Source organism: Aphis gossypii, chromosome 3 (genome assembly GCF_020184175.1).
Source record: "Aphis gossypii isolate Hap1 chromosome 3, ASM2018417v2, whole genome shotgun sequence".
NCBI classification, from domain to species: Eukaryota; Metazoa; Arthropoda; class Insecta; order Hemiptera; family Aphididae; genus Aphis; species Aphis gossypii.
Genome location: NC_065532.1, coordinates 49,956,314 through 50,093,226, shown reverse-complemented (window position 1 = coordinate 50,093,226; position 136,913 = coordinate 49,956,314). Strand labels below are relative to the sequence as shown.

Genomic DNA, 136,913 nt, shown 5'->3' with positions numbered 1-136,913 from the left:
AGATCTCAAATTTACTAACGAGATTAGATTCAACTGAGTCTTCTATTATTATTAATTTTGAAATTATATTGTAATACCAAATGAACTTACAACTATATTTTTGAGTCTTGCGATATTTATGGATAATAAATAATAATTATTGATTATTTGTGTACAAGTGTACAGGTGAATATATGCTATCGAGTAGGAAATAGTTAAAATCTAGAGTATGACAATACCACATATGGAGACATTTTATAAATATTATCTTAGCATGAATAAAAAACAAAAAATATTAATATAGGTTTATTTGAAAAATGATGTATTTATTTATTTATGCTTAATATAGTTAACATTTTGATTAACCTCAATTGTTGATTTATCATACTAAAATTGGAGGTACCTAATTAGTAATTAATAAATAATAATAATAATTTTAAACAATATACATGTGTAACTTACAAAATAATTAAAATTAATTATGTTTTTCAAAAATTCAATTAACAAAAATATAAACATCTATTTAAAGTTTTAACATTTATTCATCTCTGGTCAGATGATCAGGACATAATGACTCATTATTGGGACTTTGTACTTCTTCGCTGGAAGAGCTCTGATTAATTTCCCAGTTATCTAAAATAATTAAAAAATACAATGTGATACAACAAATAAAGATAAAATCAGAATTGATTTATATAATTTTAATATTTTATTGGGATAGCTTTTTAATACTGTATTGCATATACTCGTAGCTGGTATAAATAAGCAATTATTGAATAAATAAAAATCAATTACCTATGTAGGCGTTGTCTACGAAAACTGAATTGATTAAATCTTCAAGATCATCAGATATATCTGACATATCTAAAAACCTTAAGATCAAATAAAAATATTAATGTTTAACATAGTAATGGTCTGATTGTAAATATAATTTACCTATTTGAGAAATTTGGATTTGTTGTTTCTTGAGTAATGGGTTGTTCATTTTTCTATAAACATTATAACAGTGTTATAATAAAAATCAATAACTATTTTTACATTACTTACATTTTGTATGGGGTTATCAGGGTTATAAAATTCACGAACTATTGTAGTTTGATGAGGCAAATCATCGAGTCTATTTTCAGATATTCTTAAGTTTATTGGATCTGATGAACTTGCCAACTCACTAGAAGATTCTTAAAATTAAAACATTAAATTATTATTGTAAAGAATGTATTTTAAAATTATTTAGTATTTAAAGGTGAGATTTATTGATTTAGTAGCTATTATAATGCTAGATTTTATTAAGTCTGATATTTATATTAAGGTTTATTAAATATATTTGATCATATATTTTTTATAGTTTTTAATAGTATAAAAGATAATATATTAAATAAACAATAGTATACTGTATCTTAACATTTTTTTCTTTGCTATATCTGGTACCTTTTTTTTTTATGTAAAGATCTAAACAATTACACAACTATAAAAAGGAATATGAACATTGACATATTAAAGGACATCACAACCCTAAAAACAAGTCTTTTTAACCAAATAATAACACTAAATGAAAGAAGAGAATCTTATCTAGACAATTTGATCACATATTCATGAAATCATAATCATTAACTAATGTCAAACTTCATTAAAATTAGTAAAATTGCACTTTGAAATATCTAAATGGCACATAAAAAATATAAAAAAGGCAAAATAAAACTAAGAAAAATAATCGGTATTTTTAAAAATTTATCTAATTTACTAGAAATTAAGAAAATTAAAATAGTATACCAAGCACTAGTAGAATCAATAATTAATTATGGCATTACCATTTGGACTGGTGGCTATGATACAACTCTAAATCCATAACAATTATTTTTAAAAAGAATCATTTATATCACACAAAATATCTATACAAAGAATTAAATGTATTTTTAATAAATAAATTGTTCTACAAAGCATCTATTCTGTAATTTATATAATTAAAAAAACCTAACAGCTTGTATCGATCATAATAATAACCAAGAAAGTTATTAAATACAACTGTACCATTAATGCACAAAAAACTAATTCAATCTACTTACTTACAAATAGGACCAAAAAGATATGATATGTTACCATAAGACATAAAAACAACCTAATCCTTTAATAGTTTTAAAAAATATCGCTAATTGGCTTTAAAGTTTATAAAACTTTAAATATTGTAATATTACAAAATACTCTTAATCTAGTTGCTTACATAATGTATCTTATTAGTTACCTACCTATTATAAACAGTGTACTATTAAAATTATATATAAATTAAAATGCAGATTGTATTAACATAAATGTCTCTATTAAGTAAATAATGTAAATTGTGAACTCATGTCCCCCCCCCTGGAACCTATACAGTTTCATTACTCTATAGTGAGGCTCATTACCTTTTTGAGGAAGTAAACAATAATAATAATAATAATAATATACATGCAGATATGCCATTAAACAACGTGTTATACATACAAATTTGATTAACATGTTATAAATATCAAACTAATATTAATTAAATTAATTAGTGTCAATTAAATTTTAAAATATTTAATATTTATAATATTATTTTAAGGTAAATAATTATTCAAATTAGCAATTACTAGTTTTTATAACTCGTCCAGTTCATCTTGGCCATCAGCTAATAACACGAGTAATAGGTCACACCCAAATATTAATAGCCTTATATCAATATAATATAGTTTCTGAATTCCTGATTTTTAATAAACTTAATAGTAGCCGATGGCCAAGATAAACTAGACGAGTTATAAATGAAATTATGAAACAATATGTTTTTGAGTAATAGAGAACTTGAGTATTAAATTATTAATAAAAACTTGAAATTAGCCTACCTGGTTGAGAATTACGCATAGCATTTTCCAATTTTTTCAAGCGAAATCTAATAGTTAAAATAATAAATAATTTAAGCATTAATTAAAAAAAATGAATGATTACTATTTTAATACTGGGTTAGTAAAGAATCATTTATAAAATTTTTAAATTACTTTGCTTCAGTTATTTCATATTGAATTTTATTAACCATTTGTGAATTTTCAGAAGTTCCTAATAAAAAATGAAAATTATAGCATCAATATGTATATTGATAAAAAAAAATAGTTAATTGTTGAAGGTGTAAAATATAAATTAACTAGCACTCACTTAATTTGTTAGGTGAATTCAATTGATTTTCTCCCACTTTTCTTAAACAATTTTCCAAACGAAAATCTAAAAAATAATAGTTTTTGTAAAATTGTAATTTATAAACAAAAGTTAAATTGAGAAATGATAATTAACAAACCTGATGGACTTGCATGTTCAATATTGTCTAGAGCGATGTTATTGACATTATTCATATGAATAGGACTTGGTCTATCTGGATTCTAAAATCAAAACCAAAACAATTGAAATAATAGGTTTTACATACAGGATATGTATAAGCTGTATGAGCAACAAATAATTTACATCTGATTCTTCAAAAAGGCGACTAAGTCTCTCAAACATAGATTGCGCAGTTTCACCTTGAAAACGATTTTGGAATTCATTATCGTATAGAGTTTGTATTGATAATGGAGGATGAATCATATTAGAAGCAGTGTCACACGATGCTCCTTGAACTTCTTGTTCTTTAATTGGACTCTTAAGATGTCTACATCAAATATTTAATTGTTAATCAATGGTTATAACATTAAAAATGTGTTTAAATTATTTGATTTATAAATTAAATAACAAGTCTAACAAATAAGATAACAAAATTTAATTTAATACAGATTATTTTTGAGTGGTGTATATACCCTAGAAGGGAACATACAATCTTCCCTCTCCATTGGATTTTTTATAAATATATATACCTTTTTTTTTAATAAAACCCATCAAAGGATATGTCACTACTATTATTCTTACCCAGTTGCTTCTGCACATTCAAATTCATCCAACAATGATTGTATTTTAATTTTAAGCTTTTTCTTCGGACTTGGAATTTCTTTACTAATAGGTTTAACTTTAGCAGGGATTTTCTACAAAAATATCAAATGTTTATAAATAGCAAAATATTTCAATTACTCAATAATTTATTTAAATACTTAAGAATTAGTATATAAAAGCAGTAAAAAATACCTGTTTCAATTCTTCAAATTGCTGCAAGAGTACAGATCTCTCAAGTTCTAATTTAGACAAATACCATTGTTGCTCTCTACATTTTTGATAGTAAGTAGGTGGACGGACACTGAATCTATTTAAAAATTAAAAATAATAAGTTTTAGCAAAAAAAAAAAAAAAAAATTAAAATTACTGACTTTAAAATTAATGTATCTTCTTGTAAAAATCCTTCATTAATTAATAAATCGAGTCTAAAAAATCTATTATATCCCCAACATTCTCCAATTTCAAAATCTGATGTGAATTCTCTGAGTACATTTTTAGATTTATCATTGATTTGTTCATTAAGTTGATTAACCATTTCAATACGATAATCATATCTAAAAAAAAAAAAAAAGAATACTTATTGTAGAAATAATTACTTTTGATTCAAAATAGGTTAACAGAATATATTCAAATTTATGTTCTTGGAGACTTAACAGTAAAGATGAAAATAAATAACTAACCTAGATACTCCAGCTGGCCCTGATGTTAGCTCTAAAAACACTGATAAATATCTATCTCTCACGATACCATTACCATTAGGGTATACTTTAAGTCTCCAGCTGACACCATTGCAACCAATTGGAAGAGAATAGATGGGTTCAGACTGAATCATTTTGTCAGAAAATGATTTTATTATTAAATTACCGCCTTCAAACTTTGGTATAACTTCGCTAATAATTAAAAATAAGTAAATAAATATTTATTTTATTTAAAATATAAAATAATTTACCTATGAAAATCTGGATACACTGACATAAGGACAGGGGATTGTTTATTTTGCATAGCTGAAATAGTTCTTTTAAATCTTGGAGCGTTACTAATTAACTGTGACATTGGCATCCGAGATACTTCTAGATCACAATCATGTAAAAATTCCTCGATTTGTTCGGATTCATTAACTAGATGATTTTTTTGAGATAATAAAGTAGTAAGTTTGTTATTGAGATCTTTTTCTAAATCAATCATCATACACTCCACAGCTGTGCGTATTTCCCGAACTTTTTGCTCTTTGGCTTGTTGTACTAGTTTAATATTTTTATCCTAAAAAATAAATATTATTATTAAAGGAATGAAATTTTGTTTTAAGCATTATTACTTAATTATATTATGGTTATGATAGCCAATGTACTAGATTTCTACTTATATTGTTAATATCAGGTAAGGCATAAAATATTACTGAGCTACAGATTTTCTGGACAAAATAGAAAGATTTCATGAAGTCTTTATCTTAAGTTTAAATCAGTAAGAAAATTGATTTGATTTAGTCTATTCACTATCAACAACTTTGCACAAATAAATCCTACAGTTCAATATAGTATCTTAAAATATACATATTCAAAAATAATGCTTGAAAAGTGCTAAACTGCTAAGATAAATTAATTTAATGATTAAATAATTGGCATACAAATCTAAATGAAGACCTCGATATATTTTTAAAAAAATTAGACATACCATACAAGCCTATTAAACATTAAAAACAATTGTGATTTTTTAACTGTAATTGCTAGTTAAATTGAAATACATACAAGTTCCTTAATGTCTTTTTTGATCATTTCTTCTTTTGTTTTAAGGTTGTCACAACTTTCACCCAGTTGTGCTATTGTTTCATTATAGATGTCTTCAACAGGTCGAAATGAATGACCATTATGGGCTGAATTGTCAAATAGAGCACATCGATGACAGATAGTTGAATTGCATGAAATGCAAAATACAGACAATTGTTCGTTATGAGTTTCACATCTAACATAAAATTAAATTAAAAATTTTAAATAATTTTTTATTGGTAGAAGTAACTTTTTTGTTAATTACCTTTGTTCTTGGCTCTGCCTAATACTTCCTACATTGACAGTACTGTTTAAACAATCAAGTTGTTCGGATAAATCTTCAACCCATCTACAGTTGACAATTTCGTGTAAATGTAATGTAGCTCTACAATGTGGACATTGAGATCGTTGTTCGGTAAGCCATCGACGCATACAAGAGTAACAACATAATTTTGAACAATGTGGACACAAATGTGCATCTTGTATTTTCTCCATACAAATAAAACATTTGAATGTTTCTAGCAGAGTCTTGAAATTAAAAATTGTTTTTATGGTTAAATAATTAATAATATAATGTAGGTAATTTAAATCAATTAAACATTTATTTTATTACACATCAATTATGAATTGATATAAAGGAATACATTATAATTCTAAAGAGAATCCACAATCAGTATTCTTTCCTTCAAATAGATTTAATTATTGAATAAATATCCAAATTCTATATAAACTAAACAATATTAAATCCAATGAACAGTTTTATAGCCCTGTTATTTAAATAGCTTGACAGTAAATCAATTAGATTTTTTATTTTCACTTTTGGTGCTTTTCCCACTTCCAGATAAATATTAATATAGGTAGTTTTAAAATTCCTAATAAATAATTGTACACGAATAGACATGGAAAGAAATTAACAGTCAAATTATTTATTTTTTTAAACTCAACTTAGAAATTGAATAATATCAAGATGTTTATTAATTACTAAAGCTTAAATTAAAAATACCTACTATAATATAGTAGGTCATAACCAGTTTCGTGGTACATTGGACTATTGACCCACAAACGAAATAAATAATAACATTAACATTAAGCTCTATGCAAAAATGAAACTCTTTTTAGGTAAGTATTATAGTAAGATGAAATAATATGGCAAATTAATATACCTGTAAGTATTCCGGATTGGGTGCCACGGCCATTTCGGTGTTAGAGATTTTATTCGACGGGTAGGACGTAGATTATTCTATCGACAATTTAGTCGTACCTTTAACGTTTCTCGACTACCACTGAGTACCAGAGACGGAGCGATCGTAACAATAGACAATATCATAATATATTTTGTTATTAAATTAGTTGATTATTAATAAAACGATTTATCATTGTGGTGTCGTGTATTATGGCGTTTCGCCCGGACGCCGTCCACTTACGAACCGTATTTTTATTTTTAAATTAGAGAATACCGGTTAACCGCGTAGGAATGACCGACACGTAACTATCGGATCGGAACATTCTGGACGGGGGAATGCCATCTGAACCCGAAACCAGAATTATTGTACGTTTATTATATACATCGATACATTATTATTATATATACCTATCTCTGTGTATCCACTACAGATACGAGTAAATACGACCAGTCGTACGACGGCCGACGAGAAAATAATCAATCGTCGTCATATGACTGATAAAAAATATATCCCTGGTATCACAAATATTTACAGACCCGTTTGCGGCTTCGAGGGTTCTCAAAATGCGGGTCCGGAACGTAAGTCGAGTAAACCCGCATGAATATTGCGCCAAACTACAAACTAAGACACTACTTAATACAATTAATATAATATTACCATACTACCAAAGATGAGCCACGACAGAGGACGTATAGTTATTAGTTTATGACTAGAATAGGATGTTGATGACCTAAAAAAAGTATCAAAATAAAAAAAATATTAAAAAGTACAGAAAATGACCTGAACATTTTACAATTAATGTGCCGATCAATATGACTATAATTTAATCTTGTTAATCGGATAATAGGATTTATTCCATACAATTTAATTAATATAATATACTCGGTATGTATATGGTCGGCGTATATGTGTGTTATAATAATAATAAGTAGATAGGTACTAATAAGTAACAAATAATAACTAATTTATTAGTAATATACTAATAATTAATAACTTATATTATGTAGGTAATAAATAGGGCTCGGATTTTAAAGCATAATAATTTATAAGCAACAAAAAAGCACACGATTGATTTAAAAATGCAAAAAAGAGGCATATTTAGGTATTTTAAAAAAAAAGCAAAAAAAAAGCATGACCATGACCAAAATTTAACATGAACTGATCGTTATAAAAATGAGTACCTAACAAAATTTGAAAAATTAATTAAAATTTAAAAAAAGAATTAACTACAATGTATTCCCCTAGATTTTCAGTAGTAAAACTGACTCTATTGTCCGACAGAATATTTTTATTTTTTACACATAAAAAACGAACTCCTTACATCCATTGAACAACTGTAGTGAATAAGTGATTGGTGCATACTTCATACCAGAGGTTTCAAATTATAGCACTAAATCTTAAATTTTGAAACGATTGATATCGATGTTAAAGCCATACTGACCATATAAGTATACTGCAGGCTATATTATATGTAAATCGATAATCTATATTTAATAAATAAGCCGATAACGAAAACAATAATAATCCAAAACACGGTCTTAGAAGATCTTCTAAAACCGTAATCTAATATTCCAATTGGAATAATCATTTAGTCCGCACATTCTGGGTTATTACATTTCTTATTAATTTATTTATTTTTATTACAATAGCATACGAAACATATAAAAAATCCACTGCTGGAATAATTTAAAAAAGAAAAAAAAGCAAAAAAAAAAAAATTAGTTTATTATTTGGGATCAGAATGACGTTCGAAACGTCTAATGTATAAAAATTAGATCTCTATTATCTCATATATAAAAAGCGGGCAAGTGGGTACCGTTCTGCTTTACATTAGGGGGTGGGGTGGACCTCGGATTAGGGTAGGTTAAATTTGAATGCAATGATAGGTAACATTGATTACGAAAAACGATTCTGAACGAAGATGATTTGTCAGCCTAGGATATAATTTCCAGTGGTTGGCATAGGCGCCGACTCCACGGGGGCAAAGGGGGCGATCGCCCCCGTGCATTGATTAAACGGGGGCAAATGTATTATTTCGTCCCCGTAGTGTACAATAATAATTATTTGGTTAAAATACCAGATATGACATGAAAATATTCATTAGAACATCGATGATTGTATAATTATATAAAACTTAAATATGATCATCGATAATAATTATAAATACTTAAATACTTTAGAACGCTCACTACTATTTGGTTTTAAATTTGATCTAAAAATACATTTGTAATATCAATTATTCCCGAAATGTAGAGACAGAACTGATTTTATTACTTTTATAGTAAGTTGAAGTAATTTTATAACTCAAGATGTAGAATCTTTGGACTTATGCAAAATAGGAAATACTTTTATAAATAAGTGTTCAACAAGAAAAAATACTTTCGCATTAAAATAATTGTATATATATTATAATATATAATAATATAACGTATTGTATAATAAAAAAATTATATTTTCTATATTTTCATGTAAATAATTTAAAAGAAATAAAAACAATAAAGAAAATTAAAATAATATATATGCATAATATTTTATTTTGTACTCTATAGGAGTATTAAAAAAGAGTTACGGGACATTCAGTTTCCCGATCAGTAAACTATAGAATTTTTTTCCGATTAACAGAAGAGTTTGCCCCTGCGCTAATATCTAAAAGTCGGCGCCTATGGACTGGTTGGTGAAAAAGGTGGTTTATGTTTTAATAGCCTGAATACACCAAAATTTAAGTTCTTTTATAATTAGGTAATGTAAGCTAAACTTATGAAAAATCTTGTATTAAATTTTCAACTCTTAGCTACCTATACAAACATTTTTGTGAATTATACCTACAAAATAATTTGCAAATATTCATAATTTTGACGAATTTCTGTCAAAATTTGAACTTCAAATGCTAATAAAAAAAAATTGTGCCTATGTATTCTTATAATTTTTTAATCACTATAAGAATAATATATGACGAACTTTGTATAAAATTTTCAAGTATTTTGATGGGGCCAAAAAAATTTTATCGACATTTCAAAAAAAATTGTTCAGAAAAATTGAAAATTTCAGTTGTCTATAAATAGCTCAAAAAAACTCAAAATATTTTGAAAATTAAATCATGCAAAGAAAATGCCAATCTAAATAACTGGTAAAAATTTCAAGTATCTATAACTTATACTTTTTGAATAATAACAAATATTTAAAATCGTTTAAGGGTAAATCGTTATATCGTTATGCAATTTCGTAAAAATTTAAAATTCAAACGCACTTAAAATTTTTCCTGTAATGATGCTTCGAGTTTCCTCTATAGCTACTTGTAGAAAAACTTATGGAAAACTTAGTGTTGTATTTTTAATCCTTAGTTATAAACACAACAAACTTTATGATTTTTCAACTTCAAAATTACTTGCAAATTTTCGCGTTTTCGACAGATTTCGTAAAAATTTGAACTATAAACACTTATAAAAAAAAATTGTGACTAACGATTTTTAATTTTTTTTAGTTACAATAAGAATAACTTATACGGAATCTTGTATTAAATTTTCTAGTTTTTTTGGTCATCCAAATTTTTTTTACCGACACTTCAAAAAAAAAATTCGCATAAAAATCGAAAATTTCAATGGTCTATAAATAACTCAAAAAAAGTCAAACATTTTTGAAAATTTAACTGTAGGTATATAGATAACACTAATATAAACATTTGGTGAAAATTTCAAGTATTTACAGTGATTAGTTTTTGAATTACAACCATATAAAAAAATCGATTCGGTCGAAAACTGGTTTTGCGTAAAAATTCCCGTTTTTCCGTCATTTTTTTTTTGTTTTTCTCGATTTTTTTGAAAACTGTTGGAAAATGTTTACTTTTTACCTTTATAATGCACCAAGGGTATTCACTTTTCCATCGGAAACCACCCCCGAAGTTTGAAATTGAAGCATTATTTCGACTAGTTATGCTGTACACAGACACACACAAAAAAAAAAACATACATCATTGTAAAATCAATACATTCATCACTCCGTTCAGAATCTAAAAAAGAATCACATGCTTTAAAATCCGCGCCCTAGTAATAAGTAATAATCCATAAGTTGTTACAACAAAAACCAAACAATATAATAATAAATAAAATTATTTTTCTGAATACATTTTCTTAAAATATAAAATTTGAAAAAAATGTGTGGGGCCAATGAGAAATACAAATTTAACATTTTTTACGTTTTTTTTTGCATATAAATTCTGAAGTCAATACATTAGATCATACATCGTATATTTATATAATCGTATATTTATTTAAAGTATATTTGTCGGAATAGAATTAGCTCAATAACATATATTTGTTCGAAACAATAGCCAACAAATATTTAAACATAAATCAAGAGAAGCAATAAGTACTTATATTTGTTATTTTTAGACAAAGCTATTTCTTAAAGACTAAAGTGAAGTATTTTGTTATGGATGCATAGTGGAAGGATGATATAAGTATTTAGGTACATAATATTATACTTATATATTCCATCTATTGTGTCTATTGTGATTGTTGTAAGTCTTGACTCTTGAGATAAATACAACGTCTACAGAATACAACTGTGATCTGAACATATTATGATGTAATGTAGGTATTAAATCAATAGGTAGCCAATAGTTTTATAAAATAATAATAATAATCATATAATATATTATACAGGTACACTTTGACTTTTTATATCAAAATTTTTCTTTTTATTGAATAAATAATCATAAACGCTTTATATTATGTAACCACCCATAAAATAACGTTGATCATGTTTATTATTTTGCACTTGATTTTCTAAGTGTTTATAAATAATAATAATAAACTAAAGATTGTATTTAATGATACCAATTAAATGGGTTGTGATTTATTTAGAGACAGTTCGATATCTAATTATTTTGCGCTTCTTTGTGTTTAATCATATTCATTGATCGATAGGTATATCTATAATTGTAGCCCACATTCTGTAATTGCCAATATTTTTTATTTATTGCCCAATATTGAATTTTTCCCGTATAAGTATATCTATAATTACAAAAATTGATTTTGGCGTAATGGCGTTACGCTTTTCACTTTTCAGACATACCAGGTTAATAAATATAAATATAATTAAATAATTAATCACTGCAGTCGTTCATAATAATTTATATTTTTTATCATATAGTATTATTTAGGTACGATAAACTCATTGATAAATAATAGATTATATTATGTACATATTCTGTTTTTTTATTGGTATTTAGGTACATATTGATTGACTTTTATAAGTTAAAGATAATCAAGTTACGTACCAACTACCAAATATTTTTTTTTAATACTAGAAAATATTGTTCAAATTGGTAACATCTGGGCACATGAAAAAAGTAAAACTCTATGACTATTACTCAACATTCTACTAAAATGGTAACGATTGGTAACATTCTTAGTGAGGAGGGGTTAGTAATATTTATTTTTTTAGTAGATACCTATGTTTTTATATTGGCCAAGATAAAATAATTACTATAGAAATAAATAATTTAAAATATTGGTATTAGTTTGTTATAGCTAATAAATACATCATATAAATATAAAATAATAATTAATTCATATGATAAGATATTATGTTGAAAAATGTATAAAAATGTTTAGGCTTTCTTTGATTACTAACATTTTGCTACACCTTTTAAAATTGTTTTAAATGAATCCCAATTATTTAGTTTTGATCATCACATAAATTCTATCATGTACAAGTTAATGTTTATTTGTACCTCTATGGCTTTGTTGTCCCAACTGGCCAAACCCCTCATTTTCTCAACATTTTTTGTGTGGGCTACTAAGTTAGGGTCCACATAACTGTATCTATGATTAACTTATACTTTATATACTTTATATTAAAATCTGTGTTGTTTCAAATTAACATACACTTTCCAGCGGCCAGAAAAAAATATATAACCATGTCTCGGTGGCGTAAATAGCGTGACTGGAGCTGTGCCTGTTGAAATTTAATGGAATTACGCCAATGCCATCTCTAATATTGGTTAATAATATGCATTTATGTTATTTCTGATCGATTTTGCACACTAACTATAAAACATTGTTTAGTTTCACACCATACTTGCATATATCATCAAACATTCATTGTTGAAATAATTTATGCCTTGCATTATATTTCCAGTGTTCAAAAAGACTTTTAATTATTAAATTTGTATATGGCAGGGTGATAATAAATTTGAGTGGTAGGTCTATAAAGTGTTCACTCACCCGAGGGAGTTATAACAAATCAGTATCAAACAAACTAATTATAATAAAAAATTGTTATTTGTAATTTTTATTGAAAATAATTTTATTTAGAAATAATCAATTCTTACATACTATTAAGTACCATAAAACATTGGGATAATTTTTTTAAAAATGAGCAGTACTAAACGGTATTTTGTTTTTTTCATGTTGAACTTATTTTCTTAGGATGCCTTTGATAGTCAGAAACTTGGAACAAAGATTTTAATGAAAACATTTGAATAAAAACACTTAATTAAAACAAATTTTAGGTGACAGTCAACAATCTAATTTAATGGAAAATTTCTTTAAAAAAAAATACCTCCATATTTTTTTATGAATGACATGATTACCATCTCTTGCAGCTATTTAAATCCTCATTTTTAGTATTGTATTGCTGTTTCATAAACATTTATGTTCATATAGTGAGTTGATTATCTATATCAGTGCTTCTCAACCTATGAAAGCTCATAGATAGTACGCGAAGAAAATCTCCCTTTATAAAATTCTATAGGTATATAAAAAGGTTGAGAACCGCTGATCTATGTAATAAATGCCTCGCTATGAATGGTTATGTATTGGTATTCTTCTTCTTGAGTAACAGGTAGAAATCTTTGTTTCATTTTCTTTCAGTTTTCTGAAATTAAAAAAGAATCAAAACATGAAGAACTGTATGATAAAAAAAATAAAACTAATGTCACATTAAGAAAAGATTTTCAAATTAAGTTAATTAAATGCTATAAATTAGCAGTTAATGCCACAAAGGTATTTATAAATAAATTCAATAATAATAATATATTAGTATATAATCATTTAATGCTTTATACCACTTTAAGATGTGTTCAAAGACCTTGGAAGCTGGAATTTATAACCCTATTCAAAATAAAATGAAAAATTTATTACAAATTATATCAGCTCTATCATTAATTACTGGAAAATATATTTATGGAGAAATATTTAAGAAAAAAAAGAAAGAAAGTTTTGTACGTATCATTTTAGTTAAATTGCTTTTATGATTACTACTATTACAGATAAAAATATATTTAAAATGATTTTATTTTAATGATTCTAGGATTTAGTTCAACATTGCAAAGATTTAGAGAATATGTTGGAGGAATGTGGTTATAAAGACACAGACATTGACAATCATAGTGATAATAATAGTAATATACTAGATGTCAATTAAGTACTACAATAGTAAATACCTATATCAAAGTTACAGGTAATTCAATTTGATTTGAAAAGTTATAAACATTTTAAACACAGTCAGTCAAGAGAAGGATGTTAGTATAAGTTCTAAAACTAAATCATCTAAAGACTACAGTAGTAGAGATAAATCAAGAGAAAGAGATAGAATGAAGATAAAAGACAACAGAAGAGAATATAATAACAAGGATTATGATGACAACTATAAAAGAAATAGTAATCAAAAAGATGACAGGAATTTAAGACAGAAATTAAAGAGGAAATGTTATCACCACAATTTCAAAGAACAATTCGCACTCCAGAAATCAAACAAGAAGTTTGTACTCCAGAAATAAAACGAGAAGTTTGTACTCCAGAAATAATTAGAAGTCCTGATTATAAAAGTAATAAAGCAATTCTAAAATCTAAAGATAAAAAACGACACCACAAGGATAAATCTAAAGAAAAAAATAATATGCGCTATAAATCTCAAAGAGAAGGGCCAAGAGAAAAATATAGAAAGAGACATGACAAAAGTGAACAAGATTCTAGGAAAGAGAAAAGTTATAAACATTCTATGAACAAACCTATTTTAAAAAGGAAGAAAATTGTATGTCAACTCCACAGATGAATAGAAAATCATTAATAATTCAAACCACAATGGAAGAAACTAATAATTTTGGAAAAAGTGAAGAAAATTAAATAATAATAGATGAATAGTTGTTAAATATAAAAAGTATTGATTTTGATAAAAAATCACATTATATTTACATAAAATTTTAATACTTTTTTTGTTTTTTGTATTTTTTAGTTTTAATTTTGTTTGTGGGTTCTGAGTTTCTTGGTGGTTTGTAATCTTTAACATGATCAATACGTAATATTCGACCTAGTACCCGTGTACCATTAAAGTTATCTACTGCTAATATTGTACTTCTTTGGTCTTCATAGCATACAAAACAAAATCCTTTCTGTTTGCCAGTGTCTTTATCCCGTACCAAATTTAGGTTAGTAATTTCTCCATACCTAAAATTAAAAACAATTTATTAATTTTTCAATAATTTTATTTGATTAATAAATTATACAAAATGCAATTACTGAGAAAATATAGACATGACATCGCCTTCAGAAAGGTCATAAGGTAATCCACCAACAAATATCCATGCACTTGATTTATATTCATCGTGCCATGAACTTTTCGGCAGTCGTTGCAATTCTTGTTCACTGAGTTTTTTCACATTTCTCATATTACTAAAAAAATAAATACAATTTATGAAATGGATACACATTATACATTATAAACAAATATATACAATAAATATTATATAATAATTTTGATACTTGACTTAGTTTCAAGTAGTAAATATTTTTACTTTTAAACAACATTTTTGTTGTTGTTGTTATTTTATAACCAAAAAATCAAAAATATACACGGTCACGGTGTATTAAGTATGACATTTTTAAACTAAAATTACATTTGAATGAGTCAGATTATTGTGACAAAGACAGTACAGAAGAATAACTTTCTTTTATTAATATTTGAAATTTAAAATTAATTAAATTGCATACCCACAATGATATTCTCAATTGCAATGTTTTAGACAAAAGTTAATTCAACTTACTGTATAGCTTAAAGTAAAATAAATCAATTTGATAATACTATCAAAAATATAACATGAAATATGCTTAGTAAATAGTAATAGACTATCTTAGCTTGGAATTATTTTTTGTGTATAATAATATAACATTGAATTCAAATTTAATACATCCATCACAGTAACCCATTCAACACCTACTTTACAGCAAGTAATACCCATATGCCAACATTTATTATTTAAGACTACTTTAACAGCTGCACATATGGTTTTTCTTTTATGCATTACTTATGATCTACACGTGGATTACCAATATTAAGTTGTATACGTCTAAGTGGTCCTGATCAAGCCTAATAATAGTTATAAGTATGAAAATATTAAAAAAATTATTAGTATTAAATCATAATTTTTTATTTTTTTATTAAAATCTATAAAAAGTAGTAATATAATAAATAAATTTGATCAGGGAAGAATTAAATTTATTAAAAAAAAATAATTATAAATAATATACAGTATACATTTATATATAGATAAAATTAGGTTAGCATTTATGGATTTAAAAGTAAGTCATATATTTATATAATATATATTATGAAAAATAATAAGCTATTTTAAATCTTTAAGAAATATGCAAAGTTTAATTTTAAATCATTCTTATTAAAATAACAACAATTTTATTTTAAGTTAACATTTTTGTAATTTCGTCAATTCATAGTTTTGTATAAAATGTATTTCAAAATTATATTTCATGCAGAGTTTTGCACCTAAATCATCAGAAAACAACCTTTAAAAATGCAACACCCGATATTCATATAATCCAAATGATATTGGTCAATAACATCCATATTAACTGAAACCCAAATAAAAGATTTTATAATAGTTAACCTAAAATATGAATATTTTTTTTTACAAATTCTGTGTGATAAGTCACTGTATTTTTTTCAGATAGTTAGATTTGTAACTTGTTGAATTTGATATTATTAATAATCATAACACATATAAATTATGTGTTTGAGCAAACAAAATAGCAGCAGTACTAAATAATTGCAAACAGTAATAATCCAAATTGACAATTTTTAAGAATTATTGTAGTTATTGTAATAACTATTCACTGCTATTAGAAAAAAATTATGATTTAAAATTATATTTTAAGGAAAATTGTATAGTACATAAATAGTTATTAAATTAACTTCTTGATGTCTGCGAAACTACTTAAAATCGTTTTCATCCTAAATAATAATGCCTATGACTTATGAGTTATGAGCAACCAAACATATATTTTTAATTTCTGTGTTTCAACTCCCAGCACTAATAAGTTTGAATATCAAATAAATAATTTAAGTGCATAACCGTGATTTTAAGAACATATTTCTAACATATAAAATACTTTTTTCATATTTCATAACATAATTTAACATAATTTTTTCAAATACATATTTTGAAGGTTTTATGAACACATAAATCCTTCCACAAGATGATTAAATATACTTTTAGGACTTAGGTACAACTTTAATAAACCTCTTATGGCATTAACACTTTTTTTGAGATTTCTAAAATTGATATGATCACTATAATAATAAATATCCGTTATTTTATTTAAAATTAATAAACCAATACAATTTTTTTTTACATTAACTACTTTTATTTCATTTACATTTATTAGTTATAAGCTAATTTTGATATTTTTATTTGTGTTCACTCGGTTTCCATTAACTGGGACAAATGGCAAGCCTATAATACATGCAGTTTATTTATATCATTATTAATAATACAGGTACTTTTCAGTTATTACAACTGCATATATTTATACATTATTAGGTAAGTTTTACCGTAGAAATGGAATGTAACATTCTCATAATTTTTTTTTTAAATTTACCAAGTCTTTTTGCCAAGCATAAAAACAATACTGAACTAATTTTACCTTAACAAATAGATTTTTAAAGGCACATATAGAGAGACAAAAGAAAGCTTTTTAATTAAAGTCAAATAAAAGACTATATCTTCACTATTACATGTAATCAAAAATAATATTAAGTTAGGCAAAATTGTCTAGGCATAATTCTAATTTAGCTCCCAAACAATTTTTTGGAATTTTTTTTTTCAAATTGTGTGTTTTTGTATGCTTTATTTAATGGTACTTATAAAAAAAGTTGCTCAAACTTCTTTTGGAAGTTATGTTTAAAAAACTTGATTTTTTAAAAAATCGTTGGTGTAATAATGGAATAACCTATAACATAATTAATATAATAATATATTATAGACTTACCTAAGGTGGATTTACATAACAAGTCAAGGAATATTTTCAATTTTAATTGTCTGAGTGAGCGTAGTGAATTAGAAAAATCGCTTGGTGTATTATGTGCTTTTTTATAATTTTACATAGATGGTGATATATTGAAAAAACTAATTTTCAGTATTTTAAATACAAAAATACGATTTATTAAAAAATCGAACATTTTGAAGTTTTTTGAATTTTTGAACATAACTTCTAAGGGAAGTTTGAGCGACTTTTTAAAAGTGCCATTAAATAATTAATAAAGCATACAAAAACATACAATTTGAAAAAAAAATTCCAAAATATTGTTTGGGAGCTAAACTAGGATTGTTCTACCGTCTAATCTGATTGTTGGCATGGATATACAACAGAAGAATTATAAAAGGCTGGTTTCAATCATCTAACAGTGAATTACATGTCATATGATTGTGTATATCCAACAACAAGTGCTCACATACAAAATGTTGAACGGTTATGGGTATCAGCTAAATGGCAAAACAAAAAACTTAGGAGAATATCTAGTTAGAAATTTGATAGCTATTTAGTTGAGTTAACATAATGTCAAGCTCTTTAAACGGATAATTTTTTTGTCAAAACTCCAAATACATACCACGACATTTTATACCCCGTATGAATTATTAAAATTATTATTTGTCATGATAACTAAATAGTACAGTAAGTAGCTCTTTGGTTGTTAAGATTTTGTCAATAACAGTTAGTTTTAATCGTAATATTCAGCACAGCAAGAGCAAAAATAATTCATAATTATAAGTATAGGTATTAATAATTGAAATTTATAAAATTAAATAATTGAAGTATTATAAATTTGACTAAGGGCCGTTCTTACAATGTTCGGTTAGTGCCTGATAACAATAACTGGAAGATTTTCTCATGTGTTAACCGATAGAACTCTACAGGTTAGTCTTAACCGAATGTTAACCGGACATAGCAAGGACGGCCTTTAGAGTGTTTTAATTTTGGTTTAGGTAATAATTGTCCAATCTTGATAAATGATAATATATTATTTTTTATACTTCTATGGATAGTACATTCATAATACATTCAAGTTATTGTGTAGGATAAATTACATAACATTGAGAAATAAAATGTAAAACTAGTATATTAAGTAAGAAAAAAAATGTCAAACAATCATTTAAAAACGTTGTACTTACGTTAATGGATTCATTTTAATTTTTAATACTTGTCCGTTTTATGATTTGAATTAAAAAATATTTTAATAGTTTTAACTATTAACCTCGCTATTAACTATAAATAATAAATTTATTTTAAATCACATTACTACATTAGTCGTAAATTGTAATAAGATCTTCTAAGACCGTGCGTGCGACTGTCGTTATTACTCCGTAAATTTGATAATTTTTATATACGGTATAGTTTATTCATTATGGTTTTTGTCCGCTTTTTTTCTATTTTTATTTTTTATTATTTGTTGTTTATATTGTTTCTGCTGCGCGACAGTGTCATCAATTATTTTGCTAAAACTTATTATTTTATTGTATCTCGATGACACTGTCCGCAGCAAAAGTTATAAAAGGCTGGAGGCACCATCTCCGAGCGCCTTTTTTCCATCATTCTTTGGTCCACAGACATCGTCCCGTTTTTGGTTTTTCATTTCAAAGCACATGTTGCAGAGGTTTTTTTTGTCATTCTTTTGCATCATCGATTATTCTTACAAGCAATTTTCTGGTAAAGTATCGTTTCTAGTATCACTCGTTGTACAAATTTATTAATTATATGTTTCCCTATAGGATGGTCATTTCTTGTGTCTAAACTCAGTTTTTTTTGCTGTCATTCTGTGTTATTCGTCAGCAGTTCTCTTAAAGCGATCGCACGTGTTCGGTTTGTTCTTAATATTAAGTTATCCTTTTTTGTATTATCATTATAAGTAGGTCCCCGGCACGGTCGCGTGGGATAAAATCCACCGTTTTAAGATAACTGCCTGTGTTGTGACTGTGAGTATTTTTTTTGGTTTTACATTTATACTTATTATATTTTATGCCATTGTAAACATTAATAGCCGTTTTTTTCCTTATATTATATTCATGTGCTAATCAAGCACCGTAAAAATTATATTTTGTAACTATATTCATTGCTAATCAAGCAAAATTAATTATATTGTATTTATTGCTAATCAAGCAAAAACCTTTATATTATATTCATCAATTTATATTTATTAAATTTATTTTCATTATAGTCAAATCACGCACATAAATTTATTAGTAGTTGGTTTTTTTTTTACCTTTATTATTTTACTGTCATAGTGTGAAAGCAATATTCAGTAGTATATTTCTTATTATTAACGCTGAACGCTAGTAGCGCCGACAAATATCAATGGTCCATACAAATTCATTAAATGTACACTTTGATTGCAAGAGATTTTTAAAATTAAAGTTTTCACATAATATAATATAAATTAAATATTCTGTTATTACTCAACAAATGAATCTAGTAATTCTATTATAAAAATATGTTATCTTTTTAATTTCTAAATACCTACCTAAATTATTTACAATAGGTATCTATTTACCACTTACCAAATTGTGCAACCTATGTTTGTTTAAAATAATAATTAAATTATTCCTGAAAATAAAATATGGAGGAAGAATGTTTTAAATTCAAAGTGGGTATTTTATTATTAAGTTTAACTTAGTATGGATTTATCCTATCTAAAATTCTATTAATTTTCTAGTTAAATTATTAGTTATAGCACTTATAGGCTAAACCATGTATATTTAAATACATATAGTACATAATTTTCTGGATTTTTCTGAATCATTGGCGTAATAATAAATAATATAGAAAAATATAATAAAACTTCCATAAAATAAATGTCGGTCGGCGCAGCTGTTCTGGCTGAAAGTCATAAAAAAAGTCGAAGGGATCGCTTTTTACAGTTTTGAAAATAATAAGGGGAACCCTTACTTTTATTTTCACTATATAAATCTGTCGCCCTTATACTATTGCGTAGGTATCGATAGATTAAAAATAAAAGTATTATTTTTTATATGTCACGACATTATAATATGTACTTATTATAATATGACAACTAAATCGTTTCGTTGTTTTTATAGACTAAATTGTTGGATGACACGAGTGATACTATAACAATTGGGTCACGTTTATATATAATATATATATAGGTACTATGTCATAGGTGTAGGTTAGGAATGGTAGGATAACGGATCAATGGAGTTGTTCGTTTGGTTGAGACTTTTATATATAGACAATTGACATGCGACCATAACGACCGATATACGCGCTGTTTGACTATTTTAAATCCAAATTCCGTAACTATATATTATTAGTTATAAGGGTTATGACTCGTGAAATGTCTAGCTGTCACGACTCACGACAATACGACCAACGTATTATTATTTTATAGCAAACGCCGAGTAAAGTTAAAATATTATATATTTTAAACAATTGATTATACGCAGCTTTATAATACATTAATACGTGTATAATAATAATAGGTAAGTACAAGACAATTTTTTAAGTCGGATGGATACAACATTTTAGGACACACTTATTTAATGTCTCGATATTAAAAGTTCATGACAGCAAATTTAAAATAGATTAAACTCGCTATCGTTTTGTTTATTTTAGTATCAAAAGTAATTTAGTTACGCATGTCAAATTTATAGGTGCTAGTGTAAAATGTTCTGTCGGAAGTTTTTTTATTCAATATTATAACTTATAATATTATATAGTGGCCAGTGGGAAATGAGTACTTTAAAATATTAATATTTTACCTGCTTATAACTCGACAGGACGTTACACCCCATTATAATTATGATTTTTTTTATATACCTAAGTTATCGTTTGGCGTGAAAAGGGGAATATAAATAATATAATAAAGTAGATCAATAAATGATTATTGATGACATATCGATAGCCGATAGGTATGACATCGAACATGTGATAAATATAGCGACTTTTACGATTTGCACGCGTGTAATAGTAGTTTCTATGTTAAGTTTCAAAAGGTATTCAATTATTTTTCATTATTCGTTACGTATTATTATACATTTTTTTTACGACGACGGAGGCAGTATAATTTATTGAAGTTAGTATACAGCAACGGCATCTATCGGACGGGCGACGTTTGTATTATCACATTACGCATAGTCATATTCCGCTAGAGTCCTCTGAAAGTATTCAAAATATCTATTATTTTTGGTTTTTTTTCAATATTAATTCGAAAAGACAAAATGAAGGTGCAGACTTCAGAGACTAGACGTAAATATTAGAGCATCCCTTAATAAATTACAATAAATTACAGTATCATAAAGCCAATAAATGTTGAGTTTACACGGAAGGAATTAAAAAAAAAACTTATAGATATACCTGTATAGGTACTTACGATTTAATAGGTAATATTTAGTCAGCACATAAAATATTTTTATTGGCATATTAATGCGATGAATACGATTATGCAATAAAACGGTAAACAAATCACTGATAAACCGGAAATTATGTCAAGAAACGAGTTCATCTTTCCTATACTATACTATTAAATTATTTTAGTTATATAACTACAGCGTAGACTTTAAATGCCTATTTTTGTTTCGATCTCAAAGTGTAGTACAGCATCATTATTTATCACTCATGATGGTACATAGTATATTATAATTATTATTGTTTAGTAACTATAAAATAGAAATAGAGCTGTATGTATTCACTTACATATCATGAGTGTGGTTTGTGAAAATTAATAAGAGTGCACCCGCAGAGCATGAATAATTTACTGCTCGCATTAGGTATAGGTACATCGCAGATAGGTATAATCGCGTACAAACCGTTGCAAAAAAAATTTATTCCGATCGTGCGGTGGCACGTAGCACGCTGTAGAAGCAAATGGGTAGTTTTGCGATATACTTATAATGATATATCACAGGCACATGAATAAATAACGATTTGACGTTATGTATATACCTACGGAGGTATGACGACGTGTACTTGTTTAGTATACGCGTCCCGGAGGCAACAAAACCAAACGGTTATTTAAAATAATAACAAGGTAATAACATATTTCGAAAAAGCGCAGAAGACTATACGAAATGTGAAATCTGTAGTGTATACTTACTACTTAGGTATAAATATTTATACATAATGTACTGCAGTGTATACAGGTAATGCATTTATGAGTTTATCGTGCAAGAATAAAACTAAATTTTGTCGAAGAAATGTGAGATTATACTGGTATATTATTGTTTTACGCGCCTTAAACGACCCGCAGATGAATAAATAATCATTATATTATAATATTTTGGCGGAATGTAATATTAATAATTAATAATAATAATCACGTAGTAGAGTAAATCAACGATAGCTGCAGTATCAATGTAATGTTTTACGAAAAAATGTGTTTTATCAAATCGATTATATAACGGGTTGTTGTATATTAATAATACATTCGTGCTTTAATTATAGTTAATTAGATTAACAAAAAATAATTAATAACTAGATTATTTCGAATGACTATATGCTGTAAGTAGGTATTTAAAATATATTACAAATTATCTGCGTTTATTAATAACCTATAATCGTCGAGGTTGAAAAAAACATCTCGTAATAGCTCAATAGCTGTATGATTTTTTACCAGTAGAATTTATCTATTATTTATAATCAATGCCAGTACCCATCTATATAGAATATATTATAAAATATTATTTGTTTATCGTCAAGATTCACATAAATAATGACTAAAAAGACTAATTTAATTAAATAATCAATGAAAAATTATGAAAATTTTAATTCAATAATGTATCTATACATTAGAAGGACAAAATATTTGAAATCTTGTGAATTGTGATTGAACTGCAATGCACACTTTTTAATCTTAGATTCATATTCTGTGTGATGCTGAACTATTATCAGGTACCTATAAATATAGTTATTATGATTTTTCTATGACTTTTCAATGTTTAAAAATTTGATAGTGTAAAATTAATACTTACCTAATGATCGTCCTCTATATTTTGAATTCAAATTCATCTGACATATTATGTTGGTTGAATTTAACTCTATATCTACCTTGTTTTATGCTCCTAATTTTACGCATAATAGAGAAATTATATAGTAAATAATATTTTATAAACGAAATACATATTATGTAAACATTAAACAATACATATCACATATAGTTTTTATTCAATTATTAATTACCTTGAAACCCCATTCGTAACTGTTGGAAGAGCAATTTACCTATCCGTCGTAATTTTGGCATAATTATTTCAGCACGATATTGTTAAAACTTAAAATTACTTTTTATTTGTCTTATTTAATAAAAAATGATACCTAATTGTTAACTATTATACTGACTGCGTCAGTTTATTTTCGTGAAATTCCATTTTAAATTTTTAAAGTGAATAGGGTACGTGCTACGTGCGATTATCTAAATTATAAATATTAGTTTCAACTGTTTCAAGACTGCTTAGTCTTAATTAGAGGACAGATAAAACTTATTGAAGTCTTTGACTATCGTTCATGTTGTGCATATAAGTATATTATCATAACATTAATATTAATGTATGATCGTATTATTATTTTTTATATATTGTGCAGTACAGTCACGTGGATGTAATATTTGACTTCGATTGAACGGATTAACTATAATAATTATTATCGATTCAAACTTACGGATAGGACAATATTGATCGATACAATGATAACATGAAGAATTATAGAATATATTAATGATACTAATATACTTATGTACATTGCACACATTATTAATATATTATGTTACATATTATTGAACTTGTAACCGAACGAATGAATAGAATTCAGAATCATAGATATCTATAGGTACGCTTGTTATGCTTATAACTTATTTAAGTATATATATTTTACATATACATAAATTACAAATAATATATTAGTTATACGATGAGCACTCGTGTGTGATAAACGATAATTAACAATAGATATATAATATATATACATATTTTTTATTACTACTCTCGATCTTTAATGTTATTAAACAGAATAAAGTAACTATGTAGCAAAATATTTAATTTGCATCATTATATCACTGTTCAAACAAAAATAATATATAATGGTTATTATCGTATATCAATTACGGACTACGGGCATCTAATGAGTAGGTAATAATATGATTAGACGTACCTAATTTAATTTTTCAGTGAGCCTTTAGATCTGATTTATTATCGCGAAACACAAAAACAATATTTGGATATAGCCAACAATGATATTTAATAATTAACCGTTGAATAATATTATGTAAACGTATATAATATTATGATATATTATTAATAGTAGTGCTAGATTAGTTAAAACTGTATGATGCACAAATCACGTGGATACCTACGTGATGTAAATTTTGTTTTTCAAATACATATTTAGTATATAGTAAATATATATAGTACTATAATAGATGTATAGGTACTTAAATTAAAATTGTGAAGTTCATATTGCAAATGTTTAATTAGGTATATCATTTTGTAATTTTATCATGTTTTTTGTTCAATTAAAATTTACTACTTTACTAATTATAACAACATATATATTATGTTTGTAATATATATATAATATGTATATATATATATTATCATTTATCACTAATCACTGTTATTGTTGAAATTATAATATCCGAATAAAATCAAAAAATAACTTGAATTTTATACTTGAACGTAACTAGTGAGTAATGACTAACTCATTTAGTATAATATATTATTATGTTTCTAAACTGATCACAAAACCGAAAATGTTGAGTTATTTAGATTTTAGAACATGACTTATTGGAGTACACTTTTTTTGAGAAAACAGATTCTAGTTTTGTAAGATTGCTATACAGTATTTTATAACTTTATACGCTACCTATATTTCTGTATATTTATGGATTCGCTGTATTATAAATCAGCTGCAGAAGTGTATTCTTAAACGTTTCTATTAACTTTCCTTCTAATATTAATATTTGATTATATGCTATAAAGATTACACAAGTACCTACCTATTGATATCGTGTATTATATTTTGCGTATAAATATATAATACTTATAGATAATGAATAATAAATATTAATAATATCAGTTATTTGATACAAATAAGAAATGTTTTATTGAAATTGCTTAATAAGATTATAAACAAGCGAGAAACTAAATTTGTTTATGAGAAACGATATATCTAATTGATATTAGTTCACCGATAAACTTTAGGTTCGCAGTCGACAAATATAGGTATTATTAGAATTTTTTATACTTGACGAAATATTGTTTTATATTTTAATTAGGATTTGAAAATAATATATAATTTAATTTCACTTTAATGCCTATGCAAAAAACATTAATTTTTTTCCAAACAAGCAAATAAATATGGAACAAAAACAAAAATTATTGCCAATAGTTTGAAACTATTACAAGTTCGTAAAGATAACTAACAGTAAATAATCAAAAATAAGGAAAAAAATATTCAGTAATAATAAGTCGTTTATAAATATAGATAATATGATATCACGTGAAAATTCTCGTAATTATCATGCATAAATATATTATGCTCAAATGTTATATACATATACGCCATTTTAAAAACATTTTTTTTCTAGTTTAAGATAGTTGATATTATACTGTATTACACAATGTGGAAAGTGTATAATTAGCGTAACAGGAATGTGTCTTATATTATTATCGAGCAGGGTGCAATATAAACTTCACATTTATTATACATTATATATAATATAATAAATAATAATATATACATTTGCAAAAAAAAATTACCGTGTTATGTAATACTCCTAAATAACAAATAATACACATATAGTTTATATATAGGTTTCATTTTACAGTTATTTTTTCTATTGTCAATATTGCGTGTATCCGGAGGGAAAATACTCGAAATCGACCCGACCTTTATAATAACATTTATACTATATAATATACATCTCAGTAGGTATACAGTGCAGTGTACTATACACAGTACACACGTTGCACACACGTCTCGTAAATATATCATCACGCACACACACACGTATAGATACCACATTCAAGAAAAACACTAAATGTGTTGCGAAAATAAAAGCACGCTTCGACATACTATAACATAATATAATATCGTATTGTTATATCATAGATATCAATTGTTTGGCTATTGATATTATTATGTAATACTAATAATGGCGAGAGGACCACCTTGGAGACGGACAAATTTGTACGTTACGCGCGCGTATATTTATTTCAACATCTGCGACCCCTGTGACGCGATTTCCAATATTATAAGGCGAGTACATATATATATATATAATACAACAATATAAGTATTGGCACGAACTCGGAGACGATCCCCCGTTCGCAAGACTACAAAATACATTATGTAAGTAAAGTAATACGTATACTAGTCATATTGTAACAATATTCTCTAAACATTCATCTTAACATATAAGCGACGAATGTTAACTATATAATATTATATACGACTAAAGGGTGATCAGAATTGTTAGGTTACATAAATATTTTCTCCGTGTAAACTCAAACTGAACGGAGAAAAAATTATTTTCTTCGGCATCTTTTGAATAAAGGAGTTTTTTTATTATAGTTGGGGGCGTACACTTTTGAAAAGCAAATCAAATAACTATTTTCTTAGTAATAATTTTAAGTTTTTTAATATTTTTGCACACCATATACACGCGCTCTAATTTATATTATGTGAAACATCCACATTGCATATAGTACTATCGTTTCTGTACTAGTTTATCTATATAATCCTGAAATAGGAATAATCTTCCTAACTAAAAATTCCTACGAAAAGCTTAAAATTATGAAACTATTTTAAAAATTATTTAAAATTACAGTAGAATGTTTCATGCATGTTTTAAGAATTCGAAATTAATATTTTTTGAATATGTTTTAACAAAATTTATTTGAAGATAAATCTATAGGTATAATATACGAATCCAATGTGTTTAAAATTCAAATAGGTCCTCATAAAATATGCACGTGGCTTTATATGTTTAACTTTTTTTTTGTATGGATTTATGGTTGAAATTGACCATCAGAAGGAGCTTCCTTATTTTTATAGATTAAATATTAAGTAATGTGTTGTTTTATTTTTGTACATATTCGCATACATTAATATATCGGCTTTATTATAGAAAAAAATGTTTTATAACTACTAAAATTCATATATTTAGTAGGTGCACATGATGGAAAACGAAGATTTTAATAAATATTGTGTTGTATAGTAAAAATAATTTGTTAAATATTTTATCTATCATTATTATTAATATTTTATTGACTTATTTTTGTAGTAATAAATTTTTACTTTAGAAAATAAACGAGGTTCTTGGCCTTTCCGTCATTGATTTTGAGGTCCATTTATTATTAATTATAAAAGCAATCACTTTTTGTAATGTACATTAGATATAATAACACGGTTGCGGATTTGTATTATTATCTCATTATTAACACCGAATAATACAATTTGTCATACAGAGTGTTCGAAAGTTAAGACAAATTGAAAAACTTAAATTTATTATTTGTAAACGTTTATTGTTTGGATTATACTTGGAAACTTAACTTAAAACCGTGGTTTATACGTAGGAGTATATGCACATATAAAGTTCTTATTCAAAATAATAAATTCAATGTATATAATTTAAAATAATTTTAAGTTTATAGTAGAGTATATTATACACACAATCTATAATAATATGATATTATAAAAGCTAACTAAATTAATATTTTTATAAACAATTTGTAGAATCGTAGCGCGTTGAATAAATATGAAACTTTTAATTTAATTTAAATTTTTTTACAATAAATCTATCGACTGAATTTTGAAAACGATATGCATAGTTACTGTCTTCGCTTTTAAATTTTTAGAACACCGCGATGTATATAGGACTATAGGTACCTACTAAAAATACAATATTATCGGTGGGCTTGCTAAATTGTGAAATTCGAGAGGTAGCGCATAATTCAGTTATACCATTGATTATATAGAATAGACTATTCTATTCTATAATCAATGGTTTTACCTATATACTTTGTTGATATATTATATACCTATCAATAAACAATATTATTATTAGATATACATAAACTATGTTAAACAAAATTTAACAGCATCCACTAAAACTGTTTAGTCGCGGAGACCCTTTAATTATAATTTGTGTTATGTTTAACAATATTATTGTGCAGTGATCATAATTAAAGCTAAAGCTGTGAAAGAGATATGATCTGTTAAACACAGTCCGTACAACAATTTCAATACAACAATAATAACATTAAACCAAAAATGGTAAAGGTTAATAAGTCAAAGACTGTGTGTGTAGATATATAACACTTCAAACAATCTGCAGAACGGATAAAATATCCTAATGACATTGGCCTCAATGCCTTATATTAATCTATGCAGAGTAGGTATATAGTGTGGTGTATACGTACGGCGTACGCTCTAATTATGTACAATGTATGCATACCTATGATTTATCTATAATATATTATATACATAATTTTATGAACAGTAAAATAATCGCAGTAATCGTTATTTGCGATATTTCAGTAAATATATTGAATAATTATAAAATTTAAATATTTCAACATTATATACATAAATCATATTAATTATTTATTAGATAGACATTATTAAAATAGTAAAAAAACAAAATTAATTATATGTACGCATAATAGGTTATTATATAATCCACAAAATAAATTCAAATTAATAATTTTTGCTTGATGTTTGTGATACCTGACATTTATTTTTTTTTCAAAAGTCTTGTTGGACAAAGGCATTTTCTGAATCGAACAGGGGACTTTTTGTTATACACACACGGATATAGTTATAACTTATAACATTATTGATAAGTACAAATAGTAGGTATACTAAACATAAAAATAATTTTACATGAAGTAAAGCTTACAAATTCCAACATATCGTGCTGGAATATATTTTAAATGCCAGGTATTCTAACCTCGTTGAATTTGTTTTTTAAAATTGAATTTTCTCTTTTTTCATTTAATTTGTCAATAACCCTAGTGGCTGAGAACCAAGAAAAAAAAGATTCAATGAACCTAGGACGCATGCTTGACATGCTTGTACATTCGCGTACACAAAATTAGCATCTTCAATTAGCTATATTCTAAAAATATGTTAAGAAATAAGAACAGTTTTATTTTACCTATTATACGTACATAATTTTCGAATATTATCGTATAATATTTATCAAAATATATACTTTAAAGATTATAAAATGTATTGATTGCTGAGTACTGACGTAGTATCGCTTAAAACTTAAAAGTTACTTTGAATAATTATTAATTTTATATAAGTACAATGTAATGTAATGTATTTAACATATTTCTTAATATTGTATTAAGTTTGCCTATGCAAGACCCCTTGCAAATGACTCAAAAACAATGTAATTTGTATATTAAAATTAAGTTATTATTTTCAAAATATTGGCATTTAAGTTTTAAACGATTCATTGTTATAAATATATGTATAAAATAGAGATAACACCTATTTTGATTTATTATATTTTACTAGTATTTTGTGGAAACTCTGTAATAGTTAGTCAATAATAAGTTTGATTCGTAATACAATTATAGCAAAAACGACCTGATCAATGAAAGTTACAGAAAAACATGCGAAAATAAAAAAATAGTGAAATATTAATTATAATGAATATATAATATAGGAATTATGTATGATTCACTAAAAATAAAAATTTAATTTGAGACTAAGAAGATATATAGAAAACGGTGAGTGCTACTAATTTTAAGAATTAAAAAATATAATATGTAGATATTTATGATTTATCAATGTTTTATTATTTAGTGAAAATTGCAGGTTTTAAAAACAAAAACGATTATTCCCGTAATATTTTAATTTCTCTTCCATTGAGAAGGACTACCTCCTCAATTTATCTCTTTACCTATTTATATATAATATAATAATGTTTTATAATATATTATGTACAAATGTAAAAAATAAATATGTTTTATAAATTAAAATATTTTAACATTTTATTAACAATTTATAGTATTATAATGCTTTATTTGCAACACATCAATTATTAGTTAATAAATACGATTTTATTACGACAGTCGAACGAATAGTTATAAAATAGAAAAATGTGAAATTGTACGTACGAGGAGGAAAAACAATGTTAAATTATTAAATGTAATTTTATGTATGATTGGAATTTATAATATAATAGAAAATGCTATTTTAATCTCATAGTTTATACTATGATAATGTAAAATGTAAATATATAATTACTCATTATGCTTATAATAGTTATAATATATACTATATGTAACTCGTGTATATAATAATTTACTGTTTGTTTGTTTATCGGGAAAATTATACGTATCTCTTTTTTTTGACAAGTATTTATACGTTAGTAAAAGCCACCCACACGGGAGACCACGCGGGTGTATCACGACATATACATTTGTAAAACGACACGTGTTTTTCCTACCAAATCACTTATAGTACCTACCGACGACAGCTCCACTTAGTCCAAATTGCTATTACTTTAAGCGGTTTCGGAAAAATAATAAGTCGTGCCTAGGTGGCCTAACATGTCGTATATTTTAAAATTAAACATAGACTCGTGTATAAGGAAAAGATAGACTAACGGGAGCTAATAATATAATACACATAGAAGATATAAGTATAAGGGAACGCGGTGGAATGTTTAAAAGAATATAATCACTGCAGAATGTACTATTATTGTACAATATCAATATTACAAATTTTATAGATTCTGTAATAGATGTATTATGCTGTATTAAAAAATGTAACCGGGAGAGTTTTTTTGGTTTAACGACGAGGAGGTAAATCTATGGTCATAAAAAAAAATAAAAAAAACATATACAAGTCGAAGAAAAATAAACACCGCGTGAACATAATATCACAACGCATTTAAACGCATATAATGGGAATTGCAGAGTAACAATTATTGTCGTTGTTTCGACGTACACCTATTAAAAACGGAAATGTTTGGGTTTCGCCGTACCATACGGTCGCGCAATTAAACGAACAGGGTCGCGGAAACGTGCTTTTTCACTTTGCCAAAACCCCGTCGCCATCGACCGCGGTGTCTAATAATTATTACTGCCATTATTATCGTCGTTATTATTATTTAAAATACCGTTTGTGTCTGTGTGTGTGTGTATATATATATGTACGTGAAAGTAGGCTACCGATGAGAAATTTAATGATCACTTGCGTTCGGTTTCTATTATAAAATTATACGGCTGCATTTCATGCAATCATGCGCCAAAAACAATGGTAACCATATATAATATAACTACGGCACCATCGTCTTTAAATATACGTTTAATAGTTATTTCGTTTAATAAAATAAAAAAAAAACTACAACAACAGTATCGGTCGAAAATGATCGCGGAGTAACGTCGAAAAAAATAAACGATTCCAGAAAAGTAATGTTAGTTATTATAGTTGTTCTAGCTGAAAGCAAACACCGTATAATATCATGTTATATGCGTTGTACAGTTGTATTCCGTGAAATAAACATTGATTGGCGTTTTCCTTAAATAAATTGCGAGTCGTATATATTATGTGTAAAATACAATCGAGCTCGATGGATATCCTAATAATAGAAATATATAAAATATTATACATTCTAATTCATACGAATGGATATTAGAGATGAAATATTATGCTTTGTAGATGATATCATTGTGAAACTTAAACTCAGATCTTAAACAACTTAATAAACTACTGTGTTAATTCTTCAGAATTGAATTGACAAAAGTTGAAATCGTCATAGCTATAATATATTTATTATAATTTTAGTCTTGGTTAAAAGTTCTAGATTAAATGACTTTAGATTATCCGAGAGACTTGAGGATAATTATAGTATTGTTAGTATTATTATTTAATATGTCTAACTTTAGATCTTAGGAATTTTGGAGTGATCAACAAATCAACAGTAAAGTTTCGAAATTACAGGTGGTGCGCTAATATTATTTTTCATTACTGATTTAGATAATGAAAACTAATATGATAGATCATTACAATTTTCCACTTGACCGTCTTATAATATCTTATTATAGTTATATTATAATATGAGGAAATTGACATATTAACCGCGTGGGCATAAATGATATACCTAATAATAATGATATGTGCCACCAATATACATGGGACGGTATATATTGCGAGTATTATTTTGGAATTTTGTTTACCGATAGGTTGAGTGTAGTAAAAAATAAATTGTATTAAAAATAAGTGTAGGCCACATTCAATCATTCACACACGGCACATATAATATATACACACACTTTTAATAGGTTTTCCGTCTTCGATGACTGCGGCAGTATTAATATTGTATTATTTAATAATATGACGATGATGCGATATAAACGATTATAGTTTAACTCTCAAAAATTACATTATAAAACGCGCACAATAAATATATATATATAAATTGAACATATTATATATATACGCGATTTAGTATTATAATATTGTATAAATACGATCTCGTTAACGCGTCGTTTGAATGGCGTGTGAATGTGCTTCGGGAATCTCCTCCGCGTCGCCTCCTGTACACCTATCCTATATTATTATAATACATATTATTATTATATTATTTATAAACGAAAAGGGAGAGTGTCGTTTTAAACGCGGGGCAGAGCGCATCGTCTGAAATACGCTTGTGATAGGCCAATTCGCGCACCCTTTTCGTTATACACACTCGGGCGTGCAGACGACAAAGTGTGTGTGGTAGGTATATATACGGTCGACTATACACGCGTTTATATATATAATATAATAATATGTACTGTGATTCTGCGGCGTTTAGTTTGTTTTCCCCTGGGCGATGCAGCGTGTAACCCATTGTTCACGGTGTGTGTGTGTGTGTGTACCAGTTATATACTTACATATGTATGTATAATAATCATGTATGTATATGTGTATAATATAATATATATATATTCCCCGACGGTTAAGTTCTTAATCGTTTTATTGTCAAACGTTACCCCCGCACAATATGATTCGTAGTCGAAGCTATACATATAGTAGGTACGCGCAAGCCACATCATATCACATAATATTATATATGTATATTACAACAATATTATGGGACAGTTGTTGTATAATGCAACGTAATGTTATCATTTTTATAATAATATTATGTAGATAATATATACGTACCGAGCATGCTCACCCCCACTTTCATCTTCAACAATGCAGTTCTTCAAAAGCTGAATGTCCGCGAAATCTTTAAACATATATACGTAAATGCCATATTATTTTACAATTATATTGATCTTTTTATTTTTTACTCACTATTAAGAAGTATTCTACGGAGATATAAGCTTCTGTTTCTAAATGACATCCTCCTCTTTTTAGTAAGTAAATATTAAGCGAAAGATTTTCCTTATAATCTTGACATATCAAAATCAAAATTCGAACGAGTAGTTTTTGAACTATTTAATTTTATATATAGTTATAGGTATACCTATACTAGAGACAATAGATTCATGATAATGGATTTTTGAAGAAATGGGAGTTCATTTTAAAATATTAGTAATTTGTATACATAAACACTTAAACTACCGAAAAACTTTATTCACTCGAATTTTGAATTAAATTCATAAAAATTAAATATAATATATTTAATAAATAATTTATAGAAGAAAAAGGAGGGGAAAGGATTCTTATTTTAAAAACAAAGTTTGTATCACCACACGAATTGAGAATATGAGTCTTGGACCTTATAAATTATAGTACATGTAGGTATTTCCACATTTCAAAAATCAGAATTATTTGAATTAATCATGATGGAGGTGAGCATATATGGCGAATTACTCTGTATACATTTTATATATATATAAAATATCGTCATCGGATTTGGTTTGCACGTTAAATTAGGAAGGCGGTCAGGATAAAATCGATTGTAAAATCAAATTCGCAGGATTTTCCCTTTACATCGTTCTTGGATACTTTCCTTTTTCCATATATGTGGCCACCTTTTCCAATAGTGAGCTATATTTGTATAGGTACCTATAAGATGTAGAAAATACGAGCATAAACATATATACTCACTTGCTTTTTGCTGCAGGCGTCTATGACCCATGTATATAATATACTATAATTTATAATGATTTAAGTATATTTATGTATTTTACGGGTGTAATATACACTGATGCTGCACGTGCACGCGGTGTATAATGGCATCATGCGACGGTTTTCAAATTTCAACGGTAGTTTTTTTCATTATTATTTATCTGTGGCGCGCACCACTTAATAGACATACACTGCTTGTATAATTAATATTTGGTAGCTCGTGTCGAATCGATTATTGCGATGATAGATTTTACTCATTAAATGTATTACGTTTTTAAAGTATATAATACGCACCACTCAACGTCCGACATTTAAGCGTGTATCTAAATTTAACTAAAATACATTTCGTGTGCTGTAATTAAACCAACCGATTTAACGTATACAAATTATATTATAGGGTTTTTGGTATAAATATAATATGCACACTGTCGATGAAATATGTATGTATACATTAATATATTTTCGTTAATGTGAATGCAGAAGATTAGATTTTACAGACAAGTTACATGTGTGTATAATAAAAAATATTTCTTTCGTAAAATTGATCTATACGCGTTATTTTTACACTAGCCACATCAATTATTTTATATTGTACCGTAAATAATATAATATGCATTCATGTTTAAGTTAGTTCAAATCTATTTTAAAAATAATAACTTTTATGGAAATGGAAATGTAAAATAAAAAGCTAAGAGCAGCGAGAGAATACTTAAAATTTATTTTGTCTTACAAATTAATTAGCGTTAAAAGTACATATAATATAATTATGTACATAATTATGACGTGTATACATACTATATTATAAATAATATAAATTAATAGTTAATTCAGCATAAAATATTTACACGTAGGCAAAAAGTAAAAACCAGGTTGAAAGTTCATAAAATAATCTGATTAATTTGTTAGCTATACCTAATGTGTTGTGAAAGCAGTGACTCGATAAAAACAATCAATTTTTTATAAAAATATCTATTCATTAAAATATATTATTAGTTATTAGTTATTACTTACTTATTAGTATTATTATACTCGTATTTATTATCTTAATATATTTGTGTGAGGACACATATAACACTACATTGTATGTTTGTATTATATTTTTTTTATATTCGTTCTTTCTTCAACTTAATTTACTCATTATTGTTATCAATTAAAACTATCATTAATTATACTTTTTTTGTTATCCCAGATCGAAAGTTTGTATTTATAGTTCGCAATGTAAATATACATCAAAATAAGATAGATAATATATAAATTATAATTTACTTTACTTACTGACCCGATCTCTGACAAAGTGGCGCAAGACAGAATTTATGTTGTGTATAGATATTGGATACCTATATATCCCGTGTCGTAAACGCTCGATGACTCTTAAAAAAATAATATATGTATATTATATTAAAGTATAGGTAACTTTAAAAATGTTTTGTAATTAGTAACTTTAATAATATTTAATATTAATAACTGTAATATTATTAGCTGTTAATAGTTATTACTTTAATATTATAATGTAATATTAAAATTGTAATATTTATTTAAAATTACATCAATAATTATAATTAACTGCGTGTTAATATGAAAAATGTCGACATTCATCTATTCAAGACGGTATATACGTCATAGGGTTATATTTCTTATCTTTTACCTATAAATGATTGAATGTATACCTCGAAATGATCTTTTTTACAATTTTCGAATACCTTTCTTTAAAGCAGCTAAGTGCAGCAGAAATTCGGTTGAACGTTTAAACGAAACGAATTGTTTGTATACCTATATTGGTTCTTAACTGTGTAAAAACTGCTCGTGTAGGTATAATAAGCAATGACTCGATGAAAAAAAGGTATACGCGTTTTTAGAAAATCGATTACAGTTTTTTTTTCGCTCGCGATCATCGCAGTATTATTTATATTCATCATATATTGTTCGAAAATTGTTGCGTTATATCACATCATATAATATATTATATTTTCATGAAGCCCGCGCGAGCTGCAGTCGCTCGTATAATTTACCTACCTACATGTATATTGCGTGTATATAAATGTAATAGGTACGCGTTACAGCAGTTACAGGGACAATAATAATAATTCGCTTATTATTTTGTTATTATAAATTATCATGGCCAACGATTTCTTTATTTTCAAAACGCACGTGGCTTTTATAACAATCCTGCGCAGGCTGTACAGGAGGCGGGTTTAAGTGCTTTTTAACGACGCGATGTGCGTCTTTTGAATTACACCGGTCGTATTATTTTTACCTACGCGTAAATTACACTGTCCACTGCGTTCGGAAAATGCATCCCTATACAGCACCACGCCGCATACCGGGTTATCGGTTAGGCGCGTACGACCCGGTCGTATTCATATCTATACCGTATATACGTATATGTGTAATGTAACGCGTATTATATCGTATATAAACATATAATATATTATATAGGCATTTTAAGTGTCTACGCGTCTCGTTGTTGTATCGACGACTCTGTACAGCGAAGACCACCTCCGCCGCATAACATCACATCATCGTGACGTTTATATGGAAAATATATTATAATCGTCGCGCATATAGGCGCGCATTTCGACGAACACGTATAATAAAATATAAAAATAATAATAATACGCGTGAATAAAATATTATGTACGGCATATATAATATAGTACGCTGCATTGTATACGAAGGCACCGTACATAATATATAATAGATACAATATAACGATATATATAGGTACTCGTTGTCGCCAATCCGCCCCTGTGTTGTGCGGCATCGAACACAATTAAGTTCGATAAAAACGCGGCCATTAATATATCTTTGTCCCCGACGAGCAGCATCATCAGTAACAGCATATACGTATATTGTAGTATATATGATATGATATTCGAGTGTGATTTTTATTTCACAATTTTCCACTACATTCAACCCTGTGTGTTTGTGCGCGAGAGAAAATTCTCGGGGACCGGTTTGTCGCAGAGATTCATTGTGCTTGTGCAAAAAATAAAATTACACACGCATTATAATAATAATAATAACTATTGGACGAGAAAAAATGCCTTTTCGGCTGCGAGTCCCGGCATGCGTATATAGGTACACTATACAGTATACATATTATACGATACAATAATAAAAATGACGGTACAACAATGGCAGAACGACGACGGCGGCGCTCCGTGGCAATATCATTCGACAAACACACACAAACGCGCGCGCGTGTGCAACAATATAATTTAATATTATATATATATTATCGATATAATGTACGGAGGCGACTGAATGCGACGGGGTAGTAGCGATTTAATGAAGTGGTAAAAGCAATATAACGCACGTTAACTGGTATATATATACGGAACCCGTCATTATATTCAACAGTACATGATGTATATACACACTGGACATTTCGCTCTTCAGTTTATCAATATATAAGCATATACAGAGCGATACGCCGACGATGACCACCCCATTTTTATTCAATGATACATATTATGTAAAAATTCTTCGAATTTAAACTTTTTGGGTGGTTTCTGGGTAGTAAATCGGATCTAGTATTCTGGTCGGTACTATTGAATTTTTTTATACCTATGGATATAAAGATCAAATTTTTACGATATCACAAAACTTTACACCTACAAGAACGTTACAAATATTTTGTAAAACATATATAGGTAAATTATTTTGTTTTTATTCAAAAACATTATTCGTTGGGATTTAAAATTTTTACGTATATTATGATGATTCATAATATATAATATAAATTATGAACCTTAGGTTCTATACGTTATGATATTTTCAAAATATGAAGATTAATTTCAAGATATTATTTATACTCATGATTAATTATCGACTAAATAATTTATACTGAATAAAATCGGAAGGGATGATCAATTCGCACATTTGCATAAAGCAGAGGTTTTTATTCTCATTCTTTAAGTGTACAAAAAATCTCACGGATTTGAAAATCTGATGTTAATAAATTCCAAAATTCAGAATTTGAATAAATTCATTATCACATTGAAAAATGAGCCGGACGAATCACTCTGTATATAATAATATGTATACGAGACGAGACGAGTATTATTATTATTACATAAAAGGTTTTTTCTCCGTACATACCAAGTTATATGTATAACAAAATAATATAATATCGATGACGATTCTTTTGTAGAACTGCCGATTTATATATTATAATATACTGGCCCTAACGGTCTCCCGCTGTATACGCTGCAGTTGCGCCCGTACGTCGTCGTCGTACATATTATAATATAATATATAATATACATATATTATAATAACACACGACGACACACGTACACTACACTATATTACTATACATAATAATTTATAAACGTTATTTCACGCGTACAATATAATAATGTGTTATTTTTGTGTTGCGACAAAAAGGTCCGACCGCGCGCACACCGAACGGCGGCTGCGGAGGAGGAGCAGCGAAGAATGAGAGTATTATAATAGTTCGAATCGGCAGTTCATTACACATCGATTGTCATTATACCTATTATATTATATTCTGCAGACACCGCGCGAGTCCACTAGCAGTTTTTCCACACGAACTAATCCCTTGTGCGCGAGTTTTGGACACTGTGCTCAGCAATTCAGCGTATTATCATATTATATGGCGTTATACACCCGTACCGACGTTTTATTTTTACAAATAAATCGTCGTCTCGACGAGTATATTTTTCTTCTTCTTTTTTTCCACTAAAAATCGATGGCTCTTTTTCGAGAATAAAAAATAATGATATGAAATACCATATAATATACTCCGTCCATATTATTATAGTGCGCGTGTCCCTCCCGCTCGTTGTTTGCGACCGATGGCCGTGTGATTTGCACGCGTTAGAAACGGACCGTTACACACGCGCGACGCGCATTATTATTATTATGTGCATCATAACATAGTCTACTGCTGCAATATCGCATACACAATAATATTATTATTATAATATATTACATTGACGACGCGCTGCCGCCATCGCCTCTCCGAGACGCCAACTTACTGTCCTGTTGCCGCGGGTTGGCGCCCTAGTAGAAAAAAAAACGTAAAACACAAAATTATTATTGTATATTCTTTGCGGTTCCTTTCGTTGCGGCGCAAACGAGAATTCAATAAACTAACAATAGCGCTTATTTACAACACATGCACACTGCTTGTGGAGAGTACGCGGGGGTTACAGTATACTCGTAATCTTCACTTCTTACAAAAAAAAAAATTAATTTCTCCATCATTATATTATAAATTCACAAAGTAGACTAATTGTTAATCGTTTTTAATATGATGGATATAAAATAAATCGTGAATCTATAAATTATTGCGGAATAATTATATTAATTAATAATTATAACGTATATGACTAAAAGTTAAGCATTGTTTCATGGACTATAATATTATTTAACTGTAGAATATATGCACGATAGTCGATAATATATATATTTCCTCCGTTAATATTTTAGTTTAGATCAATTTCGAAATAGTGTACAACGTGCTCATTTCTTATATTATAAACTATTATGAACTCGTAAGTCATGATTGAATGTTATGTATATTTTTCTGTGTATAATTTAAACGTTTTTAAATCACAACTTTTAAGAACATGTTATTTTCAAAAGGGGTGTAACTTTTTTTTCATTTCGTGTTTGCTGGGGGGTATTACATCGTTATTAGAGGTATGAACACTACTGTAGATAGTAGACCGTTGGACTCTTCAGGAAATATTACACAACACTATATAATAATAATAGAGATGGATATATTACTGTTAAAACCAACGAAGATTCGATATGTATGCTTAAAATCATAAAATAAAACCGAGAAAAAAATAATCTTATTACATTAAAGTATTAAACCGTTTATGAGAAGTGATGAAATTAAAAACACACAAACGAGTTTCAGGTACAATAATGTATAAAATGAGTTGTGTCTGTAATCTGTATGTGAAGTGTATATTATGATGTATTTACTATTTATAGAGGGCACGACGTGCAGTCACGAATTGTCGCGGAAACACATACAGCTCGCAAATTTATGGGCGTTCAAGATCTAACGTGTAATGCGCACGTATTGGATATTATTAATTATTATGTGTTTATCTGATAGGTAACCATATATGTATAGTTGTACCGGCTAAGATTATGAAAAAAAAAAAAAATCGAACAGGCCTAAAAATATAATAAGCCGTTTACGGTGTCGAACGGTTAATAGGATAATCACACGCGCACGTCTAACGAGTATATATTATTATTATTATATATTAATTTATGTTTACACTCCTTACGTGCTCATATATAAAATTATACAAACGTGAGAGATGATTTGTGTCGGCCGTGTACGTATATTATGTATATATTACAATATACATACAGAAAACGGATTTAGGTCGGAGATAAATAATTATTGCGTATATAATAATATTATATGGAGTGCACGACGATTATAATACGCGTATAGTCTGTGCTAAAGACATTTTAGACTGGCACAGAGCACATCCTCACGCAAGTGAAAAAATTCTCCAGTTGCTTTGCTCGCTTTTACTCGCAATGCCGTATTTAAAATCCCACAATTGAAAATGGTATTATAATAGCCACAATTAATATACACAGTGAAAGTCCACTAACAGATACCTCTAAACAGGGGCTTTTTTTTGGGGGGGGGGGGAACTACAAACTCTTACAATGCACACATTAAATAATGATATATAATAAGCAATGTTCATAAGGATATAAGTGTATGAAAAATAACATTCGTCGCTTAACCACTGTAATCATAATATTTTGGAAAACAATACGAACCATCTACAAAATTAGGTATTCAGTACGCTTAATATACCGCAAAAATTTAAATAACAACTAAACGTTTTAATTTAAAACGGGATCGACGTTAGTATAAACCTACTGATGAGCATACCCACATACATTTTATTATATTGGTATGTATATCGACTATCAAGTTATACATATATTCATACATAAAAGACTAAGTGTGAAAAACAGAACTAAAGAATAGTAATATTATTTATACGCATATATTATAATATAAATATAATAAATAATAATGCGGTTTGAAGGCATACAATTAATATATATGTGTATATCCTATATGATAGTATATTGGTATATATATTCTGTTGTTGGTTTTTTACGTTTACAGGCACAATTTATTAATATATATTACATAATAATACGGTCGCGCGAGCTATAAACAAAAATTAGCAGCCTCATACTTCATCGGCGCGGGGCGTCGTACAATGGACCGGCCGAGATAATACATCTATATGGGTTTGATACTGTGTATACAGTTGCGATCGTATTGGGAGATTAAAAACGTCCGAGACTAAATTCTACAAATTAAAACAATCCAACGGATTTATATTGTTCACGGGGCACAGTTCCCATATTATATATTATTATAAAAAGCTGCCGCAGGTACCCACTACAGGTGACGCGTCCGCTTATCTTGTACGCTGCATTCTGACGATCACAGTGTACGTAATATTTTATTTTCGTACGATATAATAATAATACGGTTTTTTTTTACGCCGTCGCCGAGTTCAATATGATAATAATGTGCTTAACGTCGCGACGTCTTTATAAAATAATATAATGCAAATACAATAGGTTTGCGAAACTCTTTCATTCGCACCTTGTTAACATTTTAATAAAACAAGATACATACGACGAAGTGCTTTTTTTAACAAAAATGCCTCACGTCTGTGCGATGTGCATACTGTGTATTCGTTACTGTATTTGTTATTGAGTATATGATTTGGTCGTAAGCGATCCGAAGAGATCTTAAAAAACTAAAACAAAAACTAGCCCATAATAACATAGTAGGTATACAGAATAAACTTAAGGAGAAGGGGCTTAATTGAAAAAGGTTTAAGAGTGGGATATAAATATATAGTAAAAACAAATGTACGCATCCGAAGATTTGAACGTCTTATTGTTTAGAGTATAATATTATATTAAGAAAAAGTATATTAAAATGTTTTTTTAAAAAGAAGAGGATCCGGTCCCCTCTCAATTGAATCTCTGAATTTAAATGGTATAATATAGTTTCAGCTTTGTGTTATTACTGTGTATGTATATACGTTGCTATAACAAAAATGCAATTTCAGTTTTTTAGAAGGGGATGCAAACATTTGATGATGATTATGCTTTTCTTTTCACAGCCAGTCGCATTATTGTTTAAAATAATCCATATTTTGATTAAATCATTTTTTTATAGAAATTAATTTTATATAATTATTTACCGCTTATGAAAGTGAAAGAGGAATGCATGCACACGTCTATAATATCTTTGTACTCAATTATATCTCTGAATATTCAATCCTGAACGCTAAGGCTAAAGTATCGATTATCACCTACTATTTAGGCCAGCTATATTATATATAAAAATGACAAGGGTGTCTGAGTGTATATCCTGCCCCCCCCCCCAAATGACGCTCCTGTATTGTAATTTATATTAGATACAAAGAAGATGTATAGAGGCTTTACGATGTACAAAAGGAATAAGCGGAAGTATGTATCATCACATTATATATTATAATATTTATATACCTAAAAGTAATTTCTGTTGCAGGTGGTCATCGTATATTATTATAGTAATATTGTCTACACGACGTATAATAATTTAAACATGGTCAAATAATAATAACAACAATAATGTCGCGTACCTCTAGGGACGAGTAAATTGGGTTTTCGGGAAAAGCAGATTTCCGGCGGTGTCGGCTCGTTAAATGGTATTACGAGGAAATGTTTGTTTTGGCCGACGCGCGCGCGATATATGATGTGTCACGTGCGTCGTCGTCCGCTCATAATAATAATAACAAAATTATAACCGGCAACTGTATATAGCCACACGGCGATTACGTTTATTAATTGTCGTGGGGGACGACGTACAACCACCTCGACGACGACGCCACCGTCGCCGCTGCGCCCCGGGTATTATTTTATCATTATAAAGTGGCGACGGCGGTGGTAACTTTCTAAACTGTTCAATATTGTGCTCGGCGCTCGAATTAATAATAACATGGCGGCGGCGGCGGCATATATTATTATATTATAATATACAGGATGATACCGAGTACGCTCATTTCCATTTTTTGTTTGTTTACTAATGAATTTATTCAAATCCTGATTTTTGAAAAATTTAAATATACATTTGTATTCAGATAGACTATTTTCAATTCATTGCGATTTTTTTGTACTACTTTAGGGAGTGACGATACTAACTACTGTTTTTCAAATGAAAACTATCGTTTTTTTACTGTAACTCGCATTTAGTGGATATATTTTTTAGAAAATGTTTATCTAATTTGTACCATTTTTACAAATCACGATTGTTATATAGGTAGTCGATTAAAATATTGATTACTAAACTTATTGAATCGGCATAGCCTTTGTTGGCAGGTATTCCTAAAACAGGTTTTCCTGAACCCATTCTCGTGGCCCTTTTGTTTTTAGAACACGATAAATAAACAACTCAAAAACTATTCGTTTGAATTTGGATTTTGATACGGCAAAAAAAAAACTTGTCTCAAGCATATATGATAATAATGTGGTCTTAAAAGTATATAGTATTTAAAGATTCCAAAAATCAAATTTTGAATAATTGCGCATTATTGAAGAAAAACTGGGTGGGGGATGAGCTTTCTCGGCGAATCACCCTGTATGTATTACAATATTATACGCGCACATCACACTATATTTAGGGGCCGCGACGGGCGGTGGGATCGCACACGATAAAGCGGTAACAACGTATAATAGGATTCTCTTTGCATGTACGGTTGGCGGGATAAATTGATAGCGTTCGCGTGGGGGGTGTAGGGTGCGGAGGGAGTTAATTCCGGCGCTTTAGTCCGGGCGCCCCGGCGGAATGAGTTTCCGGTTAGTTTATTTGCCTAAACCCATTATGCTCGTAATCCGTAACGGCGCAGCTCAAATTGCTTTGCACTTAGCGCCGCCATTCGGCGCGTGCGCGTATCGCAGCTTTTTCGCCACCCCCGCACAATATCCGTTCTCACCCCCTCACGGCCCCGCCGACTTTCGTCTGTGACGTTATATTATTATTGTGTACGTACAGATTGCTCTCTCCTCTTACCACCAGTCGTCGTCAGTCGTCAGTCGTCGTCGTCGTCGTCGTAGTCGTCTCCGTCGTTGTCGTCGTCATGGTGACGAAGCGAGTACTTTATACACGCACCACCCCTTTTTTCTTTCTCCCTTTCGCGCGAGCTGCGCTTGTATTTAGCTTCCCCCACTGGTCCTCATAACTCGACGCGTGTACACTTAACTCTTTCGCGTACTCTTCTTCTTCATCCCCCTGGCTATATATATATCAACCTATAACGCTAAGGCCGCGCGTTGTTTGTTTTTTTTTAATTACACGAGTGGCTCAAGTTCGCCGCTGGTTAAATACTTAAATCCACTGCCATTTTAACGCGTGGACGTTAAATACAGATACAAATGTACATAATAATATTAAATAGATAAGCACGAGTTAACTGAATATACATATACTTAAACGCGCGATGTATTTCTATACAAACTTTGTTATATTAATATTATATTATCGTCGTTGACATGAAAAAACTCTGTTAAATCCCGATTTTTCAGGACGCACACAATACACAAACGTTAAAAACATCGTCATTGGTATATCGAAACAAATTTTAATAATTTAGCGCTATATCAAATCTAATTTTGAATATATCATACAGAATTATAACGTGAATATTTCTACCAGGATAAAATGTATGATTCTTTTCAAATTAAACGACTTATAATTATAAATATTTATACTTAGTATTTAGCAATATCGATGAAACAAAATTTGTTATATATCTAATGTAATATAACAATGCACACGCCAATAAGTACAATAGAAAATAATATTGCTTAAATGAAATTAAAATAGTCAAATGTCACTATTTATTATTAAATTCAATAAACTAAATTCAAAAAAATAAACCAATTTTATTAATTCTATTCATCAATACTTACGATACACAATAGGTAATAAAACGTACAATAATAATCATTTATAAACAAAATTTCAATGCAGAAATTTTAGCGACAATATTTTCAAATTAAGTAATCCCACGAGGCTATTACAACTTATATTGTTGTTCAAAAGCTTTCGCATATAGTTTTAAACATTAAAAAACGTATTAAATAAAGTAATAAAACAATTTTTTAATTAAAAAAAACAAATTAAAACTGATGGTTTTAATATTAATACGGAGCACTCAAAATATAAAACAAAAAATGAATGTTTAAAAATTTGCATACTACTTAATATTATAAGATTTTATTTAACTTGGCTATTTTTTATAAAACTGCGCGTGGTCATACGCGGTTACCACGTAGGCTTAAAGATTTTATTGCACTTAAAAAATTTATATTAATTGTATGCTTTAATTAAGACCATTATATTAGATGAAAATTACCAAGAAAAATAATTTTGGTTGAATTCTTTAACACAAATGTACTATCCTACAAAAATCGCTGAAAAGTCATTTATGGAAGTACCATTTTTTACTCTTATATTTGAATTATTTTGTTTTAAATAAAAATAATTGTATTATAATTAGTTTTTAATATCTTCTTTTAAACTTTATTTAAATGCAAGAAAAAGATTATACACATAAATTAAAATCTTGTTTATTTTTGTTTAAGAAATGAATTTATGAATTAATTTATATAAAAACCACTAATGTAAATTATACGCTACGCGTGTAATATTAATGTTTAAGCTCACATTAGTGAAAACAAATATACTTCTATTTTATCAGTTAATTATTATATTATGTAGAGTTGCAAAATATATTTAATGATTTTATTTCATATTCTATAGTCATCGAATAATATAGTTTGATTAAAATAATATATTGTTAATATTTGAATAGGTACTTCTATTTTCAATACATAGATTTATAATATTTATAAAAAATAACAAATAAAAATTTTAAATACATACATAGTATTATGATTTCGTTTTAATATATTATATATATATATAAATATATTTGTATCTAATTGTATTTTTGATTTCTATGTTATTTGAAACATTTTAATATTTTATAATACTATTATGCAAGTATGTAAATATGCAATAATATATAAAAAAAATACTCAATTCTATAGATTATAGCAGTGGTATTTATATTTTTTCTCTTATAAAACTAACGGAAACTCAATAAATAACAATTAAGTACACAATATAATGTTGAAATTTTAAACGTATAATCGTAGCTATATGCCTATATCATGTTAAATCATTGAAAGCACTTAATAATTGCAGTAATTAATTAATATTATTTAATAACTGTTGGAATATCAAAAAGGTTTGAACATTAATAGATTAATTAGTTTGATTTAATATTCTCATTGGTATAATACCTATATATATATATATTATTCTTTACATATTTATTTAAAAAAAAATGCGTATAGGTATATATTATTCGTTATTCTAACACGCCTGTATAAGGTACAACTAACTATAAATCATATATTTTAACTAAAGATTGCATACTTTTGAAGTTGCAAAAATATTTGCATTCTAAAAAAAGAAATTGGAGTTGTTAGTAAATTTCAAAATACAATGTATTACATTACATAATTTACCTAATATAAATATTATCGATATCCATAATTATGCTCAAATACGAGAACAGAATGTAAATAAATAGAAAATAAGTACAATCGAGTTAAAATACACCTATATATATTTTTGTATAATAATACCTATATTTATTATTTCGACAAATTATTTTTATAGAATCAATTATTACCTAATAAAAATATTTGAAAAAATACATTTTAACAATATAATAAAAAACTATATAGTTTTCACTATCATTTTCAAAATGCAAAGCGTATGTATCAATACAATATAACTACTAAGAATTGACATAGGTTTTTATTTTTCTAACCATATTTTAGATTTTAAACGAAGAATTTGGAGTATTGGTTTTAAAATAATGTTAGTTTTTTATGAGGGTATCTATAGGAGACATTTATTATACCAGTAAAAATGGATAAAATTGACAGTTTATTATTATGTTGTAATTCAAATATGAATAAAGGTGACAAAAATAAATTTAATATTCTTTACTATTTTAAAATCAATGGTACAACTAATAAAAAATAAATAACCAATATATTATAGCAATATTATAATAACAAGTGATAAAAATATATCTTTAGGAGAAATAAACTCACAATCTCTGCTTAGAATCATTTTTGTCATGCGATGATTTGAAATAAAATTCAACAATTCAACATATCCATTAAAGTGTCATACTCAATGAAGAGGTACACTGTATAGAAATACTATACACCGGAGTGACTTTCTCGGTTATCTATGACAACTTTGTGCGAGCTTTTTGGTTATAAATACTTATAATAATAATATGCTTTATATTATATATTATGTAAAGTACGATTTATACCATTCTGAAGTTTGTTAAATTTATGAAATAATATTAAAATTAATAGGTAATTCATAATGTTATATTGTGTACCTGTACATAATGAATATTATTATAACTAATTAATATTTTTTTATACCGTAAAAAATATTTACTAATTATAATTTCGGGCTCAATAATAAATCGTTTGCACTGAAAATCAATCGTGTGCATGTGTGTGTTTGTGTGATGTATGTGACGTGTGTTTATCAAAATACGCACATATCTATATAGAGTTTGAAAATTTTATATTAAATTTATTATTCAAGTGGGTAATCTATCATTCTAGACTTTTTAGTTAACATACGCACTTATTTGCTAGATGTTATTAATTAGAAAAATAAGTAATAGTTTCACAAACGTGACATGCTTAATGCTTATTGCATAAAATGTTCACCGCATGTATACTTAAAAAAATAATATAATAAACAGATTAGATTTAATTGAGTTTTATACATATTGCCTGTATATGTAGAAGTCATAAGGTCAATATCGCGCGTGCATATTACGAGATCGTATTTCAATACGTCTTTTACTTATTATGTAGTAAAAGTAATGTAAATTATTAGATACATACTTACTGAGTTAGTAGTTAAGTATACCTACTCATGAGTCATGACTTCACGAGTATCTATATCACTCTCACAAGCAGCATGATGTGTGTAATTCGAATCATTATTCATTACAGTAGATTTTCCTTAATTGTAGTTGCGTATTGTACCAGCAGAATAATTGTCTCACTGTCTCTAAAACATAATGGTTTTAAGCATATTACTTATAATTTCTTAAATAAATATACATTTAATTTAACTATACTATTTAATATCATTAATTCGATTTTACTGTTTTGTAATTAAAGAAAAAAAATAATTTTAGAAGTGTAGATTAATAAGTAGTCTTAGACTAGGACTTCTATAGTTTTATAGGATCAGGGCCGGATTAAGGTTTTTGCCGCCCATAGGCTAAAAAAATTTACCACCTAATTTACATAGGTAAAATTTGCTATTTCGTTTCGACCATTATAAAATTTGTCGCCGTTTAATATTTTCCGCCCTATAGGCTTTAGCTTATACAGCCTAAGCGGTAATACGGCCCTTAGGATATAATATAAGCAATATAATAGTAAGATATGCATTTCATTTTGTCAGAAATGAGTATTTATATAATATATGATACAAATTTTATTAAATACCTATATATTAGTACCCACATTTAGTTTATTATAATTAATTAATATACCACTAAGATCAATAATAAACATCTGACAAAATGACAATATAGATTTATATTACTTTTCATGGAAGCTAATCATTTTTGTCTGTCTTAAATAAATTTAAGTAAAACTTTTTCAACATTTTTTTTTTGTTTTATGAAATTTAAATCAGAAGAGATTATGCATTTAGGTATATATATTAATATGACACGACAATACGAGCGTTTATACTTTTTTCATATACCATACAACAACTTAAGCTAATAAAAATATGTATAATAAAGAGATAATAAGTTTCGATTTTTAATGATATAGATTTAAATTATTTAAGCTCATTAAAATATCTAATTGAAAAAACGTTTCATTTTTATAAAAAAATTGTATTAAGTTTAAAATTTCATACTTAAAAGATAATTAATATTTTTAACTATGAATTTAAAACACTTTTAAATATATATAAATTAGTAGTCTTTAACGAATGCAGTGATTAAGATAACACAACAGTAATAATTTATAGTCGATTAAATATGCTATTTAAAAGTATTAGCATTAATATATAATAAGATAAAATATAACATTTTTACTAACAATCCTTTAAATAATGTATAGGTACATCTGTGCTTTTAAAAATTAAAAATTTAAATTTAAAAAATATTATTATATGTCCAATATGTCAACTATGTTAATATGTCCAAAACTATGAAGAAAGGGGGATGATGGTTATAGAATATTCTTAAAAATTATGAATTATTATATTATGTATCTAACCCGACAGCCATCAATGAAAACGTTAAAATAAATGTAGTTAGAACATACAAGGAATAATATGATAGTTAGAAAAATATCAAATATATATTCAAAATACAATAGTGCATAAATATATCAAATATATTGCCAATATATTTATTAACCAATTTATTGATTATATAAATTATTATATTAGTAAAATATTAAATATTATATGTTACTGATCACGCCATTATGCGAAAAACTATGTATATATTAAATTAAAACTTAAAAGAGAGAGTTAAATTGCCAAATAATGTTTGTTTTATAAGTAACAATAGATAAAACAATGTATTGAATAAACAGATAACATTAAATTGCGTTGTATTTTTGTATTTTATGAAACATTGCAAGATATAAATTTGCGTTTGTTTTTATTAATAAACTTATAAAATGTGCATATAATTGCGTTGTGACTACATTGATAACCCAAAGTGCTTAAATATTGAAAAATAAATCAATTACATGTTTTAAAATATGAAATAACATTTTCACTATATTCATATCTAAAACTATAACTATATTTGTGCAATAAATAGTAGATTTATTAATAATTAATGATAAATAGCTCGTGAACATTTAGCAGGCGGTCAACGGGTAAATTATAATTAGTTATGTATATATTATTATGCATAATATAATATCGTAATCAAAAAACTCTTTGACGCTTCGGTAATTATTTTATAAGCATACGTATATAATATAAGAAAATATACGTATACCAAAGTTCATACAGTCAACAGTTTTAAACTATAGTCAGGTATATAGCTACATTGTAAATACGTACATTGTACCTATCATTAAAGTATTGGATGTAGATAGATGTTAAATACTATTAAATCATTATTTTATAATCAATCCACATGTAGCTGATAATAAGTTGTGTAATTAGTTACTGTTATTTATTCTTTTAGTAATTTTTCAATAGATTACTTAGCTAAACTTAGATTTTGTTTTTCATAAAGTTACATTGTTATATTTACTTACAATCATGTTCCATAAATATATAATGGCATATAAATGTATATAAAAATGTTTAAAAGTTTAACCGTTTGATATCCACAATACACATATTAAATTATATCATGTTTGTGTGTATAATAATGTATAGTGATACTTATTTTAGTAATTGTATACTTCGTTCCGCGTATTACACGTAATACAAAGCAAATTTAATTATATATATTTTTTTTATATGCAAGAAACAAAGCATACATAGATCAGTATCTTACTTAGTTAACAGTTAAAATTGTTGTTTTGTTATGTATTTATCCCCTATAATCTATATTATCACGAATTCTCATACATACAAAGTTTCAGTGTGATTAGTTTGGTTTGGCTCAGCACTGCTGTTATTATTAAAATGTGAGCGAGGGAGAGAGATAAAGAGAGAGAGAGAGAGAGAGAGAGAGAGAGAGAGAGAAATAAAAAGAGAGAGACAGTTTTAAAAACATTTATGAGTTGCGTCTTTATATACACAACAATACAAAAGAAGGAAAATGACACCCTGAAATGGTCACCCATTATAAGTTAATTTAATGTCAGCGATTCTATTAAAAAAAAAAATCTCACGGAATACCTAACTGTTCAACACCAAGAAAACCATGGGGTTTCGCGTTCGATCATGCGTTGTATAGAAGAATATAAATAAACACAGTGTCAAAACATAAACGCGCAGTTATATGTATGGGGTTATACTATCTTTATTTCGATATAATTCAAATGACGTTTTATCGGAGTGTCGTGTTTAACGCGTAAATTACCGGTGCGTTTAAAGGGAAGGTAAATCTAATGGATATGTCAGATTATACTCGTGTACTTATTCACGCGCCACGAAATTAAATATACAGTTTTATTGATATTTTAATTCAAATATAAAAATGAAATAATATCCACATAATCTCGTGAAATTTATGATGACTGCACAAACATTATTATTAAATTTTAATATAATATCTATATTAAATGTGATTCATTATGAAAGCATTTGGGTGGTCATTGAAATAATTTAATAAAAAGCTTAAACGCATATAAAGGTGTAAATAGGTACAAATAAAAAATATATAATAAAAACGTTAATAAGTATAAAGTATATAAAAAAAAGAGATGCCGCCGTTTTCTGCCAAAATCGATCTTTCCGTTTACTCAGTATAATATGTAGCACCGTATATTTAAATTTTCCGACACTATAATTATTTATATTATTGCTCTATATAATATACTTGAGGATAATATTTTCATAATCTGTGCTTTTCTTGGGTATAATAGGAAAGAAAAGAAAGATTACCTAAGCAATATATGTGGCATATGACTTAACAATTAAGATAAAGTATTGTATTGATTTTATTATTTTATCACGTTTCAATCGTGTATGAATATGTATAAAATAACTACAATAACATTAATAATTACTTTATATATATATTAATATAAAAGCATTACTTAAGTATGATCTTTTTAATAATCAATTATTTTTAATTATTTTAATTAAATCTTAATAGTGATTATTAAAATCATTAACAATTATCAAAAACTTCACATATTTTTTACAATAAGGAATACCTAATCAAAATCTAAAAATTGAAAATAATTGTGGTGGAAAAAGAAAATACGTATTATATTATATTGAGGGTAGACCCAGTAGACCAATTTAGTTGAAAACAAAAAGGTCTATCTGGGCAGAAAAGTGGAACACCCAAAATCAATTGGTGTGATATGAGCACGAAGTATCTGTTTCTGTTCTAGACCTTCCATTATTTACTATTTTCTTCATCTCAACTCTTCATCACTTGTAAATATAATTATTATATGTCAAAAACAGATCATAATAAAAAAATGAGTTACATTTACCGCGCTGTTTTATATTTATATGTATTATTACACACATAGTATTAAATAAAATAAACATAACCATTTTTGATTTATTACAATTGTTTAATACACAACGCATGCAATGTAAATAATTTTTAACGTGATATTCAGTTTATCTCCACTTTTTTTTCTTCAAACATTTTTTATTGTCAAAATCACTGTAGGTACTTAATAATATTACGAGTCAAAATATACACAAATGCAAATAAAGAAAAGGTGCATTGTGCGGAGACTTGGAATTTTTATTATTGATATTTTTCCATACAAACGTTTTAACTAATCGTTACTGGACATCGTGTCATGCACTCGTGCACTTACAAACTTATCTTGATGCAGGCGTATTATTATAAGTATATATAATATTGTACAGCAGATGTCTTTTGCAGCGACACGGCGTCGTGTGGTAAACACAATAAATAATATCGTGTGCAGACTCGCGTCGATCTGCGTCAATGCACATAGCGAATACTTATAATATATGCATAACGCGTGTATGTACATATACTATTATTTTCACTTTACCACTTATGCTTATACATTTACCATAGGACGCTCTGCCAATCATAAACGATTTTTTTTCTTGTCATTTTGTTATTTTTAATGACGGAAAACAGTGATAACTCAATATAGCCACTGGTTGCGAGAAAATAGCATTTGTGTATACATAACACATAATGACCGTATCGAGTGTTTGCGGTTTCTGGTGTCAGCTGCTGGTTTTTAGGGTTGAAAGCAATAAAAAGAATAACATGAAATTCGCTTCGTGGGTGGTTTTCGTCGTTATTTATTTTCCATTGGCGTTTTAATACTTTATACTGAAACCGTGTTTTCCTTTTTTTCCCATCTTATTTTTTCGGCTAATATTATTAGGTAAACACACGTACATTATTATTATTATATATATAAAGGGATACGCTCCTTCATATTATATATTATACATTGTGAGCTGGTGTTACTGATGCCACTTGACTCGTGATATATTCACGACGAGTGAGTGTGCCCTCCACACCATTTATCATCGGTCCTGTACAATTGTTATGCGCATATACGTGGCCGACACACTTCTTGGAAATATAATAATGATGACGACGGACCCCAATGCCGTCGCCGCCACCGCCGCCGCACCGCTGTCTTCTGACCTGTCGTGAATATAATATACAATATCTCTATAGAAGCACACACGACGGCGCCCGCGCGCGTTTTAGGGGATGAAATCTGACAGACGACATAGACGCCAAAACAACCAGGTAAAGCCCACCTATACGGTTATTCACCTATTATAGTTACGTCGGGATTGCCACGATGGCAGTTCGATATCAACCGGACAAATCAATTTAAGTTTTCTTTTCTTCTCGCATTCTCTACATACGTATTATAAGTAGGTATACTTATCCCGCGATGTGCAGTCGTGGGCGCGAGATAAGGTTTTATCACACACACACACTTTTATATTTGTAAATACGACTGCTTATAAAATCCGTCGTGTGCATTGTGTACGTATAGTTTTCAGGATGTTATGTCGAGCGTTAAGGGGCAAGTCGGGACAAAACACCATAATATTATATTTTATTTTATCCCATTCATATTTCTAAAAGTGTACACTATATGGTCTGCAGATGACGTATTTATTCTCATACGATAATATGTAGTTATATACCTGCTTGATATGGATTCGATAAATCAATCAAAATAGTCAGTATCAATAAAGTCTATTTACCTGAAAAAATAATAACGTGACATGAAATAAAATACCTATAGTATTTCAGGACGATCCGATTTTGTGAAATATTTGATTTTTTTTTTAAATTCATTTTATGATTCGATAGACATAAAATCCAATATATTAAATACATGTATAGGTAGATTTTAAAGTTATGAATTTTCTTTGAATATAATATAATCAGTAGAAATTACAGTTATGGATAGCTTCACTTAGTTACATTCATAATGGATATATAGACGTACCTACCTATATAAAACACGTGTAAACATCTTAAACATCTGAATATTTTTATGTAAACTGAACATTGTAACTATTCCGAAAGCCGAAAGGGACCGGGTCAAAATGAAAGTATATAGTACTTATATAATACACCGTTCTTGAGAATGTTAATGGGGTATGTAATCTGAGATGAAACTACGATTTGGTTTTTAAACTGACAGGTGGACATAAATGTGTAGTATATGTATAGTGTATACCTACTAATAAGTAATAGTGCGTTTCATATTTTGAATCAGCTCAAACTATGACAGGTAGCAGAATATTTTAATATTTTTTGTTTGTCAATATTTTCAAAATAAAATTAATTTTATTCGTTTACAGATTGCTACCATTATCGATGCTTTCACTTTTAATATACCTAATATATATATTAATATTGACTAGTAGAAAAATTAAAAACCACAAAAAAAAACATTTGTAAAAGTATTTTGTCACGAATTAATTATATAGATAATTGAAATTTGACATACGTGTATTTTAAATGATGAATGGACTCAGAGGAGCAATGCATATATTCGTTTGACAATGATTTGGGTCTTAAACTAATCTGCGAGATGTCAGTATACCTGTAACTGAATAAAATTAGATATTAGACACGGTTAGGTTAACAAAATTTGAAATTTAAGGAGTGTAATAGTGGGATCAAGATCATTAAAACACTTTAAAGTATACGAATACGATATACGATACTTTTAAAGTATTGTTTTATATTTTATTTTGATGATACAATTCTAAAATTTCAAGTGGATTAATGAATTTGAAATTGAATAATTATTGTCAATCCTCCCAATTCCTATAACTGTTTCCGTGGTGTAGCGGTTATCACATCTGCCTAACACGCAGAAGGTCCCCAGTTCGATCCTGGGCGGAAACATTAATTTTTTGCGTTTTTTGAATTTTTATGGAACGATGTGTCCATTGACTTTATTATTATGTACTATTTATTTTAATCATTTTCTGTGGTTTATTATCACACTTTGATACACAGTATAAAATTTTCAAATTTAGTTTTTAACATATTGAGAGTAATGGCTTCTAGTAACAAATTGAATCTAATTAGTACCGAGGTACTTTGGGTGATAAAACTCAAATGTAAAGTTTGTCAGTATTAAGTTCTCGAGAAAAACAAAAACATTATAAACATTTTTATTTACTAGTTTCTAATAATTTTATCTCTTTTTGTACTATTTATAGATATTTTAAATCAAATGATTTTTTTTTTTTTTTAGTTTTAAATATATTAAAAATTTTATTTGTAAGTAATTTAACTGAAAATTTAAATGAGATTATTCATAAGTTGTTCTTATAAAGATTGAAATTTTTAGAAATACATAGTTACAATTTATTTTTTTAAGCGTTTAAACGTTGAGTTCAAATTTTACGAAATTTGTAAGAACCATGACGATTTGTAAATTATTTTGTAGTTGAAAATTTATACAAATTTAATTTTAAACACCTAAGGCTTAAAAATGTAAGACAATATTTCTCATAAATTGTTTTTATTGCACGTTAAAAAAAATGTAGCGTAAAGCTACATACCTATAAATGTTATGAGTCATGATTTTAGTTATGAAGTTTAAATTTTAAATTTATTGGATATTCAAACGAAAAATAGAAGAATTTAGTTAGGTACCTTTTGTGTTGTTATTCATAAAATATAAACCAAGCGTCTTGAAACTTTTTGCCATGGCGTTTTTTATAATATAGCATTATTAATTAATATTCTTTGTTCTGAAAATATCAAAATATTTAAATTATTTACACTGTTATAGTTTACGAACCTATTTACACTGTTGTGCTTTACATTGGTATTGGTTTATTAATTGATGACGCAATAATATATGATACAAAATAATATAATATGTGGCGTTTTCGTAAAAATAAGTTCAGCCTACCGCATTACTTTATTCCTAAGAAAAAAAATAAATTACTAATATTAATATATCTTAATAATAGAATATCTTTAGAAATAGAATCTGCACAGTTCGTATGCACTGATTTATTATTGAATTCAAATTGATCTTATCCATTATATTAATCTACTCACTGTCAACTGACTATAAGTAGGTACACTTGAAACCAGTGGCAGCTCGTGATTTGGTGCACAGGAGCACGTGAAACACCCCCCCAAAAAATATATGTATACAAATTATTAGATTTCTCTTATTAGATTAGATATAAATATAATTTATTATAATTATGCATATGATCTGTACTAAAACAAATATAAATTAACAAAAAAAAAGTGTACACAGTTTATATGGTGAGAAGTGTGTTTATAAACGATTAAAAAATTCGCGGAGCACAAATTGTTTGTGCTCCGGGCGGCAGTGTAAAAATTAGGTACATGCCACGACACGTCGATTAGTAATACATGGTAGTTTGAAGCATATTTAATGTGTGCACTGAACTTGTTTTTATTGTGCTGCGATGACACGTCATTCGTTTTTATTTCGATAAGTACTTAATAAGTACATTATTTTGGTACTTACCTACACAAAAATTTACAAAATTAATATTTTTACCATCATCTTTCATAGATATCATATCTTATACATTTTTTGAACACCACTTTATGTGAATCTCACGAGCCGCCACTGCTTAAAACCTATACACATAATGCATAGTAGAGTAGTAGGTATAGTGATTTCTTTGTTTTTTTTTTTATTTAAACTATTAATAATTACGTTTTATATAATATTTTACAAGACTTAAAATTTTAAAAAACTTGAAATAATAATAAATTAATAAAGAAAATAATAAAAATACACATTATTACGTTTAAAGATATCCAATATTTTATAAAACGATAATATAGTTTATAAAATTAATGTATACCTATACATATTTAAAATAAATTTTTTATTACCATCCTAGTTATGTGTAATAAACTATTAATTTATTAAACATTAATAGCATTATAACATATAGTTTTCAAATTGTAATATGGTTTTGATTATTATTATAAACTATTTAATTCCTTTTTTATTTCTATTTCCTTGAATTTAATTATTTGTGACGAAAAACATTAATTTTCAATAAAAGTTAAAACAGTATTTAACCTGAGAATTAATAACTTAGTACCTTAAAAATATACCCTTATAATTTTTCCACGAAATTTATGGTGCTGAATTATGATACGTGACAAATGTTCATATACGTAATGTCTAGATATAAACATAGTAAATGATTGTTATTCAATTTTTATTTGAAACTCGTTAATAAAGGATGATGTTGATGTCAATTTAAGTTCGAAATTAAAAGGAATCCGACGCAGCCTTATATAGGTATTTAACAAACTGGTTTTTAAACGTATATAATTGAAATTTATATACTAGTTATAAAATGTGTAAAGATTCTCAAGAATTAAGTACATTCAAGATTTTTTTGTACAAATGCTGAGTTTGTTTAACATGTATATATGGGATATATTTTTTATGTTCTTACAAATCCTTATATACCTATACCTAATGTGACATATTGCCATGAGCATGATTCTAAAATTCGTTTCGTCTTGCCAGAGGTCATTATTTTGAGTTTTATTTTTTATACCATGGAAATACTTAAAAAGTTTGATTTATATAATTATTTCTTAGAGTCATTATTTTAGGTTAATTGTATATAGGGTTTATAAGCTGTATAAATGAGCATGTTGAAAAGTACATACTTACTATATTATAATGTATATCCAGTACAAGTTATGGCGTTGTTATTATACTGTTATGAGCTCATATTTGTTTTCTTCTAATAACTAGTTCTTTTTTTCAGACATCTAACAAGTTATTGGATCATATTTGAAGAGTTCTGATTATTTTTCAAATATTACTCATAACGCAATTTATTCAAAATCGATGTACAATAAAGTGTATGGTTATATAATAAAACTTGTCTAATCTTCTAAAACGAATAACAACAAGTAACGCTACAGTGATCTCATTATTTATTATAGGTTATCTATATATAATATTATTATTCTGTAATAAAATTATCAAAAAATGATTTCAAAACGCGCTTGCGCAGAGGCATACATATTTTAGTATTTGTATATGTATACTACCATAAATTCTGGGTCAAGTAATATTTTTGTAAATGGATTTATTAACACACAGAGTGGAATTTCACCATTATCGCAGCATATATTGTATATATAGTCTCCATTAAAACGTCAGTGGAATCACAATGACCTCTAAAGTCCGTATTTATACAAAGTTTGGGCTCAATTCCATCTACGGCTCGAGTCGCCATTACAATATATATATATATAACACCGAAACGTATTATGCTCTGATGCGGTGTCTGTTTATGGATGCGGTCGGGAGTTGCAGGGGAGGGTGTTTCGCGTTTAGTATTTGTCTCCGCTCACAAACTGCCCCAGAGGACGAGTTTGTGTATGGGAATCAGCGGAATGGCAGGGTAAGTCAAGCAAGACGTTAGTGAAGTAATTTCGAGGGTGAAAAACAAAAAGCGGAGCTCTCTATATATACAGATGCGTAGAGGAAGAAAGGGAGGAGAACAATAAAAACTGGTCCGGGGTATTTTCGTTGTTTAATTGGATTCGCTTTGTCGAAGTGGTGATGGGACGAGAACGGGAGGAAGGAAGAAATGGAAAAAAGGAACTACAATAAGAGGAAAGCTTTTAAACTAAAATGGAAACAAACAGCATACTGTGCCAAGTTCATTAATAAAACGGCACCGCCACTACCGTCGTCGCAACCGCCACCACGTAGCTAGCATACATATATATATATATATATATGTATATAACTACCCGTCTCGCTTTCACCCGGCGGCGCGGCGGCGTTTACCCAGAACGCCGCCGCTGACGACTACGTCGTTAACCAACTCCACAGCCACCGCCGCCACACTAAAAGCTCGTCCGGGTGTCATCGATTAAACCAAACCGGCCAATCGGAGTGAGCCGTTTACGAAATGGCGGCTTTAAATGAAGTGGTAATCCTCCTCCGGAGCTGCTTCTACAACCCGCTCCCCCGGGCCCTCTCCTGCCCGCTCTTATGGCAGTATAAGTCCGGTAATGACTGCGCAGGAAAGTTTTAGCCGCCTGCAGGGCGTCACGGGCCGCCACTATATTGCTGCCGCCACCGCCGCCCATTCTCTATTAAGCCTATAATATATATAGATATATATATATATATAAATGTATATAATGCATCCACTGTAAAAAAAATGTCGTTAAATTTCAATTATAATAATTCTGTGTAAATTTGCATACCGTATATATGACATAGTGTGTTAATCTATTTTCCACGTAAAACATGTTTTTCATTAACTATACATATAAGCAGTACTGTAAATAGAGAGACATTTTGTTTGAACGTATTCTACATTTTTTATATATCACAAGATCTATGATTACAAAATATTTTATTTTGTAATTTCACAGTATCAAAGACAGTACATAATTTAAAACTCATCAGCTAGATAATTATTTACTACACACGAGGTAGGTAATTTATTAGCATTTCGACCAAGTACATTTATTTTTTAATATAAATTACAAGAACTCCAACTTTATTATACGTGCATATAATTATTAAAATAATCTTTTATATTATATTATATATTATAATAAATAATAATTACACGATTAATTATCATTATACATGATGTAATAATTACTTCTGAACGTTTGACGGAAATAATATCATATATTATACAGTATAACTGCGTGAGTTTTTAAAGTTAACCTGAAGCGAATGAGGGATGCCGCGTATATATTTTAATGGATAAATTGCAAAACACATGAATATACATGTATATATATATATATATATATATATGTATTTTTTTTTGTTTAATGAATATGATTTTGAAATTCTATATGGTATTTAAAATATTTAAATCTCTTGGAGCTCTATATATATGGGAAAAAAATATTTCGATTCTTCAACATCGTCATAGGTATGTCATCTATAATCTGTAAGAGTATGTAGTTAATGTGTGAATGCTGTCTTAGGTTCATTAATGTTTGTACATATTAATTATAGAATCATTTAATATAATATGAAGAAATTTAATATCCGGTTGAACGTAATTCCAAGTATTAAAATGTTGTGTGGTAAAATTGTTGAACACATTATAATACAGCTGCTAAAGAAATAAATATGTGGATTAATTTGCGTTTAAAATCAGCTTACATTGTAAGCCACGCGAGGAATAAATTACTTGTAAAACATAAATCATTTTTTAATCACAAGTAAACTACGATTTATGTTATTTTAGTAAAATAAATAGTATTAGGGTTTTAAAGAAATATATTATTATTATATTTAAGACAAATATACATTTAAAACGATAGTTAAGAACTTATAAAGTTATTACCTAGATAACCTACACATTTATGAACCTATTAATAATAATAGCCTATGATCTACATATTTTAATGAATATAATAATATAATAAATATATATAATATATATGTATACATAAATATTTAATATATATTATTATTGTTATTTGTTATAATGCAATTTAAATTAAGTCATAGCATTTTCTATTATCTTCACTGTTAGAAAACTTCTGCCAAGAGAAACCATTCATATAATATAATATAATAATAGTACCCAATTAAAATAATATTATATCTATAATAGTATTACTATGGTTATTGATTAATAATACTACATAGACGATTGGATTGTAAAATTATTAAAATATTATTCCTGTTAGGTTTTTTTTTTATTGGTTTTAATATATTAATACGCATAATACCGTATAATTAATATTATATTTTAGACACATCTGTAAGTATACGGAAGGATTAAATACATATCTTGAGTATCTATAGTTTGACTCTCGATATTTGAATTATTAGAAATTCAGTGTTTAATAATATGTGATATTATTCATACATAGTTGCAGCACATTTTAAATAAACTATTTTAATAACTTTAAATTGAATAATAATTAGATGATTTTAAATAAACATAGAATACTTTGGAATGTAAAAATAATAGATTTTAAATAAAAAATGTTATTTAATTTCTAGAAAAATAGCATTTTTAATGAGTCACTCATTACAGTTTGTATTAAATCGTAAAATTAAAAAAATAAATAGGTACTATAATATACTATACCTACCTATAATAGTAGGTAATATAATAATTATCTATATTATGTTGCTTAAAGGTCATACAGTATATTAAAATGTATAATATACTGCGTAGGTGAATGTATAGGTATTCCAAAAAATGTATTTTATTTAATAAATTCGCAATATAATTTATTACATAAATTACATGACTAGTCTAAAAATTATATGTACACTGAACAATGCACATAAATTATATTTTTCAATAATAAACTGATTTATACATTTTAGAAATAAAATAATGATATTGTTTTTGCATTGTGGAGGTTAGGTTAGGTTAGGTAAGGTCTATGCTTAACTTATAAAACATATTAAAATGAGTATATTAATTAGATTATAAGGTTTGATTAAACAAATATTAAATAAAATAAAAGTTGTTGAAGAGGGGCGAATTGGACATTTTCAACCGTCTTTCAGAAGCTTTAAACCAGGAACTCAGCGATATCTCAAACTACTCAAATTAATATCAAGATCAAACCTCATCAATCAAATATGGATTACAATATAAATAATATATATTGTATATATCATATGAAATTTAAATTTTTTATAAATACTATTAATAAAGTTAATAGTTAATTATGTAACTTAATCATAATTCAAAATCAATATTACCTTCAATTGCCTTAAATTCCGCCACTAACTAAAAAAAAGTAGAAAAACGTGGATTTTAGCTCAATTAATCGTAAATTGTCATTAAAAAATACAAAATTGTAATGTAATTAATGCTGAGTTATATAGGCTGTCTGTTGTAGATAACATTTCGTTTATTATTATTAAATAAATTATATTTGCCTAATTAAATGTATTATAGGCACAAACCCATGTATAATAATTTATATAGATTATGGTGTTAATTATGTTAGTACAAATTGTATTATGTCTGTACGTAATCGTGACTATAAAACGAGTATAATATATGATATATTTAAGTATGATAATTAATATACTGTTTTAATTAAAACAAATTATACAATGACTGCAGATATAAAAATAATAATAATAATAATTTACAACACCACGCGAGAATATTGACTATATTGTAGGCTTTATTACTAATATAAAAATATAATACTTTACTGTTTGAATGCACGATATTATAAAGTTTTAATTATTAAAATAAATACGAGTTAGTTGTATATACTTTCTTATTTAATAGTAGGTATTTTCTATGAAAAAAATGAAGTACAATTTGTTTGTTTCGTATCTGTTAATAATTATAATTTCAAGATTCCGAGAATATTGTCACATAATATAAGAAAAATCTAAACGTAACGTTTATGCTTACCCCAAGTCGGTTCGATCATCATGGATAATTTGAAAATTCGAAGACGTTTCCATTCTCAGACTTTTGAATTCACATTTGTATATATTCATTATAAACCTATTTATAAATAAGAGCTGTAGGCGTCGATTGAATCGATATCTGCGTGAATCACCGATGACATGACTGAACAATGTGCTCGGATAGCTAAATCCATCGTAAATATAATTTTTGAGTTTTCGCGGTCTTCTGTCTATCACCTAAGTGGTATAATATAATATTAAAACATATTTTTTCCTTTCGTCGTGGCGATAGGTAATTTGAACACATAGCTGCGTGCAGTAACCATCAGTCTATGTACCTATGTATATATACAAAAAAAGACTTGCGAAGGTTAAAAAAGGTTAAGTCTACTGCCGCCTTTAATGGAGTGACGGTGGATAAAGGGACAAAGCCTATATATATATATATACATCAGCACTTTACACTTATATATATTATATACGTGTGCAGTTGTGGCGCGTTGGACGCGTCGTCGTCGCCTCTGCGCCGTCGATAAAAGATCAGTTCGAAACGTCCGCTGGGATGAAATTGATGACCGCAATTCCCAAACTACAAATAAGTTCTGGCAAAATGGCCGATATAAACTTGTAATGTCTACAACGTATTTTATACACACACACACACACACACACATATATATATAAAGTTGCCCCGTCGAAACGGTCGCGGAATGATCGTCGTCAGCCGCTACGCTGGGGCGGAGAGGGAGCATTGTGCATTCATACAATCATACGATATGGATAGGCGAGTATATACGTGAGTCGTATATTTCCCCAGATACCATCTCATATTTTATTCCGCGGCGGACGGCGTGCAAGAGGAAGAAGAGAGAAAAACCGCGGTCTCCTGCAACAGATCGTCTCGGACCGGGTGGCGGGGTTGTGTCGGAAATCAAACACATGAATTATTATTTATATTATGTATATATATTATTTTCAACCACGACGCGTTACGCGTGCACTTATACCTATGTATAAACATACATAGGTACCTATCGAATAATATAATATATACACGAGTAAATAAAATATATCAGCATATATTTTCATCGTACATACATATATAATATAATATATATATTATTATTATTATACTCACAGCTCTCTTTTATACTCCTCATTCCATCACCGGCTATATATACATGTGCGATGAACCTGTTAGGCGGTTAAACGTCTTACGCCAAATCGGATGCCTTTTTGCCATAATTTCTACTTTTTACATAATATTGTTATTTTGTATGATATTATATGTTATTTGTAATTTATATACGTCTTATGATCTATAAATACAATATCTATAAACATCGTGTACATTGTGTTAATTTAATTAAGGGCACACGATCGGCCGTAAACATGTTAAGTATATAAACATAAACATAATAATATGATTACACTGATTACAGGTATAATGTGTTTAGATTCTTAAAATAATTTTAAAAATGTATACCTTATTAACAACCAGCTATTCCTATACCAACTGCTCAAAATGTTCTTTATTTGAGTCTGCATTTAGAACACCGTCTAATTTGGGCAACCTATATTTATCTCAAACGCCTCACCTTAAGCAACTGCTACTACCAACTACTATATCTAGTGACTAGTCACATCAAAACATCTTAATTTCAAAAATGAACTCATTATAAACAAATTGCTCTTCGCACCTATATGGACCTACGGCATACAACTCTGGGGAGGCTAAAGGCCTATAAAGTTCTAAACATGGCCAAAATCTTTTATAAACTTCTTCATTTCAATACACACAATTATCAAAATCCACTAATATCTGAACTTGCTATCTACACTATCCCTGGGGATCCCAGAAAGCGCATGAAGCGAACGCCGTGTTGAGACTCATTGGCTGACTAATCCTCATTAACCACACACCCTGAAGTCCCAACACTGATTGTCTCCTTTCACAAGCCTACTGATTTCATATTGATACATAATAAATTCATTTTTTTTTTGTATAAAAATAATATTAAACACATATTGGAAAAAAATATTTACAGATTGAGTATTTCAAAAAGAAAAAAGAAAAAAAATTGTAGGTATTCATTTAATGATTATAATGAACAATAAAATAACATAAGTAGTTTCTGTTGTATTTGTATGTTTGTATAATATTAAAATATTAATGCTTACCATCATCATCAACTTATATAGTACATTGAATAGAATAGACCTCATCGAGTTTTCCCATTTTTCGTGTTACCCTTATGAATAATGATGTAAATAATACGCCAAACACGATGCAGGTAAACCAGCTCTGCGTATATTTTTCATTTCTTATTTCCTGTTAAGATACGGATCTTATTTATTTTAACTTAATCGATCTTACTGTGATTAATGATTATATATGACAGTGTCTGTTTGATGATATTTAATAATAATATTGTTGTGTATTTAATTACAATTAATTGATTATTATTTAACTACAGTTACACCATTACTATAACATGCGTCGTGTGGGATATAGTAGGCGGGCATCAAAAAAGGGTGACTTGGGGTGGTTTCTGCCATATCATGGTGTACACATTTATTTTATTAATAAATATATTGTTTATAGTTTAGACATATATTGTATAATATAAGTAACAGTATTTTTCTTAGACCCTTATACCTACTGGCTACTAATTAATTGCAATATATTTGTATTTTACTCAAACTCAATAATTATGTGATAATATGTGTCTATGCAACATGCATAATGCATATTATGGATGTATTATCAGGTATATAGTAAAACAATATATATATTTATGTAGTGATAATGTGATATTTAAAATTTTGAATTAAAAAATATTTAACTGTAACGATATATTATTTACATTATATTAATATGCTACCGGTACAAAACTTCTTCATAAATAAAATCAAAATTACATTTAATACGTCACAGTCTTAAGCCCAATAAAATGACTGTACCATGTACCATACTATGTCAATCAAAATAATTTAAAACACTAGTATATATAAATACTATCAACCGATATTTTAACTTCATTATATGACTATTAACTAATAATAACAAATATTGAATGTTGCCATGTAAAAATAACAAGAAAACTCAATTAAAAAATGTGTTTGTTCAATTTTGTAATTTAATTTAAAAGTGTATCAATAATATAGATACTGATAATATTTATACACTATAAAAAAAACTTAAATTAAAAAAATACATTATTTTCTAAAACTCTTGTATATATTCGCTTTTTATGAGCGCGCCAAGTATATAAGAGAGAGTGAATAAGGGCGTAAAAGAATAACGAAAGAAAATTAAACGTAATGAACAATATATACTGTACTTGTCTGATAACGTTTTTATTGGGATTAGAGCGTATGATCCACACGTTTTTTCTCATGTATTTCTGTATAGATCAATTTTATTGAATTCGGTTCATTGCCCTGCACAATACGGTTTAGGTATATTACTGTTAACAATTAATAGGTACAGGCTTAATAATTATAAGACATAACTATTACCTAACTATAATTTAAAAAAATACTTGATTTATAATCAATGATATTAATCTACCCTATTTTTGAGAGTACTCAGACTCTGTAGTTATATAACAAGAAAAATATTTATGTTCTTGCATTTACCTGCTGCAGGTGATAATTAATTAGTTATTATTTATTTTAATAATATATCATTTATCGTGTGTAAATAGAATTTGTATGTAGGTATATTATATTATTATGTATGTTATTAATAAAGGCTGGAGTCTGGAATAAATGTTATATGTTTTTATTAGCAAAAATATGTACAAACGTACAATTAATAAATTATTATTAGTATCTAACATCTTGCTATCTTGGCATAAATCATCCCATAATGGCGATAAATATGCTTTGATTGCTTTATTATAGGTGCATATTATTACCTACCATAAACAACTTATACGACAAATTAAAAATCATACAGAAGAAAAATATTGAAACCATGCATTTTTTAATTTTTATTTTCTCACAATAAATTGTGAGGAAATCAACAGACACATTCTAAACAAAAATTATATAATCTCAAAATATCAATTACAGACTATCTACTGGCGGTAAACGGAAAGGTCAATTTTGGCGGAAAAGTAGATCACCCTTGTGAAAGCTGTCTTCTCGGTGCCGTTAATTATTATAAACTGAAAAGAGGTCATATAAAATCATAAAAAGACTTAATTGATTCCGTTTTTGACAAACCCTTCAACTGTTTCCGTGGTGTAGCGGTTATCACATCTGCCTAACACGCAGAAGGTCCCCAGTTCGATCCTGGGCGGAAACATTAATTTTTTGCATTTTTTCCTCCGAGTTTTTAAAACAAGAAATTATTTTTTTTTACATAAATGTATATTAATTATGAACAACTTAATATTAACTATAAGACCTCTTGAAATACAATATAATTTTCTTATTGAATTAAAATCAACTATCAAGTATCAAATAAATAAAATTAGCTATTACGTACCTATGTGTCGTTTATAGAATTTATGTGTAATTATTAGAGTAGCCTAACTCATTATACCTATATAATTATTATGTATTTACAATAATCAATTTTATTGGCTATGACGTAATATGTTGATTTTAGAAAGTAAGTAGGTATACTGTGTACCGTGTTGTTGTGTACACACATTAGATCAATAATAATAATAATAATAATATATATATATTTTAATAAAAATTAATGTACAGTGGTCATTTTTTAAAGAGAAATCTATCTTTTAATGAGTTTTTTTTATATAATCATTAATCATGTATAAGTTATACACTTATAACAAATACTACACATAATAATTTTATTTCATTGTATATTATATATCAGACATTCACGGTGTGTCGCAGTAAAACTATTTTCTAAATACATTTTTATACTGTATAGCAATACTCTGGTTCTGGTAAAATTATTTGAAAAAAAAATGTATCTATATAAATCGATCGTTTGTATAATGATTTTTAGAAAAATTGTCATACAAATAACTATTACTATAGTATGCAATCTACGGTTAAATTCGGTACCCGATGATGTACGCCTCTAAGCCATTTTTAAAATGTTGTATTTTAAAGAGAAGTTCACGCGGGAATTCGTTGCTGTTTTTTTGTTTTAATAGGGTTACATATGGTTACATAAAATAAAATAGTTATTATGATAATTGAACGTAATTTTAAACCTGTATTTTATATTTGGTTAACAACCCAAATAACTGTGTTAAAAACTCTGTGCCGTTAAGAAGGAGTAAATTCATGAGAATTTAATTTGTCATGGACAACGCTGTACATGAAGGATCAGCTATATACGTACATATAGTATCATATAATAAAAACGGTTGTAAACATTTCGTGTATAAACCATGAGCTATTAAATGAAACTAGAAAAACTTTCAATAAATACAGGTCGCAAATCAGTACACGATTAGGTTATTATAAAGGTAAATAATTTTAGACGTGGTGTAAATTAAAAATATAACATAATGTTAATACCTATATATAAGCTGGATTCACATTGCATAATGCGTATAGCTCAATAGCTGTATACATCTCGTATTCCCGTCTGTCATGATGTGCGATTTTTATCGTATCCTGATTGACCGTCGTAACGGTGGTATCGTTCACTATCATGGTCTACCCTTCCAGAGTCGGCGGATGACGAGTTCAAATTTTGGACAAGTTATTGACACAAGTACAGACGAAATATACCTGTGGGTTGTGATCCTCATGCATTTTGTGCAATAATACGTCACGCTACGTGTGTGTACATCCCTGCATCCTTTGCCGATTATAAGTATATATAGGTAATATGCTGATGCACAAAATTTGTGAGCTATAAAATGCAAATAGTACAACAATATTATAATAATTTATCAATGTATCGCATGTTTTAAGCGAATTCTCATTGAAACAGTTCGGAATGGCTATAAATTTATTAATAGGTACATTAATAAGCCATAATAGGTATTAATAGGTATAGGTACAATAATTATAAATAAAATAATATCATATAAACTATGAAATAAAATATAATATTATATTATAGTACTTATAATGTAAAATGTATAATATAAAAAAAAAAATTATAAACTATAATACACTTAATAAAATAAGATGCTTCCATTTTTTTATGCATGCCTTAATAAACGATTTAAACGTACCTATACTTAAAAAAACTAGAAGCCTAGATACCTTAATTTTTATTATAAGTCATAAATATTAAACTATTATTTATTAGTTTATTACCTTATTATAGTATATAATATACATTATAGCATACTATTTAATATTAAATGTAATATTTTTTGCTTATATACATAGGTACAATATTGTGTATCTTAAATTACCTATACAGTACACACTATACAGTATACATATTATATAGAAATTTATTTCCATTTATATCATATTAAAACTATCCATCTTTATCATATTTAATAATATTTTTATAGGTGATAATATCATCATTTATTCAACATTATTATTATATTACTGAATAACAAATGTCAACTTTTTTTTTTTTTGCTTGTATGTTTATTTAAATTATGAGCAGTTTTTAGATGTTTTATATATTAATTTTTCTTATTATATACTACAATAACTAACACTCATACAAGTATACTTAAATGTATCTATATGAATTATGATGACATGTAAGTACCGCGCTATAAATTTTATATTATTTTTATAGATTAGCCAATTACTATATTATATCAATCAATAGTATCTTTATAATTTCTATACACATATAAACTATAAATTCTACTATATATGTAAGGGATAAACTGGATAAAGCCATTTATATGATAATCTCCTCTGTTTCCTGTTCAATCATATCTTTACATAATTAAATAATTTTATCCATTTATTACTTGTCTATAATGTTAAAACGTTCGTTATATATATAGGATCTATAATATAGTATGAAATAAATTTCTTCGTGATTTGTATGCCTCTTCTTTATCTTTTAATTCAAACCTTAAAAGTAGGTATGCTAAACATTAGAATAATTTAATTCTATTACATAATCGAACGAATTGTTATGGTTTTTTTTTTGTTAAATTTTAATATTAATATAAATACCTATATAGGTCACATAGCCCTATAATATGTAGCATTGTAGCCATATGGCTACATATAGATGTGTTATTAATTTTACGAAATTAGAATAAACTGTACACATATCGTATAGATGTATACGATTATAGTTTTGTAAATAAGTATTTTCTCGACCTCGGCGGGTCAATAAATATGTATTATATAAGTTTTAATCAAACGATTCCGAGGCTTTATTGTTTTTTGTACCATTTTAATTTTACGATCAGCAATAGCAGTACTATAAACCTTACAATTTATATAGGCTATTTGCCCATATTGTTTTTTTTCTTTTTAAAATATAAAAATTAAGTTTATTATTATTTCACGAGACTTGATTTACTCCAACAGCTCAACATTATTATATTGTAAACGCGCGTGATCAAATTTCAAAAACATTCTAGACTACGCGCGGCATTATCGTATATATGATATGGTATAGTCCATATGCGAGTACCTATAGAATATATGTAAAACGTTTTATACTCTGCGCATGATGGTTATTTACCCGATATCTCTGTTCGCACTGTTTCTTCTGGGGCCATTTTATGCTAACGTTTTGTCCTACCATATAGTACATGCGTGTGACCTGCGAAAAAAAAAAAAGGAAAAACAATGACGGTATTTTATTATTTTTATGCAAATCATAATAATACTAACATATGAGTTCTATATATGTATATATGCGGTGAAAAAAAGGCCGGTGCGAAACTTTTCGGCTATAAACCTCTAGAAAAAAGATTTCCTCCGTATACATATACATACATTTTATACATTTTTTATCCCCACTATTGCGCCATACGGTGGCAAATCTATTTATTTTCTTACCCCACTGCGTTTATATGTGTATATATATCTGCGTGTGGGTGCGTGTATGTGCGCGAGCGAGCGTTTTCTTTTTTTCAATTTATCGTTTACAGGAAATTGAATCGGATTTTGTGTGTGTGCATGCGAGACCACTCCGCCCAATAAAAAGAAACACCATTTTCTCGACCTAATAAAACACAAATATATAAAGCTATCACGCATGACAATATAATACCCCTTCTCGTTTTTCCGCCATGTTTTATACATCAAACACATATATAATACTTACTATAACATATATATATATATATATATATAACTACGTGTTCCTTTGTCGTCTCTTTCTACTATTTTTTTATTTTATTCACTCATTTCCTGTCTATTTCTATATATATATATATGGACAGAAATCATAAACCGAACTCGATAAAAAATCATTACAGTCCGAAAATTATAGCTCGATTTCACTAGTCAACCGAAACAGCTATATCTTGCCGTAATGACCTATTGCAACAGGAAATCCTGAAAGCATTCAATTGTTCGAACGATATTAATCAAGATAATTTTTTCAAATTAAATTCATCGATTCATAATATGTGTTTTATAATATAGGTACATAAAAACCAAATGCAATTTTCATCGATGTTATATAATATGTATATACATTATAGTAATTATAATCTAGATTCTGGATTATAGAACTCTTAATTTATGATGTGATTAATGAATGTAGTAAAATTAAGTATGAGTGAGATTCGTTTATAAATAATAAATAGGACATTAAATCATGGTAAAATACTAAAATCCAATCATATAACGATCGTGAAAATGTATTTTAAAATCCATTGGGATTATAACCTTTTAATTATCTACTATATCATACTAAGCTTTTAAAAAAATTACCTGCTCTTTAGTCCTCAAGTCTCAACGTATACGATTTATATTATATACTTGATATTCGATATATACAAGATGCCACAACCACGTAAAACTATATCAATCTTTAGAACACATCCGTGTAAATAAAGAGGTTATAATGTTATATAAAATTAATTCATTCTTGACATTGCTTATAATCTAAAATTTTAATAGGTATAATATGTATAATTTTAATAAAACTAAAGATTTATGACACTGTCCGTATTTGCATAACCAATAATAAAATATGTTTTCACCGACCACAAAAAAAAAGTATTTATTTATACTAAAATTATCTTGTAAGTGTAGCCACAATGTAAGAATATAATCAATATTTCCTATAGTAGAATGACGACGAATAATCTAATATAGATATTGCTTGATAAATAATAAATTATTTTATGCCCTTCAGCCAGTCCTTATATTATATAATATAGACGTTCCCTTATCCGTCTAAATTATAATTATTTTAGACAGAATATTTGGACACAAAGAAAATTATAATATTTAAATTGTTTGATTAATATTAAAAATGAAGTAATTATGTGTCGCCTAAATAAATAAATATACATATAATGTATATATATTGTATATATGCTTAAATATTTTCTTGTATATTTTAGGACATAAATCTTGCAGTTAAAAATCTGTTTTTAATTAAAATATATTATATACATAAATAGGATAAATAAATACATCAAAATATGTAGGTTTTAAACGTTTACGTAACTTTAATGTAAAGAGCTGAAAATTAAATTCTTAAAATATGTTATATATTATTATGCTTATGCCTTATATAATATATATATTAAAATGAAAAATGTTTACAATATGTAATAGTATTTATATCGCTATATTATTATTAATTTGATGACAGTTACTATTTTATTTTCAGTACTCTTTTCAGCTCTCTACTTTAAAATAATTTTGAATCTGTTTTAAATTTAAACAAAAAAAAATATCAAAGTAAAATTAGTATAGGTATTACAACTATTGTTTTCATTGATAAAACTACCTAAAGTGGGCAACGATCCTAAATCGCAACTGTTTCTTATTAGACTAAATAATATATTCCTGTGAGTATACTATAGGTAACTTTTTATTTTCAAATAAGAATTGCACTTTTTTCATGTAAATTGTTAATATGATGACTTTTTTTGAAAATGTTGATGTATTTAAAAAAAAATTCCAATGAGTAGATTTTGAGTTATTTAACTTTATATATATTATATTATATACTAAAGAAATAGATCTATGATGATATGGGTTTTGAAAATATGGCGGCTATGATGATTTTAAAATTTTTAGTAATTAATAATATATAATATGTACATTTTATAATTTAAAAAAACTACTATTTCAATATAATAAATACCTACTAAGTAAATTTAAAATCGTTTTAATTCAAATATTATCCATAATAAATTCTAAAAAATCAGAATTTGGATAAATAAGTAATTTAAAGAAAAAAATAGGTGTGAAAGCTTGGTAAATCACTTTATGATATAATTCCATAATCAAAATTCTTTGTTAGATAAAAAGATATATTTTAAATTTTAAATCAATTTTTGTTTATTAATATAATTATTATTATACTTATAACCAGATTACGTACCTATAGAAACGATAGATTTATATTGCATTATTGCTGCCAGTTTTCACTTATAATCCTCAAAGTTAATCTCTCTCTGAGGGTTCGACTATTATAACTATTTTCTTCTGAATTCCGCTTAAAATATAAAAAATTGGTTTATAAATATTGTAACATCTGCAATAAAAATAAGTCAGAAGATCTAATGAAAATTATTAAAATTCCTATAATAGTATATAGAACAATATAATGTTTCTATTGATTTATTAACACTGAGAAGGTTTCTATAATATTATATACATCGTATATTAGTGCAAAAAATAATTCAAAATTAAATGTTTCATAGGTTTAATTTAAAGTGCTAATATTCTTTAAAAAAACGATCCTGCAGATTACTTGAAATCAAAGGGGCATTATCTGATATAATATGACATATAATAGGTACTATATTGAATCCAAATCATTGCAAATCCCTCTTATAAAATAAATGGTTTTATTTTTGAATTGGTATAGAAAAAAAAACGAACGTCATTGTGTGCATTCGAAATGACTAGGTATTTTTTTTATTTTTTTTATTTAATTTTATATAATACTTGTATGAGATACGTTACATCGCAGATAGGTTGTGAACACGGTATCGGAATTAATCGATTCTGACTAGTGTTTAATGACATTGGAATCGATGGAGCGCATAGTTTAAACGCGCGTATCCTATTTATGTAGGACAGGTAGATATAATATTCTGAAGAGGGTTTAGAGATTATTATCCAATATTGAATATATATATATATATAAATATTTAATAAATACATGCACAAACATTAGTACATAAAAAGTAGTTGTCAACAATGGCTCCACCTCGTCATAACAAATAAACCTATACATATACACATTAGTCAAATATAATTAGTTTCAGTCGACGACGCCCACCATGAAATTAGTCGACCCACCTCTGAGTGTAGGTATATAATATAATGTGAAAATCTTTTTGAAAAACAACGTACACGATTTCTCCCTCTCTACAGCCGTCACAATCACACACATATATTCTACCTATATACTCGTATTATATACGAATTCAAACAACGGAATCAAATATTAAACATAAGATTTTTTATTTTATCGAGAAACAGAACAATATTTTTATGTATATAATACTATATATATACTTAAAAAGTATACAAACCACTGAATTTAAATGTACATAATACGTATAGGCATATATTATTTAATAATAATAATATTTAATATACCGTATCACGTATGTATATGGTTTTAAGACGTGTACAGTTTGATTGATTATAAACAAGTTAATATACGATAATGGTACGGTGGCTCAGGGCGTGTTTAAATGATTCAAAAAATAATATATAATGAATTACTTTTGATTAAAACTGATATGCCATATGCTTTTCGAAAAAAATTACGAGTTATTTGTATTATACACATTACGATGTACGGGGACTATAAGTATACCTATATATATTATGTATTTATGTATAGGTTCTAAACACTGCTCTGCCTCTAACTGTAATGATGTGACTACGAATATGAATAATTTGTTTCCATCCGATATAATTGCATGGAAGACATAATATTCTAATCTACAATAAAAATATTGTATTATAATAATAAAGGCTATAGGAACTTCATTTTCTAAAATTTTTAAAATGTGCATACATTTATATCATTAAATATTATCATATAATATGCTCTAAAATTATATAAAAATACTAAATATGCTCTTAAAAATATTTTATCATTCATTAAAAAACCAAAAATTATACATTTATTTATTATTAAATAAGGCATTTTTAATTTTACTTACAAAAAAAAATGTCCTATTCTATAATATTATATAACAAATTACTAACTATATATTAACGCAAGACGAAAACGCATACATTATGAACAAACGAATGATTGAAATCAACTGATCGTATTCCATATGACGCGGTGTATTCCTTATCAACCGATTTTGTTTTTCATAAGTCATAACACAAATAATTGGAAAAACACACGGTAGATAAAATATTTAATTATTTATATTTAATCATTTTAATCTATTATTTTACAATTTCTAGAAAATTCTTATTAAATACTTTATGCTATAAATAAAATATTATTCTCTAATAGTCACGTATTGTTTTTATTTTTTTTTTTAATAAAATATGTAAAATTTGTACTTAAAATACAAATTTAAAAAATATGCACGTATACCAAAAAAAGAGCTAAATATATGAAGTAAAATGAAACTTCTAGTGAGAACATACTATGAAACAAGATTCGTAGGGGTTTTTTATCATCCAAATTCCAAGGTTAAAAGACTATACTTATATATTTTTGTCTATACCAGAGCAACCTTTGAAATTTGATGCAGCGTTATAAATTTGTTAGTATGAATAATAAAAGCAAAAAAAACAACAAATAAATTTTTCTGATCGTGATCGGGATCAAACTATAAATTACATTATTGCGGGGATAAGAGATAAAATGTGGAAACGTTTTAAACGATGGAAACGTCGATGACCGATTATAATTTACAATCGAAAAAATAAATAATACACCTGAAGACCGAATTCATCTAAAAGTATACAAAAGTTGAATTAATAGTAAGGATCTTATTAAATTGAATGAATACGACATATAGTTCACAAGAATAATATTATCACGAATACCTGTTGTAAGTATCCAAAATCTGGGACTTGAAATTTTGTACAAAATTATTGTAAATGAACGAATCATGAAGACGTGAAAAGTATCAATAATATTAAATTATCGTATAGACATTAGACAGTGATCGATCTAAGTCTCAGAAAGACGGGGTGCAACTAATAACATTGAAAGTTTCTTTTAATAAAGATTGTTATTTATGAGTCATTTATTCATTAGTTATATTTTTTATTTGATATGTAATTTGAGTGAAGATAGATTTCAAGTAAACAGGAAGTAAGTATACCTCATGGCTTCATGGCTCATGTGTTCCTTTAAATCGAATCACACATAGGGTTGTAACTGAGTTCTCAACGATTTAAAAATGGACGGTTGCGAGTAATTTCTTAAAATACTTTTTTCTTTGCCATTATTAAATATATTTTTTAAAATTTATCGCTTAACCAATATGTAAAAAAATCTAGGATATTAACCATAGGCCCCCAAACATTGAAGTTTATGCATTGCTAAATCCAGCATTGAATGGATATCTTATAAATGTAGAAAATTGAGTAAGTACTTGATACCCACCTCATGGCTCAAGCTATATCTATAATTGAAACGTACTTAAAGCTTTGTAAACATAACATATATGTATAAATCTATATAATATGATTATCTACAAACAATCATATTAATTAAACTGACATAGGATACAGTATTACAGTGTAATACACTTAGTATTATACACATAGCCGCGTTACGTGAGAAGGTTATTACGTAGTTATATAAACGGTAGACGCATCACGGTTAAAGTAACTTCAACAATGCATAACAAAGCGATAATAGACTCCTTATAATTATACACATTATAATTATTAAAACAAAACTATACATCTCAATTTAAAATAAATAAATTAATAAATTAATACGTTTGCAAACGCTGTAATTAAATTTTAGATATTTTTAAACACGAATATCCTCAACACTTGACCCTCATTCATATTAATTGAAACGTCTGATGAAAATCCGGAAAAGGTGGGCGGGTCCCATCAATGCTCCGTCATTCACGTCACTAATTTCTCGTCAGATATATAAAGTGTATACATCGATAGTATAATATAATATATAGGTATATTATTATTGTGTTGTGTATAATATATACCTATCATATATAACCGACCAAGTGATAAGTTAAAATTACTATACCATCACTAAGCCGGATGCAAAATTCTAATTAATATGTTACAATGTTTTAAAATCATTTTGCTAATTGATTATAATATGATTGGCATAGTGCTCGGTGGTGTCAAATTTTTAATAAAATATTTGGACATATAATTTAAGAGCTGTAGAATTTTTCGATATTTGAACTAATGATGAGAATTGAATATTTTTCTTTGGAATTTATTTTAAGGTTTTTAACGGGGGTTTAAATTTCAGTGTTATTTTTCTTAAATTATATTGTGTTGTTTTTGAGGGTTTGAAAAACTAATTCATTGTGGTTGGATAAAGTAATTTTGATATTTACAACATAGAATGCGTAGTATATGACTATCAGACTATACTTTATATACTATAGTCGATAGTTTGAGTTTTGATAAGTTTTTGTTATGACTCGAAATCCGCAATAATGATAAATAATTTTATTGTACAATTTTGCAATCGTTAATATTTTTATACTAAGATTTAAAGTATAGTTAGGAAAATTAATTATTTTATTTAAATTTTTATTTCAAGTTAATATATTATGTTTGTTAAGTTTATTGACATGATATTACTGACATTTCAATTTATAAAATAGTTGATATTACAAAGTATAAATAAAATAAATTACGAATAATGATAACAATAGTACAATACAGACTACAGCAGTAATAAAAAATATACTAAAGGCTATATTCTAGATCTAGATAGTAGATACTCGTTATTTAAACTGGATATTTCTACATCAACTAAGTTTAAATTAATATTTATTATTAAAAATATTAATTTTTGTATCTTAATTTAAAAATTATAATATATTATTTTTGATTTTGTTTTACCTTATACGTATTGAAGTAAAGTATTACAAATATAAAATACTTTGTATTTTATTTTTGACATTAGTAATATTGTGCTAAAAAAATATAAAATAATAATATGTAATAACTTCATAAAAATAATATGAAAATAATAAGTACCTATTTATTTATTTTTTTTATGGTGTATTGTTGTCGCTTATTTTTAGTTTTTTGCTCGGATGTGCTTTTAAATTGTTTTTTAATTACTCATACAATCATTACCTATGAACATTTTAAGTACCTATCATGAATATAATAAGAATATTTGAGTATTTAATAATAGTTTAAACAATAATTATGGTACTGTTAGAATTGTTTTGCTATACAAAAATTTTAACTGACACAATCATTAAAAAGCTATAAAAATGTTCTAATAATTAACAATGTTTTAAGTTGGCCTTAATTTCAATAAGAAATATAGTATAACTGTATGCCTATAGTTAATTTTTTTTAGTTAATAATTAAGGAAATTCTAAGGATGAGATAAAGACTTTTTAGGACTTTAATATGTAGACACCTCTTCCTATTTATATTAAACAAGTATAGACGATAAATATATTATATAGATAGAAACAATTAAAAAAAAAAAATAAAAAATGTTTGATCCTCCCAAATCAAAGTAGCCAAAATGATACATCGATAACTATAAATCATTAAAATATTCTTCCGATAAAAACACGAATTAATTTTAAAACTGCAAGATACTATTAAATAAATAATGATATGATAGCAAAGTTGTTATTAAAGTAAAATTGGTTCAACTTTTAATTTAATATTATATTATAAGTTATATAGGATAATATATATTTAGAAAAGGTGGTCTTTAATATATGTACTTATATTTTGAGTTATTGTGTTGTGCGTTACAATTATTTACCTACATCAAGTTAGTTATAGTCAGTTATTATCGTCGTTGTAGGTACCTACTATTATTATAACTAAAAATTATCAGTCGCTAAAAAATTACATCAACGTTTCATTGTTTTTCTTGGCGCATAATGATTATCTTATCTATATATATATATCGTGAAAAAAATTTCCAGTTAGATTTTGATTAAAAACATTCACTTTTTAGTTTTTACATATATTTTCTATATTAATTCATCACGATTCGCAATATGGTATTTATTTATTTATAAAGTTATAACTGAAACCATATAGATTAAAAGACAAATACACGAGTACACCTACATAGATACGAAAAATTCGGAATTTGAATGATATTTTTTCCATACTACATCACTTAGTATACCTATGGGTATAATTTTAACAATTTAATCATAATATAGTATTATATAATGTTTTATGTGCTAAATAAATTAGACCATTCCTAACTTATAACATCATTAACAAATTTAAATTTTAAGATAATAATCACAGAATTTCGGGGAAATAGAATAAAATTCTATGAAATACAATAGTCATTTATTTGGCAGTTCCTGGCTATAATCTTAAAATATTTTTATTCAATAAGATAAAAAATAAATGTATTAGCCTATGAATCAGGTCTATAAATTGGACTATAAAAATATATACACTTGTTTTTTTATAATAATAATTATTATATTTCACAAAATATAGTATAATATATATATATATATATATATATATATGTATATACACTAACATTATAGCTGGATAAACAGAAATACTATAACTATATTAATAAAATCTATGGAAAAAAAATTATTCAAATGGCTCACTGGAAAACTAGAACATTGAAATACAATGTGTATATCCCGAAAATAAGGGCACCATTGGGACACTCAGAAGGGTATTTGGAACTACTTCACAAAAAAAAGAAATAATCGTAAAAATGTTCAGTGTTGTCGTCAGAAATGTAGAAATCTGCTACAAAAAAAAACCCGTTATATATTATATTATAAGGATAAAAGAATATCAATTTTTATAAATTCTTTGAATTGTTTAATTAGTTTAAAATAAATATTTGAGTAAACCGTTAAAAACATAAACATAATAATATTCAAGTATATATACATATATAATATTATTTATGTATAATATGTAATATGAATACATTATAAATTGATCCATATACTAAATGTTTATTCATAAAAATAATTTCAATTTATATGTATTCTGCTGTATCATTTTAATACGGAAAATAAAACGATTACAGCTTTTTATAAAATACATACCTATATGACTATAATGAGGCTATATGTTGGTTAAATTGTTAGGTATATACACGGTACAAAAACTAAACATAATTAAAACATTTTTTCCAATCAAAGAAGAATGTTTTAACATAAAAATGGTAAAATTAAAAATATTAAATTATATAAAAAAAAAAAACACCAAACATGCAATGATATGCACAAATAAATTTTTTTTGTTTTACTCGTTATTTTGTCATGAAATATATATATGTAATATATATATTATGTTTAACTTAGCAATAAAATAAAAAAAATCAAATGCAATAATATTTCTGAGCTTTACGCCTTTTAGCCTTTACTTCTTATATCTAGGTATAATGGTAGTAATTTAATAGATCATTCATTTTATAAATAATTACGACATGAGACATGATATTATGATAATATGATAATAATTTATTTAATTATTTAAATATTAGTATTTCAAAGCTTAATTATAGGTACACGGACTATCTGAATCTACATACAGTTTGAAATATTATTCATATATTAACATGATGTAAAAGCTCTCTTATATTACTAACCATTAGAAAATATTAATTTTACTTACTCATATTCGTTGTTTTTATCCAATTTGTCATAAAACATTTTTTTTTTTTTTTTAAGACGAACAATTAGGTGCAATCGATTCTTTGAATGACATCAACTGTTTCCGTGGTGTAGCGGTTATCACATCTGCCTAACACGCAGAAGGTCCCCAGTTCGATCCTGGGCGGAAACATTAATTTTTTTGAATATATTTCTCAAATATCGTTGTAGTATTAATTATTATTATAATAATAAAACATCATTTAACATTCTAATGTAGAATTTGGTATAGGATTATTTACTATTGTTTTATAAAATATATACTAGGTACATACAGGTCAATCCCATTATATAGAACGTCCACTGTAAGACTAGGTACATGAGGTACAGCACACTTGTAAGGAGTATGAGATAGTGGGTGCATCTTAATTCGTATATAATAGTAATTATTTATATATACGTATGTCAATTACACGTAGAGTAGGTATACTGATGATGGTGGCTGTGTGATCTTATTGCTGAACAACAAATACATGCATATACCTACCTGCATGAAAAATAACTAATAAGTATGAAAATAGTATAAATAAATGCATGTATGTTCTTATATGTGACATCTTGATATAGACCACCATCAGGCACGCACCCAAGATTTTTGTCCTAGGGGGTCCTAATTTCCTGACACACAAATAATTATATTAGAATTTCGATTTATTACAGTTATATTTAAGTATAGAGTAATACTAGTATTAGTTAATTTGCTCCGTTTTTGACTCATTATTATTATATTTTATTAAATGTACGCATATTACTATTCAACACAATACTGTCACAACGGCGAAATCGAACTAGATTTTCATGTCACAGACAATCCTAGGTAATTATTATTGTTATCGTAGTTATAAATCAAATGGATCCAACGTAATTGATAGTACCTATTATGGTTAAATAATAATAACTAATAATAATTATTATTTAGCCACGGTACCTAAGTTCTATAATCTAAAATCTAAAAAAGTTTTTAACGAAATAAGCGATTGGTGTCAATGATTGCCACCAACTTTATCACGCGTACTATTAATTTAACTATTAATTATATATAACATTACAATAAAATTTGGATAAAAAACAATCATTGTAATATTATATTTATGATGATATGCTATAATAATGTAAAATTTAATATAAAAAAATTGGTGAGGGGTAATACAGTCCTAAAGTCCCACCCTTGGGTGCTCCACTGACCACCATATTAAGATTTAAATTCATGATTTTACCATAGTCCATAATACAATATAATATTGTATTTATGTATAAATGTGATAATACTGTTTTATAACATGACGTAACCAGATTGCAACGGAGAATCAGATATCTAACTTTCGTATAATTACCAGATAAGGTGACTGGTAATTAAATATTCTGAAAAAATATTATTGTCATTGGGATCTGTCGAGTCTAATTAATAATTATTTCCTTCACAAAATATAGTTTGTATTCAAATAGTTCAAACAGTTTATGGCCTTAAATTGATTACTATTCGAATTTTATAGTGCCCATTAGTCCATCGCTAATAGGTAGTCAATAGAATAGATACTACTTTCTGTGTAAATTAAAAACACTCATTTTTTTTTACCTGTAGTGGCGAATTACGTATCTTTATTTTGGTGCAATGTGTCAATGTACCAACTCCCTTTTATGAAGTAGCCAGTAGGTTTTAGCCTTGTGCCCTTGTAGATAGCTAGCCGATAGTTGTACATGCACCTATATAAATAACAATATTGTATTTAAATAGATGTTAAGACTTTAAGAGATTAGAACGATCATATCATATTAATTATTAACTACTATATTACATGTTATACAATTACATAACATTATAATATTATGTATACGTAAACATTAAGTCTATTAATAGGTAATGTAAATTTTAAATAATATTATTTGACATATTTTGTAATATTAAATATATTATATCCAACAGCCAACAGGTTGAAGTTTATTGTACCTACCACTGAGTACCACCTATAATCTAAGTTTTGAAGTTAAGATATTTCGTTGTCATTGTGTTTATTAATTATTAAATTATCCTATAATAATATAATTTATAAATATATATATAATATATTATAGAATTGTAGGGTATTTAAATATAGATAATAGATATTTTATATTTTTTATAATCATCAAAGATTACTGTCACAATACATACCAAATTGAAAAACTAATAAATAAATATTGTAATAAGAGGTTGTAAAAAGGACTAAGACCATTGCATTTTTACATTTCAAGCAACTGTTTCCGTGGTGTAGCGGTTATCACATCTGCCTAACACGCAGAAGGTCCCCAGTTCGATCCTGGGCGGAAACATTACTTTTTGTGTTTTTTTTTTACAGACCATAAAATTATTATAAACAATTAAAAATATAAATATTTAATAATTATATTATATTATAATATTATACTTCTTGCCAATAATTTCAATTTCTCCATAATAATATGCACCACTCAAAATTAAATATAATAATGAATGTATGATTATAATATGTAATAAGATGCTATTATTATTATAATTAAGTTAATTATAACTAACATTTAATATAATTTTTTTAAATAACTGTAGGTAAACAAAAAAATTAACTTTTTAATCAGTTATAAATAATAATCATATTTTACTATTTTCAATACCTATACAAATAAAATTATTTTTAAATTAAATATTATATTGTGTAAAATGTTAATATGAAATTAAAATTATTATATACATGCTGCTATATATTATTAATAATAAATATAATTTTTTTTTTTAATGTTACAAATTATCTAATTATGTGTGTGTTAAAAATTAAAATATTGAATAATAAAAAATGCAAAAATTCATGATTCCGCCCAGGATCGAACTGGGGACCTTCTGCGTGTTAGGCAGATGTGATAACCGCTACACCACGGAATCGCTGAAGGCTACAAGCGATTTCGTATCTTTTAAGCTATATATATCTTTTCTGTAAGTACTACACTATAATTTTAAACTCAAATTTTCATCTGAAAAAATTTAAAATTTATGTATAAATAAACTGTTATAAAAACTAACAATTCAGTGGATCAGTGATTATAAGATAGAATTACATTTTAATTCAATTACCACTTGAAAAACAATAAAGCCAAAATATAGCACAATTTCAATGAAAAACTAATGCCTAAAGGGATTGCTGATGATCTTTATATTTTAGTTAGTTAATAAACGGCATAAATAATAAACTATAATTGTTCTTTTCTTTGAATGAGCCAAGTACCCAGACCCTCCTTCTACTTTTACCAATGGTAGGTACTAGGTATATAAAATTATATTCAAACACGTTTATAATAAATTTAATTAATAATAGATAACTATGATTAGGTAGGTACCTATATAATATTTTATAAACACTAATCTGCTAGTGGTACCTACCTAGTTTAGTCATAGGTTAGTGAGTAGTGACTAGTGACTATTCATTTAATAACATATTAAAGACAGGTAAAATTATGAGTGAATGAGTGATGCAAACTTACAGATTTAATATATTAGTAGGTACAGATATTATACATGTTATGATCAATATATGCTAATATCATCTGCAGGACATCAGCGGGTCCTACCCATATTATACCCAAGTCATAAATCACAGTCGTTGACTCGCCGATTTAATTACATTTGTATAATAGGTACGTAAAAAATATACTAGGTAGATATATTATAACATTAGAAGAATAACATAATAAATTATTCTAAACACAATTATTGCATCAGAGTTGCACCTCGATATCCAACTTTATATAAGTATATAAATATATAATATTTACAAATCCTGCACACACATAAATATATAATACCTATACAATACATTATTATTCTAGTCCTAGTAGGTATCTATACCTATATTTATTATACAGGCATATATAACCGCGAACTATATATAATAGTGCACGCGGTATATCGTATATATCGTATTACGAGCAGCTATTATAAGTTACAACTATAGCTAATATTATGTATATAGGTGCCCACGACTCGCGTACTCAGCTTAATAGGACCTATATATACAATAATATACACAAACGACGTTTTGGAATTTTAATTGAAAATCTCTATATAGGTATCCGAATCGGACGAGCGTGCTACGTGTCATAATACCTCATATAGATCGTATCGTTGGTATATCATACACCGTACGCACGTGGGATATATATATGTGGGACATGACGTGATTTCATATAAGCGATCTATATAACAAAAATCATTATAACGATGTGTGTTTTATCGACGGGCACAAAGGACATAAAAATAATTTGCACTCGACAATAATAATAACAATAATGTTTCAAAAGCCAATCTGTTACGATCCGCTCGCGCCACCTCGCCCACCTACGTCATTATAATACGTATAGATAATACGGCGGTATGTGTCGGTATTATACCGCTGTAATACGTATGATATAATATACTGCAGGCACACACAGAGAGACGTATGGGGTACACGACGCATATTTACAGCCGTGACCAATTATTATTATTATTTTTTTTTTTTTTTATCCGAACAACTACAAACAAATAACGCGCGCGGACAGGTGTTTGTTAGTGCTGCGTTTCTCGTCGTCGTCGGTTGTGTGCTCGACGACGACGACGACGACGACGATAGGCGTATAGTATTATTATAATATTATTATTATATTTTTATTTGGAGAATAAATTACGGTGAAAGTAAAGCGGGACCCCGTACGCGTATAAAATAATACACACACACACACGACACGCACGCGTTTATATTATACGTATATATGGGCATGTTTATAGCCGTCTGCGCGTCTGCCCCGGTGCGGAGGACATCTTTTATAATGTGCGCGTACACGAGTTCTCTCTCGCTCTGCAGTGTTTAAATATTATTATTATATTATGTGGGTACGTCGTCGTCGTCGTTACCCTCGCCGTATAGTCGCGCGCGTCGTCTCTCGGGCTTCGATTGTTATCGCGTAAAGACTTTATTAACCGCGTATAAAATATGTGCCGAGGATTCCAGAAATGTCACTTTTAAGGTATTTAGCCGGTAAAACGGACCCGACATTCCGTCGAGATCGGGTTTCCAACAGCATCTATCCTATACATATATACACGTAAATGTAACCCGTACGCACACCGACCGTATATTATAAGACTGTTATTATATAGGTATATAAGCCGTTCACCATTTATATTATTATCATCATTGTGTTTATTATTATTATATTACACCACTTGGCGGGATATATAGGTACATTATCCGTATATATATATAATATATTAATATAATATGCATATGGGTATAATATGTATGTACATATTATATATAATTCCGCAGTCGTTTCACGACACGTTTTTTTTTTCGCTTTCTTGTACATACGTCTGCCCCGACTCGACGCGCGAGCCCGCGTGTGTGTGTCTAAACGTGTGTTGTACAGACACCATTAACACGACGTTAATGTCCATAGGTATATTGTTATTGCTACGACGCGACCTTATCACTATCATTAGAACTTTGCATTTTATTATTACCACTATTTACTACTATTATATAGGTAGGTTATATTTTTAAATTTTTTTTTTTTTTTTTTGGCATACTATCGTATAAATGCAGGTATTATTGCAGCGTTTTTTATAAAACGACTTCGATTTAGTGTCGAAACAAACATAGGTATAATATTTATAGGTACATGGTTTATTCGAATGTAATATTAGGCAATACGGTGTACAAATGAGGTGTTCTATGCACAATGTACGAAAAAAATTAGGAAATTAAATATTAAGCTTAGCTAATCCTGTGCGGAATTGTTCGTGACAAATTAAACACCCGTGGATTAACTCTTCTTTAAATTTTGTCATATTTTGTAAACTGCATAGATTTTTAACATAGTTATTATAGGTTGTTTTGACAATAAGTACACCTAATATACTGGTTTAAAATTAAATCCAATCATAAATCATAATAACTATTTTATTCTCCGTAACCAATGACATTTTTTTATGGGTCAACTGCTGTGTATAATATATAATTACCTATTATTCAACATTTATGTGTTTCTACGAATCTTGCTGAATCTATTGATGAACACAATATATCATGGAAATCAGTCGAAAACTGTGAATTTGCATAACGATCATTCGTGTTAGGCCTTTGATATTATGTAATAGATATATTTAATAAATTATATTGTTGATCCTGCACGAGTATATAATGTTTCTCGTGACAAATTTAATAATAATAAAAGCATATTTATCCTGCCCTAAACTCCGTTAATTGTAAACTTACTTATACATATTTTTAATACATTTTTATGGTTGTTTTGACTAAATATAAACTATAGATCCAAAATTATAATAGATATCTATTTTATTTATCGAAATCAATGCGCAATGAAAACTCAACACAAACAAAATAATATTTGTTTTTCGTACGGAAAATTTGTGCAACATAAAATTGTATGGGTATAAAAAAAAGTATTTTCAAAAACGTTTAACATTTTTATAATTATAAATGAATGTTAATGTTTAATATTAAAAAAAAAATCGGTGTGATTAAACACCATAAGATAATTTTTTAAACATAGACTACAGAGATATTATTCATTATCTACATTAGTCATTAAACTATAGTAATATACTAATATCTATACTATACTAAGTACCACATATTATATACAGATCTCGATTACAACTGTTACAAGTAATTACCATTAAATTAGTGTTTATGCAACCGTAGTAAAATGCTATGATTCATATATCTTAATAATATGGTACAGTAGACGATCTTAAAAAAATTGCCATAAAATATCCACCGAATGCACTCGTGCACTGCACATGTGCAGGAAATGATAGAAAATAAAATACAGCGTATATAAAACGAGGAAATCTCTTATACAGTGGCCTTTTCAGTTTTCATGGGATTAAAATTGATATATATATTTGTATTGTGTACATAGTGTGTCGGGTGTGAATACAACACTGAATATATACATAAAATAATACATTACTTTACACATATCCAGGAGGGAAGGGTCAAAGTCAAAACGACAAAAGTACGCGGTTATCTATATAGTGCTTTGAAGGAAGGTTCGATTATTACTGAAAGAAATAACGAGCCGTTTGTGATAAAATGGTCCCGTTTCAATTTGTCGACGAAACTGTCGAGGTTGGGTCATCGTATACATATATATATATATAAACATAAAAAAAATAAAAAATAATAAAAACCCTAAAACCGATGAGAATTTGGTTAACGATCACGATACAGCGATCATTCAGATCGTCGTCACCGATGCGTAATTCTATACATGTATATTATTCAAGCCGTTTCCTATACACTTCACACTACCGATTGCCTTACATAATATACACTGTATACTTCACGCAGCTTTATATTTTTTTTAAGGGGGGGGGAGGGGTTCAGAGTCTCGTGGGACCAATATTCTGTTCAACGTCAGCACATGGTGAATTTTCCTACAGCGAAAAGAAAAAAAGGAAATGGGTTTTCTATATATTTCACCACTGCAGCCGGCACACATCCTTTGGCCACGCGAAATATAATCTCCCAAGCGCTCTATTTTAAATACGCTAACACCCGAGTGCGTTTATTGCAATTTATGATGTTATATAGGAACAACTCATGTTTAGTCATAAAAAAATGGTCGTTACTTGAATATATTTATATAGGTATTACAATTATTTATTTAAAGTTTGATGCGATAGATGATGTAGGACTATATTCATGCACAGGTTTGTTTTCAAGTCTAAGAGTTCTCATTTTATTAATATTTCAGATCGGGCAAACGGTGGAGAAATGTTTAACTTAGTGTTGGAGATTAAAAAACAAGTAAGTTTTGCTATGAATATTTTTTAGGATCTTCCAATCTATAGCAAGATATATATAATATATAGGTATATAGATACATATAAAATGATTCATTTAATGGAAAACAAAAAATAACTGGATAAAAATTATCATCATATAAGTAGTATATATATATTATGTTAACAAAATGTATATAAAATATAAATACATTTATCTATCAACCGGCGGATCTGCCATATTTATTTCTGATTTGATTTTTAATATAAGTATATTATTATTAAAATATAATTTAAATAATAAATTTAAAAAAAATGTATCTATTGTAGGTATCTGCAGGCAACGGTATAGATATATGTATAAAGAAGTCTGAACTCCGAATACCAATAATATACTATATTATTTATTTAAACTAAAATGGTAAGAATAAAGCCTGTGTGTAAAGTAAATATATATACTTACAGGCACTATTTTAAAAATAATAGTTAAAAATATTATTTTTTACTAATTAATTTATAGTTGCCAATTGCCATACTAATAAATGAATAAATAAATTATGTAGTTAAATATAAATAAATAACAATAAAAAAGCTACGTTTTCTAAACATTTATTTAGTAATATATTATTCATTAAAATTTAACTATATTTTTCTAAAATTATGAAAATAAGGTATTGTAGGCTAATTACATTTTTATGGACTTTATATTTATTATTTTGTAATGTACGAAAAATCATTATTGAAGTTTGAAATTAGAATAAATACATGTAAGTTAAGTTTTCTCCTGTTTTGATTTTATTCTTAACGTATTATAAGTCTATGGGCCATTGGCTATAGTAGTCACCAGGTATATTATAATATGATGAAATCGTTGAAATACTAAACGATTTACTTATCTAAATATAGTGAATTGTAGTAAAATGTCTTCATAAAATAATTATAAAAATCACATTCTTTTTAATTATACCTATATAATTTACAAAACTCTCCCAACTCTAGTTTTTAATAAATATAATGATGCAATTAATACTAATTATTAAGTCATGATAGTTATGCGTATATCAATTAGACTATTATAGAGATGTAAATGATATTTTTAACAGTAAAATATAGAGAGATAGAAATAATGTAAGTTATAGGCGTGATAGATGAAAGTTAAAATTACAGTTTCTAAACCTTAACTATTAAATGATAAAGATATCTTTTTTTTAAAGGATATGCATTTTTATATTTACTTGTATCTAATTATTTAATTGCTATAAATAAATAAAAACATGCCTATCGTTATAATTATAAAACCAATGAGTATATTTTTCGATTTGATAATCAATAAAAATTAGTGTAGTAATTGTAAACTAAGTAACATTTAATAAAAGAGTGATAAACTAAATAGGTACATAAATGAAAAAGGAGAAACAGAAAATAGTTGATATAAATTTTGTTATTGGTACAATAGAAACAAGCGGTGTGGCGATTGTTGAATAATACAACAATAGTATAACTAAAGACGAAGAACAGAAGTAACTCATATAAAAAAACTGTCATTTATTTTATAACAAAAGTAAGTGCCTTGACAGTAAAAAGTTATCACTATATAGTTGCAGTAAGCTTTTATTATAAAATAGATATTTTATCCATATAGTGTTTACTGTTTATTATTATGTAAAACAATTTAAATTAATGAATTTAAAAACTTAAAGATGATAACATTTTCTTTTAAAAAGTGTATGTTGAATATTTTGATTGACCTATAGGTACTGAATGAAAATTTATGAAAATGTAAAAAATATCTACTATAGTTATACAATTGAGTTTTGTAAAACTTCAAGTTAAAAAAAGCACGAATTAACCTAGTCCGATAAAACTAACATTTTTTTGTGATTCATTTTTGTGTGTACGCATAAATTTAAAATATTAAATTTTATAATTTAATATTAAAAAAATAGTTATCTATTTTGAAATTTGTTTCATTATAGGTACCTATAATTAGTTAAGGATCATCATATGATTTATATACCTAGATAGAAGAATACGGTCATAAAATGTCGCTTTACAGTTAAGATAAAGGGATTAGCTTACAGTTTTATTATAATCAAGTCATAATATTTGGATAAATGTATATTTGTTACGAAACGATTCATTGACCAGATATGACCTTGATAGGCTTGATAGCATTAATATTGTGTTGGATAATGGTATAATTAGTTACCATTTTATAGTTACTTTAAATCGAAAACACGTATTCGAATTTAATTTCCTTCTATATCATGTCACCAATTAATTTATTATTCGTGTTATTTTTATCGTTAATAATTTAATATTAATGACGGTAAGAAAAGAAATTAGTCAATAGCAGATAAATTATAGTATGTATAATATTATATGCATTTATATATAAATTCAATTATTAACTACCATGAATGCGTATTACTATAATAATAAAAAAATTTAATTAATCGATAATTATTATTAATTACATACATAATTACGTCCTTGTTATAACTTATGGACGTGTAAATTAAAAAAAATATTTTTATGATATGTATGTATATAAAATCATATCTCACAATATTCATACACCGTAAAATTGTTTTGTTAAAATAAATTATTATAAATTATAATATAGTATAATATATTGTATATTTATACTATAATATACCTAATATTGCTATTAACTTTTGAATCAATACTGACTTACTATTTAGAACGGTGTAGTTAAGTTCAGTGTTAAAGGTTCGTGGTATACATATATGAGATGCTTAGAATATTAATCTTAATATTTTGAAAATGTTTTAACCATTATGTATTGTGAAAATGACAGAAAATAATTATAAACGTTAAAGTTTTAAGTCCTCATGAAATATGAATAATGTTTTTGAATTACAACAAGTCTATTTCCGATAACGTAAAGACCTTTTTTTTGTATAATAATATAATATCATAATAATATCATAAACAATAAATGACGGAAGTACACTAGCTAATAGTAATACTAAGTATAAGTAAACGATAATCAATAAAAATGTATAGGAAAAATCTCTTTATCCAATTGAAATTAGAAATATAAATAAAAATAAATAAAATAATATTAATATTAATTACAAGAATATCTTTACAGATCTTTTCAAAGTTTTATGTATGTACCGTTGTAAATTTATTATACAATAATGTAATATATAGATTTGATTTCTGACGTGTATGAAGGCAGTATATATATTATTGTGTTACCGCTGTAAAAACTAAAAAGTTTTAAAATACCATTATAAAACAGTATACCTACTAAATGTCAATATATTTTGTGTATTTTTCATTTTACTCTGATTCTAAACTATTGAAAAACATTTGGATGATGTCTGTATATACCACACAAGCTATAATTTCGTCAAGAAATCACGTGTAGGACGTAAGTATACTATAGGTTTTTCATATGCTACAAAAATTAAATTTATCCAACAAACTTTGAATACACTAAATAATATATAAATTATATAATACATCGCGGTCTTTACGGTGCCAAAAAACCTGTCAGACGAAATAAAAATATAACGGTCGTATTGTATGGATAGAGTGTTGGTCGGAGACTATTTTGAATAACATTGTAAATCATTATACAATGTATACAGTATAGCACCTGTATAAGTTTTTCGGAAGGAATTCAGGTATATGATGTTATGATGATAATAATATTATAATGTACACGAACAAATATAACGTATACCTATATGAATACAACCAACTAACCAAGCATATTTTGTTGAACACCAACACCACGCCGACTTGTCCGAATGAATAATGTAATTTCAGTAACAATAATTATGCAATATAAACGTTGGATATATATTTTATATGGCGTAACAAACTATAGGTGTATCATACACTATACACGCATTACATTTAATCGATAAATAATCGAGAGATTTATTTGTCACGTTCGTGGTCGATGGCGGATGCGAAATAACACACATATATATAATAATATAATATATGAATACGTTGTGTATAAGGTGTACGCGTCAAACAAAATTAATTTCATTATCGTATGATGTAGATATAACAATATAATACACACCAACACCGCATATAATAATATATACCGACTTGGTAAACAGTATTAATTATTGTCACACATATAATATATATAATGACTATAAATGTACATTGCACATACCTCGAATCTCAATGGTTCTGTATAGCTGCGACATGTGTATAATGATATGTAAGGAGTTGATCGACATACACGCACCTATAGTTAATATATGAGAAGATATTATTATAAATCTATAACATTCGATATGATTTTTTTATTCTAATGCTTGGAATCTATTGTATTTTATTTTGATTTACGTCTAATTTATCGTATAATATAATATTATCATTAGTATACTAAGCACATATCAAGTATGCCTATAATTTCACTGTATATACTTACATATTATTCTAATATTGAATACCACCGCGTGTCACGACTCTTCTGTCTGCATACTATAAAATATATAAATTGACTTTATTCTATACGTAAAACGATATACTAATAGCTTTGTATTTTTTTATGTGTAGGTATTTGTTTATAACGACATTATAAAGAAGTCATATTATATATACATAATATATAACAAACATTTTATCTCAACGCGAAATTAAACAATAATGTAAAAATATATGGATACTATATTATATAATATATATTCATACCTAAGATTGGTATAGAACGATCTTGAGAGTATGTATAAATAGGTACCCAAATCATATCATGATGATGTTTTGTAATTTGTTGATAATATTTTCTGATTTCTGAAAAAATAATGGTTGATTTCAAAAAAGGCTTCTGAATATACCTATATGTTATGTACCTAAGTTCAACTTTTGAATAATTGTTTGGAATACATAACATTTTAGAACACACTTAAGCACATTACAGTAATTACATTAGAGTATACAAGATTATGTAAAAATATAAAAATCCGGTCTCTAATTATTCATAATATTATGTCTAATATCTATACTTAAATGTTAAACACTTAAACGAAGAAATAAAATGCACAGGTTATAGTCAAGAACATCCGTATAAATACTTACCTATAAGATTATAATACCTACATATACTACTTATAAAATTTATTATATAACTTATATGTGTATCGCAATTATCACGGATCAAATATATATACGAACAAGTTAGAAGTATAGAAAAATGGTTACTGTGGAGCTGCAAGGTCTTTCTATCATTTTTTTTATATACATAAATTATTAATCACTATTAGTGTTAATTGCTTGTTCGTGTTGAAAATTACATTCCACGATTCTGACGTGTGTATAGCTATATAATTCACATTAAAGTACTAAACTCGCATATTAATATAATAATATTAAAACACTGATATTATAAGTAATATACTATAATTATTTCAGTTAATTTCGTGTCATCTAAATACGTACAATAATAATTGTTAAGTGACAAGGCTAAGTTTGTTCGATTACTTATTTTACCTTTATGCTATGTAAAATAATATTTGTTTAATATAGTAAAAAAATTTTTTAATAATATTTTGTTTTACTCGGGGCAATACGTGACATCATAGCATCATATAGCTAGGTAAATTTGTAAACTATTAAACACAAAATTATTGTATAGTTTATTTTAATTTTAATTTTAATGCACCTATTGTATGCAGTGTAGGGTTAATAAAATACTTAATTAAATTACATTACTCTTTATAAAAACCTTTTCTTACGTGGTTTTATTACACACATTTTTAATTTTACATCCGATTATGAAATAACTTATCATTTAAAAAAACATTATGAGAAATCAGTATGATAAATTGATAAATATAGTTAAATATTAGAACTTTTTTTTAAATGATTGTGTTAAAAATTGTAAATTTATATACCTACAAAAATAATTTATAGCTAAAGGTATATTCAAGTTACATTTTTGATAAAAGTATATTTTATATTTTTGTATCTTAAAATTAATTACAAAAATTAGAGTAGTTATTAGAAATATTAAACGTATAAACTCGAACATAGAAATATATTAACAAATCATACTCTGTATAAAGTAAAATGTCTTATAATCTGTGTACCTACTACCTATACCTATATACTTATACCTATATTTGTATGATAAAATATTGAAACAATTATTAAATAAATAATACAGGTATTGTAACTTGTGAATAATCATAAATTGTTATATTTCAATTTCGAAAAATATAACAATAATAATTATCTTTGTATGAATATTATAATATAATTAAACGAGTTCGTCATCTATAATTAATTTAATATAGGTATTTTTATATGAGTAAAGGGCAACATTTTTACTTGGTTTTATAGAAATCTATCTGAAGATAAATGTATATGAATCGTTGATTGAATGTCAACACGTAATATCATATATTATATTTAATACTAAATTATTACATATTATAATGTTTATTTACTTTTCACGCATTAATATTTCATCAGCGTGCTTACACGAGATAACTCTCTTGCCCTATATTCCATTTAATAATGGTTTTGTATCATCACATTCGACAAATATAATTAAAAATAAATTAATTGTAATTTCTTATAATCATGATTTTATTTTACCTTGAATACAGAATCAACAGTACCTATTATTAAATATATGTCTACATAACATTATAGTATAATATATTGAGGCTATAGGTATAGTATATAACATTTTTGGAGGAATTGGGGTGCATCATAAAAGTTACTATACTATGCATATTATAAATACATATTAAAATTTTAAATTTAAAAGTATGAAATGTTTTCTATTGTCTAAGTAAATTTGCTTCAAATTTATTCATTGTAACTTAATTATTCATTAAAATTATTATACACTACATCGGTTTTTTATTTTACTCATAATATATGCATAGGTACCTACTGTACTCATAATATAATATATTTATTTTGTTTGTGTATTTATAATAATTATGCTTGGGTAAACTCTTAAATAAACTAATAATATACACGTCGACGCAATAATTTAATAATAATGCATAAATAATTTATGATTATGACGATAATTTATAAATTTTTTCGTTAACATGTGAGATTATATATTAGGCAGGCAGGTACATAAGTACATTATTGCGAAAGGATTTTTTTTAACACGTAAATTCGTATTAAGCAGGACCGTATTATAACATACATGGTCACTCGGACCACGCGATTATTATAATAAGTATATAATAATGATATATAAACGCAACAGCAGGTACATATATATAAATGTATATGTCACCGCGGTTGCTGGTTAGCCCATTAAAATCAGTCGGGCCGTTCTTTGAGAGTATCTAATTAAGAAATTAAGATGCTCTGATAGTAACTAGTAATAGTAATGTGTATATAATAATAGTAATAATAATGCACCACTGTCCGTGTGGATATATAAGTATATATATATATATATGTGTACAAGGAATGTCGACTGGAATTCTTGTCACACGAAGACTAACAACCTCGCGTTCAGATGATTCGGAGGATATAAACCGCCCGAACTACACAAACATACGCCGCTTCGAAATTTAAACGTTTCGTCTTTATTATTATTATTATTCCATGGTACTTCTTTAACGATGTTTATTTAATTTTATTTTTTACGTACGATCCTATTTCTATATAGGCGTGTGCCGGACAAACTCAACTCGTGCAGTGTATATTATAATATAACAATAATATAATATGTGGGTACGTACCTATAATATTATTGTATGTATAAGCGTATTAGATTTAGACACGACGATAAACTGTCCTTTGCCCGACTAATTATGCATTTTGATGACGATAATAATTCTTCAAGGACCAGCGATATGGGATCTCTTGATTTGTTCGATTACTTAGGTGCCTGGTACACCAAACATTTAGATGTGTTTTTAAATAAAACATTAAATACGTTATTCGTTCGCCGTGGAACGTAGATATTTAAATTTTTATAAGTGTTAAACACCAATCGAAAGAATTAAATGTTAAACAAGTTGCCTTATATATTACCTATATATAATTTACAACGCGACATTAACAACGTGTTTTTCATTATGTCTTTATTCGTCCATTCCTATCTTCTTGTCGTCATTTTACATCTGTTTCAGTGATATTACATATATAAAACATTGAAATATTACGATAATTCTTTTCCGACGCACCTTATTTCTACACAAACCGTTAATTAATTAATGATTGTTCGAAATGTGATTTTTTTTTTATATAAAACAAAGTTGGGTTTCTTGTTTAATAGTTACAATTATTAGCATTCGTATTTATCAATATCATAATACAATTTATATGATACCACATTCAAATAAATATTTAAACGCAGCATAATGAATACCATCATTATTCCTATGATAAAAACAAAATTATCTTTTCTGAATGTATGCAGCTTATTAATAACTAATTATTATAATAGATATTATGGGTTTTAGGTTGTAAATGGTTATGTAATTATATCATATAACAATAATAATTATTATTATGAAATAAAATAATTATTTCTTATTTCTATATAAGTAGTAACGTAATATTGTAATATAATGTAATATAATATAATAATTACTGTTGTATAGATTAATATTTAATAACCCATAATATCAGTGTTCATAAAGTAGTTCTGCAGACTGTCTGCGCAGTTTATCTGTTCTTTAAACAATAAATAGCCTCATCGTCCGATGGATGGTTAAACTTAGGATGATACGTGTATAATTCGAATAACGAACATTTTAGATAACAACCATTTATGGTTATTATTCGAATAATAAAAATGTATATTTGTTTGGAGTCGTAAATGTATGTATTAACCTTGTTCCGATTGTCGTTTTGTCGACTCCTGCGTATCGAGTGTCCACGTGATGCTTAAAAAATGACCACATGACTTGTTTTATTATCATTTGATATAGACATGCCACGTATGTATATTGTTTGTGTTTGTATTTATATGTTATATGTATATGTATGTGTGTGTGCATAGAGCATTAAAATCAAACTAATAAATAATGAATGTGGTCACGTATTTAATAGTCCTAAAAAAATCTAAAGGACTTATCGCTCTTATATTATACTTATTATAGACTTATTGCCCGAAAAAAACATCACATCGTTGCTCATAATTTTAAGTAGGTATTTAAAAAAATATAATATATTATTTAGATACGCTATATACATAAAATCCTTATGTTTTTCCATTAGCAATCAAATCTGTATATTATATTTATTATAAGCTTTTATAGTTGTTTATAGATATTCATATAACCCGGGATCAATGATCTCCAAAAGAGATATTGAAAATTAGACAGTCAATAAGATTCATTAATCAAACAAATTAAATTGGGCATTAATATAAGTAATTTTAAATGTATGACAATTTATAGAAATTATAATATAACTTAATACTTAAGTTATGAAAAACATAATGAAATCCATAATATAAAAAATAAAAATATGCGACATCGTCGTAAAATTTGTCGACATTAATATATTAATATATTATATATATATAGGTATTTATGTAGTTTTATAAATTAAATTTGAAATAGAAAAAAATTAGTGTGCGATTTTGAAAAACTGAATAGAGAATCAGCGCATAAATTCGCATTTTTCAGTTTAGATAACTACTCAAGTAACGTTTAAATCCGGAATAATAATTTTGAATATAAATTGTTCATCATCACTGATAGTTGGAATTGCAGTAGGTCGAATACAGTTGTTTGGTTTAATTACATCATAATATAAGTTGAATTCAAGAATTTATCTCGGTTGTGGGGGAAATAAATACTTTCATAAGACGAGTATAATAACGAAACTAACATGATTTTTGGGTTTAAACATAAAATGAGCATTCGCCAACAAATTACTCATAGTTATATAAGTGACGCCGAATGAAATCGAAACGGTCAATTCAAATAATTTTATTGACCCACCCACCTCTTTCAATTTATTCACTCTTCTGAACATTTTTTTCAAGCATAGTTCTAAATAAAATATATACTATTTTTTAAATATAAATAAATAATGATATTATATTAATAACATAATTGTGTATTATAATTATATAGCAGAACGACTCTACACGACTCTGCATTACCCTATTAGTTTACTCACCCATCTGCCTAATCTTCAATGCAGTTCGATTGGAGTTCTATATCTGAAGTGCAATACCACAATTTTAGTCCGCATAAGTATATCAGTGTAATATCTCATACCTAAACAGAAGTTATGCACTAGTATAGTGTACACTGTGACTGTGTTAAGTGTATATATAATATATACTTACGGCATGCAGTGGAGAATCACCGCGGTAACGGCACAACGTCAATAGTACCTAACCTATATTTATAGCCATATAGGTACGTAATGTGTGTATTGCTTACAATAATATAACACGCCGTGCGATGCGTACTGCTGGCGAATGATATAATAATAATTTATGTTAAATCGATCCGCTCACGTATACTTGTGTATATAATATTATATTCTCGATACCACGCGATTGGTAGTTTTTATGGTTACAAGATAAATTCAGAAGACACGTATCAAATTGATTCAATTTGCAGTATACATACACATGTACATATATACCTATACGTTTTGCGGTCCACACGCGTTTATTTCTTAAATGCAGCACGTCATTTTCTTTTTTTCTCTCGTAAAACCGTAAAGGTACGACGAAACCAACACGAAACGGAGACACCATGTCTTTGACTAGCACCATATATATATAAATATAATATAGGTACCCGTGTACATCGTGGCACAGGATATTATTATTCAATACTTTACTCCTCTCCCACCTACACACACACACAAACAAGCGCGCGAGTCTTATTTTTCTCTTATATTCCTATTTCATTCTTTCTTCTTATACCTATATGTATACCGTACAAGTATTACGACATGTTATTATTATATAGTTTATTTTATTCTCTCTTGCACGCTCGCTGCTGTTAACCATCGTAAAAATTAGGAATTATTCCGCGACATGAATAACACATACATAATATATAGGTATATACAATATATATTTATTGCAGGTTCATCGCAACGCTCTGCAACTATACGTCTATAATGATAATCTATACGTCCGTATCGTAGTGGTCGTCGTCGTCGTCGTCGTCGTCGTCGTCGTAGGAATTTCTTTCGTGCGGCTAGTCCGTATAACAGCTGCCACGATGTGACGATCGCGATAACGCGTGAATACAGTAATAGGTATTAAGGTATATATGAGAATTACACGTATACGCGTGAAAACGGAACAAAATCCGATATAGAGGCGAGGAAAACATACGAATCTCATTCACTGCAATACTGTCCGCTGCGAACCAGTATTATATAGAGATATGGCCGACCGTAATATGATAATATGTATACATACCGGTATATAAGTATACGACGAAAACCCCATCATAGCCATATACGGATTATAATAATATATGTTTACGATTTATCGGTACGTATCTAATATATAATAGCGTTTATGTAATACCGTGTATAATACTATAATGTATACATTATACTTATATACGCACCGAAGACGTGTCGGAGTACGAGATTGGATAAAATGTAATAACAATATCATTGTACAAGTAACGATAATAAGCGGTGCAAAAATGTCGAGTGAAATAATCGATCGAAATACTAATTAGTAATTACCTATACATGCTGCAGTAGGTGCTGTGTATACAATGTTTACTTTAATCGGTTCCGTTATGTAAATAATAGATTATAAATTATATTTTCAGAGAGGTAGAAAAATAGATAGATGATAGATAGAGAAATAACTATATATATATATATACGGTACTTGCGGAAGTCTCAATATCATCGTTGTTATTTGTATATAATATATATATAGCCACTTCTAGATGGGGACGAGGATGTAATTCTAAGCCTGCACACTAGTATACTATATATACCTATATGTATGTATGTATTGTAACGTGTATTGGCTGGGGTCGTTCCTTTTCTCTTCCTGGAGTACATCTAACTGCATTTCAGTATTATAAAGTATTTGAATAGCACCATGGTCCACCATATACGCTATCTTAAGTGTGTATAATATACTATGACGGTGGTAGTTAATGGTTATGATATCCGTGACTATGATCGCACATGATACGAGTATAATATGTGACTCTAAACTAGTAGAAAAATCCACTCCCAAAATATTTACCCGTAAAAGGTGAGCTATAACGTTCGGGCCAGTACCACAACTACCGAATGTACTATAACCGATTACTGCCAGTCAGATTCATTTAATCATTCCGGTCTGATCTATTTAATTATAAGCAAAATATATTATTATGATTTAATTTACTGTAGACATATTTAAATATGATCCAACTGTATTTTCGGTACCTATATAGAACCAGTAGTACCTATACATGTCATATCAAGCTGATTATTTAAAAATTATATTTTAAATGGTCATGTTTGTTATACTTTGCCGATAAATATCTAGTTGTGGCATTAGCTGCAGGCCTGCAAATTAATGAATAATAAAACATATTATTTTTGCAAACCTCTGTATCATTAAGCTTTTTGAGATTACGATATAATGTACGGCTCACGACTAAAATTACTAAATGCTCTATTTCGCAGTGATTAAATCGGAATTTGTATTGTCGATATTCTATTTAACTAAAGATAAATTTAATTTTGGAAATTAGTTGGTAATTTACTTAATATAAATTATACAATTATATATCTTATTATGTTTTGTAAATGCCACAGTATATTATTTAAATATTTTTAATGAGCATGATTATTATTAAAATTGGGACTCAATACCCTTATACTTATTTTTTCGCATGTAGCCATTGTAAACTACATTTACATCATCGATAGAAAATCTCTGAAACAATCAATATTTTAAAATATGGCATTTAATGCTTATTTTATTATATGTAATCTACGCCACACTTTCAACTTTAATTGAATTTATCAGTTGATCAATTTACTAATATCGCATCTATAAAACCGATGTGTGCCCAATATAATATTATTGTGTTCTATTATTAATAAGTAGAGACGAGACCGATTATTAACTAATACAAATTATTAATTTACGATCATCCGAAATATCAAAAAATATTGAACATGCAGCAGTATATTATGATATATAGGTACAGTCATTAATTACGTGTGCTTTCAAATTTCATACTTCAGTAATGGATAAATAATATTGGTGAAATTATGAAAAGTATTATAGAGATAGAGATTTGTTATTACTTCCAAATTTACGTATCAAAAAGTTTATAAAAAGAGTTGCGTTCTATATAGAGTTGTTTTATAATGGGGCGTTACACTGTCAAAACTTGCCCAGTAAAATTGTTTAGGTACATATTTTTTTAGAAAATATTGTACAAATAGTTGAAATTGTAAATAAACATAACGGGCGTGATCAATCAAGTATAGTCAGAAAAATGTAAGTTATGGATGATCTGTATAATTGACGTTTATTATTTATTTATTTGGTATATGCAAATTATATCAAAATTAATTTTTAGATGTGTGAAAATTACATATCGTATATTTATTATGCGAATTACAAACGCCAATACTTTTTGAGGATTATATCTATATGACGAGGATAGCTGAAATTCCTCATTCCTTCTAGTGGTGCCAAAATGCGTGGGTTATATTGCTGCAGGTTATAACGAATATTATACACTCACCTACATGACGTGTTTAAATCGCCACCGAGTTCTATAACATCGCGTGTATTTATACCTACCTACCTACCTATATATATTTACCAGACGGATTTCAGCCATGAATATATAAAACGGGGTTTAGCACTGTGAAAACGCGATGTAACACGTCCCGAGATTATACTTGCAGTAGATCTACAAACACTCAGTACCAAAAATCACGAACCGATATGTGTCCTGCCATTTGTTTATTTGCAGTGTGCGAGTTTTTTTCGTGATACAAACTCGGGGATAAACTGAAAACGAATTGAACGTGTCGTAATATAAATTGTCCAACGGACGTATAAATAAATTACACGCGAAAACCAATTGTATTTTTCGGACACTATATACAAGTACATAAATACACGTTACATATAAGGATATATATTACATATACCTATATATACTGCTCGTATATGCATGGCTGTATAGTACTATATTACATACATGCTAAATCGGTATTACATAAATTATAGTTATAAGCTTTCGATATCACATATATAGCACGTGCTTTTGTTATTATATTTTATTATTATTTTTGAAAAATATGACTTCCTATATCAACAAGTTTTGTAAAAAATGTTATAAAATAAAATAAAAGTATTCGAACAGTTACCGCCATAAGCCTCCATCGAAATAGTACATTATGATACATAAGTAACGGGACTCAGGAGACTCGTAACCTATCTATACATGTGATGAACGAAAAACGGTAACGTTTTGAAGATATTTTTGGAATTGCAATTTTTTTAGTTGGATAAAACGAAAGTACAATCACTCCTTCGGGATTTCCATATATAGGCGTATATTCCTATCTGGATATCCACATAGTCGTATAGTACAATATTGAGGACACTGATGGGGCGTCGGCAAGAAATCTAATTTTATAGCTTTACAACAAATATGTTCAGAATGTCGTCATATATATTATATTTGTTTATTATACGTTCAAAAATCATTAAATCAATCATCGAACTTCGTGTAAGGATAGATCTATTTATTTTTTGAAATCGTTACAAATAAAATATAAAATGAACATAAATCTAGAATGCATAGATACTATATTATTTAATATTATAATATTATATAGGTGTGTTTGTGTTTAACCGAGATTAAGTTAATACTCAGCATTTAAAATGCATTTATAATTATAAATGTAATACAATTACGTATCTATAAAATGATCTACCATGTAAATGTGAATTTGCTCATCACAATATGTTATACAGGTGTATATAGTGTTTAAGATTTAAGTATAAAAGAATAATTCAGATTTTAAGCTAACAAACAAAACTATACATACCTATTACAATTTCATATCGTAATCGATAGTTGTACTATTATTGCGATCAGTCTCATAAAACATATTGCAACCGTCTTATACTGCATGCTGCTGTAAATTATAACAATATATAGTTAGGTACTACAATAGACTAAATAAATACATTTATATCATATAATAAATATCATGTGTATATTTGTGGTGAATGTGTAGACGGTATTTTTATAATACTGTGAAAACCTATATAGTATAAAACTACTATAAGACGTGTGATATTGGCTGTATTGAAATAACAGCTAGTATAGCACGTTTTGTAAAAGGATTAAAAAATAGATAAAAAAAATATTTTCTGATCAACGAGATGGACGGGATGAACAATAGGTGCATTATATTATATATTATATTTACGTTAAGACGGTGGTGTATTCCTTGTAGTTATGTGTGTGTGATTTTTTACCGTATCGTTTTTTTATTTTGTTCACATTCACCAAGCCGCAGTCGTGGACATTTGATAAATAGTCGTCGCTGTAAAATAATGTGGTCAAAAAAATAACAACCCGAAGGTTGTTAATTTTACAAAGTGCCGGGGCAAACAGACCGAGGCGACAAAATGTAATAATATTAATATGATCGCAAAAAAAAACAAATATACCTCGAGAAGTAAAACGGGTTTTCAAAAATAAAGGTAGAATAAATACGTTGTAGGCAAAAAACAGATCACATTAATAAGTCATTGGTTGAATATATTCTTTACATTCTACCCTACACAATCATGTTTCTTTTTCAAATACCAAAACATCGATCGCCACACGAAGTGCACAATTATTTGTAATTAATTCAAAACAAAAAAAAAAAACCCAACACCATTTCTTTCGGTTTTTTTTTTTTTTGGCTAACAACTATTACCCAAAAATATTTTGCTAATGTAATAAATGACTGGTAATTTATTGTAAAAATAAAACGAATGACTACACTAATATTCTATCAAGTCAAAATATGATATTTCAAAATGTCGGCAATGAATTTATCAAAGAATGTACATATAAGCTAATAAATGATTTTAATATTAATAGCAAATGGAAACGGTATAATTCGTCAAATTACATTTTTGTTATAATATTATAGTATTATCCATTAAAGGTATACACTATACATATTGTTTATGAACTAAAAAAAAAACTTTAAATTGCAATAAAAATTAGCCAATTATAAACTAAGAGTCACTAAATAGGTAGGTACACATTATAACTTTTTTAAATTATTGTCTTAAATTATATTGTTTTATTTTGTTTTCATCGTAATACTTAAGAATTTATTGAACAAGAATAACGTAGGAATACATTTATTTTATTACTAAGATAATAATATCGTATTACTTTAACAAAATACTCGTTGATGTACTTTTTCATCCAATAAATCATAGCAAATCATATTTTATAACACTATTTATAAAATAATCAAATATAATATATTTAATTTACATTAAGCAACAATTACTTTAAATTGTAATTAGTTTTAAATTATAATGGAATTGAATAAATTTGTCATTAGAACATATTATATATTTACATAATATATACGATACGGACTAAACCAACTGTATAGATACATATACAATTATAACCGGTTCCTGCAAAGTACAAAAACCATTTATACACATATATATATATACCTAATATTATTTGTTGACATTTGCCAACTAATTATAAAAATATATGTGTTCAAAAATACATAAATAATATTTGTAAATTTAAAATTAAACAAATAATTTAACTACAGGAATATTTAAAGAATTAAAGAATTCAAAACTCTGTTCATGTATTTTATATAGTATCTATGCAAGCTTTATAAAATATATTTGTAAAAAACATTTTTCTTTATTATTATACATACAAATAATCAATGTTTGAAAAATATTATCTTTATATATTATTAATACCTTTAATTTATTATCAATTTATCATATTACGTTATACTTTTTTTGATTACATTAAACATCAAACCTTGCTAAGTTATTACAGTGAAACATCTGAAAAAAAAACGAATATATTTTAACTTCGTCACATTATTGACTGCATGACTATATGTCTTGTAAATAATTATCCATTACAAGTCCTTACACAGAAAAAAAATTCGGAGGGTCTTAAGTGTAAATCATAAGACATAATACTCATAACACTTATATAGTAGCATAATCAATATAAATTACAAATTAAATGTTATATACTATAGTGACATGTAAAAGAAACTGAAATAATATGGAAATATGTCGTCTTAAATGCCTAAATACTCATATTTTATTATTTACTATATATATATTTATAGTATATCATTCATATTAAATATTTATTATTGAAATATCTTTAATATGATTAATTATTATCGCCGCAGAAAACAATTTTCGCAATGGTTTATTTATGATTTTATAATTGTTTTGTAATAGTATTTATATTATCTATATGTACCTATATTTACAGATTCTATATAATATAAATATTTCTGCACTTGAGTTATAAATGGGTTATAAGTTCGTTTTTATATACATGCGTGTATTGTTGTATTAATAATTACTCAGTACTCTCTTTGTTATTTCTAAATAATAATAATATACAAAAAAAGTAATGCACACTATTTTATTAAATGACTAATATCATTCATTCAAATAAAAAAAATAATAATCAGTATTTATAACTTTATAAGTGTAAACCATTATCAACTTACATAATATACAATTTATTTAAATTCGGAATAAATACAAAGACACTTAAACGCGTTATTTAACCTGGAACATCATTATTAGTTTACGTGTATATTGAACATACATTATAATATGGTCTTATATGAGAATTATTTCTTAAAGTAACATAATCCCCAATTTTAAAACAAAGGTTCATAAATTATTTGGTTTTTGGAATAAAACAGATAAAAATCTGATACTTTACGATGTCTGTAATTTAAAGTAAATTGTTTTTTTTTTAATGTGTAAATATATTTGAAATATATATTAAGTCACGAAGTGATAATAATAAGGGTAGTTAAAATGTTATGGGTAAAATGTACGTAGATGGGTAATTGCGATTAGTAAAAAATAGTGTTATAAATGTCATTGGAGCGTGGGTCGATAAAAATAATTAATTACAAGGATTTCCGACAGTTTCACTACTAATATTTACATAACATCGTAATATATAAGCATGTCTACATGTGTCATATGTATTACTGTATGGTGTCTAGGTAGGTATCGTCGTAGAACACGTATGATGAACAAGTATCGTAATAATAATATAAGCTCATATTCCGAGAAGATAAAATTATGTAGAGTTTTATGTTGTACGTTTAAATGTGTAGAGTTCAAAATAAATCGATTACTCGCATCATGATGGCGTGTATATAGGATACACAGCAATCGTTGCTTGTTAGACTCGTTCGTCTACAATACATTGAACAGACTTTGAAGAGGACCGTATTATTAATGTTAATAATAAATAAAACTTTTTTTTAATAACTGAAAATTCTGATTACTTTTTTTCATCACAACTGCGAGTACTTATTTCTTTTTATCGTTCGCTTTTTTGACTCGTTCGCGGTTGAATATTATCTCAAAGTATATTAGTATTTAGAATATTTTGTGCGACGATGGCGAACAGCTGCGCTGCAGTTGGAGTCGCAACGACCGCGTGAAATCGACGACAGTGATACGATTGACCGGCGTGGCGAGCGCATTTTTCGCGACAGCGGTGGCGGGTGGTTCTGCAGGTGCGCGGCGATAGCACGACGGACGTGCGTCGTATTCCTATTAAGGACGAATCACAGTACGCTCATCTGTAAACACGCGCTCGCGGTGCGCCGACGCTATATGAAAATCACTTCTGCATCGGAAATTTATATAATTTCTTCTCGTTTATTCCATATATATACATATTATTTTTGCGTTTTTTTTTTTTGCCTTTTGCCCACACATCGTTAGCCGATGCGACTGAATGGAAATCCACCGTAATGGGATCCGCGAACGCGTGCGCGCGCGACCTCGTGATTGACAGCCCTGCACGTTTGCTCGGTCACTATATTGCCAGGTCTCGCGGACACGGCAAGATACGCGTCTACGATAATCCTGCAGCCTGGCGACTGCGACTTGTGCGCGCCTCTCCGCTTCCTCCCTCGTCTACCGGCCTATATGTTAAACAAATAACCGGCAATCCTGTCGTCGCCGTCGCAGTCGCTGATGATGCTGCTGCTGCTGCTGCTGCTGTTGTCGCTGATCGATGGATGCCACACCGACAGCGGCGGCGTAAACAGCGCGCGCGATCAAAGTGCACTCTCTGAATACTGAACAGCGTCGCACCCCCTACCCACCCATGTCCTACGCACACACACGCGCGTTCGGGTAAACCCATTTGTTCCACCCCGCCACCCATTGCAGACTGTCCGATGAGTGCCTATATATATATATATATATTACATTAGTCTTTACCTATTCTTATCCTTTTCAAAATTATTAACATACCCTTTTCTGTCTTTCTCTCTTACTTCCACTCTTTTCCTGCGTCCACGGTGGTTTCGTACAGCGCAAATTCCTCGACGCTATTTTCACGGCCTATGATCTCGTGCAATCGGACGAAGACACAAAAACCCGAGAACACACGTTATTATTATAAATAATAGTTTATGCAGAGTTAAAAATATTACCTAGTAAATCCTTGTTAATTTCATTGTCATTACTTGTGATTCTTAATTCAAGTAAAATACCATGAATTTTGTTATAGCTTTGAGCACTTTAGGTTTTATCATTTAATTATTAAATATGATTGATAACAACTATCAAAAAACTAAAAACGCTACATCACAGGTAAAGTTCTTCTCCGTGCAATTTAAAATTTTGGTAATTTTGATATAAATATCGAAGGACTAATGTTGTCCCGCGCAAAACACTTTTTTAGCTATGTTACGCGTGTGTATAAGACAGAGACAACACATGCGGGTATCACGTCCTCTTAATAATTAAAAACTGTATTTATTTACGGTCCATGTGGTGTGGTAGTAATAGTGATCAACTATGGGCGCTGGCGGTCATAAAAGTATAAAAATTGAGAACTACAGATGACCGCTGGCGGTTACATAGCTGTCAATGTGTTAAGGTATAAAGAAACAAATACGCGCAATAATAAAAGTTGTACAGAGGTATAACAACCTCATTAAAAAAAATAGTTTAGAAGAAATTGTTATGACGGTAGCGATATAGTATTATACACACGGGGTGTGTCATAATATAGTTTTAATCTATGCGCCCAAAATAAAAATAAATATTATAAATTATAATATATCTATTCGATATAATTAAGCGATTTTGCGTAAATGTAACGTCATCGTGATGTGCAAAACAATACAAAATATTACTTTTATTCTATACATATATGTATATATTATAATTACGAGTATGGCTATAGCTTCATACTGCACAATATGTACGGGTAAACACCTTTTTGTTTGATATTTGAATACATAATTAAGTACCACTTCTTTGCGGTGAATCAATTAAGTTCACTAAAAAATGTGGACATCCACATTATAATACTGATTTTATGTACACAACATGATATGCCTATAGTATACTTGTTTGTTAAGAGATTTATTTTTTTATCTCACCATGTTGAATAATACAATTTAATAGAAATGTTATACCGTTCGATGTACGGAGGTGGCAGGTAAGATATACGTAATATTAGGTAAAAACAATAAAATAATGTTAATTTTGGTTATAAGATGAATATCATGCAGGCCCTATTCCGACAGTGAAACACAATCCCGACTCATTTGAGTGGAACCTAATCCGGTTTATAACCAAGTCGTGATAACCTATTCTGACAACTCATCGAGTAATCTGGTATCACTTGAGGGGGTCCTTACATTTTAACCTTTTTTTAAACATAGATATATTAATAATATAAGTATCTTTATACCAACATATTTCATCGTGCATTATCTTATTTTGCTGGAGATCCGAAACCATTTATCTAAAAAACAAATCAAATAATACCAAATTAGATTATTGAGGATTAAAAATTGTTTATGGTTTTCTTTTTTTTTTTACATTGAAATTAATATCAATATAATATGTTGTGAGATCTTAGGTATAGTGTATATAATATACATACATTGAATATTATATTCATATAATATACAGCAATAATCTAACATATTGCGGTAATTCTCAAAACACGATGGTTATAGCAATTAATCTTAAATCAAATCAAAAACCAAAATTTTAAATGAATACAAATATTTAATATGTTTTTCTGCAATATCTATATTACGTTGTGATGATATACTATACATGACATATTACGTCTCTAGTGTATTTTAAAAGCTATCAAAGTATTAAAGATATCGATTCTGAAATTCTTGATTTCGATCTAACTTCCAAGTTCCAATACACTTGTGTATAAGCTTATATATCCTAAATTCGAATTAAACTTATTCTTTGAACAAATGTTTTTATAAGTAGTAATTTAACCTCGATTTAGTGTAAAATAGTTTTAGTAAAGCAATCAAATGGTTTAAAACACTACTTTTAAACATTAAATATAGTTAACCACCATTTAAATTAAATTAAATATTTTTTTAATTGTAAAGCTATTTTCTGTGTCCTATTTTTAGTTTTACCACCTGCAATCAAAATTAAATTTCACACATTCTATATTCCAATCTTGAAGATAAGTTTTATAATTGCAGAATATAATTACATAGTAATTTATTCTTAAATGTATAGTAACGTTAAATTTTGTAGTTCCCCATAAAAATAAATAACTATTATAATGAATGATTTTATAATAATAGTATGATGCATTACCCATATTGATAATAACCATCTAAATTTTTTGGAAGAATATATATTTATATATAATTTGCATTATGATTATGTTTAATATCCAATATAAAATAGTAGTATGATTATATATACCTAATAATTATTGCTGTTTTATTGATGAAACTCGTTTAATATTTAAAAATGTTGTTTAACATTGGTTCAATATTAAGTACTCTAAACGCATGATAATTATTATCTAGCAAATATTCGGTACTAAAATATTAAGACAAATTACTATAATAGTTATCGTATTTATATATTATCGTATCATAATTTTTGTATACATAAATTAAAAGTAGTTTTGAAATATTGTTTTTAGATAAAAATTTTGTAAATTATAACCAATTAAAAATATAAGTGTTAAAGATTATACATGTTGTAACATAAGCTTACGTTGGCGTTTTAGGAGATTTAATAAAATTGGATTTCATTTTTTCTCTTTTTCATTCACATTTTATATGAAAACATTATTTAATTTCCCACAAGTAAATTAGTAATTACTATTACTTCTTTAGTCAATATAAATTAGGTATATTATGCGTATAATACCTGTAAAAAGATTATAATTATAAATTGTGAAATTGTATTTTATTAGTTAGTTATATATAGCGTTACTCATGACAAATTATAAATACCCGTAAATTACCCCTTCATAAGTTCCGTTAAATTTAGATTGCACAGATTGTTAATGAAGTTATTTGGGTTGTTCTAGCTAAATATATAATACAGGTTTAAAATTTTATTCTATAATAATTTTATTTTTTGTAACCAATAGTAATAATATATAATTTTAAAAAATGACAATTTTTCCTGCGTTAACTGTATTCAAAATTTATTTATTGAAAAGTAAAAAGTAAATAATAAAAAGTAGCCTACGACACTACAAATCTATTGACGGACATTTTATACAAATCAACCAAATACTAAGAATTACATAAGGGTCATCCATTTAAACTTTAAAGTCTCTGATTTTCTTAAGTAGGTACTTAAAGCGTATTAAAGGTTAGGTTATTAAGCGTTGTCCGTGACAAATTAAATAATAGCTGTGGATTTAAAATTCTTGAATTATTTATCCACACATATTTTGAAACACATTCATTGAAGTTGTTTTGACCAAATTTAAAATACGTGTATTGAATTAAACATTAATAATTATAATAACCATTTTATTTTATGTAATAACTAATAATGGCTACAAATAATATCTGTAATATTTTTTGTGATATATAGTGAAAATACAAAATTTAAAAAATTGGCATAGAGATGAACATATATTCGGGTACAGGATTTTCTATAAAATCCTATCCTTTCTATAAAATGTAAGAACCAATATGTTAGATTTGGCAATCAAAAGTACAATCACTTATCAGTCATCAGTTGAAGCTTCAAACCATATGATGCACCATATACTTATAAAGTTATGACTTATAACTTATATTATCTATGGTTATAAACTATATTAACAAAATAACTCCTAAATTTTTGCAGTTTTTGGTTCTGCATTTCTGCAGCTACCGTAATTCATCGAATCGTATGGTTATGCATAAAATAATAACACCTCCCATTTGCAATTCCTGCAGAGTATGTCATTGTTGATAGTAAATCACTTACACGCACAAACGCACATTGTTTTCTATTTATATACATTAATACTTAGCAAAATAACATGTTAACTAATTTAGAGATTTTTTTTATCTCCCCTCCATAAATTGTTGCTTAAATAAATATATTTATATATATAAAATATACACGTCGGTCGTCGACGTTACAATATCTCGTGTAAAATATACACGAGGTATGCGCGTATAACGTAATATATATAAATATATATAGTATTACGACATAACGAAGGCTGTTGTACAACAGGATACTGGGATAGCTATACTTGCGACACAAAACAGTCAACGGCAAAAACCATCGTCGGCCGTCGCTGCCTCTCGTTCGCCTGGTATATAACCCGCTCCGTCATCGGCGCGGGGTTTTGAATGCGAGGGGGGTAGGTGTACGGGGTGTGGTTGGTGTAACTGTCACAGTAATAACGTCTAAAAGTTCCATTTCCTTTTAGAGACAATATAACTGCGCAGCCGTCCGTCCGTCAACGCATACGCACATCGGTGGACGGGGGTGGGCGATGGCGGGCGGAGAAAAGAATCGCGCTCGCCGCCGCCGCCGTTCGAAAAGGCGAAAAACCAGTTAACCACCACCTCCACCGCAGCCGCCGAATGCCATTGTTTATAATCATTATCATTATTATTATTATTATTGTTGTTTTGTTTTGCGAGCGTTCATTATACTTTTAGATGCGTACAATAATAATAATAATATTATACGGTGAGGACGATTCTTGTTGAAGTAGCTGAGGATAACGTCGCGGACACACAAAAATTCACAGCCTCGACCGCAAACGCGCGTTATTAATTTTTACAAAAAAAAAACAAACCGTTTTTCCGAAGCGGTCGTCCGTCTTTTGGATTTTTTTCCTTCTTTCGAATTCCGACGTATATACCTACTACTTACGCGTCGCACAAATACGCCTCTACTCACATTGTGTTGCTGCAGCGGCAGCACACGTATCGCAATGCATCAACGTCACCGCACAATCACGTCATCTGTGCGCGTATGTATATACCCCGGGTCCAGTCTGGTTGATGCGCCCGTGACACTTTACAAGCGTTTTTTACCTGCAATTACATTCGTCGTCCGCTGCCGACCAACAACACAACATATTATTATTATTATACGAAGACAATATATATATAAATATACGCGTATAATATATTATCGCGATTCCATCCTCCTTTCCGCCGCCGCCACCACCACCGCACCATTTGCTACGACACCTCATAAAATACCGTTTCGGTGACTGTATGTTTTATATATATATAGATTATAGGATTATATATGAAATCAACGTGCAACCTGTGCAGTGCAATTTATTTTGCGCGTGCGGGAGATGGTGGCGGAAAACAGTTCCGAACGATAAACTCTGGACGCGGATGATTCTCCACACAGTGTAAGAAGAATATAAGGAAAAAAACAATAGGAAATGCTGCGACGGACGGCGAAAAAAGTATATTATTCGAATGAATGAGTATATTTATATATATAAATACAGTGGTATGAACGCTGACCATTGTTTCTTCGGTGCATGATAATATAACGAAATGTTTAAACAATCGTAGTGCCTACGTATAGCCATATGTAGGTTTATCATAATGTAAATACATATATAAGTATACTCTGCAGCGGTCGACTCGGGCTGATAATATTTTTTAGAAATCACGGGTTTTAAAAAAATGTATTTATCGAGGGTTGTAGAATTGCTACATAGGTGACATCGTATCAACCAGAAAATTAAAAAAATATTGCAGATTAAATCAAAGAAATACTTAATTAATTCTATTAATCAAACTTTTTATAAATTTACTTACAACTTACCCAACTTTCCATTGATTAATATAATATTATCTTGATCATTTTATACATGAAGGTGTTTGATATTATAACTCAAAAAAACAAATGAGATTAATTCTTTGTCACTATTCTTGAACTTGTTACCTATTATTATATTACCTATATCTGACAAAAATGTCCTTTTTATAATATCTTCACGATAACAATAATTTAATTTATACTGATTTGATACCCGGTATTATGAAGATAATTTATGTTACAAATGATTTTGCATTGTGCTATTATAAGTTCCTACATTTTTAAAATCGTATTCGATTATATATTATTTCTTTAAATGATTGAATGCAATATTTGTATTCTTTTTTTCCTTTTTAGTATTAATTAAAAATTTACAAAATAAACAAACAATAGACATCTTATTTTATAATAACTTATATGTCGGTAGACAATTTGAAATACAGTTTCAATACTTAATGTCTATAATAGTATATAATTTTTAGAAATATTACTCGTATATAGCTAGGTATATGAAATGAAATAAAAATGAAATAACAAACCTATAAAATAAAATTTGAAAGAAAAAATGTTGAATAACAAAATTATTATTTTATTGATAATCCCAAAAAATAACCTGACCGGAAAAAATATTAATTATAATTTTATAAATTATAGACTTATCAACATTCAATATAGTATTTACTACTTAATATAATAACTTATAATAACGTTATCCAAAGTTATGTTTAGTTTTGCTTAAAAATATATTTAAAATATTATTTATACTTACATATTATTATGATGTACAAATTTTAAATAGAAATACATTTTAATATATCTTTGTATCATCATGGTCATCTGGTTATGGAACTTACTGTCCTGTAGTATACTTTATGTGTGAAATCTGGAAAGTAATAGATAATAGGTGAAAATACATGTGCCGTGAAAAAACAAATATTTATTAGAATACCTACCTAGTATAATGCCGTAGTAGATATAATATGGTACCGAGTAGCGTGGTAAAACGTGATGTTACGTTCCAATAAAATAACGTGCAAACTGAGTAGATAACTATTCTCAATAGTAGTTTTGTATATTATAGTCTATCATTAAATCAAACAAGTATGAACGAATTACAGATGGTTACTACTTTCGATTATCAAAACGATAAAAATTACAACGTTTACACATACCTATATATTTTCCAATGGACTTCAACGCCCTAAGCAACACGACGACCGCTGACCGTTGCCAATAGGGGTAGAAACTCTATAACCATATATTATAATAATAATAATTATGCTATGTACTCGATTAGAAGGCACCTACCATTTATTATTTTCTATTGCACAAATCAAGAGACATAAGTACTTTTAAGAATTAAAATTAAGATGCACACTACATAATACAACAATATAGCATCCATCTATAACTACTCGTATAGCGAACTAGAGTTAGTATTTTAATATAAATATATTTTTATGGTGGATGCATTTTTTTTTTTTTTTTTTGATTAATTACGCGTAACCGATTTCATGTAACGCTATTTATTGAAATCTGTTATACTGTAGCTACTGCATAATCTCATTATTCTTGGTGGCTGTATAAAGATTGATTTAAATTTTAAAATCTTCTCGTGGACAAGAATTCATAAGGTTTATACTCAAAAACATATCTACGATTCCTCAACTTTCCTTGTAGAGAAAAAAATATCTAGGTTTTTTTTTTTTAATTCCGTTTATGCTTAAATTATATAATATTATTATTATAGAATCAATGGTGTTTATTATTTAAAATATATAAACTGCTCGTCGAAGCATTGGTATAATATGGATGATAAACTCGTATGTATAGGTACATATTATATTGAATACGTAATATTATATTATACGATGGTTTTCCCTCGAAACTTATCCATGACAAGAGTCGTTAAAGGTTGTTACGATATGAACGCGACGAAATTAAATTCGATTTATTGCACGCACTACAGCATCAAATTGAATTTCTTACGACTACCTATCATCTTTGTAGGATTTTAGTTTTTGTGTTAGACTCAAAAGGCGAACGTAATGTAATAATAACAATTTATAATAAAACCGTTCGTGCATTTATGTGTTGTATATATAAATGACGTAAAACCATTGTTATCTTAGACGTGTGATGCTGATGCTCCTGCAGTTGCTCTACAGCGGTGGCACTGTAGTATTTATTCAGGCCCATCTCGGACTATTAGTGTTGTCAGGGAATGCGAAAAAAAAATAATAAAGAATATTGTACAATATAACGTCCCACGTATAAGAGAGTGAATATAATCAAAAGCAATAACAGTTTTACACCTTGATTCGTATATATAATAATATAATAATAAATAATATCATATTATTATCATCGTGTATCTACCACTGTATACTAGTGTATCACATAATGTTGTAAACGACACTGCGCCGCCAGCAATTCTTTTATTTTCGTTTTATTTTCAGAAACCGATTATTATATTGCCCACCGACCTCCTCCTGTGGCTATTTAAATTCCAACGAATGAAAGGATCATGCGCGAACGGTATTATAAACGTATTATATATAATATAAATGCTTGTGTGTGCGCAGTATGGTTTTATTTTAATTGTTTAGCGTCTCCCTCTGTCATCATAACGACTTACGAATTTCGTTGACACGATATTATAATTTCTCAGAAACACGCCAACTGAGGAAAAGAAATATTTACTTACTGTATATACGTTATGTATATTCATAGTTTATAGTTTTATAGATTTACTTGTAAGGATTACGTTTCAAATATAGGATTGAACTAAAAGGGATAGTAGAATACATGAAGTTTAGCTTTTAATGTTAATAACTATGAGAGAACTACGATCACTGTAATAAAATAGGAAACTTTACCATTTTTAAATTGCTTAGTTTCAAAACAAAATATATAAATTTTTTAGAGATAATTTATGCAAATATTTTAAAAGTTGAATAATTGATTTTCATTAAGTATTTAAATAGTTATAAAAGTTTTAAAGTTTCATAAAGTGTTATGGCAGAGGAGTATAGTTTAATACCTAAATATAATACTCAGAATATAATATAGGGGATGAGTGTGTATACAAGGACAACATGATGAGATATATATCCTGTGTGTATACCAACAACAGAATAAATATTTTTTTTTAATCTTAAATAATTATTACGATGAATCCAATGAATATTAATAGGTTCGTACATAACTTATTTTTCAAAATATTGAATAAAATTTGTTGTAGACTTGTACCTATACAAATAACTATACAACAATTAATTATGGTCACTTGGTCACACTCTCACATACACGATACAAATTTATTGATTATACACCTAACTTTTGCTATTATCTAATTGACAAGATCTATTAATTCTTCAGTTTTTGTGGCGCCGACGACTGCAGTAAGTTTCAAATGCTATATAATTGTATAAAAATGAAATCTGAGATAGAAAGTATAATAGTTAATAGTGAATATATTTAAAACTAAAAACGGGAAAATGTATACATACTTATATTCAAATATCTACAATTTGTATACACCTATATCCTACAGACTATCTTGTCAGCTACCATAACTATTTACCTAAATCAGGTATATTGAATATACAATAGGTACTTTAGTACTTATACATAGCGTGATTGACGCCATTGTGTTTATGTATTATCGGGTGTCTTAATATAGAAGTATTATTGTTTCTTACTGATACTGATTAATGATTGTATGAAAATAATTGAAAGTCCTAGCCAAAAGTATCCAAGTCTAACCAACAATAACGATGTGTATATTTTATATTAATAATATACTATTACAGCAGTATAGCGTGTGATTTAATACCAATGAACTCATTAAAGTTACATGCTTTATGAACTTTTCAATGCCATCGTCATTGATGATTTAATTTTATATACATTTTATCTAGGAAATTAATATGTTTCATTTGATTTTTAAGTAATACATAATATTTTTATTATACGATTATGAATGTATAAGGAAATAATATTGTATTTAATTATTTAATAATTTATTAGGTACCTATTTTATTGAAATCATTATTAATTATTGGCTATTGCTATTTCAGTGAAAAAAGTTATACTTTTATTCTTGCGTAGTTTAGTGATTAACACATTTTTGTTAAATTTTATGATAAGTTAGTGTTAAAAATGTGTTTATCATTATTATAAGTGGTAACAAATAGTCATAAAAACGTACATGATGATTTTAATAGTATTATAATTATTATAATTATATTATTGAATTTCATGTTAAAGATAACTTTATCATTAATTAATTATATTTGTTAGTCAATTTATATAAGTATATATGATAACAAAATTAATAGTAAAATCAAATAACATTAGTATTATAATCATATTATAGAATACAGATTATAATTAGTTTAAAAAAATGTCATCATGACATTATGATAATATTATATATTTTATATAAATTAACTACCCCAGAACCAACAAGTATACATTATTACATAATAATAGCATATCATAATATACTTCATATTTGTATGTACAATAGAACCTCACTACATTAATGGAATTACATTAATATACAAGTTATATCGTATATGTATAAGTATGAACAATATGTTATGTTATAAGGTTATTAGGACTTAAAATATGGAATAATCAGTCTTAGTTTTTGTAGTTTGAAATGATTATCCCAAAATAAAACTTCGTCTGACCCTAATGAAATTGCTTACACAGGTTATTTATTTAATTATTACTACTAATCGCGAACACGAATAATCGAAACATGGTTAATTGAGGTTCTGCTGTAGATTATTTTATTTTTTTTAGGGTTTGCTATTGTTATTATTAGTTTTATTGACTTAAGAATATATTTTTTTTAAACATGATATATTTATTCAGGGATTTTTTTTACCAATAACATGTATTTAATAGGTATCTATTAAACGAATAATTTACTAATAACTATTTTAGGTATGACCATGTAAAATTGAGATTAAAATGTAAAATATATAAAAACTATTAAAAACTATATTATGATTCAATTCGTTAAAACACTGAAAATAAAATTGTGTAATTATAATTATTTTTTGTCTGATCGTAAGAGCAACAACTATCGATGTAATAATAATGATCTGATTTTTTTTTTTTTTGAATTTTATCTAAAACTGTATACCCTAGTTTATAAAATGCGATTTTGGTCGCGTGTGATTACACAATGGGATATAGTTCAAAAATAATCGTATCGTATTGGCGTATAAACGTCGCGTGTCTCCGTCAATTATTATTACCCATCTAGGACCGTGCGCATATAAAATTGGACCAAACGGCTGCAAACAGTGTACACTGTGCAGTGACCACCGACATAACTAATAGACCACATCGAACGGTTTCCCAAATGCCGTCAATACGTAACAACGTTTGCAGTCTATATAGGTAGTTCTGTTACCATTGTTATCAGTATTGTTGTTATTCTGCTCGTATATATAATATATTATAGCCATGATCGCAATTATCCAAATGTAACTGCTTAATGCATTGCAACTCCCTTTCCTCCTAAATATTTCATTTTAAAGTTTTCGTTTCATTTAGTGCAACCAAGTGCAACGGCTATAGTAAATCCTGGCATCCTGTATTGGACAGACATACTATTTAAGTATACCCGTTTATCCCGCGTCACGTCTGCCATCGTTATCGACTCTTAGAAATTATACACAAGTTTCGAGCATCTGTATTCTGTAATACGATTTAGGTATCCCTAGATATATATATGTGAGTATTTATCAACATATAATTAGGTTATATATAGATACATCGCGTAAGTGTATAATATTTGAATAATTGTATAATTGTATAAATAGGTATATTGTTTTATTTAACTACCACCGTCGATTGGGTAATTTATGAGCTATACATATTATAATACAAGCAGTACATGGATGGATACGTTTTTTAAACGTAAAACAATGGTGACAGTAATTCAAGATACACACATATATATAATATATACATATACTTTACACCTTAATACTACACGAATATATTATCTAACTATAATATTATTCTGTAAAAATGAACACTCTCAAGCTCAGAGAAAAAATAAATTTAATATTTATTAAATATAAGAATATCATCATTTCAAGCAATAATTACTTATTGAGCTGATAATTTTTTCATCGGACACCGATTTATTTTAATTCATTGATATATTACATGATTTGTATAGAAAAATAATTGTCATATAATAAATCATAATATCATACATATGCATATATTATGAATAAATATGGTTTAAAAGAGGTGATTTCACAGGACAACTATGTACATACTTAATACTTTAATAGGCATTTCGGTGTCGATAAAGATAGGGTAAAGTGATAAAATTATATCGTATTTCTTACAGCTCTTTTATCCCAATTATTTTTATAAATGTTTGATGTTTAATGTCTATACAATTATATGTATATTTGAAGTTACTCTTTATACGTTTTCGAAAAAAAAACTACTTATGCTGCTATCATAATGATATACACAACATATTACAAAAGTAAATACACAGTGGGATATCAAGTATAGTATGAAGAATTATTTCAAATATATATTTGCTCCCATGAAAATTTAACACAAGTGGAGAATTTATGGGGAGCTATACAAAACCAGTCTCCTCTTTTATTTTATTATTATTTACAAACGTTAGTAATTTATTAATGCTATATAAAATATAAACATATAAAAAGAGTTGGCCAATTTAGAATTTTACTATTTTACTAAGTGTAATAAACGCATATTATTTCTCACATTTAATTCTAACATACCAATATATTATAATATATTTAACTATGCTTTTTCTATTCAACTATTGAAATTATAGAAACTACAATACTTTGGTAGTTTGGTTTCAATTTATCTCATACATTGATTAAAATAATTTATTAGTTTATTCTATTAGTTTTAAAGTTAGTTAATGTATAATATATGCTTGCAAATATTATTTGCAGTGGACACATAAAAATAATAATAATAATAATAATAATAATAATAATATAATAATAATAATACAATTTTGCATGACTACTGTAATAGCTAAAGATTGATGATAAAATATAAAATAAATGTATATATATTTTGTAAATGCATTTCATCAACTTATATAAACAAATTTATATAAATTAGTATTTTAGTTTTTTCACGTTTTTAGATTAAAATATTAATTCATCGAGTTTGTAATATTCTATTATAGTTATGTATTAAGTTTTATGTTTAAATTAATTTAAAAGTATATAAATGTAATTGTATTTTATGTCAAAACTGTCAATTTTGTTAATATTTCATACAGTATTATATTCCTTTTCAAAAAGTTGACAAATAATTGAAATTAGTTTTTTTGTGTTATTGCATTATTATATTATATTATTCAAGTTAGATGAAACGAAACTCTTAAAAATGGTACAGTCGATTAGGTTTTTCCAATGGAATCGTTTATACCTGGATTGATATTTTACCAATTATGTTTTATACAACTCGAATATAGTTGAATCGGACTGTAAAATCGAAATTGAATGGGAAACGGACTGAGAAAAATAATATAGTGGTAACACCATATTTTAATAACAATAATAATACTTCGATACCGCGTTGTGTTATTGCGTTTGTTCTTTGTTCTGAGAGTATTTTACGAAATAGAAATGAGTCTTTCTAACTTCTAAGAATATTTCGGAAAATCAGGTGAGATCGTTACACTACCGTAAAATGTCGTGGGTTAGAGTTAAGGGAAATTACGAGAATTATTTTTCGTTTATTTATTGTTTAATAGAGGATCTGATCCTGGGAAACTGAATAAGTCAAAATCCTACGTGTGATTTTGAAGGATTTTTAAGAGGAGTTTGTAGAGCATTTAAATTCGTACACACTTATTGTAGCCACCCATCCGTCTGGTTTTATTCATTTTGATTTTATTGTCATCCCACCCCAAAATCATATATGCCAGGTAAATCGGCAGCGGTGTGCACATAATACCTATTATTATAAGTAGCTACTATAACACGTATACAGCTGCCCGCAAACACCCAAATCGGACGACGATGACGACACGACGCCTTATAACGTCTTTATTGGCGTATATAATGGCAAAATGTACAAAAAAAATCTCACTTTTTGATAAATATATACATATACACAGAGACGCAGCGTGTCCAATTTGCTTGTATATACCCACTGCCGACGCTTCTGCTGGTGACCAGAGGGTCGCGCGCGCGCTCGCGAGTGCAGTGTGTGTCTGATTGTGTTTTCTATGGGGGTAGATCGACCCTTGTCACCGCGGCCGCTGCATCATCCCCAAGCCACAGCCACTCAATAACACAAGTCAATAGTTTAACAATAATAATAATAATAATAATAACAATAATGGCATTGGAGACCACGCGAGGGAACCCCTACTTATATATTAACATTATTATTATTATTATTATGTGAGCGCTGCGTATAAGCCGGCTACTTTGACGGTTCTGTTGTTATATTAGCCGATTCAAATCGAATCAAATAATACGGGACTTTGTATATAATTTTGCCATACACTTTGTTATACTTGCGTGGTTATAGAAATAACACTTGGCTAACATTTAAAGCGTATACGCGTTATTATCCGTTTAGCTATCCTTCTCCCTTCTCTCGTTAAATCAACTTTATAATAAATATATCTAAAAAGTCATTATTATAGTCATTAGTAATTTTTTGTATGCACTTTATATAAAAATTTTCATATTATATAGCATTAATTGGATTGAACGAAACAAATAATTTTGAAAAAAAATATTAAAAAATAAGTGTTTTAGATATATCTATTTATGTATCGACCTTCAAACAGTTCAAAGTATCTATTTTTTTTTAGATTAGCGAAATATTTAAGTACCCATTTTGTTTAGTCTCCAAGAACGTTTAATTTTATGCATGTATTGTAGTGTTTTTGCGTTTTTCATTTTTCATTTTTACAACAATTATACCTATATTATTTTGATATATGTGTCCGCATAAAATACAGACATAAAATAAGATATATTTTATTTTCAAAGTTTAATGATGCACAGCAAAAAATAATCATAATTCTTTAATTTTAACACCGTTTTTTGTGAATTATTGACACCGGTTTATTTATTATCGACTAAACCAATAAATAATATTGATGGTGTAAATTCGTTAAATAAACCTAATACTGTGGTAATTTCTGGTATGAAATCGATATTTACGTGTACCAGTTTCTTTTCATATTGATATTATAACTCATTAAAAATATAAGTTAAACATGCATATTGTATATACATTAACCTGCTAGCTGTCTAACTAAAAATATGTTCAATTTAAAAAGTCATTAAATAATACTTTAACAAGGTATTTTAAAGACATTGAAAACTAGTTTTAACACTATGTCACAAACGAGTTTGAATGAGACAAACAAACATATGAACAAGTGTAACTAATATAGTTTTGAAGTTTTCCTCTCTCTTATACTATTTAGTATTTATAACTACATATAGACGATTTTATTTGACATTTTAACGACTAGCTAACTACCAAGTGCATTCACTGTATTTTCTGAAGATCTATTCAACTCATATAATATAAGTAGATAAAAGTAAAAGCCTGTCAGTGTCAGATGTCTAAATTATTATTAACTTTTTGAATAATAAATAAGTAATACATACAATTGTAAACAGTAAAATATGCTTCTATACCAGATACCTACTAAGTTGTAAATATATTATGTAAATATTATTTAGTAATAAATATTTGTTATTTTGTTAATATCAAATAGAAGCGTTGTTGTATTCGTTGTTTAAACAAATATTGTATAGATTTTTACGTTTATTAGAGTATAGAACAAATAAAGTGGAACTATAACCTTAGGAAACATTAAGTATTGAATTTACTATAATTATATTGAAATTTAGAAGAAAATTTAAAGATTTCTGTCAGAATTTTAAATTACTGAATTCCAAGATTGAATGTCCAGAAATATCATCTTTAATTTCATTAAATATCTTAACTTTCTCGCTAAGATCCATACCTAAATTCTATGTTTCTATAAGTTTAAACATAATTACTACCTTTTTGGCTTTTGCGCGAGTGAACCAAATACTAACACTAAGAAATAAATTAAAACAACATAAAATATGCATATAAGTAATCAGATGTAGTCACTCTAAAGACTGAAAATTTCGTTTTTATAGATTGTATAAGTAAGTGATAAACTGATAAATAATAAAAAAAAGTAGATATAGTATAAAAAATATTTATGTAGAATAGATTAATAATAAAATAAAAAAATTTCCTGTACATCTCATAATTTTGTTCTATATAATAATATACCTATTATAATAAGTAATAACGATATAACCTCTCACTCAAACTCTTTATACAACTACATATCATACCTATAGCTATACTAATGTAGAGACCGGCTAATGACTCAATAGGTATAAACGTTTAGTGTGCGCCACTTGCGGGAGTGAATGATAAATGAAACACTACACGGCGCCGCTATCGTTGTCAGCTATAATATTATTAATATATTATCGATGGCTTGTTGATTAGGCTTCTCCTGCCTGAATCTTTTATGACTATCGTATGAGTGACACTAATAATATTTATTTTGAAAAAAAAATTATGATAACTACGACGATCCAATCCGTCCGTTCGAATGTAACGCACATAATATAATATTATGTGTAATAATAAGTATACTATCAAATTGACAGATCGACCGTATCCCTCTCTATATTAAAATATCTCTCTCTTTCTCTCCCCGTCTCTCTCTCACACTCTCTCAGTCTCTCTCAATATATTATACACACAAACGATGATGTAGCCGTATACATAATACGTTTCTTGCGCATATCATACGACGGTCTATGTATATTCAATAAGCGCAAGCTATTTCACCCCGAGGTCACCTTCTCAAGTTTACTCTCTCGGACATCTCTATTTACAAAACTGACAAAATTAATGATGTATTCCCCCTAACGTAGGCTCCGGGTTCTTATACATATACATATATTTTTTTTTTTGATTAATCGCCAACATGCCTCATTAAACCATGTTGTTCTAACCTGACTAATGGTCTTCCATATGATACGATTCTCAAATACCTATATATACACGCGTATGCGTATCTTTCCTCTCACTGCTTGCTCGCGAACGGCTATTATACGGATACGGCTATATTATACGGTATACGCATGTAACTATATATATGTATAATGTATTATGGTATATGTGCTGCGATCGTTGTAGAATATTATGATGCGTCTATTTAATAATGTATAATATACCTAACAGCCGACTATATTATACACTACATATTAAACGAATTTAACTCACTAAAGTTCATCGTCATCGTCGCGAGAGTTATGGTATAAATATGGCGCGTGAGTAAATTAAAAAAGGTTATTTGAATAATAATATGAGCTGCAGTTGAAATTACTATACGATTAAAATGTTTAAATATAATAGGTAGCATAATATAGGTATATTATAGATTGTTACAATAGTATAATATGTTATGCACTTATGCGCATTATACCAATATTGCCAGATACTGCAGGTATTAAATTGTAGGTATACTTATTCCTATGTAATATAATTTTGAGTCAAACCAAACTCTTTCCGACCCCAATACAAACACATCTGCACCACACGATAATTTTTTTTTTTTTATATTATACATAATACACATAACAGCAGTATAATGGTGTGATTTGACTTTGAAAACTTGAAATATAATATTTAAAAAACTGTTAATTATAAGAAAATTTAAAAATGTTAATATTATATAGATAATATTATTATCTATACCTATATATGTTAGTTTTTAACATACTATTATAAAAAAAAATGCTGTTTATTGTTCTCACCCAATTACTTTTATGAAAGATTATAATAATATTGTGTGTATAATACATTTGATAATTTTTAATTCTTACGTCAGATGAATATATTTACATTTAGTACCTAAATTCATATGAAGTTATGTCTATAGATTTCAACGAATTTTTATAGATCTTAACTATAATGTAGGTATATAACGATAGAAAAGCGGGGCAACGGACAACCCAATAAAATAAAATACTGAAAATCATTATTATGGAGTGAAATGATAATTGTATAATCGAGCGTGCAGTAAGAGTATAGTAATTGTAGGAATAAATAAGATTGGCTAATAAAAATTAATAATCATCCGCTGCAATATCTCTTTTTTCGGCGATCAAATGTGGTAGAGCAGACGACGACTAAACCATATTATAGCCAATACATATACATAAGCAATCGGCCACGTTTTATGGCTTTTCTTGGAACGACAACGGTGGATCTCTTGTATTTCTTTATTTGTTTTCTTTTTCCCTTTTTTTATGAATAGAGCAATTGTCAACATCGGGACACATTTAATATTATTTATAATATTATTATCGTCTTCTCTCATCAGATTAGAGCAACAGCGTCGCGTAAAAAATAATATACAATTACACGGCACCCCTCCGCTGTAAAGGGTGTGGAATATATTATATAATAGTTAGACGTGTATAGCTATATATAGTATATACAATATACATATTATACATATAATATAATGTCAGAATAATGTCTCCTTTTTCAAAACTCGTATAGTCATACATGATAAACCGTATAATCGTATAATATATATTATGCGTTTAGAGTTTTATATACAAAGTGATTATTGTATCATTTTACGGTTTTATTTTGGTAAATTTATTTACAATACACAGCGTGATACCCCGCAAAATGTTGGTCCATTACTGCCTCATATAAAGTTTAAGTTTTAAATTGATCGGTAGATTTTATTTTCGACTATTTTTAAAAGTTTCATATATATGCTTTAAAAACTTAACGCAAGTTTTATCGTTTAAAAAAAATTATCTACAAATATACCTAATTCCATTAAATTGCTAATTTAAAAAAATATAAGAATATAATCTAACAGTGAGTATACACTCATTTATATAGATACTATTATACGTATTATATACATATTTTTTAAAATATATTCATATTAAAGTATAATTGCAATGAGTCATCAAAATAGTATGGGAAAATATGTAGGTAACTGTATAGCTTGGTAAATCATTTATACATACAACACTAATAATTCAGTGGTACGACACGTGTAATAAATATTTATGATAATTATTATTAAAGTCATTTATTCAATCATTAATTAACTATTCTAGATCAAAATTCAATTTTTAGAAGTATATTCTGCTTAAAATGTACATTGTCATTAAAACAGAAAACAAACAATTTAGTAAATATAACAATAAAAATAGTAATAATATACCTAATTTATTTTAATATGCGTTTTAATGACTTCAAATTATAAAATTAAAAATGATCTTCAAAAACATTAATTTTCTGAAAAAATACTGTTTGTATATTGAATCATCTTATTATACCTTAGTATACTATATTATAATAGATTTAGCTACGTGCGTATAACTATACATATATATATATATACATATTTTTTTTTTTGATAAAAAATAAATGTATAATTATTATACATATTATAGGTGTACAGTGTACACTATTTATAATCATATAGCTTATAGTCTAATAAGTACACGAGAAACATAATAAATTAGCAATATTATACAGTACCTAACTATAATAAGCATGGCATTGGTTTGTTAAGAGAGAGTAATCAGTATTCTATAGAATATATAGCTGCTAGTATATAATCCGAGATATTCATCTATACTAATTCATCCAATCGACCCTTGATCAGTTTGCAAATATAATTAATTTCCCATTTTCAAATCAACCACCCGCACTCTTGACACTAACCTACACGCTCTCACAATACACACACACTTAAATACATTATATGTAGAAAGGGAGGTAGACAAGGTATAAATCGTTTCAATGGATATATCAAAAATATGCAGGTGGTCAATGTAATAAATAATGTATATATGTATGTATGCTGATTTTTTAAAAACGCGTTATCAAATCATTCAAATCTCAACCACAGTCGCCTAACAACAATAATAACATGACAAATAAATTAATCAAAAGTGCTTTTAGAAATACTATTAACTTATGTTTTCGATCCTTTTTCATTTATTTTACTTATTAAAAAAAAAATTATACCTATTATTTCAAGGTAAAAAAAATACAGATAGTTATAGTTTTCCACTGTACTAATACATTTAGTATATATACAATATAATTCATATTATTCAACATTATATTATGCATATTATATTTATTTAAATAAATTAAAATAAAACCCAAAGTGTATATACTATTAATAAATTAAAACCATAACACAATAATATTATAACTTCTACTAGGTATATAATAGTATTTACGAATGAATATTATTATATCATCAAGTATAGTGCTTCCCAAAAATAAGTAACATGTTTATATGTTTATTAATAATGATGTCTCTAATAATATATACCTAACTGAAATTAAAAACTTAAAATGATTTTTTCGAGATTATATATTACTATATTATAAATGCAGTTCTCTATCGTTTAATATTAAAATGTCTATAAAAAGTTCATTTTACGTTTTAGTCTTAAGTTTTTTAATATTTATGCTTTTAAAATGTCACACACCTCTCTTTAGGGAAAACTTTTTCGTTTCTTCAATTTCAAACATATCTTTACTCAATGGTTGCAGCAAAATTGCATAATATATATTATTCATACATATAATAATTTAATACAATAACAGTATATATTACACCACCTTTGCACCTTTTATCGATTGTTTGGAAATTATTAGGAATTATTAGGATAGAAACTATAAATCGTTTATTTAGATCGATTATGCATTACTTGAATACCTATTTACAACTTTAAATTATATTTCTATAATATATGAACTGTTGGACTATGTTGTAAATACAATTCTCTAGCAGGAGATATATCGTCTTCGTATAGGTATAATAGTACTTTTTTTTAAATATAATAGTCTAATAGTATTTTTATAATAGTATTCGGTCACATAATATTTAATATTACTTGTACAGTTGTACATGATTAAGCGTATATTATTTGAAACGCCTATCCGGAACGTCGTCCATCTCAGCTGGAGGCATACCGTAGTTTTGACTTATTTATCGATGGAAGTAATAATGATAATATCACTCCGGGGCAAAACACACACACCAATACATATATACGTGCATATAATATACCTATACATACATATATTCATATTATTTTCTTAACGCCTTATCAACACGCATCCATCTCTATATATAATATGATATTAAATGTACAGCGAATATTAAAAGAAAATGTATATAGATATACATAATAATATACATATATTATATTTATGCATAATATAGTATTCTTGTATTATAGTATTGCCATTTTATAAGACACACCAATCGTCTTCACGTCATATATGTATATACAAACCCAATATCATCTTTATGAGAGTAATAAAAAAATAATAATAATAATAAACAAATAAATTCTTCCGCTTATAATGATACACACACACAGTCGCTCTATAATTTATACCAACATATAGACAGAATTAATAATGGTGGCCATTAATATTATTTTTTTTTCGTGGCTTCTTCCTATTGTATATAATAACAAACCAGAGAGGTATTATTATTTAATATTTTAATATTGAACTCGATCGTTTAAGGTGGTGGTGATGATTTAATGGGGAAAGAACTAGGAAATAAAATTTAATAATAATTGTACAAAAATGATATTGAATATTCAATACACACAATACTTATATATTCACATATAAATAATAGGTGTGATAAAACTTCTAAAATATTTAAAATCGATAATTTCTTTTTTTAATTTAAGTTTTATACGCAGAAATGCATAGTTATTTTTTTTGTTTTGTTTTTATACTGTCATCTTCATTTTATTCATTATAGTGGCCCGTGAATATATTACAAAAACATTAAATATTATTTTCAGAGGCTTTCCAAAAAGAAAAAAATCAACATTTTACGTCTTTTGCCTTATTACGTTCTACAAAACAAATTAATTTTTATTGTTGAATCTCCTTTTGTACGGAGAAAAAAGTATTCCAAGAAAACATTGATTACGATTATATATATATATATATATATATATAATAGAGTATATAATACATGCGCATGTATAGGTAACAAACCTTATGAGCACACCGACCAGTTTTGGATTTTGGAAAACCACGGGGAGCAAAATGAAATCTGGCAATATAAAAGTAGTAAAACCTCAAAATAAAGTTATTAAAAACGTTCTATCCGGACAGGTCGTATAAATTGTGATTTTTTTTTATTATATTATACACATTTAACGTCGAATTAGCAGATGTATGTAATCTTATTTTAGTACAGAGTATTTATTCTATTCTTTCCCACAAATGAATAACCATCATCGGATGATATCATATATTATGGGCACCAATAACCATTATCGAGTCATATTTTCCTGTTTACAATGAATATTACGTGGGTATATAAATGTATTAGGTACAATATACGAACTATATACATTATTATCTTTATTTAATGCCATATTTACGAAAGCGGATAATACACGCTATACATACTTACACGCCTAATTATACTACAACAGTATAATAATAATATATAGTAGCGAGTAAATACGTGGAACGTATAATATACACTGAAGCGACTAATTTGTTCTTTACTGATATTATAACTATATAATGTATACTCGTATAATACTTGACTTTGCCGGAGGCAAAAAACTCATCACTGACGTTATGTCGAGTAGAAGAAAATGTCCACCATCAGGGACCCGCGGTAAGTTTACCAATTGCCTATCGCCGTCGCCGGTTACACATATTATATAGGTATACCTATACTCCGTATAGGTACGTATAGGTATTTATACACGTCGTCAATTATACGCTTATCTATTAACTTGTCACACCTTACACACATGCGTTATATACACACCGTGGTGTACACGAGCAAGCTATGAATCATTTTAATGGACGTATGGAATAACGACCGTGTCCGAAACCCCATGTGCTCAATAATAATAATGTATCATAATATACCAACCGAATCAGAGCCCCCCGAGGATCTACGAGATATCTCAGTCGACACGGCCAACGTTTATTTGAAAAAACACTATAGCGACAAACGCATTAGGTGTAGTTTTATCAGAATTCAGATTATATTATAAGATTACTAAATAAATCGACAGCAGAAAATTTATACTTCACGTGTAAGTAGGTGCCTGTAATACGGTACACAATATTTTATAAACGTTTAGCTATCTCACTCTGGGGGATATTATTACCTTGTTTCGATAAAAAAGAATAATAATTAATTATCGTTTGAAAGCGATTTTCTACGTATTACCTACTCCGTACACGGCTCACGTTAAAACTATAGTACGATATATTTGTCTGAATACTATCATATAATATACTGATTATTGACTGAGAAAATATTAAAAATTTATTATTTAAACGATTTAATAGAATAAGTAATAAAAATAATAATTATATAACCATTTATAAAAGCGGTCATTAAGTGTTCGAGTTTGAAATTAGAGATTTAAATATTCTGCGCCTAGACCTTTTTTTTTCAAAAATTGAACGATTACAACTATTAGGTATACCTACTTTTTAAATTACCATATATACGTACTAAATATGCTGTCCATAGTATATCGTACATTTAGGTATGTATTAAATAGAATATATAATTGAAATGAAAATTGATTATATTATGATACTCGTGGGACTGGATAATTTAATCCTCATTGTTACCTAAGTATCATAATAAAAAATAATAAATTAGTCAAGTTATTTATTTTAACTGAGACTAATCTAATCGTGATTATATAGTGGTTTAAAAGTAATTTATTTCATCGGTAATAGTATTATGATATTTGTATAAACCATAAAATGAAATTATGTTTAATATAAATAAAAATGTTGGTTGAAAAACTACGTTTTTTATTTAGTATAGTGGCTAAAGAGAAATGAATCTTACTAAAAAGTCACTAGAAGGAAATTAAATTAAATATTATTTAGATACAGTAGTACATATTATTATGTAGTAAGTGTCATTCCAATAATTTATTTAAACTTAACAAACCTATACTTACAACGGATATACAAATAAATTTAACAAAACTCGCTCCATAATATAGTTCAGTGATGATGGGTTTAATAATATATATTCTAATATTTACACAGAAAATAATCGATACATTTTTTCTAAATGGACTTTTTACCACATAATTCTTAATTAAATACATTATAATAATAATAATAATATAACGCAAATTTTTAACTAAAATTGTTTAAGTGTTTAGTCTTAAACATAATTGTATTTGTACTATCATATATTAACAACTAACATTATTACTAATATTTGAGTATGAATGTATTAAAAAAGCTTGAAAATTAAAATTATATTTATAGGTATTTTTTATTTATAAGTTTCAAGAATAATTTATGTTCCTTTGAGAAATTATATAAACATTCTATTAGATAATTATCTTATCATAGCTATAGGTATTAGTAGGTATGTGTATGTATAATAAATAAATATTGTTTATATTATTTTAAAGGTAGGTATATATTTTATATATTTATATTATACTATAGGTTTGTATTTAAAGAAATACATTATTTATATTTTTTTAGTAAGTATATTTAAAAGTTTCACGAAATTAAAAAATATCAAAGAGTACCTACATTGTTGTGTTAGAATTATCAATAAAACAAATCAACTATAATAAATTAGTCGAGTATTAAATAATTTTATGCTATACAAATATATATATATATATAAAATTAGTAATGTATAAACTTATTTATTGTGTATGCATATTGTATGTATATTGTATATGTAGATATATTCACATGTGGTTTATTATTGTTAATATGAATATATAAATATGTCGTTAAAACATAATTGTAGGTACATAGACACAATATACCTATATATGTCTCAGGTGGCCACACGTTTGTTTCATGAACACTGTTCGCATTTAAATATTATCAGTTATCACAGTATAATTTTAAATTTTAATGATTCAATTTATCATACTTGAATTATTTTCATTTGCTCGTATTTATTTTTACATACAATCATGAACCAATGTTTCAGAGTAAAATAATGTAATATGATGATTGAATAATAAAAATACTAAATACTAATCATGGGTTAACTAAATACAAAATATATTTAATATGGAAGTTCAATGTTAAGTAACAATTAAAAACATCAACCTTTGTCCTTTAAAGTTATAGACATTTTAGATCATGTTTTCGGACCATATTATAACGATTGAAAAATTGACTACATAAAATAAAACGATACATAAATAATTCGTCGACAGTCTTTTAAAAAAACTGCAGTTGTGTAAACAGATGAACTCAATGATATATTACAGAGTGAATGAAATGAACACATGTTTTGAAACAGTATCGTCTTGTACGATAACGTGACGATAATTCGTGCCTCTGACGTGACACACCTATAGGTGTACCAATATATTGGTCGGAAGACTTGATAATATGTTCTTTGCGTGTATATTTCCTTCACGTTAATAGGATATATATATGTGTGTGTATTTATAAATATACTGATATAGAATAAATATATAGATTTTGCCGTTTTGGCCTGTCTTTATACCAAATTCAATTCGAGTGTGCGCGTAAATACCATGTACCTACTTATAACTCTATATACGACTAATTTAATATAGGTACATATTTAAATGTGAAAATGCGGATGTAAGCAAAAATTATTACTCTAAGTGAATATATTTTTGAACCATTTAATCATTTTAAACATTCAAATGTACATAGATTTTATATTATAAGACGTAGGTATGTATCCATAATAAAAATAGGTTAAGAATTTAAATCATATAGTATATGATCTAAGCCCTAAGGTTAAGACTTTATATTAATAATTAGTAGACATACCTATAACTATATTATATATTTAAATAACTTATAACAATGGCTTAAAAATATTTATACCTACTAAAGTTAGTAAATGTAAATTAAATAGAATATGAGAATAATTTTAATTTGAACTACATCAAAAAAAAAAAATATCGGTGACCATTATAGATTATTTAGGGGATAGATAATATGTAAAAAATATCTGCTTGATGATTTATAGTAGAAAAGGGTTGTTTTAATTTTTCAATAAATGTGGTGTACTTATAGAATACTCCTTAAATTATAAAAAAACCCAAGTATTAAAAATTATGATTACCATTGAATTTATCCAAAAATTAGGGTTTTAATAAATGCATTATTTGAGAATAAAAAAGATGAAAATCATGTATGGTAATTAGTGAATCGTCCTGTATACAATATACGTAGGTTACTAAATTTAGTGTATTGGTCTGCTTATTGTGTATATTTGTGTGCGCACGCGAGTGTGTATATAATATATTATAATATAAATAATACACTATAGGCGTGAAATATTATTCTGTAATGTATTCCGCAGAGCAATAAAGATCGTTGCGAGTGTGTGTGTTCATGGATATTGCTGTGACTATATAATGTATAAATCAATGGACATGGTAATTTCTAACGAGACAACCAGTTTTTTTTTTTAACTCTTCTTCTCTCTTTGTCTGTAGTCCGATACATACTCGTCGTTTACTATATATTATGTACTATATTTACACACACGTGTACAATACACATGCATTTTATAGGTGTTAAGAGCCCACATCTCCCATATTTGTAACCACAATATATGTCCATCAATACGTTACATATGCTTTTTTTCGCTGCGTGTGTGAAAATTTAAGTCCGTTTTACATTGAGTTAATGGATGAAGACGATTTATCGCGGGTTCTACAGAGTCTGACCACCGTGCCACTGCAGACACGTCGGATGCGCGCATATCTATATACAGCCACCGCAAGCGTATATAATATTTATATTATTAGGTACGATATTAATAAGTTGTATTTTTATTTATTTAAAAACAATTATATAATTCACAAAAAGGAGTGTTGATGGTACAAATTATGATGATAAATCATTTAATTTGTATAGGTAGGTACTTATGATTTGTTTATTTTCTAACTTTTATATATATTCTAAAGTACCTAATAAAAGATTGAATCAAATAATATTTATATATTTATAAAAAATCACTTTTGGTAAAATTGTAATCAATAAATGAAAACCTACATATACTATTGTTATATTGAATACATTTGATAAAAATATTTTAATTAATATTTATGATAAATTATATTATACATTTAAATTAGATGGATCTACCCATTTTGTATTAAATATAAAGCACTAATATACGTCTATAAGTGTAAATTGGAATTTTTTCATTGTAAAACAATTATTTTAGAACTTTTTATACAAACTGTTTTGTTTTTAATGTCAGATATTATAAATAAATATTTAAAAAAATTAATATAGTATATTATAAAAACATGATTTGTGGAAATAAATATATTCCTACTGTGCGATTATATACCTATATATTTATGTAGTATTCCATATTTTCAATGCTTTAAACGCTTTAGAAATATAGTAATATACAGGTAGAGTTACGAGTCGTAAAACTAAGAGTCTACATTGAAAATTAATCGTTTTATATTATAGTTATTGTATAATAGACGAGGTATATACCTAGCTGGGTATAGGCGCGTATAGCCGAACTCTCTTGAAAATTCCACAATTTTAATCACAAAATGTTTATTTATTTATACTTGTCAGTTTGTTCGTCCAATCATAGCTCATAAGTAGTTAACAGATTATTATTGTATATCGAGATAATTTGGAAGTAGAATATTAGCAAATTACGCTAGAGTTTTAACGATCGCTTTGGGATACGAATAAATTATCAACCGAACTACCAATACGCTATCCGGTAAAACTAATAAAAATAAGAAAAAAATAATTATCTATGAAGATACACAGCAAATACGAAGATGGG

The 136,913-nt window shown here is 27.2% G+C and overlaps 2 protein-coding genes, 3 long non-coding RNA genes and 5 other non-coding genes across 16 annotated transcripts; 4 read left to right on the top strand and 6 right to left on the bottom strand.

Annotated features, from left to right (window-relative positions):
- Positions 1-280: 280 nt before the first annotated feature.
- On the bottom strand, positions 281-7,316 carry LOC114130406 (E3 ubiquitin-protein ligase TRIM37-like). Of its 3 annotated transcripts, XM_027995385.2 has the most exons (17): positions 6,830-7,313; positions 5,932-6,194; positions 5,649-5,862; positions 4,853-5,163; positions 4,584-4,793; positions 4,275-4,457; positions 4,096-4,210; positions 3,883-3,995; positions 3,445-3,628; positions 3,281-3,362; positions 3,142-3,207; positions 2,988-3,045; positions 2,835-2,881; positions 1,027-1,157; positions 916-968; positions 775-851; positions 281-612 (listed from the first exon to the last, which is right to left on the bottom strand). In XM_027995385.2, exons 1-17 carry the CDS (start codon positions 6,860-6,862, stop codon positions 518-520), a joined length of 2,235 nt encoding a protein of 744 aa, XP_027851186.2. In that variant the 5' UTR covers positions 6,863-7,313; the 3' UTR covers positions 281-517. The 3 variants fall into 3 exon arrangements, with proteins under 3 accessions (XP_027851186.2, XP_027851187.2, XP_027851188.2); XM_027995386.2 differs by lacking the exons at positions 2,835-2,881; positions 2,988-3,045 and having other exon boundaries at positions 6,830-7,314; XM_027995387.2 differs by lacking the exons at positions 281-612; positions 775-851; positions 916-968; positions 2,835-2,881 and having other exon boundaries at positions 6,830-7,316.
- A 5,870-nt stretch (positions 7,317-13,186) lies between these two features.
- LOC114130409 (RNA-binding motif protein, X-linked 2-like) lies at positions 13,187-34,796 on the bottom strand. 5 transcript variants are annotated; one of them, XM_050204202.1, is made up of 6 exons: positions 34,453-34,792; positions 34,318-34,384; positions 15,373-15,525; positions 15,064-15,300; positions 13,920-13,965; positions 13,187-13,729 (listed from the first exon to the last, which is right to left on the bottom strand). In XM_050204202.1, exons 1-5 carry the CDS (start codon positions 34,499-34,501, stop codon positions 13,935-13,937), a joined length of 537 nt encoding a protein of 178 aa, XP_050060159.1. In that variant the 5' UTR covers positions 34,502-34,792; the 3' UTR covers positions 13,187-13,729; positions 13,920-13,934. The 5 variants fall into 5 exon arrangements, with proteins under 5 accessions (XP_050060159.1, XP_050060160.1, XP_050060158.1 ...); XM_050204203.1 differs by lacking the exon at positions 13,920-13,965 and having other exon boundaries at positions 15,049-15,300; positions 34,453-34,767; XM_050204201.1 differs by lacking the exon at positions 13,920-13,965 and having other exon boundaries at positions 13,188-13,729; positions 34,453-34,796.
- Positions 34,797-56,377: 21,581 nt separating this feature from the next.
- Positions 56,378-56,450, top strand: Trnav-aac (transfer RNA valine (anticodon AAC)). The gene has a single exon. It is a non-coding gene; the product is annotated as a tRNA-Val (tRNA).
- Positions 56,451-66,052: 9,602 nt separating this feature from the next.
- On the bottom strand, positions 66,053-69,892 carry LOC126551301 (uncharacterized). Its single transcript, XR_007605169.1, has 3 exons — positions 69,484-69,892; positions 67,317-67,416; positions 66,053-66,304 (listed from the first exon to the last, which is right to left on the bottom strand). It is a non-coding gene; the product is annotated as an uncharacterized LOC126551301 (long non-coding RNA).
- On the top strand, positions 68,215-68,287 carry Trnav-aac (transfer RNA valine (anticodon AAC)). The gene has a single exon. It is a non-coding gene; the product is annotated as a tRNA-Val (tRNA).
- Positions 69,893-70,655: 763 nt separating the features above from the next.
- Positions 70,656-72,407, bottom strand: LOC126551198 (uncharacterized). The gene is made up of 3 exons (XR_007605066.1): positions 71,914-72,407; positions 71,746-71,814; positions 70,656-71,674 (listed from the first exon to the last, which is right to left on the bottom strand). It is a non-coding gene; the product is annotated as an uncharacterized LOC126551198 (long non-coding RNA).
- A 9,445-nt stretch (positions 72,408-81,852) lies between these two features.
- Positions 81,853-94,481, bottom strand: LOC126551252 (uncharacterized). The gene is made up of 5 exons (XR_007605121.1): positions 94,372-94,481; positions 94,109-94,161; positions 93,848-93,922; positions 83,461-83,588; positions 81,853-82,004 (listed from the first exon to the last, which is right to left on the bottom strand). It is a non-coding gene; the product is annotated as an uncharacterized LOC126551252 (long non-coding RNA).
- On the top strand, positions 81,945-82,017 carry Trnav-aac (transfer RNA valine (anticodon AAC)). The gene has a single exon. It is a non-coding gene; the product is annotated as a tRNA-Val (tRNA).
- On the top strand, positions 84,122-84,194 carry Trnav-aac (transfer RNA valine (anticodon AAC)). Its single transcript has one exon. It is a non-coding gene; the product is annotated as a tRNA-Val (tRNA).
- Trnav-aac (transfer RNA valine (anticodon AAC)) lies at positions 84,705-84,777 on the bottom strand. Its single transcript has one exon. It is a non-coding gene; the product is annotated as a tRNA-Val (tRNA).
- Positions 94,482-136,913: the final 42,432 nt, after the last annotated feature.

What these genes read in the sequence shown, in the direction of transcription:
- LOC114130406 (XM_027995385.2), bottom strand. Translation starts at nt 6,862, where the DNA reads ATGGCCGTGGCACCCAATCCGGAATACTTACAG. An exon ending in GCCTTTTTGAAGAATCAGAT is followed by an intron (nt 3,363 to 3,444) that starts GTAAATTATTTG and finishes TTTTGATTTTAG; the next exon opens with AATCCAGATAGACCAAGTCC. An exon ending in CTGATAACCCCATACAAAAT is followed by an intron (nt 969 to 1,026) that starts GTAAGTAATGTA and finishes TAATGTTTATAG; the next exon opens with AAAAATGAACAACCCATTAC.
- LOC114130409 (XM_050204201.1), bottom strand. Translation starts at nt 34,501, where the DNA reads ATGTCATTTAGAAACAGAAGCTTATATCTCCGTAGAATACTTCTTAAT. An exon ending in AGTGGGGGTGAGCATGCTCG is followed by an intron (nt 15,526 to 34,317) that starts GTACGTATATAT and finishes TTATTTTTTTAG; the next exon opens with TAATATGAGAAATGTGAAAA. An exon ending in GTCATGTCTATATTTTCTCA is followed by an intron (nt 15,301 to 15,372) that starts GTAATTGCATTT and finishes TTTTAATTTTAG; the next exon opens with GTATGGAGAAATTACTAACC.